The sequence below is a fragment of the Atractosteus spatula genome, chromosome 6, assembly GCF_055471065.1.
Source record: "Atractosteus spatula isolate fAtrSpa1 chromosome 6, fAtrSpa1.hap1, whole genome shotgun sequence".
In the NCBI taxonomy this organism is placed as follows: domain Eukaryota; kingdom Metazoa; phylum Chordata; class Actinopteri; order Semionotiformes; family Lepisosteidae; genus Atractosteus; species Atractosteus spatula.
Window position 1 is genome coordinate 19112644 of NC_142711.1, and position 141052 is coordinate 19253695.

General features: G+C 49.4%; 8 protein-coding genes across 14 annotated transcripts; 3 read left to right on the forward strand and 5 right to left on the reverse strand.

Moving 5' to 3' along the window:
- Positions 1–8935: 8935 nt before the first annotated feature.
- On the reverse strand, positions 8936–19323 carry tmem132a (transmembrane protein 132A). Its single transcript, XM_088919659.1, has 11 exons — positions 19209–19323; positions 16182–16390; positions 14609–14794; positions 13957–14519; positions 13205–13357; positions 12697–12895; positions 11921–12064; positions 10842–11044; positions 10418–10643; positions 10040–10231; positions 8936–9682 (listed from the first exon to the last, which is right to left on the reverse strand). Exons 1-11 carry the CDS (start codon positions 19321–19323, stop codon positions 8936–8938), a joined length of 2937 nt encoding a protein of 978 aa, XP_088775785.1.
- Positions 19324–41803: 22480 nt separating this feature from the next.
- cd5 (CD5 molecule) lies at positions 41804–69766 on the forward strand. The gene is made up of 9 exons (XM_088919651.1): positions 41804–41861; positions 63597–63650; positions 64047–64397; positions 64645–64959; positions 65635–65952; positions 67473–67601; positions 67687–67737; positions 68196–68267; positions 68717–69766. The coding sequence occupies exons 2-9, from the start codon at positions 63599–63601 to the stop codon at positions 68791–68793; spliced, it is 1365 nt and encodes a 454-aa protein (XP_088775777.1). The 5' UTR covers positions 41804–41861; positions 63597–63598; the 3' UTR covers positions 68794–69766.
- Positions 69767–71758: 1992 nt separating this feature from the next.
- On the reverse strand, positions 71759–76486 carry vps37c (VPS37C subunit of ESCRT-I). 4 transcript variants are annotated; one of them, XM_088919022.1, is made up of 6 exons: positions 76347–76440; positions 75550–75561; positions 75186–75290; positions 74430–74601; positions 73527–73609; positions 71759–72663 (listed from the first exon to the last, which is right to left on the reverse strand). In XM_088919022.1, the coding sequence occupies exons 3-6, from the start codon at positions 75276–75278 to the stop codon at positions 71947–71949; spliced, it is 1065 nt and encodes a 354-aa protein (XP_088775148.1). In that variant the 5' UTR covers positions 75279–75290; positions 75550–75561; positions 76347–76440; the 3' UTR covers positions 71759–71946. The 4 variants fall into 4 exon arrangements, with proteins under 4 accessions (XP_088775148.1, XP_088775147.1, XP_088775146.1 ...); XM_088919021.1 differs by lacking the exon at positions 76347–76440 and adding an exon at positions 76133–76198; XM_088919020.1 differs by lacking the exon at positions 75550–75561 and having other exon boundaries at positions 76347–76486.
- Positions 76487–80541: 4055 nt separating this feature from the next.
- Positions 80542–87574, reverse strand: tmem176 (transmembrane protein 176). 4 transcript variants are annotated; one of them, XM_088919421.1, is made up of 7 exons: positions 87410–87574; positions 86497–86626; positions 85729–85839; positions 84938–84994; positions 84386–84541; positions 81449–81565; positions 80542–80930 (listed from the first exon to the last, which is right to left on the reverse strand). In XM_088919421.1, the coding sequence occupies exons 2-7, from the start codon at positions 86617–86619 to the stop codon at positions 80871–80873; spliced, it is 624 nt and encodes a 207-aa protein (XP_088775547.1). In that variant the 5' UTR covers positions 86620–86626; positions 87410–87574; the 3' UTR covers positions 80542–80870. The 4 variants fall into 4 exon arrangements, with proteins under 4 accessions (XP_088775547.1, XP_088775548.1, XP_088775549.1 ...); XM_088919422.1 differs by having other exon boundaries at positions 86497–86621; positions 87410–87550; XM_088919423.1 differs by having other exon boundaries at positions 85768–85839; positions 87410–87512.
- On the forward strand, positions 87552–96503 carry LOC148832597 (uncharacterized). Its single transcript, XM_088919425.1, has 6 exons — positions 87552–87757; positions 93437–93524; positions 93888–93998; positions 94712–94768; positions 95362–95517; positions 95844–96503. Exons 2-6 carry the CDS (start codon positions 93453–93455, stop codon positions 95943–95945), a joined length of 498 nt encoding a protein of 165 aa, XP_088775551.1. The 5' UTR covers positions 87552–87757; positions 93437–93452; the 3' UTR covers positions 95946–96503.
- A 1353-nt stretch (positions 96504–97856) lies between these two features.
- On the reverse strand, positions 97857–115903 carry rnf20 (ring finger protein 20, E3 ubiquitin protein ligase). The gene is made up of 21 exons (XM_088919420.1): positions 115787–115903; positions 113846–114019; positions 113181–113348; positions 112610–112760; positions 110889–111065; positions 109353–109468; positions 109074–109220; positions 108894–108968; positions 108209–108328; positions 107670–107849; positions 107347–107482; positions 107076–107197; positions 105936–106092; positions 104840–105080; positions 104425–104542; positions 103955–104104; positions 102941–103153; positions 102369–102494; positions 99848–99988; positions 99094–99195; positions 97857–98256 (listed from the first exon to the last, which is right to left on the reverse strand). The coding sequence occupies exons 2-21, from the start codon at positions 114005–114007 to the stop codon at positions 98080–98082; spliced, it is 2979 nt and encodes a 992-aa protein (XP_088775546.1). The 5' UTR covers positions 114008–114019; positions 115787–115903; the 3' UTR covers positions 97857–98079.
- Positions 115904–123072: 7169 nt separating this feature from the next.
- On the forward strand, positions 123073–128316 carry aldob (aldolase, fructose-bisphosphate B). Its single transcript, XM_088919426.1, has 8 exons — positions 123073–123207; positions 123644–123855; positions 124324–124378; positions 124537–124697; positions 125744–125827; positions 126818–126992; positions 127257–127456; positions 127599–128316. The coding sequence occupies exons 1-8, from the start codon at positions 123096–123098 to the stop codon at positions 127692–127694; spliced, it is 1095 nt and encodes a 364-aa protein (XP_088775552.1). The 5' UTR covers positions 123073–123095; the 3' UTR covers positions 127695–128316.
- A 1083-nt stretch (positions 128317–129399) lies between these two features.
- On the reverse strand, positions 129400–132623 carry LOC148832600 (L-asparaginase-like). The gene is made up of 6 exons (XM_088918237.1): positions 132489–132623; positions 131184–131279; positions 130710–130870; positions 130537–130620; positions 130279–130441; positions 129400–129555 (listed from the first exon to the last, which is right to left on the reverse strand). The coding sequence occupies exons 1-6, from the start codon at positions 132621–132623 to the stop codon at positions 129400–129402; spliced, it is 795 nt and encodes a 264-aa protein (XP_088774363.1).
- Positions 132624–141052: the final 8429 nt, after the last annotated feature.

Genomic DNA, 141052 nt, shown 5'->3' on the forward strand with positions numbered 1-141052 from the left:
GCTGACAGTGGTGTGACACAATGTGTAGTCTCAGTGGCCTCTCCCAATTTTCCAGGCTACCAAGGTAAGTGGTGCTTCTAAACATGACTTTATATTTTCCCATCTTGGTATAGGCAAGTTAACTGGATGAGTCGTTTCTGGGAAAGTACCATCCTTCAAAGACTACGCCCCTTGCAGCATCACAATGGTGAATAGATCACAACCAATTTAGAAGTAGTAAAATTTACATTAACTTAGTAGTTATATTCATACTAACCAGTATATATGAGCATTATATGTGAGCATTATTTTCTTCATTATTATTAATAAAAAGTAGAAAGAATGTAGCAAGCACAAAACTCTTCAACAAAATCACGTTCTTAACCCTTCTGGAACAGCTGCAGCCCTTTCCCAATCACAAAGACACAATCAATTACCAATAAAGTAACAAAGGAAATAGTCCAACGTGTGACACCATGATGCCATTAACATAGTGCATCCATTATTCAAGGGTCTGTCCCCTGAGGTTCTTTATCCATGTCTTTTTAGTTCTGCTTTTGTCATTTATCTTTTCACCAGGTGCTCCATTCTGTGGTTTGTCAATATATCTGATTCTAGGTTACTGCTGTACATGTTGCATGTTCAATGCCCATTTCCATCTCCAGTAGCTGCAGAGAAAATTATTCCCTTATCATTGCTACTGTAACCCAAGACCTTGATCTGATGTTTGTGTTTCAAAACAACTTTCCAGACATAGAAATTCGTAGATCAAGATGTTCTTGTATACCAAAATGGTGATAAAAAAGAAAAAGGGTTTAACAATTACAATCATTTTTCAAGGGTACTTTTAGTAAAGATAAAATGCTTAACATAATTTCACCATCTTGATCTGGTACATACAATTGCAAGAAAAAGTTTGTGAACCTTTTAGAATTACCTGGATTTCTGCCTTAATTACTCATAAAAATGTGGTCTGATCTTCAACCAAGTCACAATAATAGACAAACACAATCGGCTTAAACTAATAACACACAAACAATTGTTCTTCTTCCTGTCAGTACTGAACACATCGTTTACAATCTTACAATAGCGTGTCCTGTGTGAAGGTGGAGCCCTAGAGCCTTAGTAGTCACAGATGTTCTGGCTGCTTGAGGATGAGCCGCAGCTGTGAAGGCTCTATAAAGGCTCACTGGACACCCCCTGAAGGGACGAGCAGGGTCACCCCCGGAAGGGGAGGATCTATTCACCAGCAGTCCAAGAGGGGGCTGTACTCGCGTAAGGTCGTTGTTATTTTTCTTCTTCTTTTTGCCTGTCCTGCTACAGGTATGTACCTCTATCGGGGCAGGCTGACCTTTTTCACACACTGAGTTTTTATTTTCTTTTGGCCCTGCGCTCCCTGCTCTTTCAGACTGGACACCATCCACTCTGGTCACTACTGTGCTGAAGCGGTTGTTTTTCCCAGGCTGGACCCCGTTAAATCGGGTAAGCCCAGGCTGAATGTCGTGATGCACAGCTGCACATTTACTTTTTGCATTTTGTTTGGTTTCTCACCCTTTTTTTGGGTTATTTTCGGTTCATGCTAACCTCACATCAGTGCCTCCGTCCCTCAGTTAGGGGCGTTGGCTGCTTACCAGTGCTCGCCGCGGCTCCGTCCACTCCCACATTGTTACATTATTTTTCAACAGGTTGCAGATGTCTGCAGTTTACAAGAAACACAACTACAATATTTACAATATTAATGACCTTTTCCCATAGTGAAGTTATTGTTCTCAGTTGCTGTAAAATAAACAGTGAAAATACCATATGATATATATATAGCAAAGCTCAGTGCGTTTGTGTGAAAGAACCTCCTTCTGTTTAACTGGACCCCAACAAGGCAGCAGGAGTTTATTTCTGTGAACAGAACTGGGAAGTGGTCACACTGCAGGCTTGAATAGAAAATGATCTGACAGAATCAGCTTTTAGACGGGCAGAAAACAAGCCCACACTCCAGCCTCTTCAGTAAAAGGTTTAAAGAGGAACTGATTCCCTGATTTCTCAGACTTGGTCATTAATTCTCAGTAACAAAATAAATATCTTGACAGTATAGAAACATTTTGCAAATTTCAAATTAAGCACAAAATCATGAACTTTGTGAAAGGACCGTAAGTCATCATGTTGTCGCAAACCCCTGGTCTCACCACAGGCAAGAGCAAGAGTTTGCGTGAACTGTGATGTATTGTGGCCCTTCCTGCTCGCTAGTCACTGTAATGACTAATGTAATGTGATGTACGAGCAAATTAAGTTCAGGTTGGGCAGCAGACATTTCACTCAGAAATGTTCCGACAAGATTTGCATGCAGAGTTAACACAAATGTAGTATTTGTCGGCAAAAATTCCTCGAAGTTCAGATTCATATTTCTATTGGATTAAAAGAGATGTGTTCACAAGCCTGGATGTTTACAATGTCATAGGGCTGCTTCACCTCACCGGACGGTTTATTGCCTCGTTCTGGATTGCAGAACATGGCACTGCACATACCATTGGAAATTCCATCTATTTTGTGATGTAAATTGGGGGTTTTCTAACCTCCAATGTAAAACTACATTTTACTTTTATTGTGGTTTGAAATGCACTCATCAAAGCCAATTCTTTCCAATCCCAAAAGATAAAAAAAAAATTATAGTTCCCCTTTAAACAGTCCCCTTACAACACCTGATCAATCAATTGCACTGCACATACTACAGTACAGTGTTGCACTAGAGAACAGACCCATAGTAAAACACTGAATTAAATAGTAAAACTGGGCTCTAGTGAAGTGGCACTGTAACATATGTAGGAATATACGGGTAAAGTGACAATACAGTTAACAACTCTGCCACAGCGCACTAGCATTCTGTTTTAACCACTTTCAGGGAAGACTGGAAGGTGTCCTGTCACCTTCAGGTCTCCTCTGGTCTTTTGCCTCATACACAGCTCCTAACTCACCACACTCACACTTAGAGCACTAACAGTTCACTGGGCACAGGAAGGTTCACACTCATAACTCACTACATCATGTCCAGTTTACTTGCTCTCTTCAATAACTTCTTACATCAGGAGGTACTGTATAGATGTACTCAGCAGAGCCCAGTTCTCTTACTCTTCACTATTTATTCACATCACTAGGCATAGACTTAATCTGCAATTGAATTTGTACATATAAAGCATCCTAGTTATTTAAAAAAAGATTGATTTCAATTAAACAAGGGCATCATGGTAAGGAATTGTAATTCCCATAATTCTATGTATGTTGTTTGGTCAAATTCTTATAATGAAAAAATGAGCTGATGAATAATAAGATATATCGTATCGTATCAATTGGCACAACTGCACTGATCACAGGCACCAGTGTCCACACAGAGAAGACTCACACACTCATCTCAAAGGACAGGCAGGTCACAGGCACCAGTGTCCACACAGAAAAGACTCACACCCTCATCTCAAAGGACAGGCAGGTCACAGGCACCAGTGTCCACACAGAGAAGACTCACAGAGCTCATCTGAAAGGACACGCAGCTCACACATGCATATTTATATACACTCCCATACATACACATCTATACTCACACACCTACATATAGGTACATGTTTTACCTGTGTTTCTCTTGTATAGATTTTGTCCCTTCACCTGTCTTCTGTGTATTGTGTACTTTCCCTCTGAGGGAGCCAAAGGCAGGGCCTGGAGGGTTTTATCTGGACTTGGACTTTTTCCTTGCTGGGAAGAGTTCAGCATTGATTTGTTTTACTATGCGTTTTTAATAAATCCTAATAAAACCTTGTGACCTTAGTGATACTCTATGGAGCTACAAAAGGAAGGTTTATCACACCAACATATTTGTCAAGAGGAACCAGATATGCAGACAAACCACAGAAAAAGAAACTGGTGAAAAGAAAAGTGATAAAAGGAGAAGTATAACAACAAGGGAAATGGATAAAGAGCTGTTGGGTCACATCCCTGTGAGTCTCACAGTCCAGTGTCTCAGGGACAAGTGTATCTGTTCTCACTGTGTCAGACTGTACAGTTGTGTGATTGAAACACTGTCAGTCTCACAGTCCAGTGTCTCAGAGACGAGTGTATCTGTTCTCACTGTGTCAGACTGTACAGTTGTGTGATTGAAACACTGTCAGTCTCACAGTCCAGTGTCTGAGGGACGAGTGGATCTGTTCTCATTGTGTCAGACTGTACAGCTGTGTGATTGAAACACTGTCAGTCTCACAGTCCAGTGTCTCAGGGATGAGTGGATCTGTTCTCACTGTGTCAGACTGTACAGTTGTGTGATTGAAACACTGTGATTCTCACAGTCCAGTGTCTCAGGAACGAGTGTATCTGTTCTCACTGTGTCAGACTGTACAGTTGTGTGATTGAAACACTGTGAGTCTCACAGTCCAGTGTCTCAGGAACGAGTGTATCTGTTCTCACTGTGTCAGACTGTACAGTCTGTGATTGAAACACTGTGAGTGTCACAGTCCAGTGTCTCAGGGACGAGTGTATCTGTTCTCACTGTGTCAGACTGTACAGTCTGTGATTGAAACACTGTGAGTGTCACAGTCCAGTGTCTGAGGGAAGAGGGTATGTGTTCTCACTGTGTCAGACGTGTGACACACGATCATTACAGCTTGCCTGTAGGTCATGAAACATGACATGGATCTAAATTTACTGCACAATCCTTTCATAGCGCAGGACCAGACTTTGCTCAGTCCAGCACGATGGAGGGAAACACAGCCGACGTGCAGTGCAGTGGGACAGCAGCAGTGCAGGCAGCAGCTGTGAGGCAGGAGCAGCCTGCAGAACTGACAGAGCTGACTGTAAGTCATACCAACATTAAGCCCACTGCTGTATTTATTACAAGCATTATTATTAATTTACATCTGAACTGATAATTTTCTATTTTTGTAAACAGAACTTGTGTATCAGAATTATCTGACAAATTATAAGAGAAAAATATAAGCCAAGTCATAAAAACTGGTGTGCTATGTGCATGGAGATTGTATGTTCTCCTGTGCTCATGTGGGATTCCTCTGGGTGCTCTGGCTTCCTCCCACAGTCCAAAGACATGCTGGTTGGTTAACTGGCTTCCTGGAAAACTGGCCCTGGTGTGAGTGTTTCTTCACCAGACTGGGGAGGAACAGTGAGGAGACAGTGCTGCTTTGGTCAAGACCGGGGCTTTTACACAGAACTGAGTGCTATTTCAACACAAGAAGAAAAGATACATTGAAGTAATTTCCCCACTAAGATTAAATTTAATGTCTCTGTATTAAACTGGTGCAAAATGACCAGGGGAAGGGCCATCGAGGACAGGTATTTCAGGAACGACCTGCCCAATATACTCGACTTAGACCTGAGCAAGATGGCCGCCAAGAAAACCCAGCTGACCCGCAGATGGAAAGGGCGTATTCCGAAAAACAACGAGACACAGGTGAGTCTCGTCAGGAAACAAAATATAAATGCCCCGGAAGCGGTGAACCGGCGCGGAAGTTTGTGAGGTGATATGTACTTTGGAGGAGATAGAGGAATCAGCTTGGTGTTACGAAAGGATTGAAGAATTACGGTTTACGGGTTGTGGCTTTGATATGGCGCGGATTTGTGTTACTTTACGGACTTTGTAACTCGGATAGAACAAGGGTTGAGAGAACGGATCACAGACTGGATTTGGAAGATAAACGGACGGGCGAAACAGAGTAAAACTCCACGGAAATTAAGAAAGAAAAAATGTGGTGTGAGTAATTTATTTCCGTTACGTAAACTCTTCCCCCGGAGACGCCACACTGGCCACAGTGACCTGACAGTGTGTGGACATCACTAATCACACACAGGACACACTGCTGTGGAGCTGGGCCAGTCTGAGACCAGACTCCTGTACAGTCCTGTCCTACACTGGACACAGTGACCTGACAGTGTCTGGACATCACTAATCACACACAGGACACACTGCTGTGGAGCTGGGCCAGTCTGAGATGAGTGTCACTGTGTCCAGGTTAATACAGAGACAGCAGGGATATTGCATGAAGCACAGCTTTGCTTTTCCGGTGGTAATGGGTTAAAGAAGAATAGCTGTTTTTCTGCATGACTCAAATTTAAATTTTCATCTTAATAGGAAAATGACTCAAATGTATCTGTATTGTGTTGAAGTAGCGGTCAGTTGTGTATAAAACCTCTGGTCTTGACCAAAGCAGCACTGTGTCCTCACTGCTCCTTCAACATGTGAAAACACCCCAGTCTGAAGCAGAAATACCGGTGAAACCCTCAGACACCTCCAGCCCACACTCACCCAGCCTCATACAGACTGTTAATTCTCACCCCACTTCCCAGTTTCACACTTCATCACCCCTGCCATCTACATTCTCTCTTTACAAGGTTTTGAAAAATGTGACATTGTTTTTATTAGTGAGTTCAGGCCCAGGCCCTGACATTGGGCTGATAGTGAAAGAGAAAAAAAGCACAATGAAAACTTTTTTCAGTATTGTTCACCAGTAACAGAATTGTTTCTATTTGAGGTGTCCAGTTCATCCTTCAGAACTCTCACTCATCAATGGCCAGCAATGCCATTTCGTGTAGAGCTCTAAGATGTCGAGAGCTTGGGTGACTATACTCACTCAGGGCAGTTAATGAGTTAAAGATGAAATGAAATAAACCCAGAAGGTGTGGAACACTGTATAGGTCAGGATTGGTCAAATCAGCCAGGTTCTCCGCATATTGAAATGAGCTCAGAAAGCTGAAGGTTCTGTCCTGCTGGGAATACGAATTCACTGGTTCAGTGGCTGCTGTGGTGTTTTGTGCTGAGTGAACTTAAAACTATAATGGATGCTTTGGGGCTCCCCTCTCTTTTACTTCGTAAACCTGGGGTCTCCATTCCTGGTTTGAGTAGGGACAGGCTTATTATTTCACTTCGAACTGAGTGTTTTTAAAGATTTCTGGACCAAACAGCCTGTTGCCAGTCACAGGAATGTAGCTCTAGAGGCCCCTCTCTGTGGTCTCAGTCACAGGATGACCTAGTGGTCTGTTGTGGTATTTTGGCAAGTGAGGGAGATGAGCTTATCTTTTGGATAAGGATCTTTCCCAGGATACTATAGATGCAGTAGTTCAGGTGGGGAGCTGCGGTCGGCATGCGTAGTCTGCAAACGAACAAGTAATAGGTTTATTCCATGCTGAAAAGAGAAGAGAGAAAACACAATGTTTCAGCTGTGAAGCCTTCTTCAGGTGACCTGAAGTGTTGGCATAAAGATTCCTGGGAAAGCTAAGGTTGCTGTTGGAAGAGGTATTAGTGGAGCCAGCAGGGGGCGCTCACCCTCTGGTCTGTGTGAGTCCTAATGCCCCAGTATGGTGACGGGGACACTGTACTGTAAAAAAGGCGATGTCCTTCAGATGAGACGTATAACTGAGGTCCTGACTCTCTGTGGTCATTAAAAATCCCAATGTCTTTCTTGAAAAGAGTAGGGGTGTCACCCTGGGGTCCTGGTCATATTTCCCCCTGGCCTTCACCCATCATGGCCTCCTAATAATCCCCATCTCTGAACTGGCTTCATCACTCTGCTCTCCTCCCCACTGAGAGCTGGTGTGTGTGAGCAGACTGGAGCATCATCCAGGTGGGGCTGCACACTGGGGGTGGTGGAGGGGATCCCCATTACCTGCGAAGTGCTTTGAGTGGAGGGTCCAGAAAAATGCTATATAAGTGTAAGGAATTATTAAATTTATTATAAGCTATTGGTAGACTTCCCTTAGCTTGCTTTGTCTTTAAGTCGAACCTGCTCAACATGCATGAACGCTCTCTGTATCACACTGCTTGTGTGCGGGGACAGACAAGATGACACTCAATTTCATCGAACTGCAAGTGGAATATGAAAAATTATTTTTAAAAATTCCCTGCAGACGTACTTAGCCACTCTAGAAGACGCATCAGCAACACGAAGTATTTTGACTGTGAGCCGAGTAACCGGCGAGTGCTGTGACACGAGGGCGTCCCATTACCCTCTTTATAAAGGTGCACCTCGAATTCTCGCGCACTTTCCACACTTGCTCTACAGCACAGAGGAGCTGACTTGGCTTGTGGCTTAAAGCGTCTTCTGGGACATAGCCTCCGAGTGGAGGCCCGTCCTTCACATTCAAACTCAGCTTTATTGGCCTCCCCACAGCACCCTGTGGCTGCAATACCAAGAAGGCCACTGGGGGGCACCCTAAGGCTGAAAGCCAATTGAGCAACAACCATCTTGCATCCCTTAAGGGAACCCAAGATAATCAACAGGATTGTAACGAGAATTTAATAATATTTTCAAGCCTACACAAGAATACATATACAAACATTAAATTATTGACTCATACGTGGTGTACTTCCAATTTCTAAACCTATTTGTCATTCAGTCAGTTCATCCTTAAACTTCTAAATTTCTAAATGTATTCCACAGAGAATAAACAAAAATGATATGCAGTTATACAGAAATAATTATGACAACAATATTGTAACAAACTATAGACTTTAAAGTATCTGAAGTGAAATTATATGAATTTATGTAGTACATGATTACTCAATAAATGTATTACTGCATTAACCCCTCTCTCTCAGTGCAGTGTTAATGTCCTGTAGTGTCCAGTCAGTGTGTCTGGACTGTATTAACCCCTCTCTCTCAGTGCAGTGTTAATGTCCTGGAGTGTCCAGTCAGTGTGTCTGGACTGTATTAACCCCTCTCTTTCAGTGCAGTGTTAATGTCCTGTAGTGTCCAGTCAGTGTGTCTACTGTATTAACCCCTCTCTCTCAGTGCAGTGTTAATGTCCTGTAGTGTCCAGTCAGTGTGTCTACTGTATTAACCCCTCTCTCTCAGTGCAGTGTTAATGTCCTGTAGTGTCCAGTCAGTGTGTCTGGACTGTATTAACCCCTCTCTCTCTCAGTGCAGTGTTAATGTACAGTGTGTTCAGTTTCTCTCTATCTCTCTCGCTCAGAGTCTTAAGGGTTGTGTGGCTGGTCCTCAGCCTCCTCGTTCTCTCTCTGACCCTCTCCCTCTGTCAGGCTCCTCTTTGTCCCTATATCCCTTCCTGACTGTCTCAGGGTGCAGGGCACACAGTTGACGAGGAAGAGGAGGGCAGAGAGGCAGAGCAGAGAGAGCAGAGCTGCCAGCCCCACCTTCAGCTCCTCTGTTTCATGCTTTCTCTCCTCCCTCGGCACCAAAGGTACATTGGAACCGTTTGGTGCAAACACTCCATTCTCCACGTGATCGGGACTCAGCACAGCGCCCTCTTCCCTCTCCTTATGTCCTGGGTGGCTGTCATTAGCTGGAATAGCAAAGGATTCCTGATCCATTTCTGAATCCGGTTCTAAGAAAAAATCAGAAATCTCCAGGAGCTCGAAATCCATGTCTTCGGCCCCAGCCGGCCGGGAGGGGTGGTCAAGGTTCACTCTGACCCAGCCAGACCCGCGGGCCAAGGGCAGAACTGCACCCACTTCCCCAGTGCTGGGCGGCTGGCTGGGACAAGCCCTGGGGAGAAGCTCCGCTCTCAGCAGAGGCCCGCCCCCATCACCCCGAGCAACCACCCGGGGCAGGACAGACGGCTGAGAGCCAGGAGGAGCGGTTACCACGGACACCACAGATTCAGCCAGTGAGGTAAGGCGCAGGGAGTAGGAGATGGCGTCGTAATAAGCCAAAGGGGCAAGTGTGTCATCACTGAACTGTAGCCATATGCTGAGAGAGGCCTCCTGCAGGAAAAGAGGGAGAGGGGTTAATACAGTCCAGACACACTGACTGGATACTACAGGACATTAACACTGCACTGAGAGAGAGGGGTTAATACAGTCCAGACACACTGACTGGACACTACAGTACATTAACACTGCACTGAGAGAGAGGGGTTAATACAGACACACTGACTGGACACTACAGGACATTAACACTGCACTGAGAGAGAGGGGTTAATACAGTCCAGACACACTGACTGGACACTACAGGACATTAACACTGCACTGAGAGAGAGGGGTTAATACAGTCCAGACACACTGACTGGACACTCCAGTACATTAACACTGTACTGTCCATACACTGCACTGCACACTCACCTGTCCATATGTGTATAGGATGTGTTGCGCTGAGACAGTTGCTGTGATGACAGAAGGGTGGGAGGGACTGGCAGTGATTGACAAGGTTAGCCCACTCACTAACTGGACTTTGAGGTCACCAAGTTTCACAGGGTCAGCTGACACTGTGACCTCTGACTCCCCTAGCACACTGTCCCACTGGCTGGACACTACCTGGAGAGAGACACAGACAGAGCCCCAGCACATTATAGATCAAACTGTTCATAGGAGAGGGCTGGCTGGACAAACACTCAGGAATAGGTGCACGAGTATACACAAGCCTGATGTTAGTATTATTATGGCTGTTATTAAGAATCATTGCCCTGTATCTCAAATTATCTGACATAACGTCACAATTACCTGCAGTGATGTCACTCCTGGCTCTAAGCCAGTCAGAATGCCACGCTCATCAAGACTGGCAACTCGGGGGTTTTCCACTCTCAGCCCGTGACGGGCAAGCGCTGTCACATCCACAAACCAGTCAGGGGAGCCCAGCAGGTACGTCACCTGACGTCGGGCATCCACCGGCATAGCAACAAACTGAGCCCAGATCTGAACTGTGGACCGCTGGTACACTGGAGAACAACTGAGAGAAATGGTGGAAAATTACTTCACTGGCTGCTACACGACGAACAGATACAACACAGCACAGACCATACAGATCGCAGTACTCTACAGTACAGGCACACTACAGCACAGCCACCACAGTACACTACAGTACAGGCACACTACAGCACAGCCATCACAGTGCTCTACAGTACAGCCACAGGGCACAGACACTAACCCTGTCTCGGTGTGGGCTGTCCAGCCGTCTATCTGACTGAGCTGGGAGTCGGACAGTGCAACGGTAAGGGGAAGCTGTGGTACCCACACCGAGAGGCAGAGGGAGGCGGAGAACGAGCCCAGGGAGAACTCCACCCCTGCACACACGCCCCCTCGCCCTGATTCGCTCCCGTCTACAAAGAGGGTGGAGCAGTCACTTGACACCTGCCAATAGCGGAACAGGAGCGGAGTCACAAAACAGAAGTGACACAGGAAGATGAGAAAGATTTCAAACAAGAAGAAGAAGGCATTTGCTCCATCTTGCCTGTATGCGAGTAGTTAATTGACCCAAAGTTCGCATTTAAAACTCGGCTTTTTCTAGACTCCCACAAACTTCTAGTCTTGAGCAATGAAAACCACGAGGGTGTCCTCAGTCAAGTAACTAGTAAAAACAAAATGGGTTTCTGGGCCTCCTCTCATTGGTAACATGTTTTACATTCTAAACCTTGGTGTAAAGATGTGCTTTCTGCCCTGACTGGAAGATCTCCAGCTGTTCCTTGAGAGAAACCAGGGTATCGCCTTCAGCAGCATGGCTGGACAGCCTGTTCCACACTCCCACACCCCAGTCCCTCGGTGTGACTGTGTTGGCTGGCAGGGTGTGGTCTGTATAACAGCTGGTGTGAGTGTGATGGACAGATCCTCACTCCTCCCAGCCTAGCAACTCGGGGTCAGGTTGGAGGATGGTGCCAATGTCTCATTCTGGGGTAATGCCACGGGACTTCGTGCTTTTCTCTGCCCCAGAAGAACGTGCTGATGACACAGAGGTCATGCAGAGTGCAGGAATTTAACAGTGTTGGCCTATTTTTGGAGACCCTACTGATTTAAGACAATGGCCAGGTGCTTCATTCAGAGCTTACACTGGCACTGGAATCAGCAAGCTGGCATGCTGGTGTACCAGGGATGATCTACTTCTGATTTAGTCCTGCTATGAACTACTACCTAACTGTTCCTGTAGGTACACATACTACCCCTCGTACCACTATTGCTACTTCTAGTACTAGTGCGTCAGCAGCCACTGAACAGCCATATAGTTAATAGGACCTTAATGATGTCCTCATCAGCAGAGTGACAGGTGACGGCACTGGTGACGTCAGACACCTTCCCATCATGCCCCACAGCAAGGACGGTCACAGGAAGTGACACGGGCTGGCCAGTGAGAATGGCCGTGTTGATCAGAGAAGCGGTCTGTGTGGGAAAGCAAACACAAACTGGCACCACCTTGGCTCACAGCACAGAGTCCTGTCTGCTATGTTGCTGAAAAGGGAACTTCTAATCCAAAAGGGAGAACCGGCAGACTTCAGGTTCACCTTACTGCACACTAAAACACAGACATAATTAAAATCACTCAAAGGTGTGTCATAGACCAGGCAAGGCAATGGAGCACCTCAGAAATTCCTGCAGCGGTACACACTTACTGGCCTCCACACATGGGTACCATGTCGGTATACATGGGCAACTGTGAAAAACAGAAACTCTTATCTCCCTTGAGAATTAATACTGATGTTTCAGCATGTTCATAGGAGAAATCTGAGATCTCAACAGGAAGTGGCTTTCAGTTTCAGGCACTGAGCATTTTGATTATGAAAAGGAACCATGGCACTGCTGAGCGCTTTCCTCCCGGGCCAGAACGGACCCAATATTCAGATCTTCATGAGGCCACAAGGGCCACTAGTGAGGGGCTGATATTTCAGTGCCTGTGGTGCTCATGTGGGCATTTCTACTGGACACTTACAGTGACTGACAGGAGACCGATACATAGCAAGGTGAGAAAACAGAGGAGGACCGACATGCACCATCGGAGAGTGTCGGTACAGTACCTCGGTGATCGGTGCAATGCCCACTATGTCTCTGTGGGAGAAGGTAAATAGGGATGCGGTGCCCCCCAGTGGTGGCATGGGGTTATTGTGTCCTGAGTACTCCACCCTCCAGAACACCCTGCGACTGACCGCACCCATGGAATCAGAGTCCCCGTCACACTGGAGAGAGATGCAGGCCACCTCCTGATAGAGAGAGGAACTGAGAGACGCACACACACAGAGTGAGGGGAGTCAAACAGGAAACTGTGCACCCTGAACGACTGCAGATACAATACAGACATGTACAGTTAAAAAAAATACATACTGTATTTACAAGTAGAGGAGTAAGTGCTGTATTTGAATATTCCCATAGCTGGTGCTGCTCTCCTCTCTGATGATCGTTAAGATTAATTGCATGTGTGGGGCCAATTAAACCTTTTATAACAGGTAATGTGCCTGTGCTGACAGCTGTGCAGGGTTCTCAGTAGCTGGGCGGACTGTTAAACTGCTCCTCTGCAGCGAGCCGTACCTGAGTGTCTGGGTGAGTCCCTTCAGGCGATGGCAGATCAGTGACGTCGTTTCCTGTTTTGCTCCCACCGATTTCTCCATGGCAACGACCCAAAGGCCAGAGGTCATGACTGGAACTGTCAAAACTGTCATCTGCCCTTTCTTAACCTTTAACCTTTGAAGGATAAAGCAAGAGAGAGGGGTTAATATTTTGTACTGTATTAGCCCCTCTCTTTTTGAAGGGTTAATACAGTAGAGACAAAGACAACAGAGGGAGAGAGGTGTTAATACAGACACACTGACTGGACGCTACAGTACACTAACACTGCACTGAGAGAGAGGGGTTAATACAGTACAGACACACTGACTGGACACTACAGGACATTAACACTGCACTGAGAGAGAGGGGTTAATACAGTACAGACACACTGACTGGACACTACAGGACATTAACACTGCACTGAGAGAGAGGGGTTAATACAGTCCAGACACACTGACTGGACACTACAGGACATTAACACTGCGCTGAGAGAGAGGGGTTAATAAAGGTCCAGACACACTGACTGGACACTCCAGTACTTTAACACTGCACTGAGAGAGAGGGGTTAATACAGTACAGACACACTGACTGGACACTACAGGACATTAACACTGCACTGAGAGAGAGGGGTTAATACAGTCCAGACACACTGACTGGACACTACAGGACATTAACACTGCACTGAGAGAGAGTAGCTACTTTACATCACTGAAAACATAAAGTACGTCCAGCACCTTATCACCACAAAATCAGCGCTGAAGTTAGACCGCAGGCGGACCGAGACGGCTACCGGCTGGCTGAACCTCGCCGGCCCCCTCTGGTATCTAATGAACACATTGGGATCCAGCCAGAGCTCCTCCTCCTCCTCCTGCTGCAGAGAGGGGGCTTCCTCCTGTTTGTCTGAACCAGCTCGGTCCTGGGCCCCAACACAGGAGCCAGGAGGCTGCAAATCATTCCTCATTGTGTTCCTGGCTCTCTCACCCCCCGTCAGCCTCACTGCTCCTGTGTAATACAGCTTGCTCTGAGAGCGCTCCAGTCTGGCCTCCAAACAGCTAGGTGGCGCCCCGTCCATTAGTGCAGGAGGGCCGTCGTCGGAGTAATAGAGCTGCACTTGGGTGTCCATGGGGCTGGAGCCGCTAGCTGTGCTGCCTCTGTGGCGCCTGGGCTTGTGTCTGTGCGCCGGTGTGTGTTTCTGAGCACGCAAGTGTCTCTGCTTCTGCGCGGGCAGGACGGGGTCCCGGGCCTTCAGCCACGAGCTGGGGAGAGAGAGGGAGGCCACACACACCCCCAGTGGAGCCTGAGGCAGAGAAGAGGTGAGTGCTGACAGAGTAGCAAAATCACAGACGCAAAATCCACATTCAGACAACGTTGCGTGTTTTTTTTTACCTTTGTGAGACAGGCAGCCCTCAGTTCTCGGGTTTCTTTGAATGCATGCAGAGTCACACAGCGCCCCCTGCTGTCAGTCCCCCGCCAGTGAAATAACACTCGGACCAGAAACCCATTCTCTTCTCCGCCAGTTAGGAGAGACGCTGAGAGAAGGGGGGACAGAGGAAGGAGAGACCGGGAGTACTCCTACAGAAAGGAAAGAGAGTTGATTCTGCAGAAAGTGAGCACACAATTGTAGAGACACGCCTCTCTCAGAAACCTTGGCACACCTCTACAGACACTGATCAATACACACCTCTCTCATGAACCAGGGGCACCTCTCTACAGACACTTGATTACCTGATTACCTTGATTACCTGTGTGACAGTGTAAGGTGAGGTGTACCTGTGAGATAGTGTGCAGTGGGCTGAGCTCACACAGGGTACCTGTGAGACAGTGTGCAGCAGGCTGAGCTCACACAGGGTACCTGTGAGACAGCGTGCAGCAGGCTGAGCTCACGCAGGGTACCTGTGAGACAGCGTGCAGCAGGCTGAGCTCACGCAGGGTACCTGTGAGACAGTGTGCAGCAGGCTGAGCTCACGCAGGGTACCTGGGAGACAGTGTGCAGCAGGCTGAGCTCACACAGGGTACCTGTGAGACAGTGTGCAGCGGGCTGAGCTCACACAGGGTACCTGTGAGACAGTGTGCAGCGGGCTGAGCTCACGCAGGGTACCTGTGAGACAGTGTGCAGCAGGCTGAGCTCACGCAGGGTACCTGTGAGACAGTGTGCAGCAGGCTGAGCTCACACAGGGTACCTGTGAGACAGTGTGCAGCAGGCTGAGCTCATGCAGGGTACCTGTGAGACAGTGTGCAGCAGGCTGAGCTCATGCAGGGTACCTGTGAGACAGTGTGCAGCAGGCTGAGCTCACGCAGGGTACCTGTGAGACAGTGTGCAGCAGGCTGAGCTCATGCAGGGTACCTGTGAGACAGTGTGCAGCAGGCTGAGCTCACACAGGGTACCTGTGAGACAGTGTGCAGCAGGCTGAGCTCATGCAGGGTACCTGTGAGACAGTGTGCAGCAGGCTGAGCTCACGCAGGGTACCTGTGAGACAGCGTGCAGCAGGCTGAGCTCACGCAGGGTACCTGTGAGACAGTGTGCAGCAGGCTGAGCTCACACAGGGTACCTGTGAGACAGCGTGCAGCAGGCTGAGCTCACGCAGGGTACCTGTGAGACAGTGTGCAGCAGGCTGAGCTCACGCAGGGTACCTGTGAGACAGTGTGCAGCGGGCTGAGCTCACACAGGGTACCTGTGAGACAGTGTGCAGCAGGCTGAGCTCACACAGGGTACCTGTGAGACAGTGTGCAGCAGGCTGAGCTCACGCAGGGTACCTGGGAGACAGTGTGCAGTGGGCTGAGCTCACACAGGGTACCTGTGAGACAGTGTGCAGCAGGCTGAGCTCACACAGGGTACCTGTGAGACAGTGTGCAGTGGGCTGAGCTCACACAGGGTACCTGTGAGACAGTGTGCAGTGGGCTGAGCTCACGCAGGGTACCTGTGAGACAGTGTGCAGTGGGCTGAGCTCACACAGGGTACCTGGGAGACAGTGTAGGGCCCGAGTGAAGCCTGGACTGTGGGTGGTCCCGGTGGCCCCGCGAGGGGCAGTAGGAGCAGAGGCTGTGAGCAGGACAGCAGGCTGGAGTTCCCGAAGAGATCCTGCTGGGCCTGGGAGAGGGGCAGGGGGCTCCAGGACCCCGACACTGAGACCCGGGCTTGGAGAGAGAGGGGAGAGGGCTGGCCGAAGACTGGGGGAGACAGGAGACAGACGACAGCATGAGATCGTGATCTGTCATTCAGCAAACACCTGCGAGTCAGGGTCCGCGCCCACAGTCTCGGTTCGTTACCAAACGTCTGGCTTTACGATTCAGGAAAAGCTAACCCTGGAACTGGTCTGTGGAAACTGTTAGCACCTCTAGGGCATTAACCCAGGTTAATCCCCCAGTCACCCCATTGAACAGTTACAGACAAACGATAGCGGTACGAATGTAGATAAATATCTGAGAATGAACACCATTCAAGTCAACAAAGGCAGTTGTTAAAGGCTTAAAATACATCTCATACATCTGTGCCAATGGCCAAATTTATCTATGCCACCTTGATGCCAATCTAATAAGCATGAAACAGCTCTCTGTGACTGCTAAGATTAACTATGTGCAGAGTCAAAGACAGCTCTGCCTCCTGTAACGTTTCAATTGGATAAAGAGCTAATTCATGTTTGACACAGACAGGTAAGAGTGCTCAAACGACGTTGTCAAAACCTATTGCGTCAAGGCCTTGCTGTGTTTGTGTATGGTGTACTACTATACATATTGTCAAGCCTACACTTTTTAATACAGTTACAATTTTAATATAGTTCTTCTGACAATACTCTCTGTAACTGCTCTTCTACTCCTGCTGCTAGTATCACCAAAACTATTACTGATACTGCTGCTAGTATCACTACTGCTACTACTACTGATACTGCTGCTAGTATCACTACTGCTGCTACTACTAATACTGCTGCTAGTATCACTATTACACTGATACTGCTGCTAGTATCACTACTGCTACTACTACTGATACTGCTGCTAGTATCACTACTGCTACTACTACTGATACTGCTGCTAGTATCACTACTGCTGCTACTACTGATACTGCTGCTAGTATCACTACTGCTGCTACTACTGATACTGCTGCTAGTATCACTACTGCTGCTACTACTAATACTGCTGCTAGTATCACTACTGCTGCTACTACTAATACTGCTGCTAGTATCACTATTACACTGATACTGCTGCTAGTATCACTACTGCTACTACTACTGATACTGCTGCTAGTATCACTACTGCTGCTACTACTAATACTGCTGCTAGTATCACTACTGCTGCTACTACTGATACTGCTGCTAGTATCACTACTGCTGCTACTACTAATACTGCTGCTAGTATCACTACTGCTGCTACTACTGATACTGCTGCTAGTATCACTACTGCTGCTACTACTAATACTGCTGCTAGTATCACTACTGCTGCTACTACTAATACTGCTGCTAGTATCACTACTGCTGCTACTACTGATACTGCTGCTAGTATCACTACTGCTGCTACTACTGATACTGCTGCTAGTATCACTACTGCTGCTACTACTAATACTGCTGCTAGTATCACTACTGCTGCTACTACTAATACTGCTGCTAGTATCACTATTACACTGATACTGCTGCTAGTATCACTACTGCTACTACTACTGATACTGCTGCTAGTATCACTACTGCTGCTACTACTAATACTGCTGCTAGTATCACTACTGCTGCTACTACTGATACTGCTGCTAGTATCACTACTGCTGCTACTACTAATACTGCTGCTAGTATCACTATTACACTGATACTGCTGCTAGTATCACTACTGCTACTACTACTGATACTGCTGCTAGTATCACTACTGCTACTACTACTAATACTGCTGCTAGTATCACTACTGCTACTACTACTGATACTGCTGCTAGTATCACTACTGCTGCTACTACTAATACTGCTGCTAGTATCACTACTGCTGCTACTACTGATACTGCTGCTAGTATCACTACTGCTGCTACTACTAATACTGCTGCTAGTATCACTACTGCTGCTACTACTAATACTGCTGCTAGTATCACTATTACACTGATACTGCTGCTAGTATCACTACTGCTACTACACTGATACTGCTGCTAGTATCACTATTACACTGATACTGCTGCTAGTATCACTATTACACTGATACTGCTGCTAGTATCACTACTGCTACTACTACTGATACTGCTGCTAGTATCACTATTACACTGATACTGCTGCTAGTATCACTACTGCTACTACTACTGATACTGCTGCTAGTATCACTACTGCTACTACTACTAATACTGCTGCTAGTATCACTACTGCTACTACTACTGATACTGCTGCTAGTATCACTACTGCTGCTACTACTAATACTGCTGCTAGTATCACTACTGCTGCTACTACTGATACTGCTGCTAGTATCACTACTGCTGCTACTACTAATACTGCTGCTAGTATCACTACTGCTGCTACTACTAATACTGCTGCTAGTATCACTATTACACTGATACTGCTGCTAGTATCACTACTGCTACTACACTGATACTGCTGCTAGTATCACTATTACACTGATACTGCTGCTAGTATCACTACTGCTACTACTACTGATACTGCTGCTAGTATCACTATTACACTGATACTGCTGCTAGTATCACTACTGCTACTACTACTGATACTGCTGCTAATATCACTACTACACTGATACTGCTGCTAGTATCACTACTGCTACTATACTAATACTGCTGCTAGTATCACTACTGCTACTACACTGATACTGCTGCTGGTACCACTACTGCTGCTTATAGTACTAATAATAATAACAACAACAATCATGATGATAATAATAATAACAGCAGGAGCTTCGTCAGTCAGTAGTAACGGACTCCTTTATCTAACAGTGCTGTTACCAAAACCCCGCCTGTTTTTATCCCAGTGAGTTCAGCAGTATTACTACTAACAGCAACATCGCCGGTCTGCACACTCACCAGACAGTGACACGCAGCAGAAGAGCACGACTGCACACGAGTGGCCGCGGCCAATCCGTGACCCGGCCGCCTCTCCCTTCTCAAAGGTCCCGCGGCGGCGCGAGCGGCTGTCCATCCCTGCCGCCTGCACCTGCGCGGGGCGCGAGATGTACACGCGAGCGCAGGTACTCGAGGGGCGGGGGATTCACTGAGCGAACACGCGCCTCCCGCCCGGTCTGCAGCCCGCAGCTCTGCCCCTGGAGAGCGTCATTCACACATCTTTCCCGCACCGCCCGAGAGGAGCACGTCCACAGCGCGACTGCCGCCGCCACTGAGCGTTAATGATATAACATGCTCACACCAACCGCCAGGGGCTGGTCCAGTGGACAGGGCCGTGTCCGCGCAGGGGCTGGTCCAGTGGACAGGTCTGTGTCCAGTCCGGGTCTGGTCCAGTTTAGAGCTCCGTGTCCGCTGAGAATCTGGTCCAGTTTAGAGGTCCGTGTCCGCTCAGGGTCAGGTCCAGTGGACAGGTCCGTGTCCAGTCCGGATCAGGTCCAGTGGACAGGTCCGTGCCCGCTCTGGGTCAGGTTCAGTGGACAGGGCCGTGCCCGGTCTGGGTCAGGTTCAGTGGACAGGGCTGTGTCCAGCCCGGGTCAGGTCCAGTGGACAGGTCCGTGCCCGCTCTGGGTCAGGTCCAGTGGACAGGGCTGTGTCCAGCCCGGGTCAGGTCCAGTGGACAGGTCCGTGCCCGCTCTGGGTCAGGTCCAGTGGACAGGGCTGTGTCCAGCCCGGGTCAGGTCCAGTGGACAGCGATGACCCGCACACTGCTCGCTGTCTGTGCGCGCTGGGAGCCGTGCCGCGCGGCGCCACGGGTGTCCATTCCGAGGCGGGGAGCGCAGTCCTGCACGCGCCGAGCTCCCTCGTGCGGCAGACCCTGTGACAGTGACCGTCAGTACTGCTGCCTGCAGCTTCACCGCCTGTTCCGACAGGAGCGTATCGGTAAAGACTAGGTAACTACACGGATAGCAGACAAGTACGACACGCCCTTCTCGCTCCAATCTAATGTAATGTAGAATGTAGAAGAAGACTTTTCTTTGAAAAGGCTTTCTCCGATCTTCCAAATAAAAAAAATGAAATACAAAAGCAAGGTATTTTGTGTTAGTTTTCATAAATACCTTCAAATAAAATTCCAGAAAACGACAATCGTTTTGTTATAGTGTTTGGTAAAATTAGACAAAGAGTCTCTCCTCTTCAACGGGAAAAAAACATCATTTTCTGCACGAACCACATATTCACTGTATTAACCCCTCTCTCTCAGTGCAGTGTTAATGTCCTGTAGTGTCCAGTCAGTGTGTCTGGACTGTATTAACCCCTCTCTCTCAGTGCAGTGTTAATGTCCTGTAGTGTCCAGTCAGTGTGTCTGGACTGTATTAACCCCTCTCTCTCAGAGCAGTGTTAATGTCCTGTAGTGTCCAGTCAGTGTGTCTGGACTGTATTAACCCCTCTCTCTCAGTGCAGTGTTAATGTCCTGTAGTGTCCAGTCAGTGTGTCTGGACTGTATTAACCCCTCTCTCTCAGTGCAGTGTTAATGTCCTGTAGTGTCCAGTCAGTGTGTCTGGACTGTATTAACCCCTCTCTCTCAGTGCAGTGTTAATGTCCTGTAGTGTCCAGTCAGTGTGTCTGGACTGTATTAACCCCTCTCTCTCAGCGCAGTGTTAATGTCCTGTAGTGTCCAGTCAGTGTGTCTGTACTGTATTAACCCCTCTCTCTCAGTGCAGTGTTAATGTCCTGTAGTGTCCAGTCACTGTGTCTGTACTGTATTAACCCCTCTCTCTCAGTGCAGTGTTAATGTCCTGTAGTGTCCAGTCAGTGTGTCTGGACTGTATTAACCCCTCTCTCTCAGTGCAGTGTTAATGTACTGTAGTGTCCAGTCAGTGTGTCTGGACTGTATTAACCCCTCTCTCTCAGTGCAGTGTTAATGTACTGTAGTGTCCAGTCAGTGTATCTGGACTGTATTAACCCCTCTCTCTCAGTGCAGTGTTAATGTACTGTAGTGTCCAGTCAGTGGGTCTGGACTGTATTAACCCCTCTCTCTCAGTGCAGTGTTAATGTCCTGTAGTGTCCAGTCAGTGTGTCTGGACTGTATTAACCCCTCTCTCTCAGTGCAGTGTTAATGTACTGTAGTGTCCAGTCAGTGTGTCTGGACTGTATTAACCCCTCTCTCTCAGTGCAGTGTTAATGTACAGTGTACACTCCTCTCATCTTTTCCTTCTCTCTCAATATTCTAATCCCCTGATCGTTGATTAAATAATCACAGATCAGGACATGGCCTCCTTAATCCTCTTTGCTTGAAAAGCAGCCAAACAACTGTCACTTTGTCACATTGCGGGGATCCTGCATGATGTACCATGTACCTACCACTGTGTCTATTCCTGGCTTCAGTCTTTACCACTGTCTAACTCCTACTCTGGTCTTACTACAGAGATTCCCTCTTTTATACTGGCAAGAGAGGTTAAAACATGTCCGCAGTCTTCTAAAATGGAGAGGTCAAAAACCACCTCACTTGCACCTAGAATTTCAGCAGAATGCCGAAAAATGTTGACAATTTCGAGATCAGCTGTCCACCAGAGGACACAAGTTGAAATTAAGTGTTTAAGACAGGAAACAGGGGGGATGTCTTTACACAGAGAGTGGTGGGTGTCTGGAATCCATGTTGCTGATGGTGACATCCTAGGAACAATGTTGTGAATAAGGTTGCATTAACTATGGCTCTTCACACACAGAGTTAATGAGACACAGAACAGGAGCCGGAAAGCTGCTGTTACAATAAACACCCTGCGAGAAGCGACAAGCATCCCCATTAATGACCTCTGCTTGAAGGCAAATGCCTATGTCTCTCCATTGTCACTAACAGAAAGGAGAGTCGCCTTTAACGCCGGGGTGTCCAGAGGTGGTCCTGGGGAGCCCCAGTACAGTTATCCTCATAGGTCACCCTAAACCTGGGGTCTCAAAACCTGGTCCTGTGGAGCCCCAATATTGTTATCCTCATAGGTCAGCCTAAATCTGGGGTATCCAACCCTGGAGTCAGGGAGTCCCAATATCGTTATTCTTATAGGTTAATGTACCCCATAATCTGGGCTCTCCAACCCTGGTCCAGGGTATCCCCAATCCAGTTATTCTTCTGGGTCACCCTTCATCTGGGGTCTTTAACACTAGTCCAGGGTATCCCCAGTATTGTTCTAATAGGTAACCCTAAATCATATTGGTCACCCTGTTATTTGAAGATCACTAACACTTCTGTACGCCACTGATCAAGCGAGCAGGTGATGTTCCAGTGAACACTGCTCGTCGAGGTTGAGTCGTGCTCCGATTTCTGTTCCAGCTGATCTCTAAGTGATTTAAACCTGCTGGACTGGGGCTCCCCAGGACCAGGGCTGGAGACCCCTGCAGGAATTCATTAGGGAGGAATGGAGCGTCAGGGTTCGAGCACACAGGCCCAGGCAGGGAATCCGACAGAAGCTCCTGCAGAGCTCTCACGCCGTGGGGTGGAGAGTTTAATCCTTGCATGCATGTGGCCCGTCCACATGCGTGTGGAGCTCAGTGCCGGTGGGAATCGTGGGGCTGGCGCCCTTGACGAAATGGAGGAATGAGGCCTGGACAGAGCTGCCCTGCTGTACCCTCTCATACTCTTCTCCTTCATCATCGAGGAAGCGTGATGCTTCTCTGTGCTGGAGGTCTTGGGATGAGCGGTGGTTCAGCAAGATGCAACCCTGCGGCGTGATTCACCATACAGTACAACCCTGTAGTGTCGTGTACATTTCCCACACAACCCTGCGGCATGATTCACCATACAGTACAACCCTGTGGTGTCGTGTACATTTCCCATACAACCCTGCGGCGTGATTCACCATACAGTACAACCCTGTGGTGTCGTGTACATTTCCCATACAACCCTGCGGCGTGATTCACCATACAGTACAACCCTGTAGTGTCGTGTACATTTCCCACACAACCCTGCGGCATGATTCACCATACAGTACAACCCTGTAGTGTCGTGTACATTTCCCATACAACCCTGCGGCATGATTCACCATACAGTACAACCCTGTAGTGTCGTGTACATTTCCCATACAACCGTGTGGTGTGGTATAGATTGACCAGGTTTGCAGCAAGCCTGTGCACATGGACTGACAGCCGGTTAATGAAAGACTTAAAATTAGGGGAGACAACTAAAACCAGGCTGAGGGAATAAGTGGTGTCTTACTGCTGCTCCTTCTGTCTAAACTACATGACCTGCATTCTTGTCACCCATCATTCAGTTCATTCAGCCCAGAAGCTAGAAGAAAAACACATGAGCTCCCTAAAGTGCCTGAACTCCCTGATGTCCTCTTCAAGACAGCAACAGCAAAGGAATAAGGGATAGGAGACACACAGACAGAGGAGACAATGGAAATCAGGGCAGGTGACAAAGACAGTTACAGTACAGGACAGGAGACACAGTGAGAGGAAATAGCAGGAATAGAGCAGGTGATACAGAAACAAGTCTTGGTATAAAATGGTGCCGTGTTTCAGTTCTATAGCACAGAGGTGCACAGCTGTCACTTACGTTACTGCTAATCCCCTGCTGTTTAATAATGCAGGATCTAAAGAATTGTGTCAGTGAGAGAGGGAGAAAACAGAGGAATTCAAATGAATATTATAGTGCCCTAATCTTGTGTTAATGGATTGTCATGTCCACTTAGTCCCTCTGCTGGTACTATATTAAGACTCATCACCCTCTCTCCCCTGTCTCATATCTGTAATCTGCAGGTAATCCATTGTCATCTGTCATTGTTATTCCCGGAGAGACATTAAATTCATATAATCCCACTGACCTTAACTGAACAGGCACACAAACACATTTAAACACAATTCTTTAAAAGTGTTCTCTACAAATACACACTCTCTCACGTGCACACAGACTCACACACTAACCATGTCACACCCAGATGGGAAACAATAAGAGAGTATTTGACACAGAATTGCAGTGCTACCGAAGTTTGCCACTAGAGGGAAACCATGTACTTTTGATTTAGGCCTCAATGACAGACGAAGTAAGATGTAATTCTTTGTTGCAAAGGGACGAGCAAAGGTTAATTCCACCTGGAGAAACAGCTTCTTCAGGTGCTCTTCAGGGCACAGGTGAACTCAGGTGTCTTCAGGTGCTCTTCAGGGCACAGGTGAAATCAGGTTTCTTTAGTCACTCTTCAGAAGATAGGAAACTTCAGGTGCTCTTCAGGGAACAGAAGAGTTCAAATGATCTTCAGGGGACAGGAGAGTTTAGGTGTTCTTCAGGTGATCTTCAGGTGCTCTTCAGGCAACAGGAGAGTTCAGGTGATCTTCAGGTGCTCTTCGGTGTACAGAAGATTTCAGGGGATCTTTGGGGTACAAGAGAGTTTAGATGTTCTTAAGGCAATCTTCAGTGAACAGGAGAGTTCAGGTGATCTTCAGGTGATCTTCAGGAAACAGGAAAGTTCAGGTGATCTTCAGGGGACAGGATAGTTTAGGTGACCTACAGGGGACAAGAGAATTTAGGTGTTCTTCAGGTGCTCTTCACGGCACAGAAGAGTTCAGGTGATCTACAGGGAACAGGAGAGTTCAGGTGATCTTCAGGGAACAGGAACATTCAGGTGATCTTCAGGGAACAGGATAGTTTAGGTGATCTACAGGGGACAGGAGAGTTTAGGTGATCTTCAGGGGACAGGAGAGTTTAGATGTTCTTCAGGTGCTCTTCATGGCACAGAAGAGTCCATGTGATCTTCAGGGGACAGGAGAGTTTGGGTGTTCTTCAGGTGCTCTTCATGGCACAGAAGAGTTCAGGTGATCTTCAGGGAATATAGGAGAACTCAGGTGACATAAGGTCCTCTTCAGGAGACAGGCGACCTCGGGTACTTTTAAGAGCTCAGGTGCTCTTCAGGGGACAGAAGACATCAGATGTCTTCAGCTATTCTTCAGGGGGGAAGATTGAGGTCAGGTGCTCTTTAAAGGTCAGGTGACTTCAGGTGCTCATCAGGGGATAGGAGAGTTCAGCTGCTCTCCAGGGGACAGATGACTTTGTGGTAAGAAGAAGCTTTGGTGTTTTGCAGATGGTGATGAAGAGTTTGGTTTGTGCATCTTCACAGCCCCACAGGTCATGTTCAAAACTACACATAGATTATCTACAGGCTTTGTAAGGGGAGTCTCCCTCTCAGGGGCATCAGCTGGTGATGATAACTCATACTGTTTGACAGTTGGCAACACTATTGGAGTACAGTAATGGTGGACAGAGGGGCTCTAAACATCCTGGAGAAAAATGTTTCTTCTTCCAATGTCCCAGAGGGAATACAAAAAGTGCAGTACACACTCTGAGGTCTGCAGCATCTGCAGTACACACTCTGAGGTCTGCAGAAGCTGCAGTAGAAACTCTGAGGTTAGTAGTAGCAGCAGTAGAGACTCTGGGGTCAGCAGCAGCTACAGTAGAGACTCCAAGGTCAGCAGTAGCAGCAGTAGAGACTCTGAGGTCAGCAGTTGCAGCAGTAGAAACTGAGGTCAGCAGCAGCTACAGTAGCAGGAGCAGAAACTATGAGGTCAGCAGTAGCAGTTGCAGCCAAACCTATGAGGTCAGCAGTAGCAGCTGCAGTAGAAGCTCTGAGGTCAGCAGTAGCAGCTGCAGTAGAAGCTCTGAGGTCAGCAGTGCAGCTGCAGTAGAAGCTCTGAGGTCAGCAGTAGCAGCTGCAGTAGAAGTTCTGAGGTCAGCAGCAGCTGCAGCAGCTAAAGCAGAAACTCTGAGGTCAGCAGCAGCTGCAGCAGCTGCAGTAGAAACTCTGAGGTCAGCAGTAGCCTCAGTAGCACTACAATTTTTTATAACAGTGGCAGCTGTAGCAGCAGTCACCCACAGCCACACACAAATGCACATAAATGTATACAACAATGGAAAATCTTGGTAAAACCCACTTCCTCTAAATCTATATACAGAGCTGTAGTGGTTAAAAAAAGAACACACAGCACACACAAATGCACACACACTATGCTAATCTACATTGTAGTAGCAATGCATGTTATTACACTTCATTTCCTTGCTTGCACCACTTCTCTCTCAAGCAACCTGGACCTCTGACTTTCCCAACCGCATAACTGCAACCAGTCCGATTCAAGACTTAAACTTTTCTGACAGGAAACTGCAGAACAGTAACACTGCACTGAGAGAGGGGGGTTAATACAGTCCAGACACACTGACTGGACACTACAGTACATTAACACTGCACTGAGAGAGAGGGGTTAATACAGTACAGACACACTGACTGGACACTCCAGTACATTAACACTGCACTGAGAGAGAGGGGTTAATACAGTCCAGACACACTGACTGGACACTACAGGACATTAACACTGCACTGAGAGAGAGGGGTTAATACAGTCCAGACACACTGACTGGACACTCCAGTACATTAACACTGCACTGAGAGAGAGGGGTTAATACAGTCCAGACACACTGACTGGACACTACAGGACATTAACACTGCACTGAGAGAGAGGGGTTAATACAGTCCAGACACACTGACTGGACACTACAGGACATTAACACTGCACTGAGAGAGAGGGGTTAATACAGTCCAGACACACTGACTGGACACTACAGTACATTAACACTGCACTGAGAGAGAGGGGTTAATACAGTCCAGAGGTCCTGTCAGAGTAGACAGTAAATATAAGCCCTGGAGATCTGGACCGGTCTGTCTGTGATGTAGAAATATCGCAGTTCATGGTGCTGATCTGCTCCTGCCTGCAGAGTCTGGAGGGGGCGTTGCCACGTTCTGCTCTCTGCACTGCTGTGGTTTCCTGCTCCACTTCAAGCACATCCTGTTTGTGATATTTCCGTCTGAGTTTCTAAATTCACATCAGTGTGTCTGTCCCTCCTGTCTCTGAGTCCCCTCGTGTCCCCTCTCACTTCACAGCTCTTCACTTCAGGTGCAAAACTGTTGGATCAGATTAAATAATACTTCAGAATTATGTAGCATTTTCCCCAGAGTATCTCAAAAGGGCACAAGCACCTGCACCTGCCCCGGCAGCCCCTCCTGGAAGACACACAGCCCTCTCCTGCACCAGCAGCTCCACCTGGGAGACACACAGCCCCCTCCTGCACCAGCAGCTCCACCTGGGAGACACACAGCCCCCTCCTGCACCAGCAGCTCCACCTGGGAGACACACAGCCCCCTCCTGCACCAGCAGCCCCACCTGGGAGACACGCAGCCCCCTCCTGCACCAGTGGCCCCACCTGGGAGACACACAGCCCCCTCCTGCACCAGCAGCTCCACCTGGGAGACACACAGCCCCCTCCTGCACCAGCAGCTCCACTGCACACAGTTCAGGGGGAGGAGAGAGAAACTGCTGTTCCAGCAGTCAGGACACTGGGGTCAGCACCCCTACTCTCACTGACAGTGTCCTGGGTCTGTAATGACCAGCAGTCAGGACACTGGGGTCAGCACCCCTACTCTCACTGACAGTGTCCTGGGTCTGTAATGACCAGCGGTCAGGACACTGGGGTCAGCACCCTACTCTCACTGACAGTGTCCTGAGTCTGTAATGACCAGCAGTCAGGACACTGGGGTCAACACCCCTACTCTCACTGACAGTGTCCTGGGTCTGTAATGACCAGCAGTCAGGACACTGGGGTCAACACCCCTACTCTCACTCACAGTGTCCTGGGTCTGTAATGACCAGCAGTCAGGACACTGGGGTCAACACCCCTACTCTCACTGACAGTGTACTGGGTCTGTAATGACCAGCAGTCAGGACACTGGGGTCAACACCCCTACTCTCACTCACAGTGTCCTGGGTCTGTAATGACCAGCAGTCAGGACACTGGGGTCAACACCCCTACTCTCACTGACAGTGTACTGGGTCTGTAATGACCAGCAGTCAGGACACTGGGGTCAACACCCCTACTCTCACTGACAGTGTCCTGGGTCTGTAATGACCAGCAGTCAGGACACTGGGGTCAGCACCCCTACTCTCACTGACAGTGTCCTGGGTCTGTAATGACCAGCAGTCAGGACACTGGGGTCAGCACCCCTACTCTCACTGACAGTGTCCTGGGTCTGTAATGACCAGCAGTCCGGACACTGGGGTCAGCACCCCTACTCTCACTGACAGTATCCTGGGTCTGTAATGACCAGCAGTCAGGACACTGGGGTCAGCACCCCTACTCTCACTGACAGTGTCCTGGGTCTGTAATGACCAGCAGTCAGGACACTGGGGTCAGCACCCCTACTCTCACTGACGGTGTCCTGGGTCTGTAATGACCAGCAGTCAGGACACTGAGGTCAACACCCCTACTCTCACTGACAGTGTCCTGGGTCTGTAATGACCAGCAGTCAGGACACTGGGGTCAGCACCCCTACTCTCACTGACAGTGTCCTGGGTCTGTAATGACCAGCAGTCTGGTTAATACAGTACAGACAAGCAGAGAGAGGGATTAGTATAGTACATCTGTAACGGAAAAAAAGACACTAGAGTGAAGCAAATTTATTTTGAACAACGCACACTCTCCTTCACCCAATATCAAAGAGAAGCTGGCAGGTGACCCCTCCATCTCCCCCCACACTCTCACACACAGTCCCACTGCAATCAGAACCGCAGGTCTCACTGCTGCCCCCCGATCGTGCTGCCCCTGTACGAGAACCTTTCACACGGAGCTGAGCCCCGGACTCGAAAGCGCTTCCTCTGGACCGCAGACAGGGAGCTTCTGAGTCAACGTGCACTGCGACCCTCCAGAACAAGGGAGGGGAACAAGAGGGGAACAAGGACGCTCTCTGCACGGCCCCCCACAGTGCCTCATGGCAGTACACACCCTCCAGCGTGCCCAGGATCGCACTGTGACAACGTGTTCCCGTTGTATATAATTCACTGTGCACACGGACATCCGACTCCCACACAATAACACCATGCTGCCCTGCCCAGCACTCTGAGTACTGCTCACTGCTGCTGCTGCTGTCAAACCGGCTCCAGCCGGGCCCTGAGAACACGTCCCCGATGAGAGCAGTGTTGTAAACTCGCAGACAGGTAGGGGGGGGGGTAGTTTTCTCTGAATGTCTGTCCATGTTAATTGTATTTGTTTTTTGCTTTGGCAACACTGCTTTTACACATTGGTCATGCCAATAAAGCACCTTGAATTGAAATTGAATACTGTAGGCAGGGAGAGAGAGACAGACAGTCAGGGAGACAGACAGAGAGAGAGACAGACAGTCAGGGAGAGAGACGGAGAGACGGGCAGACACAGGGAGAGAGAGAAACAGTCAGAGACAGACAGAGAGAGACAGACAGGCGGACAGACAGTCAGAGACAGACAGAGAGACGGGCAGTCACAGGGAGAGAGAGACAGACAGGGAGACAGACAGAGAGATGGGCAGACACAGGGAGAGAGACAGACAGTCAGGGAGAGAGACAGAAAGACATGCAGACACAGAGAGAGAGAGAGACAGTCAGGGAGAGAGACAGACAGGAGGACAGACATGCAGACACAGGGAGAGAGAGAGACAGTCAGGGAGAGAGACAGACAGGCGGACAGACGGGCAGTCACAGGGAGAGAGACAGACAGTCAGGCAGAGAGACAGGCAGTCACAGGGAGAGAGACAGTCAGACAGAGAGGCAGAAATTCGGACAGACACGTTGACGGGATAATAGATACCTTGATAGATTTTTAAGTTTTAAAATCCCCTTTAATTCAATCATTTAATAAAATCAAACAACACTCGTTGGGCACGCCACACTTCATCAATCCTACAGGCACTGAGTTAATGCTGCTGAGCTCTCGATCAGATCAGTTAGAACCACAACAACGTTAAAATAGGTTTTCATTCTTGCACTTAACCATAACGAATCCATTGCGTTTAAAAACAGCTAGAGAGAAATATCGCTATATCAGCGAGAAGTCTTAATTAAACTAGTTTCTCTATACTGAATTTGACTTTCGTGATTCTATATTTTGTCTTGTTTTGTGATTAAAAGTTGTTACTCCGTTCATATTTTTCTTCGATAGTTTCGATTCTAATTTAATTAGATAAACATTTTTCTCTTGTAAGAAACACAGTTTATTATTTAGTTTTTTAAAGTTTCGTTTGTGTTTGTAGACTGTTTATTTTATTTATTTTATTTTTAAACAAACGCGTATGTTTGTCTGTACGAATTTAAGATGATTCACTCCCGCCTATTACTGAATGAAATCTGCCTGCATCGCTTTGAAATCTCTTGTATATTGGAGAATACTGCAAAAAATCCACTGCAATAAATATATAAACTATGCCAAAAAAAACTAGTAAAAACTAATATTTTGAATATTACTAAAAGTGACAAATCACGAGAAAATGTTAAAATTGTACGTAGTTTCTGTTGTTATTTATCGCTAGAAAGATTTTTCTTTGAAAATCCCCTGCGTATATCAGAAATATCTATTTTTTTTAATTAACGAAGTGAGTTAATAGAAACGCAGCCGACCGAGTCTGAAGAGAGACAGGGGAGACACGGTCCGCGCGCGACCCCCGAGCACGGCTCTGCCTCGAGACTGAAGGCGCCGCTCGCTCGCGCTCTCTGTCTCTGTGATGTGGGAAGCGTTGGAGGCAGAGAAGAGGGCTTGCAGAAACGACAAAAACGACAAAATAAATCACGACAAAACACGACAAAATAACGACCCGAACGAGCGAGGAGGGAAGGGAGGCAGGACTGTACGCTCGTGTACTTGTGTCAGTGATTCGGTAGTAATTACATGAGCGTGGTCGCTGGTTCCTGTAAGTGTATTATTATTATTATTATTATTATTATTATTATTATTATTATTATTATTATTATTATTATTATTATTATTATTATTATTGTGCCATTCTTCCGCCCTTTCCCAAAAGAACTGACGTGACGGTCGCCGGTTCAAGCGGACTTTCTCGCCCGAGTGCTGTTTGCACCTGATCTTTGTTCACAAACCCGCTGGGTTTGTATCGACAGGTTTCTTATGTCAAATTAACGACATAATGTGAACCGAGAGAACGGCGAGTCGTTCTCTGCCTTCCCGGCTTTAGTTTAACAAAAGGTATTTTACGCATTATTCTGTGAACCGTGTATTATTCTGTAAAGCGTTATGTGACAATGTGGGAGCAATTACAGTACATACAAAAATAATAAAACTCTTTGATGTTCTTAAAATAAGAGATTCAATTATTTTTATTTTATCGATTAATATCAGAAAAGATTAATAGAACATGGCTGATTTGTACTATATTACTGAAACACAGTGTGCAGGCACTAGTAAATGCCTGGTACAGGTCTCATCAGAGACACATGTAGGGTCTTATTAGCATAAAACTGAAACAGAGCTTGCAGAGACTAGAAAATATCTAACACGGGTCTTATTAGTGACACATGCACGGTCTTATTAGTATAAAACTTAAACAGCTTGCAGAGACTATTAAATACCTGACATAGGTCTCATCAGAAACACATGTACGGTCTTATTAGCATACAACTGAAACAGAGCTTGCAGAGACTATTAAATACCTAGCACAGGTCTCATCAGAGACACATGGAGGGTCTGTATGAGTACAGCACTGAAACACAGTGTGCAGGCACTAGTAAATACCTGACACAGGTCTCGTCAGAGACACATGGAGGGTCTGTATGAGTACAGCACTGAAACACAGTGTGCAGGCACTAGTAAATACCTGACACAGGTCTCATCAGAGACACATGGAGAGTCTGTATGAGTACAGCACTGAAACACAGTGTGCAGGCACTAGTAAATACCTGACACAGGTCTCGTCAGAGACACATGGAGGGTCTGTATGAGTACAGCACTGAGACACAGTGTGCAGGCACTAGTAAATACCTGACACAGGTCTCGTCAGAGACACATGGAGGGTCTGTATGAGTACAGCACTGAAACACAGTGTGCAGGCACTAGTAAATACCTGACACAGGTCTCGTCAGAGACACATGGAGGGTCTGTATGAGTACAGCACTGAGACACAGTGTGCAGGCACTAGTAAATACCTGACACAGGTCTCATCAGAGACACATGGAGAGTCTGTATGAGTACAGCACTGAAACACAGTGTGCAGGCACTAGTAAATACCTGACACAGGTCTCATCAGAGACACATGGAGGGTCTGTATGAGTACAGCACTGAAACACAGTGTGCAGGCACTAGTAAATACCTGACACAGGTCTCATCAGAGACACATGGAGGGTCTGTATGAGTACAGCACTGAGACACAGTGTGCAGGCACTAGTAAATACCTGACACAGGTCTCGTCAGAGACACATGGAGAGTCTGTATGAGTACAGCACTGAAACACAGTGTGCAGGCACTAGTAAATACCTGACACAGGTCTCATCAGAGACACATGGAGAGTCTGTATGAGTACAGCACTGAGACACAGTGTGCAGGCACTAGTAAATACCTGACACAGGTCTCGTCAGAGACACATGAAGGGTCTGTATGAGTACAGCACTGAGACACAGTGTGCAGGCACTAGTAAATACCTGACACAGGTCTCGTCAGAGACACATGGAGAGTCTGTATGAGTACAGCACTGAGACACAGTGTGCAGGCACTAGTAAATACCTGACACAGGTCTCATCAGAGACACATGGAGGGTCTGTATGAGTACAGCACTGAAACACAGTGTGCAGGCACTAGTAAATACCTGACACAGGTCTCATCAGAGACACATGGAGGGTCTGTATGAGTACAGCACTGAAACACAGTGTGCAGGCACTAGTAAATACCTGACACAGGTCTCATCAGAGACACATGGAGAGTCTGTATGAGTACAGCACTGAGACACAGTGTGCAGGCACTAGTAAATACCTGACACAGGTCTCATCAGAGACACATGGAGAGTCTGTATGAGTACAGCACTGAGACACAGTGTGCAGGCACTAGTAAATACCTGACACAGGTCTCGTCCGAGACACATGGAGAGTCTGTATGAGTACAGCACTGAGACACAGTGTGCAGGCACTAGTAAATACCTGACACAGGTCTCATCAGAGACACATGGAGGGTCTGTATGAGTACAGCACTGAAACACAGTGTGCAGGCACTAGTAAATACCTGACACAGGTCTCATCAGAGACACATGGAGGGTCTGTATGAGTACAGCACTGAAACACAGTGTGCAGGCACTAGTAAATACCTGACACAGGTCTCATCAGAGACACATGGAGAGTCTGTATGAGTACAGCACTGAGACACAGTGTGCAGGCACTAGTAAATACCTGACACAGGTCTCATCAGAGACACATGAAGGGTCTGTATGAGTACAGCACTGAGACACAGTGTGCAGGCACTAGTAAATACCTGACACAGGTCTCATCAGAGACACATGGAGAGTCTGTATGAGTACAGCACTGAGACACAGTGTGCAGGCACTAGTAAATACCTGACACAGGTCTCGTCAGAGACACATGGAGGGTCTGTATGAGTACAGCACTGAGACACAGTGTGCAGGCACTAGTAAATACCTGACACAGGTCTCGTCAGAGACACATGGAGAGTCTGTATGAGTACAGCACTGAAACACAGTGTGCAGGCACTAGTAAATACCTGACACAGGTCTCATCAGAGACACATGGAGAGTCTGTATGAGTACAGCACTGAAACACAGTGTGCAGGCACTAGTAAATACCTGACACAGGTCTCATCAGAGACACATGGAGAGTCTGTATGAGTACAGCACTGAGACACAGTGTGCAGGCACTAGTAAATACCTGACACAGGTCTCATCAGAGACACATGGAGAGTCTGTATGAGTACAGCACTGAAACACAGTGTGCAGGCACTAGTAAATACCTGACACAGGTCTCATCAGAGACACATGGAGAGTCTGTATGAGTACAGCACTGAGACACAGTGTGCAGGCACTAGTAAATACCTGACACAGGTCTCGTCAGAGACACATGGAGAGTCTGTATGAGTACAGCACTGAAACACAGTGTGCAGGCACTAGTAAATACCTGACACAGGTCTCATCAGAGACACATGGAGGGTCTGTATGAGTACAGCACTGAAACACAGTGTGCAGGCACTAGTAAATACCTGACACAGGTCTCGTCAGAGACACATGGAGAGTCTGTATGAGTACAGCACTGAGACACAGTGTGCAGGCACTAGTAAATACCTGACACAGGTCTCATCAGAGACACATGGAGAGTCTGTATGAGTACAGCACTGAAACACAGTGTGCAGGCACTAGTAAATACCTGACACAGGTCTCATCAGAGACACATGGAGAGTCTGTATGAGTACAGCACTGAGACACAGTGTGCAGGCACTAGTAAATACCTGACACAGGTCTCATCAGAGACACATGGAGAGTCTGTATGAGTACAGCACTGAGACACAGTGTGCAGGCACTAGTAAATACCTGACACAGGTCTCATCAGAGACACATGGAGAGTCTGTATGAGTACAGCACTGAAACACAGTGTGCAGGCACTAGTAAATACCTGACACAGGTCTCATCAGAGACACATGGAGGGTCTGTATGAGTACAGCACTGAGACACAGTGTGCAGGCACTAGTAAATACCTGACACAGGTCTCATCAGAGACACATGGAGAGTCTGTATGAGTACAGCACTGAAACACAGTGTGCAGGCACTAGTAAATACCTGACACAGGTCTCATCAGAGACACATGGAGAGTCTGTATGAGTACAGCACTGAGACACAGTGTGCAGGCACTAGTAAATACCTGACACAGGTCTCGTCAGAGACACATGGAGAGTCTGTATGAGTACAGCACTGAGACACAGTGTGCAGGCACTAGTAAATACCTGACACAGGTCTCATCAGAGACACATGGAGAGTCTGTATGAGTACAGCACTGAAACACAGTGTGCAGGCACTAGTAAATACCTGACACAGGTCTCATCAGAGACACATGGAGGGTCTGTATGAGTACAGCACTGAGACACAGTGTGCAGGCACTAGTAAATACCTGACACAGGTCTCATCAGAGACACATGGAGAGTCTGTATGAGTACAGCACTGAAACACAGTGTGCAGGCACTAGTAAATACCTGACACAGGTCTCATCAGAGACACATGGAGAGTCTGTATGAGTACAGCACTGAAACACAGTGTGCAGGCACTAGTAAATACCTGACACAGGTCTCATCAGAGACACATGGAGAGTCTGTATGAGTACAGCACTGAAACACAGTGTGCAGGCACTAGTAAATACCTGACACAGGTCTCGTCAGAGACACATGGAGGGTCTGTATGAGTACAGCACTGAAACACAGTGTGCAGGCACTAGTAAATACCTGACACAGGTCTCATCAGAGACACATGGAGAGTCTGTATGAGTACAGCACTGAAACACAGTGTGCAGGCACTAGTAAATACCTGACACAGGTCTCATCAGAGACACATGGAGGGTCTGTATGAGTACAGCACTGAGACACAGTGTGCAGGCACTAGTAAATACCTGACACAGGTCTCATCAGAGACACATGGAGGGTCTGTATGAGTACAGCACTGAGACACAGTGTGCAGGCACTAGTAAATACCTGACACAGGTCTCATCAGAGACACATGGAGGGTCTGTATGAGTACAGCACTGAAACACAGTGTGCAGGCACTAGTAAATACCTGACACAGGTCTCATCAGAGACACATGGAGGGTCTGTATGAGTACAGCACTGAGACACAGTGTGCAGGCACTAGTAAATACCTGACACAGGTCTCATCAGAGACACATGGAGGGTCTGTATGAGTACAGCACTGAAACACAGTGTGCAGGCACTAGTAAATACCTGACACAGGTCTCATCAGAGACACATGGAGAGTCTGTATGAGTACAGCACTGAGACACAGTGTGCAGGCACTAGTAAATACCTGACACAGGTCTCGTCAGAGACACATGGAGAGTCTGTATGAGTACAGCACTGAAACACAGTGTGCAGGCACTAGTAAATACCTGACACAGGTCTCGTCAGAGACACATGGAGAGTCTGTATGAGTACAGCACTGAGACACAGTGTGCAGGCACTAGTAAATACCTGACACAGGTCTCATCAGAGACACATGGAGAGTCTGTATGAGTACAGCACTGAGACACAGTGTGCAGGCACTAGTAAATACCTGACACAGGTCTCATCAGAGACACATGGAGAGTCTGTATGAGTACAGCACTGAAACACAGTGTGCAGGCACTAGTAAATACCTGACACAGGTCTCATCAGAGACACATGGAGGGTCTGTATGAGTACAGCACTGAAACACAGTGTGCAGGCACTAGTAAATACCTGACACAGGTCTCGTCAGAGACACATGGAGAGTCTGTATGAGTACAGCACTGAGACACAGTGTGCAGGCACTAGTAAATACCTGACACAGGTCTCGTCAGAGACACATGGAGAGTCTGTATGAGTACAGCACTGAGACACAGTGTGCAGGCACTAGTAAATACCTGACACAGGTCTCATCAGAGACACATGGAGAGTCTGTATGAGTACAGCACTGAGACACAGTGTGCAGGCACTAGTAAATACCTGACACAGGTCTCGTCAGAGACACATGGAGGGTCTGTATGAGTACAGCACTGAGACACAGTGTGCAGGCACTAGTAAATACCTGACACAGGTCTCGTCAGAGACACATGGAGAGTCTGTATGAGTACAGCACTGAAACACAGTGTGCAGGCACTAGTAAATACCTGACACAGGTCTCGTCAGAGACACATGGAGAGTCTGTATGAGTACAGCACTGAGACACAGTGTGCAGGCACTAGTAAATACCTGACACAGGTCTCATCAGAGACACATGGAGAGTCTGTATGAGTACAGCACTGAAACACAGTGTGCAGGCACTAGTAAATACCTGACACAGGTCTCGTCAGAGACACATGGAGAGTCTGTATGAGTACAGCACTGAGACACAGTGTGCAGGCACTAGTAAATACCTGACACAGGTCTCATCAGAGACACATGGAGAGTCTGTATGAGTACAGCACTGAAACACAGTGTGCAGGCACTAGTAAATACCTGACACAGGTCTCATCAGAGACACATGGAGAGTCTGTATGAGTACAGCACTGAAACACAGTGTGCAGGCACTAGTAAATACCTGACACAGGTCTCATCAGAGACACATGGAGAGTCTGTATGAGTACAGCACTGAGACACAGTGTGCAGGCACTAGTAAATACCTGACACAGGTCTCGTCAGAGACACATGGAGGGTCTGTATGAGTACAGCACTGAAACACAGTGTGCAGGCACTAGTAAATACCTGACACAGGTCTCATCAGAGACACATGGAGAGTCTGTATGAGTACAGCACTGAAACACAGTGTGCAGGCACTAGTAAATACCTGACACAGGTCTCGTCAGAGACACATGAAGGGTCTGTATGAGTACAGCACTGAGACACAGTGTGCAGGCACTAGTAAATACCTGACACAGGTCTCATCAGAGACACATGGAGAGTCTGTATGAGTACAGCACTGAGACACAGTGTGCAGGCACTAGTAAATACCTGACACAGGTCTCGTCAGAGACACATGGAGAGTCTGTATGAGTACAGCACTGAAACACAGTGTGCAGGCACTAGTAAATACCTGACACAGGTCTCGTCAGAGACACATGGAGGGTCTGTATGAGTACAGCACTGAGACACAGTGTGCAGGCACTAGTAAATACCTGACACAGGTCTCGTCAGAGACACATGGAGGGTCTGTATGAGTACAGCACTGAGACACAGTGTGCAGGCACTAGTAAATACCTGACACAGGTCTCATCAGAGACACATGGAGAGTCTGTATGAGTACAGCACTGAAACACAGTGTGCAGGCACTAGTAAATACCTGACACAGGTCTCATCAGAGACACATGGAGAGTCTGTATGAGTACAGCACTGAAACACAGTGTGCAGGCACTAGTAAATACCTGACACAGGTCTCATCAGAGACACATGGAGAGTCTGTATGAGTACAGCACTGAAACACAGTGTGCAGGCACTAGTAAATACCTGACACAGGTCTCATCAGAGACACATGGAGAGTCTGTATGAGTACAGCACTGAAACACAGTGTGCAGGCACTAGTAAATACCTGACACAGGTCTCATCAGAGACACATGGAGAGTCTGTATGAGTACAGCACTGAGACACAGTGTGCAGGCACTAGTAAATACCTGACACAGGTCTCATCAGAGACACATGGAGGGTCTGTATGAGTACAGCACTGAAACACAGTGTGCAGGCACTAGTAAATACCTGACACAGGTCTCATCAGAGACACATGGAGAGTCTGTATGAGTACAGCACTGAGACACAGTGTGCAGGCACTAGTAAATACCTGACACAGGTCTCATCAGAGACACATGGAGAGTCTGTATGAGTACAGCACTGAGACACAGTGTGCAGGCACTAGTAAATACCTGACACAGGTCTCATCAGAGACACATGGAGAGTCTGTATGAGTACAGCACTGAGACACAGTGTGCAGGCACTAGTAAATACCTGACACAGGTCTCGTCAGAGACACATGGAGAGTCTGTATGAGTACAGCACTGAGACACAGTGTGCAGGCACTAGTAAATACCTGACACAGGTCTCATCAGAGACACATGGAGGGTCTGTATGAGTACAGCACTGAGACACAGTGTGCAGGCACTAGTAAATACCTGACACAGGTCTCGTCAGAGACACATGGAGAGTCTGTATGAGTACAGCACTGAAACACAGTGTGCAGGCACTAGTAAATACCTGACACAGGTCTCATGTATTAGCAGACCCCTGAAAACACACCTTGGTGAAGATAAAACCAAAAATACGGAGAGGGTAGAATAAACAGGTCAAATTGGCATGAAATACAGAAGCAGGAGAGACAGGAAAAGGAGCATGGAGTGATCTGAATTCATTCTTTTACAGCGCGTACTCCTCGCCTCAGAGCTCAGACAGGCACAGCTGCTAAACAGAACAGAAAGAGTAATCACAACAATAATTACTTAGCATATATTAGCAATATTAGCAATATTAAATTAATATTATAATAAATTAAATAAATTAGCAATATTAGCAGCTGTGCCTGTCTGAGCTCTGAGGCGAGGAGTACGCGCTGTAAAAGAATGAATTCAGATGAATTAAATGTAGGATTTGAAGATCACCTTTCCACTGCCGCGGATCTTGTAATCACAACAATAATTACTTTGATTTTTTCATCATTCAACCATGACGCAAGCGCCGTTCTGAAATCGCGATCATTATTAACAATAGTTATAATCGCTTTAGAGACGTATGGCTGTTATTATAACACGACTGTGGTTCTTAACCATGCCGACCGCAGGGCGCAGTGAGCCCGTCTGCTCCCCGCGCAGGGGATCCCAGGAAAACTGGGGGATGTGGGAGCAAGGACCCCCCATCCCTGTCCCACAGAGCCCCATTCCAGTTTGACGGGGAAGCGCCGACTCCTCGGTTTCTCAAGCCCTGAGCAATTCAACCAGGATCCGCGGCAGTGGAAAGGTTCATTCCCAGAACTGAGCGAGAGCGCTTAAAAAGCAGTCCATCGCAGTTACAGGTAACTGGTGCAAGGGATTACTCCTCGAAATTAACCAGAGGCGGGGGGATTTGAACAATGTCATCGGTGATCTTCAAATCCCACATTTAATTCATTTTAAACAGTAAACCCTTACACAGAAGTAACTTGTCACTGTAATGATAATTTTAGGGACTTCAAAAAAACATTGTTCAGCAATCACAATCTAGCACATTTAGTCATTTAATCGTACAATAATTGAGTAACAGCAAGCCTAAAAGAGCAGAGTCTCTTTAAACTCCAGTCCAGGCAGTACAGGAGTGCCCCCGCCAGGTCCTGGAGAGCTCCAGGCCAGCAGGTGTTGCAGGTCACCCGTTACAAGGAGAACCGTTTCTGGAGCCTTTCTGAAATTAATTTAACAAACCACCCGTGTTATTGAGCTCAATTCCAATGAGTGCAATTACACAGGTGATGTGTTGTATTAATTTAGATTAAGATTGAAACCAGTCCTCGTCGATCGTTGAGATCTAAACTCCTGGTAGTCTTCAGCTATCAAGGAGCGGAGGTGTCTTACTTGAGAAGTGTACTCGCCTGGGTCATGAGCGCTTTACGGGTATCTCCGGTCTTTAAAACAGGTGGCTAGGAAGGGCTGTGCTCCGCAGAGACATGATTGGAGACCTTGGTATTAAAGATTGTCTAAAGCAAAAGATTTAAAGAATAACAAAAACAAAACGTGGATTTAATACGTAGAATCACAAGTCCAGTTAAAACGTAAACATATTTATCTTCCATTTTATAACTTTTAGGTTTATTTTTTTAAGACAAAAGCACACGCTAAATCAAAGGATCTCGGACCGAGCTGTTTTCCACAATGATCCTTAGTCACCTGGTCATGAAAGATCTGCTGCTCCCTTACAGGACAGAACAAACATTTTAAAAAATCTTAATCCGTCTCCAGTCCGGAAATTAAAGCGTAAAACGAGGGAATCTCTCATTCGGGAAATGGAACTTCCAAGCCTCCTTTCTCTTTCATTTCTGCTCGATTCGATCTCAGTCTTTCGTTTTCGCATGCTATGCCGCTCTGGAGGTATTTCGGAGAGAGCTTGTTTGCACGGTACGATCTCCTCCTCCTCCTCCGGCCCCCAGAGGCAGGGACGGGGCGCGAGGGCCTCGCCGCGCGCGCGTGTCTTTCCGTAAGCCGGCGGTACCGGTAAACCACCGCCCGCCGGCGATCACACACACGGGCGGGACAGAGATGATTGTCACTCCTTTCCCTCGCCGACAATTGGGCAGAAACGAAACCCCGCAGTGACGGAGCGAGAGCGACGGAGGAAAGGTGTGAGCGAACGGCAGGAGTGAGTAACTGTACAGACATAACAGAAACACTGGCTCATGAGATTGAGAGTGTGTAGGAGAGAGAGACAGGTACAGAAAGACACTGCACGGAGAGAGAGGGGTTAATACAGTCCAGACACACTGACTGGACACTACAGTACATTACCACTGCACTGAGAGAGAGGGGTTAATACAGTCCAGACACACTGAATGGACACTACAGTACATTAACACTGTACTGAGAGAGAGGGGTTAATACAGTCCAGACACACTGACTGGACACTACAGGACATTAACACTGCACTGAGAGAGAGGGGTTAATACAGTCCAGACACACTGACTGGACACTCCAGCACATTAACACTGTACTGAGAGAGAGGGGTTAATACAGTCCAGACACACTGACTGGACACTACAGGACATTAACACTGCACTGAGAGACCAGCAGTTTGTAAGACAGACAGAAGGTTTGTGAGATGTTTTCTCCTCTCCAAGAAAGACTTCAACTCCCTATTGCTCCACTCCCTCTGCCTCCCCCTCCTCTCCTCTCTCGTTTTGCTGTATGTGAGCCCCTTCCTCTTTATCTGCCTGACTTTTTGAAATGTCAAGCCCTTTGTTCTGAGGAAGCTCTGCACCGCTCGGAGAGATGAGAGAGAGAGAGGGGGAAAGAGAGAGGGAGGGAGAGAGAACAGTTCTAACACACCTCTCATATTTCCTTTTGAGGGTGTGCTGTTTGTCTTCAGTCTTTTCCTTTTTCATCCTCTGTGTGCGTCTGAGCACGCGTCGACTAACGGTAAGATTGACAATTATTATCAGTTGCGTGCTGCAGGAATGGTGGTAGCGGTAGGAGTATTGGTATCCCAGTACCGGTAGTACAGTAGTACTCGTAGTAGCGGTGGGGTAGCAGTGGTAGTACGAGTACTGGTAGAAATAATGGTGGTAGCAGTGGTAACACCAGTATCGGTGGTAGTAGGAGTATTGGTAGTAATAATGTTGGTAGCGGGGGTAATAAGAGTAATGGTGGTAGCAGCGGTGGACCAGGCCTTTCTTTAATGTGGCTTCACACGGTGAGCAAGGCTGTGACTGTGGACTCTGTGTATGTGCTGTACAGAGCACTTGAAGACACAGAATGGCTCTCTGCACTGCTGGAGGAGGAGTGTTAAACTGGTGTGGAAGCATCACAGCAGACGGAGGCAGAATGGAGAACAGCAAAGGGTGCTGAGGCCATTCAGAGAGCACGAGGCCAGGAGGGAGAGGGTGTAAGGACTGATACTTTTGTTCCCGGTGCAAAGTTTTTTTTAAGAGTTTGACCACTATAACGGTGATGAACAGCGAATTCTCCATCCGTCCGGGCTGATTCAGTGTGCACTCTCCTTGTCTTGTCTCCGTGCGTGTCAAGAAATCCCAGAACAGTGTACTGTAGCTCCCCAGTGCAGACAGGAAGACTGTGGCTCAGGAATGGCACAGCATTGGGAATTTACAGTTTTTCCGCAGAGAAAAGGCTGAGGGGACGCAGATTGAAATGTCCTCGTAGACAAGTCTCCCCGACAGTCTTCAGAAACAGGCAGAGCAACAAAGAAGCACAGGGGACTGGGAATGATCCCTCAACTGGGTTATAAATCTGAGAAGGAGGCACTTCTTCATTACTCAAAGCAAAGGTTTTCAGAGTGTGGAAGAAGCTACCCAGCCATGTTGTTGAATGCCGTTGACAGCCGGATGGGATCCTTGCATCAATTAGCTATGAACTACCAAATAGCCAAGGTGGGCCGAATGGCCTCCTGTCGTCTGTGACCCCTCGTGTTCCTGTCCTCTAATCATACCGAGAAACAGTGTCGTGACTTTTAACTGTTACACATGCAGTGTGTGTGAGCTCTCTCGTGTTCCTGTCCTCTAATCGTACCGAGAAACAGTGTCGTGACTTTTGACAATGCTACACATGCAGTGTGTGTGAGCTCTCATTTCTCTGTGCCTCACTCTCCTTTGATTTACTCGGCTACTGTAAACGTGCTCATGGTGAAAGGATACTGTACATTGTACACTCTCTCTACACTCTACTCTACCAGAATACACTCTACTGTTACTCTAGCAAAGTACAGTCGGTTGTTACTTTTGAAAAGTACACTCTTCTGTTACTTTAAAAATGTATGTTAGTGTTACTCTACTGTTTGTCTAGCAAAGTACGCTAGTATTACTCTAGCAAAGTATGCTAGTGTTACTCTAGCAAAGTACGCGTCTGTTACTTTAGAAATGTATGTTAGTGTTATTCTACTAGCAAAGTACACTCTGCTGTAACTTTAGCAATGTACACTAGTGTTACTCTAGCAAGGTCCACTGTATTCTAACAAAGCACACTCTCCTGTTATTCTAGCAATGTATGCTAGCATTACTCTAGCAAAGTACACTCTACTGTTACTCTAGCAAAGTACGCTTCTGTTACTTTAGAAATGTACGCTAGTGTTGCTCTAGCAATGTATGCTCTACTTTTATTCTAGTAAAGTACACTGCTGTTACTCTAACAATGTACGGTAATGTTAAGCTATCAAAGTACACTCTTCTGTTACTCTAGCAATGTACGCTAACATTACGCTAGCGAAGTACAATCTTCTGTTAATCTAGCAGAGTACACTACTGTTAATTTAGCAAAGTATATTCTGGCGTTGCTTTAGTAAAATATACTCAAGTTTTTTGAGTAAAATATACTCCAGTCTTACTCTCACAAAGTATACTCCAGGTTTAGAATTAGTGAGATGAGCCAAAATCACAAAATAAGTTGTTTTACATTATTTTGCACTATATTTCTTGATGATTGTTGTTTTCAGACTAATGATACTAGGGACTGGAAAAAAAACTTAATGGGAACAACACTGGCAATTCAGGACCTTTGGCTCAGCTCTCCCCAGGGGGAGACATTCACGATTGCATCTCTGTTTTTTACGACCCATGGTTCAGTCTTGTCCAGTTGATGTCGTTTGGCGCTCAGTGCTGTGCGGGGCTTTGAGCTCTCCCTTCTCCCGCCTGTCCGCACCAGAGGAACACACCACGTGAGTCAGCGCAACCGATACTGTACGTGGATGTTTTGTACATTAAAGATTTAGTTCTGAAAATCTCGGAAATATTTTACACCTTGCGAGCACCTTTCGTCTGAAAATGAGAAATATCGAGACCGAACGAACGCACGGCAGTCGAAACCCGAACTGGGTTTGTACTTCCCCAGCGCACAGGGGCCACCCACACGTTTGATCGCCTACTCTATTGATTAATTAACTGGTCGATCAATGAAGTGCTGAGTTATTGAAAATTCAGACTGAAGCCCTTGTCCGAGGAGTGGGTTACATAATGACACACTAGGTATGATAAATATATGTCTCAAATGATGGACACAGAATAATTTCTCAAATTAAAGATTTTGTAAAAAAAAAATCGTTTTAACATACGGCAGCAACATAGAAGGATAAAATGGATGAGGCTGATTGCAGATAGTGTGAAGGAAGTTCATAATGTTACCAAAGAAGAATAACCGATCTTGTTTTTCCTCTTTATAACGTGTGCGGTTTTGTGCGCTGACCTTACAACTCTCTATTTCCAGGACAGTTGACCTAGACGGGTCTCTGTGATTTCTCTGGACTTTCATAATTATACGGAGCATAGAAAAGGCTCCTAACTTTCTAAATCCGTGCACAATACAAAAAGAAAAAAGTAGGCCTTAACCCGCACGTTTATTTAAGACATTTTTTACATCGATTTTGAAAAATATGATACGAGGAGCCTCGCAATCTTTCACTGTCCGAAGACAGGGAGGTTCGAGAATAAAGACCCGTTTCTGTGCTAAATCGGTCTTAGTTGATCTAGGAACGTGTTTCCATCGCGTCACGCTGCGTTGCAGATTGATCAACCAGGGTTAGAACATCTCCACGGCTCCAAAGAGGTGTCTGGTCCAGCTGTTCGTGACGGCGGACACACTATACCGTAACCCGGCCCACCTGCAGTGATATTGCCACCAGGTATGTGATGACAAACAAAACATACATTTAATCCAGGCCCTGCGTTTACAGTAACTCCTGAGTTCACCTTCATCCGGGGTTGCAATCAGATGGAATTTCTCTCTCGATCGCAGGAGCAGTTTCCAGAGAACAGATGAGCGCTCTCCGTCTTATTATCTGACTCCTCCAGTGGCTGTAAAAGCAGATTAAATTTGTGTTGACCTTACAAGTGCCCAACTTCGGCATCTGAGTTTAAAATGAGAGTGTGAAGTAAAAGTGAATCCTTTTATACTATAAGTAAATTTTAAAACAAGATAGAAATATACCTAGTTGTGGAAATATATAATCCTGTATTTAATCTGGTTGGTTTATGGTGGACGTGCAGCTATCATTAGTAAACAGCTATCATGTGTGACCCACACTGCTACTAAAACTACTGCACAGAGAGAGACACAGACTAGGGATATTGATGATGTCACACCATGTCCAGCAGACACTGCCCAGAGAGAGACAGGCTGTGGATATTGATGTCACACTGTGTGCAGTAGACACTGTCCAGAGAGAGACAGGGCGTGGATATTGATGTCACACTGTGTCCAGTAGACACTGTCCGGAGAGAGAGACAGGCCGTGGATATTGATGTCACACTGTGTGCAGTAGACACTGTCCAGAGAGAGACAGGGCGTGGATATTGATGTTACACTATCCCTGTTATATCATATTTTTACTTCAACTAGTGAATGTTGTTTGTAAAACTACACCAGTTATATTAAGAAAGCTGGCCATGATTTTTGTTTCAGTATCACTAATAAGGCATGTGTTAGCCGTTTTGAACCCAAAAAGATATCCTTCTTATTTGCAGGGTACAGTTTCTGACCTGTCTAAAAGAAGCAAAAAAACATGCATGCTGGGGAATAGCTCTCCTATATCATACAGTATACTGCAGCTATACCTAATGCACTGCAAATCAATAGAAATATGGCAAACACCAAGAGAACATGACAGAAAATACAGTACTGCGCAGATTTCTATGATTAAAATGAGTATTAAAAGTGAACATAAAGCATGTACTTTTACGGTTATTGTGTGAGATCATTGTCAGGTACATGCGATGAAATTTGAAAGATAGGATGGGTAAAGTGGAGGAAAACACGTGTGAATTCTGAATTGAGCCTTGGATTCAGTTTGATTAGCTTCTGGCCTCTGAAAATATCCTAGAAACGTCAGTAACTCTGCAGTTACTGGCCTGACACTGCAAAGAAACTAAAGACAAGGAGGAAGGTGCTGTAGGCATGGTTTGTATAAAAAGAGTCAAAACATTTGTGGGAGTGTGGAACAATCTACCCCGCTATGTTGAAGCCTAAATCATGGCTTCTTTCAAGACCCAGCCAGGACACACAATCACACAGCCAGGACAGGGGGCACTTCTTTACACAAAGGGTTGTGGAAGTGTGGAACAAGACCGGCAAGTTGAAACCGATGCCTTGGATTCTGTCAACATACAGCTGGATAATCCTCAGATCAATTAGCTACTAACCACCCAAAAGGCTGGAAGGACTCAATGCCCTCCCTTTTCTGCAACCCATTTTGTTCAGCTTTCCATCTTCAATAGCTTCAACAGACTCTCTCTGGCTGTTTTAATACTGTGCCTGATTACACCGGACTAACAGCAGCACGATCTGATGTGGTAAACGCTCTTGTGTTCTTACTTATTGCACTAGATTAATACAACGATCTGCTGTGGTAGATGCTCATGTGTTGTTATTGTACTAGATTAATAACAGCACAATCTGCTGTGGTAGACACTCTTGTGTTCTTATTAAACTAGATTAATAGCAGCACGATCTGCTGTGGTAGACGCTCTTGTGTTCTTATTGTTCTAGATTAATAGCACCACGATCTGCTGTGGTAGATGCTCTTGTGTTCTTATTGTTCTAGATGAATAGCACCACGATCTGCTGTACTAGACGCTCTGTTCTTATTGTTCTAGATGAATAGCACCACGATCTGCTGTGGTAGACACTCTTGTGTTCTTATTAAACTAGATTAATAGCAGCACGATCTGCTGTGGTAGACGCTCTTGTGTTCTTATTGTTCTAGATTAATAGTACCACGATCTGCTGTGGTAGATGCTCTTGTGTTCTTATTGTTCTAGATGAATAGCGCCACGATCTGCTGTACTAGACGCTCTGTTCTTATTGTTCTAGATGAATAGCACCACGATCTGCTGTGGTAGACACTCTTGTGTTCTTATTATACTAGATGAATAGCAGCACGATCTGCTGTGGTAGACGCTCTTGTGTTCTTATTTATTAAACTAGATTAATAGCAGCATGATCTGATGTGATAGACGCTCTGTTCTTATTGTTCTAGATTAATAGCAGCAGGATCTGCTGTGGTAGACACTCTTGTGTTCTTACTTATTGTACTAGAATAATAGTAGCATGACCTGCTGTGGTAGAAGCTCTTATGTTCTTACATTTTGCTCCAGATGAGGGGTTTTTAACCTTTTTTCGGACAGGACCCAGATTAAGTCAGGGACCGAGCTTCAAGACACCGTGGTTCAGTGTTTAATGAATTTCCTTTTAAGCCCTTTGCTGTCATCTACAAATTAAGTGCATTATTGTTATTAAAATATAACACTTGGGAAATATACGAACTTTTACAAAATAATAATATTAAAATATGATTAGCAATTAGTAATTAATCAGTAATGAAATATTAGAAAGATGTCACAGAACTCAAACAGTAAGTTATTGGTATATTAATGTGAATCTTGACTGTGCACAAGCTTTGAAAGTTGGCTGTGTTTGTGTGTTTATTCCGCACGAGTTGTTATGAACGCCCTGCAGGCTACTGGGAGATTCCGATGGCTTACGAGTCCGGGAGGAGAGAGGCAGCAGGCTAGAGCTCCGAATCCGGATCCAGAAGGCAGCGAGGCAGACGATTCCAGAGAGGGCGAGACGGAAGAGCAGTCGAAAGGTCCAAGGCTAGAAAGGTCTGCGTGTCGGCGGCCCGAGGCCCGAGGACGATGCGAGCTCAGGAGGCAGACAGGTTCCTAATACCGAGCGAGGACTAGGAGTCGACAGAGGGTGTAAATAGTGAGGGACGAGGAGATTGAATAATGAGGGTCAGCTGATGCCGGCTGTGCTCGGAACAGCATGGACAGGGGGCGCGTTGAGTCGTGCTCCGGTTGCAGTCGGCTTTAGAGCTTCATTACGTGCTGAAAATCCTGCTGCACCCAAGTACTGTATGTCGTAGAGAAAGACAGAACTTTCAGAGCTGCATTTCGGGGGATTGATTTTTCTTCCTTCGCTTTGATCCAGAACGCCCTGACTTAATGATTCTGTTTGCTCTCGAAAGTTGTAGCGCCCTGTCTGCTCGGTTCTGGACCTCGGCACGCTGCTCTTGCAGGCCAGCAGTGCTTCAGATGTCGTGAGCCCGGTCTTCGGTGTGCGATGGGCTGCACGCCCTGCTGTTTATTCCCATCCTCGGCACAGTAGTAGCCCTACATAGTAGCCCTTTTAGGAACTGGCCTGAACGTTACACTTGTTAAACCGAGGAGTGCTCGTTTACTTTGAGCTATATTTGATATCTGCAAATAGATGTGGAAGATGTTTCCTTTATACTAATTACTTTCCACAAAAGAGAGGTGATTCTTTTATTCTTCTTTAACGAAGGTGGTGCTTTCATGAAGACGGGAGTCTGCTTCCGAAATAATTATTTTTAAACAAAGTCGCAAAACGTTTTTTTGTCTACGATTTTTCAGGTTTTTCATCAATCATTCACAAAGCAATGTTGAAGCATTCCGCATTGATGTTTTATTCCTCCGTGTGGCTAAGAACAGGCTGGTGTAGAAGGAAAGAAATGTCTGTTTATTCAAGAGGATCGTGGCGATCAGAGTGGCGTGGTGACCCATTATTGGGCTGCAACACCCGTAACAGACTAATACCAGCACAGCCTTCTGGGGCAGATGCTCCTGTGCTCCTGTCCTTGTCTGTTAGGCATTTATTACCAACAGAAACTAAAAGGTACCAACAAAACCTATATACAGTATGAGGGCTTTTCAAAGAATAGCCCAAGGTAGGGCACGAGTCAGCCCAGAGGAGTCTGTGTAAACCGAGCGCTCAAACACCATATTCAGCTTCAGCAGGAGCTCCTGGGGCTCTCACGCGTCGGCAGGAACGCCAAGACAGCTGGCTTTGCCCAGGCTTGGGCACACTTAGAGGTACAACTTTCTGAGTACAGTAGCTCCTGGGCGTGGGCAGAGGCCCTGGTGTGACAGGCAGGCAGGAGTGGGGTTAGCGCCATGCCTGTGATAACCACAGGGTGGATGCTCAGGGTGGGAAGGGTTTCCCTGGCACTCCCTCCACTAATGAGACCGGTTGCCATATGGCGAAGCAAAAGAAGACTGACAAGCGAGGGGCACGCCGCATCATCAGGCAAAGCTGGGGTACAGAAAGGCCCGGCCAGATCAGCCCGCAGTGTGGTGATGCTGCTGTCCTGCCCATGAGCACTTGCAGCGCTGGGGGTAGGGGGCGCTGGACTGCCCACCTCGCAGATCAGCCCGCAGTGTTTCAGAAGGGATGCCCCTCTGGAAGTGGAGCTGTGTGGGCCGGGGACCCCACGAGCTCCTGGAATCGGAGCCCGGCAGGGTCAGGGAGAGCTTGTCTCGTCACTCCAGCACCCAGCCGTGTCCACCTCTCCCGCCCTTTAAAGATCCTGTCCTCTTGAACTGCTGTCCTGCAGGGGGCCCAGTCCTCAGCCCCAGGAGCCTGGCACGGGTTCGATGCAGCAGCCTGTCGGTGAGACTCAAGCCTGCCCAGGCGTGCCGCCTTGGTAGAAAAGTGATTACGAGTTCAACTGGGTTTGACCAACCCTAGATCATTCACAGTTATACAGTAACTGAGGCTGTGTGTGAGCAAACAGTTCTGTACTACAGCACCCTCCCTGCCATAGAGGTGATAAATGTTAGCAATAAGTGCAGAAATAAACCGATGAGTCTAGAGCATAAGAATGCCTTTGTGGCAGTTTTGCTCTGGTGTCCTTGAGGTGCTGGCTGGGTTAATTGGGCTCTCTGTTTTGGGGCCCCATCCAGAGTGTAGTCCTGCCTCCCTCCCTGTGTTTTGGAGCTGCGCTCCAGATTGTCCTGAGGCTCGCTAAGAACAGACCGCTAGATATGTGGGCTAATCAGTACGTCGCTACATCTTGCCAGTGCATGAAGGGTTAAACAGCAGTTCTCCAATAAGTGACCTTGTAAATCCGGTGATATTGTAAACAAACGTATTCTGTATATTTCCGCACCGGTATTAACAAGGAGCAATGACAGTATATCGCTGTAAACGTGCTGGGGCAACAAGTGCTGCACTTTTTATGTCTGCAAAATGCTTGCGCTGAGAACCCAGGCATGCCAAGCAAACTCCCGTTGCAAAGGCGCTTGATCCGAACCAGGTTTTATCAGCAGCTGGTTCTCGTTGGCAAACCAGCAGCAGACGCGGGACATTCCGAGCACAATCTACACGTTAGCTTTTGAGTTTCGTCCGTTCTGTTTGCTGTGAGTCTGAGCTGTATCAGCTCTTAGGCATTTGAATTCTTGTGCCACTGCAGCGCTGTTCTGCTTCTGCCTTGAGTGTGAGCAGGTCTTTGAGAAGCTGTTTACTCCAGGGTAGCTCAATGCCATGCCGAATGTTGCAGATTTTTTTAAAAGCTCAGACTGCCTACAGAGATTCTTCAGCTGGCTTCCTGTTTAAGTATCTGAAAACGTTCTTGGTGATTTCTTGGTGATGGTGAGGCTCTCGCCTCCGTTCTCAGCCAGCAGCGAAACACAAACCAGACAACACAACTGGAAACTCAGGACGGGAGGCTCTTCTTCACACAAAGGGTGGTGGGAGTGTGGAACAAGCTGCACAGCTCTGTTGGTTTCTTTCCGGAAACAGCTGGTTGAGCCTCTCATTTGTGACCTGTCTGATGTTCTCCATACATCCCCACTGAATCCTCTGCCGACCACTTGTAAACATTCGAAGGCATAAAGGCTCACAGCAGCAAGCAGCAGAAAGGAAATGCATGTTGTCGGTGTGGATTCAGATCTGGAAAAAGCAGTAGGAATGTGCTCAGTTCAGCTCTTTCAGTGAGGGTACAATAGCACTGGAACTGAAACTGATATCTGCTTTTGGAGCACCATCCAGCTGGCAGCCCCAACACATTACTGGTGATCTAAAATATGCTCATTTAATCATTACCACAGACAATACTTCTATTAAAGAGCCATTATGTTATCAAAAAATGGCAAATCACGCCTCTGTATAGAGGCTGATTCAGGGATAATGACCACCAATTGTTGTTATACCCACTTATTCTGCTGTCCATGTGACTGTAGCCGTCCATTACTCTAGATTGTTATTGTCCCAAGTCCCTGTGGAGTGTACAGACACAGCCCAGTCACAGGCTCTAGACTCTTACAGTCCTGTGAGTGTACAGACACAGCCCAGTCACAGGCTCTAGACTCTTACAGTCCTGTGAGTGTACAGACACAGCCCAGTCACAGGCTCTAGACTCTTATAGTCCTGTGAGTGTACTGACACAGCCCAGTCACAGGGCTCTAGACTCTTACAGTCCTGAGAGTGTACTGACACAGCCCAGTCACAGGGCTCTAGACTCTTATAGTCCTGTGAGTGTACTGACACAGCCCAGTCACAGGGCTCTAGACTCTTATAGCCCTGTGAGTGTACTGACACAGCCCAGTCACAGGCTCTAGACTCTTATAGTCCTGTGAGTGTACTGACACAGCCCAGTCACAGGCTCTAGACTCTTATAGTCCTGAGAGTGTACTGACACAGCCCAGTCACAGGGCTCTAGACTCTTATAGTCCTGTGAGTGTACTGACACAGCCCAGTCACCGGCTCTAGACTCTTATAGTCCTGTGAGTGTAATGACACAGCCCAGTCACCGGCTCTAGACTCTTATAGTCCTGTGAGTGTAATGACACAGTCCAGTCACAGGGCTCTAGACTCTTACAGTCCTGTCAGTGTACTGACACAGCCCAGTCACAGGGCTCTAGACTCTTATAGCCCTGTGAGTAGTAACAGAGTCTGGAAATTTAAGGTTTCAGCATAGAGTGAGGTTTGTAACAGTATGGTTTGTAGGGCTATTGCAGAAAGTGCTCTCTATCCCAGTGTTTCAATGGGAATCGGAGTGTTTGATTTTCAATACTCAATCCCCAGTGAGGTCTCCCTGTCAGGCATATCAAACCGAAGAGAACAGATTCTGTAGCTTGTCAATGAGGGAATGCACTGACTGCAGCAGTAACAGACTTCCTGCTGTACCCGGTACCAGCAGACATTTTCCAGCCACCCTCGTAACTCTCACTCATTTCACCCCGATCAGACGGGGATTTTCAAGTAAGAAAAAAATACATTAGAAAGAAAATTACACAGAGGAACTTAAAACGAGACACAGAGGAGGGGAGGCCCATCTTGCCCAATTGGTAGTAGATTGATCCCAGGATCTCATCCAGCTGTGTCTTGAAAGAGGCCAGGGTATCGGCTTCAACAACATGGCTGGGCAGCTTGTTCCACACCCCCACCACTCTCTGTGCACAGAAGTGCCTCCTGTCCTGACTGGAGGATCTCATCCAGCTGTGTCTTGAAAGAAGCCAGGGTATCGGCTTCATCAACGTGGCTGAGCTGTTTGTTCCACACTCCCACCACTCTCTGTGCACAGAAGTGCCTCCTGTCCTGACTGGAGGATCTCATCCAGCTGTGTCTTGAAAGAGGCCAGGGTATCGGCTTCATCAACGTGGCTGAGCTGTTTGTTCCACAATCCCACCACTCTCTGTGCACAGAAGTGCCTCCTGTCCTGACTGGAGGATCTCATCCAGCTGTGTCTTGAAAGAGGCCAGGGTATCGGCTTCATCAACGTGGCTGAGCTGTTTGTTCCACACTCCCACCACCCTCTGTGCACAGACGTGCCTCCTGTTCTCATTTGTAAATACACCTCCACATACTGTACACCTCCCTCTGCCCTCTAGTTTGTATTTGAGTGCTCGTTGTGAAATCCACTCGGTGAAGCTTGAAGACTCTGAATATATGGTTCAGATCCTCGTAGTCTTCTGAAGAATAAAGTGGATTAAAAAGGCACTTCGAGCTCGAAGAGATGGCGTTCCTTCAGCCCGTCGGATTCGGACATGATTTTGAACCCCAGCGTGTGCCTGGAGCCTCTTCCCTGATTGCGGAGTAGAAAAATCTTTGGAATGTGGTGACCAAAACTATACAATCTACACAAGTTTATATTGTGTGTAGCTGTACTGGAAATACTGTACTACAATAAACCTTTCGGTAACTATCCAAGACATCTGTCTCTTATCAGCAGGTATAAACATATTATTACCTATGAAAAAAGGACAAAATTAGATTGTTTTACTTTTTAGATCTAATTATTTTTGTTTAGGTTATTGTATTTGTTACAGTATGGTGAAATTAATTATACTGAATCCCACCGTAATGTAAATATGAAACTCAGTTTAAAATAATATGAAATAGCTTTTTTATTAAACTATTCTATAAGCTATTATAAGAATATGACACGTTTATGCACCACAAATAATCTAGGAAATAGCAAACCCATTATTAGAAATAGTTGTAATTATAAACAATATTCTACTGACGTATGACCTAAAACTATAGGCACTTTTTCACATACTGTAAATTACAGCTTTAAAGATGACCCCGTCGTGACAAAGAGAGTAGCGGTGTGTTCATAGCGGTTTTGTTTTCTATTTGAAAAAGAATTGGATTGTTTTCTTGTATAACTGTTTAAAAACCGGCTGTTTGGATTATTTAGCTCCTGTTTTCTGTGTTACTGTTTAAAACCTGGCAGTGCAGATTAGATCCTGTTTACCGTGTTATTGTATAGAACTTTAATCCTATGAATTTAGGCAACAAAATCCGAGAGAGAGGTGGAGGGAGTCTGCACTCCTGTACTCTTACTCTTCCAGTGATCGGCCGACGGCTGGCTCTGAGAACGGACTCGCAGATACTTGCAGGACTATTGCTGCTGAACGTTTGTGTAAACTGGTGAAAGTTTGTCGGACAGCGCGCAGGTCTAAATATGGGACCCCCCTGTCAAAAACCGTATCCTTATGTGCGGAGGAGTTCGTCATAAACGTGTCGGGTGCCAGATATAAAGGATTGTATCTGGAAATTCATTTTAACGTCGGGACTTTGAAAAATGAGGGAGGTGTTCTCTCTCTCTGTCTACAGTACGTTAAGGAGTTGTAAAGATTTGCATACGGTCCCGCAGGCCCGCCGACCTGATGCCGTTTCGGTTCCGATTGTGCAGGAGGCAGACGGCGATGACTGGTGCCGCCGGCGGCCTCCTGACAAAACAACAGCTCTGCGTGGGACCGGTTAACTCTTAGCAGGGGAGAAGTCTTACGGCCAGAGCTGTCTGATGCTTAATGGGTTTAAACCAGCAACGCGTGAGAAACAAGTTTATTACTGAAACAGAGCACGCAGGCTGAAACATCAGGAGCAAGGCAGTGTACAGTGCGGCCGAATGTACTGGAACATCCTTCAGGAACCGAAAATGAACTTCCGGATGTTCATTTGTTCAATTGCATCGTCGACTAACACCGCTTAATACCCCTTAATTAAACGATTGATTCCAATATAATGATTCAGTAAACACTTTAATAAATCAGACTATAACCGTTTCCATTTTTTTACAATATCGTAGGGGGGAAACGGGCTTTGGTTTAAAGATGATTAGTAATAAAATAAAGTTGGAATTAATACAAATCTTAAAAATCATTAAGTAACACTTAAAATGAATATTGTGCTAAAATAATATTTTTGCAACGTTTCTTTCAAAGAACATGGCTCCAAATGTACAATTCACAATCGGGACGAAAATATCGGCCTCTCGGCATAAGAGTTTCTCAAGCTGCGTTACAACTCCAGAGGTCAAATGTTCAATGAAGCAATTCAGAGATCACTGATCACTGAGGCCTAAAATCTACAAACTCTTCAGCCCTCAGGATCCAGAGTTCTCGTTGCCGAACAGACCGATCGGTCACAGTGAACATGCTCCAGGTGGGGAGAAATGGACGGGTTAAAGAACTGGGGACCCCATCACCCCTGGACTCGGGGAACGGGTCCCGCAGGGGGGGGTGGATGTCAGCCCCGGCGGCTCCCCGGACACCACGCGGGCCGAGTATTCGGGACAGGGGAGCAGGAGCGGGGTGTCGAGTGCGGGACCGTCCCGCACGGCGCAGCGAGAGCCGCGGTACGGCTATCGACACCGGAGACAACACCGACACTCGCGCCCGGCCCGGCCCCTACACACACCTGCACACGCCGTCGGGCAGGCCACGCGTGGGTAGGCGCAGACGAGCAGCGCCTCGCAGTTTCTGTACACACCCGCGTTCGCTCCCGTGCTCGGATTTCAGTTCTGCCACAGACACGAAGGGTAAGAGCTCAGCGCCTCTCAGGGCGAGGCGGTCCGGAGCCGAGCCGGGGAGCAGAGTGAAAACACACGCACCGCTCTCACCTCCCGTGACTGACGTGGCGCGCTGCCCGAGCCCGGCAGACAGGAGGGGAAGCATTTCTGTGGTCAAGGGTCCTGAAGCTGGTGTCCGGATATATCATACCCCATGTGTCTGTCTGCATGAGGCAGTACAGAATTCTAAACCCGGTCATCAGCGCTTCGAGGGCTATGTCAATGTTAATTCTGTATTTCTAGTGAAATAAAAAATGGATACAACTATTTTGTTGTGGTCTGGGGACCAACAGCTTGATTTGAAGTTTCCCAGAAAAGCACCTCAGTCTAGAAGCAGGACACGATGGAATTGTCTGAGTATTTGTAGAGCCTGTCTCTGTCGGATCGGCGCACTTGAGGCCAGACGAAGGATGCCAACCATGAGCTCAGGCTACACTAAATCTCCGGAAAATCATGAGCTCACCCCTTTCAGAACAGCAGTCTTGAACAGGGACTGGCCGCTCTGAGTGAGGTCATTCAGCCAGCTTCGTGCGGATGAGACATAGGACAGTGTAGGCCACGAGGATGATCACGGCCGGAGAAGAAGACTGCAGAAGTCAGTAAGAGAGAAACCGCTTTCTACAGACTACGAAATGCAGAACGTGTCCAGGTAATCTGAGCACTGGAAGAGCAACAGACTAGTGTCTTAAGTAAACGGACTTGCTGTCTTACGCTGCTGGAAATAACGACTTCCTATATATGTCACTGTTTAGCGACTCACTAATTTGAATAGGGAGATAGGTTCCTTTTTATTTAGCATCTGTTTTCTAGAGAGCGTCAGTCCTGGGCAGGGTCCTTGTTCGATAAGACAGAGGTTTCCTCTTTGCCTTTATATGGTGATCTGTTTCTGGGTGTCAGGTGTGCGTCTGGAGTTCTGCATCTTCAATGTTTAAAGCATGAAAGGTATTTGTTTAAATTACTGTAATAAGCCTTTGTTTGTCTATGTTATGTTTGGCACCTGCTTATTAGAGAAACTAAGAACGCATGATGTGATACTTCTGTTATTCCGTGACTGCGGGTGGTGTAATTATTTTTCCTTTTCTAATTTGCTTGCATAGCAAGCTGGTGCCAGGACCGGAATTTTTTTAACGTAATTTTTAATGTAATTTTAACCGCCTAACACATTACAATTTTAAATGAATAAAATGTCAGAGTACTGACGTAGAATTCACTTGATCATGAAAAAGATTCCTCCGGAATTCATTTTAACATTATCCTTTTAATCGCTCTTGCTTCCAACTTTGTTTAACCTCTAAACTGAGCACTGCAGAGTTCATGTCTACCACAACGGCTTCGTCCTGCGAACTGCCACTGCACAGGCACTACCGTGCGATTCTCTGCAACAGTGCGAATTTCTGCAGCCGTGTGATTGTGTGTCCCACAGCGCAATGAGCGCGCCACAGTGCGTTTGTGTCTGCAGCAGTGTGATTGTGTGTCCCACAGCGCTATGAGCGCGCCACAGTGCGTTAGTGTCTGCAGCAGTGTGATTGTGTGTCCCACAGCGCTATGAGCGCGCCACAGTGCGTTAGTGTCTGCAGCAGTGTGATTGTGTGTCCCACAGCGCTATGAGCGCGCCACAGTGCGTTTGTGTCAACAGCAGTGCGATTGTGTGTCCCACAGCGCTATGAGCGCGCCACAGTGCGTTTGTGTCTGCAGCCGTGTGATTGTGTGTCCCACAGCGCAATGAGAGTGCCACAATGCGTTTGTGTCTGCAGCAGTGTGATTGTGTGTCCCACAGCGCTATGAGCGCGCCACAGTGCGTTTGTGTCTGCAGCAGTGTGATTGTGTGTCCCACAGCGCTATGAGCGCGCCACAGTGCGTTTGTGTCTGCAGCAGTGTGATTGTGTGTCCCACAGCGCTATGAGCGCGCCACAGTGCGTTAGTGTCTGCAGCAGTGTGATTGTGTGTCCCTCAGCGCTATGAGCGCGCCACAGTGCGTTAGTGTCTGCAGCAGTGTGATTGTGTGTCCCACAGCGCTATGAGCGCGGCACAGTGCGTTTGTGTCTGCAGCCGTGTGATTGTGTGTCCCACTGCGCTATGAGCGCGCCACAGTGCGTTAGTGTCTGCAGCAGTGTGATTGTGTGTCCCACAGCGCTATGAGCGCGCCACAGTGCGTTTGTGTCTGCAGCAGTGTGATTGTGTGTCCCACAGCGCTATGAGCGCGCCACAGTGCGTTTGTGTGTGCAGCAGTGTGATTGTGTGTCCCACAGCGCTATGAGCGCGCCACAGTGCGTTTGTGTCTGCAGCAGTGTGATTGTGTGTCCCACAGCGCTATGAGCGCGCCACAGTGCGTTTGTGTCTGCAGCAGTGTGATTGTGTCCCACAGCGCTATGAGCGCGCCACAGTGCGTTTGTGTCTGCAGCAGTGTGATTGTGTGTCCCACTGCGCCATGAGCGCGCCACAATGCGTTTGTGTCTGCAGCAGTGTGATTGTGTGTCCCACAGCGCAATGAGAGCGCCACAGTGCGTTTGTGTCTGCAGCAGTGTGATTGTGTGTCCCACTGCGCTATGAGCGCGCCACAGTGCGTTTGTGTCTGCAGCAGTGTGATTGTGTGTCCCACAGCGCTATGAGCGCGCCACAGTGCGTTAGTGTCTGCAGCAGTGTGATTGTGTGTCCAACAGCGCTATGAGAGTGCCACAATGCGTTAGTGTCTGCAGCAGTGTGATTGTGTGTCCCACAGCGCAATGAGAGTGCCACAGTGCGTTAGTGTCTGCAGACACAAAGATTCGGCACTGAACGGGGGACGTTTTTTCACAGCCGTGGACTTTAGTCGAGAATCACAGTTCATGGTAAAGGTTCCAAATTCACCTCAAGTCGAGAAACACAGCCAGAGGGTTAAAGTGGAGGACCATGCACCCTGGGCTGAGGTGAGGCCCCCCTGTGAGGTGAGGCCGGGGCCAAACAGCCCTGCTGCCCCCCCTCGTAGGGCCTGACTGGACAGGGGCTCCTTGCCAGTGTGCAGCATCGCCTCTGGGCTGTCCCGGCCATGTGCTCTTGCCAGATATCTCTGCTTCTTACCGCAGCTCTCCAGGATAATCTGGGAGAATCCCGTCTTCCACACTGGGAGGCACTAGTCTGTGCTGTTTTTGATGCCTCTCGGTAGATAAGTGTGCGTCGGCTGGAGCTGTCGAGTCCTGCCCCCTTCCAATCACATCTGGCACTGGTCTGCAGTGCCACCTAGTCGCCTCGGCTGCTAGTTCTCAGGCTGGGGGAGGCAGACTCCTGTGGGTGGAGCGACTGGGGGAGGCAGGGAGTTGACTGCCTGCGCATTAGACAGGGGGAGAGGTGGGACGCCAGAATAATTACCACACAATGAGGCGACGCTGAATGCACCGTTTCTCTGAGCGCTGCCATTGTGTCGGTCCCCGTCACAGCAGGACGGCGTGGTTCATGTGCACTCAACCTCAAAGCCTGCAGCACCCTGAATTCTTGCAGCGAGAAAGTGAACCCACAGCAGGCGGAGGCCAGGTGCCAGGGCCAATTAAAACACAGCTGAACATTCACCCACCACACAGCCAGCAGATGTAAAGCCAAACAGGGTTTACGATAAGTCCCTAATTGGACTCATTAGTCACAAATTGGGTCACTAATCTCAGAGACCAAATATATCTGCATAGAGTTTAAAAACAGCAGAAGTCGGGTTGCAAGAGACCCTGTATAAATGCTTAATAATCATGTTTTTAACCATGCTGTAAACAGTGAACTACACTCGACATTTCTAAATAAGAGCAGCTGTCCGTAACCTGCAGGTGAGCACCACCACAGCTTAGCACCCAGGACAGCGACGCCCTGCTAATCCTTCATGTAACTCAGGGGTTTCCAGCTCACTAACCTGGGTTAGATCCTAATGAGGGTGGTAGAGGAATGAAATATGTCCTGAGTACTTGGCGTAACTTGCCTACCTGAAGGGATGGCAGCCTAACTGAGGCTCAACCTCCCTTTACACTGTTGTGTGGATTGAGCAAGAGAGCTAGTACAAGTGTATAGATGGTGACCAAGAGAGTTAGTACAAGCGTGTAGATGGTGACCAAGAGAGATAGAACAAGTGCTTGTTGTTCAGTGATGAGATGATTGTGTAGATGGTGACCAAGAGAGATAGAACAAGTGCTTGTTGTTCAGTGATGAGATGATTGTGTAGATGGTGACCAAGAGAGTTAGTACAAGTGTGTAGATGGTGACCGAGAGAGTTAGTACAATATTAGATGGCAGCCTAACTGAGGCTCAACCTCCACTTACACTGTTGTGTGGATTGAGCAAGAGAGATAGAGCAAGCGTGTAGATGATGACCAAAAGAGTTAGTACAAGCATGTAGATGGTTACCAAGAGAGCTAGTACAAGCGTATAGATGGTAACCAAGAGAGTTAGTACAAGCGTGTAGATGGTGACCAAGGGAGTTAGTACAAGCGTGTAGATGGTTACCAAGAGAGCTAGTACAAGCGTGTAGATGGTGACCAAGGGAGTTAGTACAAGCGTGTAAATGGTGACCAAGAGAGTTAGTACAAGCGTGTAAATGGTGACCAAGGGAGTTAGTACAAGCTTGTAAATGGTGACCAAGAGAGTTAGTACAAGCGTGTAAATGGTGACCAAGGGAGAGTACAAGCGTGTAAATGGTGACCAAGAGAGTTAGTACAAGTGTGTAGATGGCGACCAAGAGAGCTAGTACAAGTGTGTAGATGGTGACCAAGGGAGTTAGTACAAGTGTGTAGATGGTGACCAAGGGAGAGTACAAGCGTGTAGATGGCAACCAAGAGAGCTAGTACAAGTGTGTAGATGGTGACCAAGAGAGTTAGTACAAGGCAGGAGGGAAGGAACTTCTGGGTGCGAGACATCTGCTACGTAAGCAGGGTTTGAATCTAACCTGGAATCCTCTCGATTTTCTGTCATAAACTCTGTTAAAGAGATTGATGGTGTTTCCTGTCGAAAGTAAAAGACAGTGTGGCAGGAAGGGGTTTGATTGCTGACCCCTAACCCCAGTTAGGGGTCTGTCACAGTCACGTAGACCCATTGTCTTTTATTTTTAGATCTACAATCTACAGTACAGAGTCTATACAGTATGTATACATTTAGATTTATACAGCATCCTATACATATATTTCTATTTATGCAAATCAGTATCACTGCAATCAGTGATGTCAATATACAACTCTACACTACTGAATGTTTTTGGCTTTTCAATAAACCAAACATTTCCTGGACAGTTACATCTGTGCCTTTATCTCTGTAGAGTGTTTCAGTACCTGATATATGGAGTGATACTGTGTTTTGATATTCTAGTGTAAAATATTTTAGGAATACTTCAGTTTCTGTCACACGAGATAAATAAATTCACATGGGTGCCCCAGGAAAATTCTCCAATAGCTCACTTTCTCAAACCTGTGTCTACACCATTTGGAAACAATGAAAGCATCAATGACGAGCAAAATGTCTCCCAAAAACACATTTTAAAAAGTCTGTTGTGGCACTGCACTAGGAAATAGGATCTTTTGGGGTTCGGTACTGTACCCCCTTTAACTAAGGGTGGACAACTGCCTTTAAAAAGACTCAGCCAAAATCTTTAATACTTTGACAAGACCAAGCCAGCAGAATTCCCCCTCGGACTGGTTCCAACACGTTTCGACATTATCAACAGCAGCAGCTCAGCAAAACGGAAAATCCTTCTGAAATGAGTTGAGCATTCACCTCCTAATTGATTTTCAATTAATTACCAATTCAAAAGACAGCACTCTACAGCACAGGTCGCTTTCAGAAGGATACTTATAGGCTATGACCTTCACATTTCTGAAGCACCAGCGGAGAATAAGAGCTCTGAATATGTGTGTAAGCTTGCACACATTTGTAGCTCACAAACATGTCAAGAAACGAATTAGCGATTGTGAAAGTGAGATTTACAAATTGGGATTTTGGGGGCCCAACAAATAATTTCTGAAATAGTGACATCATCGTACTCTTTTTAATGAATGTACTGTATACAACAACATAAGACAGTCACAGATGAGAGGAGATCTTCGAGCTCGTTTGCTTGCTAGTGGCTAATTAATCCAAGGAAATCAATGTCTTCAATATGACCCCCGTGCACTGGTAGGAAAAAACGGAGATTCAAAACTATTTTATATAAAAAAATAGTTTGTATTCTGTCTTCTGTGTATTTTCTTATAAAGAATGAGTCATAACATTTAAAGTAGTTCAGGAGGGTAGCTGCGTCAGCATGCGTAGGCTGCAAAGGAACAAGTAATAGGTTTATTCCATGCTGAAAAGAGAAGAAAGAAAACAGCATTTCGTCCGTGGAGCCTTCTTCATGGTATAAAATCATATTTTAAGCACTAAAGTGATTTAAATGTCTAATCCAACATGGACTGTGGCCCAGCCATTTCACAGTCTGAATGATCTAGCCACTGGCGGCCAGTAACCAGGATTGACCACAAAGGTTCATTCAGGATGAGGGGCTCTACTCACGCCATTGGGCTGGCCAATACCCCAGCAAGCATCTCATATCCTATAGGGTCCGGGGGGAGGTGTTAGTGGGCTGGTGGGACACAGTATTGGGATGGTATGACTTAGACATTTTTTCACTCCACATGACCTTCATGGTCACAAGAAAACTGACTTGAATCGTACAAAACCGCAGAGCCTCATCGTGTGCTGCTCTGCCAGTGTGGGGCACTGACTCCGATGAGTGTCTAACAGGAGCGCCAGGCAGACTTTAGCTCATGTTAAAGTCTAAACACACGGATCAAAAAACATGGCAGTTGTAGATTTTCTCTTATCCTGAAATCCATGAGGACCTAAAACAAGGATGTGAAATCGGGCAACACACGATCCCGCGGAGTAGTTTGGGTTCGAGTCAGAGGAGCTGATTTCAGAACAAGCTGCCCTTTGTAACAACATGTTTGGATGCACCTGCCAGAGCGCTGGTTTTTGCAGGAGGATTTAATTCCTTTTAGTACCTTCCAGGCAGGGCCCATGTCTCTGGGCTACACTTCGCGATTTAGAGAAACGGTTCTCACAACTGCGCGTCAGTGTTGGGGAGGAGACTGACCCCCCTGGGGGTCTTTCACTGTGTGGAAAACAGTGTCACATTCCTGTGATGCTGTCTCTCTGGAAGTGTGCAGTAAGGGAGGTCTATCTTTGAGCAATGAATGAGGGTAAATTTGGACTGTAGATGGGCTGGCATCAGTGACCCCCAGACTTAGTGAAAGAATTGTTTGTGCCTGCTCATTGCATCAGGTATTTACCAACTCTGTTTTATTGCCACAGTGCATTAAGCAAAATGTCATGATCTTTATTATTTCTTCAGGTATGTAACCACGAACAACACATTCTATAGAGCCAGTCTTTGTTACTCTTGCTTTTAAAGAAGTCAGTTTTAATGAGTTTCCAATTTTTACTGGAATTTGAGCAATTTGGTAGTGAAGTGAACGTCTTGCATAATCATCTGTAAAAACCTTACAAACAATCCTATATGTGAATATGGCTGACTAAGAAAGGAGTTTTGCAATGAACTTGATCGCTGAAATTACTTTCCAGACCCATGCTAATAATGTTCTCAATTGAACAATTCAAAATAACAGCTGCTGCCCTAGAGGACACTAAAGTTAGCTAGTGCTCAGCTTAGGACACTATAGCTCCATACTCAATCTGCTCGTTTGTTGCAATTAATCCATAAATCATTTTGTCCCACATGTGACATACCCATGGTCTGATCGCGTGAGTGGGTTTCTGTACTTAAAGAGCAGAGACAACTTTGGTCATGTCAAAATGTACTGTAGTGTCCAGTCAGTGTGTCTGTACTGTATTAACCCCTCTCTCAGTGCAGTGTTAATGTCCTGTAGTGTCCAGTCAGTGTGTCTGTACTATATTAACCCCTCTCTCTCAGTGCAGTGTTAATGTCCTGTAGTGCCCAGTCAGTGTGCCTGTACTGTATTAACCCCTCTCCCTCAGTGCAGTGTTAATGTACTGGAGTGTCCAGTCAGTGTGCCTGTACTGTATTAACCCCTCTCTCTCTCTCTTCCTTTCAGTAATGCTGAACGGATTCTCTGTATTATTTCTCGGACTTCTCCACCTGGGCATAGGTAATCAGAGTTCACACGCTGATTTGAACAATGTTCTGTTGTTTTTCAATTTACATGTGTCTTGTTCCCAAATACCTCTGTGTGTGCCTCAGTCTCTATAACTGTTTGTGTGTGTCTGAGCCTACAGAGCAGTTTGTCTCACACTGGAGAGCTCTCTGTGTCTGTCCGGCAGTCTGTCTCTCAGACGCTGAGTGTCTCTGTAGAGCTGTCTGCTCTGTCTGTGTCCTTTGCCCCCTGTTTAGACAGAGACACACGCAGGAGTGAGACTGGTCCCTAATATCCCTTGTCGTCTTCCTCTCTGTCCTCTTCATGAGTGACACCACTCTTCATCCCGCATCCTGGCTGTGTGTCTGTGCTCACGCCTGCTGCTCTCTTCCTCGCTCCCCCTGTCCCCAGTCCCCTCTGTCTCTCCAGGTCCTGGCAAAGAGATCGCCGGAGGCTCTTCTCCGAACTGCACCGCCGTCACCGCGCCTCCCGAGCTGGGGGTCTTCTCCCTGGCTGAGGGGCACGGACACTGCGCCGGGGAGCTGCAGGTGAGTCTGCGTTTCCCCCAGGACGGGCGTCCCGCTAGGCCCGTCTGCAGGGAGAGTCTGGACGACGGCGCAGCTAAGGCGGTCTGCACGGCCCTGGGCTGCGGAACCCTGCTGAGTCTGCAGGGCACACAGAGGAACACGCCGGGCTACCTGATCAGGAACGGCACTGTGGAATCATTCCGGTGCACGGATGTGGCTCACGTTGTCTGTCAAGGTGAGTGTGTGTGAGTGTGCATCATCTCCTTCACCACTGTGGAAACCTGAGACCCTGTTTAGTGGGGCTGCATTTAAAACCGAGAGCGGGGGGCGCTTCTTTACACAAAGGGTGGTGGGAGTGTGGAACAAGCTATCCACCCATGTTGTTGAACCGGACACCCTGGTTGCCTTGTAGAATGGCTGTCTGTTCTTTGTGACCTGCCTTGTGTCCCCGCTGTCTAACGTCTCCCTCTTTCTCTCACAAGAGAAATCCCGTCTCCCGGTAAGACTGGACTCAGCGGTCAAGGAGTCGGCGGTCTCCTGTGCCGGACTGGTCCAAATTCGAGCACATGACGGCTGGAAATATGTCTGCGACAATGAGGACACACGGGATCTGAATTTCACCAATGAAATCTGTCAGGAGGTAGGCTGTGGGAACTCGATCCACCACAGTGCTGTCCCAGCAACCCCAGAAGGCACCACAGGGGTGTTCTGCAACAGCACGAAAGCTGACTTGCTCAGGTGTCCCATGCTTGTAGAGAAAAAAGAGACCTGTCTTCACGCAAGAGTGGTGTGTCAAGGTAAATACTGCCTGTGTGCCCACTTGTGTTACTGGTCTTACTCACCTGTCTGTCAGTGTGTCTGGACTGTATTAACCCCCCTCTCTCAGTGCAGTGTTAATGTCCTGGAGTGTCCAGTCAGTGTGTCTGGACTGTATTAACCCCTCTCTCTCAGTGCAGTGTTAATGTACTGTAGTGTCCAGTCAGTGTGTCTGGACTGTATTAACCCCTCTCTCTCAGTGCAGTGTTAATGTACTGGAGTGTCCAGTCAGTGTGTCTGGACTGTATTAACCCCTCTCTCTCAGTGCAGTGTTAATGTCCTGTAGTGTCCAGTCAGTGTGTCTGGACTGTATTAACCCCTCTCTCTCAGTGCAGTGTTAATGTACTGTAGTGTCCAGTCAGTGTGTCTGGACTGTATTAACCCCTCTCTCTCAGTGCAGTGTTAATGTACTGGAGCGTCCAGTCAGTGTGTCTGGACTGTATTAACCCCTCTCTCTCAGTGCAGTGTTAATGTACTGTAGTGTCCAGTCAGTGTGTCTGGACTGTATTAACCCCTCTCTCTCAGTGCAGTGTTAATGTACTGTAGTGTCCAGTCAGTGTGTCTGGACTGTATTAACCCCTCTCTCTCAGTGCAGTGTTAATGTACTGGAGCGTCCAGTCAGTGTGTCTGTATTAACCCCTCTCTCTCCACTCCAGGCTCTCCCTCTACTCTGCCAGTCTCACTCAGTGGGGGTGCCAGTCATTGTCAGGGATATGTGCGCATATTCTACCATAACCAGTGGCAGCCAGTTTGCCCCGCTGACAACAATGTAAAACGCTGGATCTCCCAGAATGCCCAGGCAGTATGTCAGTCACTAGGATGTGGGAACACAGGAAAGGAGGCACCACTACCTCAGGGACGAGGCAGTAAAGTGAAGGGGATGACATGTGCCAATACCTCTCTGTCACTGACAAACTGTTTCCACTATCTGGAGCAGAGCAAGGGATGTTTCAACATCAGTTTAGTCTGCCAAGGTAAGACTCTTCACCTTTGCTCTCCCCTGTTCACCACTCTTCACTACTGCTCACTCTTTTTACCACTCTTCAGCACTGTTCGCTATTGCTAACCACTGCTCCATTGCTCTCCACTCTTCACTACTGTTCACCTCTTTTCAGCACTGCTCCCCATTGTTCACCACTGTTCACCATTTTTCACCACTGCTCACTACTGCTCACACCACAATGGCTACCTGTCTGGGAGACATAAGATCAAACTATTAAACAAGGCACGCTGGGCGTTAATGATCCAAAATGAGTCTGAAGCGTATCGCGACTTTCTCATGACTCCTGTTAAATCCAGACCTGCTTCTCACCTGTCCTGAACTGGTCTGATTGGGCTCAGAACAGGGGGGCACATTGTTACCCCACTGTTCAGCCTAGTTGGGGAACAAATTCCTTACAAGGTTTGTTGAGTCTATTTTTGTTGGAGACTGTAGCAGGGAGATTTGGGATCTCAAAGCTCAGCTCTGAAGATCACACTCATGCATCCATTTGGACTGGATGTGTTTTTACACATCAGCACAGAAAAAATAGTTTTGAACCACAGAAATGCCTGGCTGCTCAGACAATGTGATGCCAGCTCAGCTCAACTTCGATATCTCCCTTGAAGCCTATGTTGCCAGAATACTGGGGAGGCTCTGATCGGTGCTCATATTAACAAATCATTTCTCTGCACCCCTCCCAGAACATCCTCATTATTTTATCAGAAGCTTCACCCTGATGGTCAGACTGCTTGTGCTCTTGAAACCAAGGGTCAAATTAAATGCAGATAGCGGGGCTTATAGGTTTTAATGTATCTCCTTTTTACACTTCTTCAGTTCAAACATCAGCTGTGCATGTTGATCAATCAACTGAATAATAAGTAACTAACAGTCAAATCTGTTGACTGTCGAGTGCATGACAGGACATAATTGTTATGTAGCATTATGCATGTGTGGTCCGGTGATCATCTCGCAGGCCTGGGCACAGTGAAACTGCATTCACCCAACTTAAACAGCAGAGTGGGCTGCCTGAGTGCACACAGCACTGCCTCACACTGTCGCAGAACCACAGCACAGGGCCGGGCCGGGCTGTGCTCCTCCTGCAACACGAACCAACATTCCTGAGCTGGTATCCCAGCCAATCATTCTGATGCTCCTGGGGGGAATTTCAAGCTCTTCTGCGTCTGAGAACAGGAATCTGTTTTCCCCCCAGTACATCAGGATAAATGCACGACAAAGTGAGGCGAAGTTCTGTCTTCACATCACATAGCCAAAGACAGAGCTTCTCGGTACCTCATTATTTTTGCCTGGCCATAAATTAATTAATTAACAGGCTAGTTTCTGTCAAATATTTTTGCAGCAAATTGTTTAACCTAAACTAACTAAACTGACTAAAGTTTGCACTAGCAAATCGAGTTTAGCTGGGTTAGTTTAAGCTGATGTACTTAGTGTTACACATTACAGAGTTAATGTACTGTACTAACTAATTAATGTACTAACTCTCCCTCCTGTCAGAACACTTGGAGCCCAGTACCAGAACGCTGGTGTTTCTCCAGGTCTTCTCGGTGTTGCTGTCCATGCTTCTGCTGTCTCTGATTCTGATCAAGTTTGGACCTCGGACCTACCATAAAATCAGCAAAAGATGTGAGTTTCCAGGCCGGGCGTGAACTGCTGGGCTCGCTCTGCGCATTCTGGCCTGTTGAGTGACGTGCTGCTGTGTGTCTTCCAGTGTCCGAGAGGAGAGAGAGGCAGTGGATCGGGCCCACGCAGAGTCACAGTGGTGAGTGGGTGTGTTCGGCTCCCTGACGGACCATCACTGAGCTGGGCTCCCTGCTGGCAAGTGAGCTCTGCTCTGCTGTTCTGACTCCTGGACCAGTGCTGGACGGAGGAACGGGCCAAGTCAGAACTTTACTGTAGTGTTCTGACTCCTGGACCAGTTCTGGAGGGAAGAACAGGTTCAATCAGAACCTTGCTGTCCTGTACTGACAAATGGACTGGTACCAGGGAGAGAGATAGCAGGTGTCAGTATGAGTGTTTCAGCCAGCCAGACCCCAGCAGCCCCTTGACCCGCTGGTGCTAGTGCTGGTGCTGCCCCGGGCCGGAACAGGCCCGGCTTGGACTTTCATGCTGCGGCTCCTGGCTCAGCGATGCGAGAGTCTCCAGAGAGCCAGTGGCTCCCTGCCCCTGTCTGTCAGCCTTGAGAATGTTCCGGGACTGACCTCTGTCTGTGTGTCTCAGTGTCTTTCTACAGAGCCCAGAGCGCAGCCCAGGCCAACAGCACAGACAACAAACAGAGACTGTCTTTCCCAGGTGAGAGCACTGTCCACGCTGCCCACAGACAGCACACACTGCCCATGCTGCCCACGATGCACACAGACAGCACATGCTGCCGACACACAGCACACACAGCACACACTGCACACAAATAGCACACGCTGCCCACATAGCCCACAGTCAGCACATACTGCCCATGCTGCCCACGATGCACACAGACAGCACACGCTGCCAACACACAGCACACACCGCACACACTGCACACTCTGCACACAGACAGCAGACACTGCACACAGACAGCACACGTTGCCCACACACTGCACACTGCCCACGGTGCACACAGACAGCACATGCTGCACACATGCTGCACACATGCTGCACACATGCTGCACACAGACCATCAGAGGCACAGACAGGAGCACACACAGTCAGACTCAACGCCTCCTATCACACACAGACACACCCGTCTCCCCCTCTCTCTCCAGGACTGGAGCGGATGACTGGGAACCACAGCAGGGAGCCGTCCTCAGCCAGGAACAGCGACTATGACTCCTACAACTGAGCGACAGCGTGTGAGCGTCATGACCCCGTGACAGCGACCCGGGAGAGCCACCGTCCTCATCGTCGACTGAGGAAGAGCGCCCGTCTCTCGCTGAACTGTCTCTACAGGTTTCTTCTCCTTCCCTCTTCCTGCCTGAGAAAAATCGTCAGAATCACAAGAATTATAAGATGTCACAAATATTTTTAATTCTTCTTAAACTTCTAACCTTGTCCAAAGTGCTCTCAACAATGTTTTCCTGCCAAGCAGTGACTCTATCTGTTGATTCACACCTCTTATCTTTCACACCTGTCTCTGACCTGGTCAGCTGTAGTTGTGAAGCAGGCACCTGCGCAGTCCCCTGTCTCTGACCTGGTCAGCTGTAGTTGTGAAGCAGACAGCTGCGCAGTCCCCTGTCTCTGACCTAGTCAGCTGTAGTTGTGAAGCAGACAGCTGCGCAGTCCCCTGTCTCTGACCTAGTCAGCTGTAGTTGTGAAGCAGACAGCTGCGCAGTCCCCTGTCTCTGACCTAGTCAGCTGTAGTTGTGAAGCAGACAGCTGCGCAGTCCCCTCTCTCTGACCTGGTCAGCTGTAGTTGTGAAGCAGACAGCTGCGCAGTCCCCTGTCTCTGACCTAGTCAGCTGTAGTTGTGAAGCAGACAGCTGCGCAGTCCCCTCTCTCTGACCTGGTCAGCTGTAGTTGTGAAGCAGACAGCTGCGCAGTCCCCTCTCTCTGACCTGGTCAGCTGTAGTTGTGAAGCAGACAGCTGCGCAGTCCCCTCTCTCTGACCTGGTCAGCTGTAGTTGTGAAGCAGGCAGCTGCACAGTCCCCTGTCTGCAGCACTGAATTGGACAGGATGTTGATGGTGATTGATGGTATCAATCTGTTAGCAAAATGAGTAACTGGTATAAAAATGAGGTCATTTTGAGAACTGTGTGCTTGTGTGTATGTTAAGATATTGAATTCTTTAAAAAAATAAAATTATTTTAAAGTTTAAGGATTAAAGGTTTTGTCAGTTATTTTAGTACTGAAATGAAGACCTTGTAAAAAGTTTGTATTAAAACCTTTTTGAAAAAAGCACTGTTTAGCTTGGATTATTCTCAAAAGGGGATTATTATTAAAGTACCAACACTGAGTGCACTGAGAGAAAGAGGATGGTTAATACAGTCCAGACACACTGACTGGACACTCCAAGACATTAACACTGCACTGCGAGAGAGGGGTTAATACAGTCCAGACACACTGACTGGACACTCCAGTACATTAACACTGCACTGAGAGAGAGGGGTTAATACAGTCCAGACACACTGACTGGACACTACAGTACATTAACACTGCACTGAGAGAGAGGGGTTAATACAGTCCAGACACTCTGACTGGACACTCCAGTACATTAACACTGCACTGAGAGAGAGGGGTTAATACAGTCCAGACACACTGACTGGACACTACATATGCCAGCTGTAGTATCTTGATTGCCCAGGTGTGAACAGTGTATGCAGCCTGTCTCTGTGATACTAGTACAGTATAATCAGCCTCTAAAACACATGCAATGTCCACAGCACCTCACATTCTGCTCGGGATTAATCCCAGTCTTCTAGAGGAGCACCTGCATCAGACCTTGCACCCCTCTGCCCACTCTGAATCCGGTCTCAGGTGTGTTCTTTCACAGCTGCTCATTTTAATGTGGCTGGGCGCTATGCCACCTCCCCCCGCCACACAAGGGCGCCGAGGTCCAGCAGCAAAAGGAGAGCAGGACTGTCTCTTGAGCTCAGCTCCCAGTGGTTATCTAGGCATGTACACAGAGGTCACATGCTCCGACCGCAGGCGCAGGTTCATCTGATGTCACCAAACAAACCGAGGGGCTGATTAATTACTCAGTCTCGTACTCTTCCTCTTCGACGGCAAAGGTGAGGAAGGGCGCCAGCTCTCCCTCCTCTTCCTCTCCGACGGCGCAGGTGGGGAAGGGCGCCAGCTCTCCCTCCTCTTCCTCTGTGATGACGCAGGCAGGGAAGGGTGCCAGCTCTCCCTCCTGTTCCTCTCGGACGGCGCAGGCTGGGAAGGGGGCCAGCTCTCCCTCCTCTTCCTCTCCGACGGCGCAGGCTGGGAAGGAGTGCTCTGAACTGAGCTGTCCAGCGGACAACAGCAGGACATCATTATTTATGATTCAAAAATGTCCCGAGAGGAGAGCTGCATCAATGTGCGCTGGCTCTGGCCATGAACTGTGGAGCCTCCATCACACACCTGAAGAAGCTCCACAGGTGAAACACTGAGATCCTTCCTCGTGCTCGTCACGAGGAATTAACCCCTTACTGGCCCTGTCGTTCGCAAACACCCACACGGACTGCAGCCAATTCAGGAAAGTTCACAAACAAAGCGCATGGCGATGATCGCTGCATTTTAAACACTGAAGCCAACTCGTCGACCCCTCGCCTCTCTCCTCTCGCGCAGGCGCGCCAGCCTGACAGCTCCCAGGACGTTTCCTCCCCAATCAGGAGGAAATTCAGGCGGCCCTGCGTACCGACGTGCCCCCCAGTGCAGGCCTTGTGAAGACACAGGCCCAGGGCGCACAGTAGGGCCGAGTCTGGCTCATGCAGGGCTTGAGAGGAGGAGTCAGAAGAACAAGACAAACGAGAGCAGGACACCTGGCCCAACAAGCTCGTTTGGTCGTTAGTTGTTAATTGATCTAATGATCACTCAGCTGTTCCCTTGAAAGAAGCCGGGGGATCGGCTTCAGCAACACAGCTGGGGAGCCTGTTCCACACTCCCACTACCCTTTGTGTAAAGAACTGCCTCCTGCTCTCAGTTTTAAATGCTCCTGTCCGGAGTCCAGAAACAGCTTCTGCCCTGAAGAATATCAAACGTACTGGGACTCGTGGCTCCAGGCCTGCAAGGCTGTGACACGCAGCAATGTCACTGAACCAGAAAACAACTACAAACAGCCCCGTCAGACCGCGGCCCTGACACAAATTACAACCGCACAGCAAGAAAGGACAGATCCCAGTTAAATAACACGAGTTTTAAATACAAAGGGCTTCGCCAACAGAATGGTTTACACAGGAATCTTCATTATGTTCTATTTTCAGTCTATTACATAAAGAGAGTGTACAGTACATGTTTTCACATGCTAGTTATGTCACAAAAGTCCCAATACAATGCTGCTGAAGTAAAATTCTGCTTAGGAGTAAGGCTGTGGCATGCCATAGCTGGGTCTATAGCAGCCAGGCCGAGCAGTAGGAGACTGGTGAGGCGCTACATTTGGATTAGGTGGGTAAGTGTACCCAGGAGAGGGGTAAGGACAGGGGTAAGTGGGGATAAACTGACCAAACTGAGGTGGGGGAACTGGGAAACCTTGCTGAACGGGGTAAGGGCAGGCCGAAGGCCCAAAACCAGGGCCTGGGCCTGGATGGGGAGGGAAGCCTGGGGCTGGGTTGAATCCGGGGCCCATAGAAGGTGGTCCTTGGCAGGCCTGGGCAGGGAATGGAACGGCAGGCAAAGGGCCTTGGGCAGTGGGGCCCTGGGCTTGAGATTTTTGTGGGGAGGAGGGGTATGGGAGCGCGGGAGATGGGAAGGGGCCAGAGCTGGGTGCTGGCGGAGGGGGACCTGGCTGAGAGCTGGGGAACGAGACTTCTGTCGCTGGGTGAACGTCTTCCTGCTTCTGTTGCAGCTGTGGGGGTTCTTGCGGTTTCCAGGAAAACGGATCACAGGCGCGTGATTGTGATGTCATCTCTGCTGGACGCGTCGTGCCACCCCCTCCTTCTCTTTTCTGGCGCAGGATGTCTTGCAGTTTCTCTATCCGCACTCTCCTGCTGTGAGCCAGGCAGCGCTTAGAGTGGAACTGGTCAAGGAAAGAGTCCAGAGCCAGCTGACCCTCAAGAAACTGATCTGCCAGAGCCTGCGAGAGAGAGGCAGAGGTTAATACAGTCCAGACACACTGACTGGACACTACAGTACATTAACACTGCACTGAGAGAGAGGTGTTAATACAGTACAGACACACTGACTGGACACTACAAGACATTAACACTGCACTGAGAGAGAGGGGTTAATACAGTCCAGACACACTGACTGGACACTACAGTACATTAACACTGCACTGAGAGAGAGGTGTTAATACAGTACAGACACACTGACTGGACACTACAAGACATTAACACTGCACTGAGAGAGAGGGGTTAAAACAGTACAGACACACTGACTGGACACTCCAGTACATTAACACTGCACTGAGAGAGAGGGGTTAATACAGTCCAGACACACTGACTGGACACTCAAGTACATTAACACTGCACTGAGAGAGAGGGGTTAATACAGTCCAGACACAGTGACTGGACACTACAGGACATTAACACAGCATTGAGAGAGAGAAGTTAATACAGTACAGACACACTGACTGGACACTACAGGACATTAACACTGCACTGAGAGAGAGGGGTTAATACAGTACAGACACACTGACTGGACACTACAGGACATTAACACTGCACTGAGAGAGAGGGGTTAATACAGTCCAGACACACTGACTGGACACTACAGTACATTAACACGGCAATGAGAGAGAGGGGTTAATACAGTCCAGACACACTGACTGGACACTACAGGACATTAACACTGCACTGAGAGAGAGGGGTTAATACAGTACAGACACACTGACTGGACACTACAGGACATTAACACTGCACTGAGAGAGGGGGGTAGAAAGAGACAGAGATATAAACTGCAAACAGGAGATACAAAAAAGAGACAACAGCAGCTCACCTCGGACTCTGTCTCAACAGTAGCGCCCTCTGCCTCCAGCTTCAAGAAGACCACCTCTGGAGAGAACTGACTGAGCTTATTGTCTGCAGAGAGAGTTTATTACAGTGCTCTTTAACCAAAGTGTGGCCAAGACCTCAATGCCTAATGAGTCCTTTCATTATTGCAGATACACACAGACAGGCATCCATTTTGGGCACTGACAAATCACTGCATCTGAATTATACAGGTTCAGACTATACACCTGAACCAGTATCAGGACACCGATTTAATCCAGACACACTGCCTGTGTTGATACAGATGCAGGTGTGAACACAGGCACTGTGTCTGGATTAAACTGGTGTCCAGACACCAATAAAAATCTGAATGGAAACAGTGACTGTATTAACACTGGATCAGTGTCTCCTCACTGCCCTCTCTCCGTCTCCCCCTCCCCTCCCCTCGAGCTGCTCAGAAACAGACTGAGTGCTGTGACAAGGTCACACCAGCTCAGCCACAGCAGTTACAGGACTGACCAGGGGAATACAGCAGCACAGCACGCAGTTTAAACAACATTTACACAGAGACCTGCTCTAAAACAGCTGTTATCTGATCTGTAGGGTTCCTGTATTACACCTTTGCCATTTTTTTTTAGATCTTAAACTGCACTTTATTTTCAGTCACTAGACATGTAAAAGGACCTTTGAGATCTACAGGATGAAGACCGATCTGACATCGGCTAATCAGGTCTAATACTGCTTTAATCCGTCTCTCTGGGTCTGCAGCAGGACTGAAAGGCTTGAAATACTTAGTGCGTCACAATTCTGCAGGCCTCCTTAGATCCTCCTGTCTCTCTGACCCTGGGGAACCGTTTGCAGAGGCAAGAGAAGTGAGACTCGTTCTCCGTCTCTCCTGTCTCGCTCTTACCTCTTTCCTGGCAGCAGCCCCTGTAGCGGTCATGCAACTCCCTCAGCTCTCTGTATCTCTCTCCCAGTCTCTCCCGGCCCTCCTCCAGCCTGGGCCGGAGCTCCAGGTTTCTCTCTGCCAGACTGCGGTTGGAGGCCAAACACATCTCCCTCTCCAGCTGTATGGACTGCACCTGAAGGAGAGAGAGGGGTTAATACAGTACAGACACACTGACTGGACACTACAGTACATTAACACTGCACTGAGAGAGAGGGGTTAATACAGTCCAGACACACTGACTGGACACTCCAGTACATTAACACTGCACTGAGAGAGAGGGGTTAATACAGTCCAGACAGACTGACTGGACACTACAGGACATTAACACTGCACTGAGAGAGAGGGGTTAATACAGTCCAGACACACTGACTGGACACTACAGGACATTAACACTGCACTGAGAGAGAGGGGTTAATACAGTCCAGACACACTGACTGGACACTACAGTACATTAACACTGCACTGAGAGAGAGGGGTTAATACAGTCCAGACACACTGACTGGACACTACAGGACATTAACACTGCACGGAGAGAGAGGGGTTAATACAGTCCAGACACACTGACTGGACACTCCAGTACATTAACACTGCACTGAGAGAGAGGGGTTAATACAGTACAGACACACTCACTGGACACCACAGTTAATACAATACAGATACTGCATGAACTCTGCATTAATGTTAATCTTCTCTGTGGTTGGTGCTGTGACCTCTTACCTCATCAGACTCCAGAACCAGTGACTCCAACTTCTCCTGGTTGTCCAGTAGAGCTTGAAGCTCCGCCTGACTGAGTTCTCGCAGCTTCTCCATTGGTCAGCCTGCCTGTCAATCACAACAGACACACCCACTTTCATTATGTTAGAACACTAAGTGACTTTCATATAATTTTTTTACAGTTCATAAACAAAAGAGTACTGTAAGATTTTTCAAAAACTTGAGAAAAATCACGATTAAAGGCAAAAACAAATGTGATGACATTTTTACTGAATGCTCCTTAGTGTTGAGTCTGAATATTGTGATAAATATTTACATAAACAGTTCCATAACAAAATACATTTTCTACAATAAAAATGTCGTTTACCTATGACGTCCGCTGTGCTCGTCACAAGTCCATCGAGAGGTATAGAAAATAAATAATATGCCCAATAACAGTAAAAAAAAACACACACAATGACTCCTTTTTAACAGGTGGCAGTTAACCCGGATCCAAAGGTCCTAATTCAAGCCACTCTGCGGTACTGAATTACCGCAATAAATCTGTTTTTTGTACGCTATTCCAAATTGAGTTTTTTATCATGATAGAATATAAAGCAGAAAATGAATAAAAACAAAATACTGTATGGCGAATTAACACAGAAAAACAAGTAATTCTCGGAAGCGATATTATGAATTCCACATAAACTAGCTGCAGATCAGCACAACAAGTAGATACGCAATCCCCGCGTCGGTCCAGAAAGAAAGGGCCTATGAATCGGTTCGTAAAAGCGACGAAACAAAAGCTTTAAACACATTCACGCCGTCCCGTCTCGAAATGCCATCGCTAACGTCACCGTGAGTCAGGCATTCCTGACAGCGACCCTGACGATCCCGGCGGCGCTACAGCCGCCCCGCTTCAGCGACGGGTCGCGATGAGCTGAAGTACAATATTGATTTCTCAATCTTACAACACACGGAACCACGCTGGGCGCTATCGGTGACTAATTCCCAGCTCAGAAACGCGCGCCGGACCTGCGGGTTCGCCTGCACCTCCGCCGAGCCGAAACCGAAACCACTTCCGCCCTCAGGCGAGACCACTGCGCTCTGGCGATGGAGGGGTGTCCATCTCACCAAGGCACAGCTGAAGCGACACTTAAACTGTAAAAATAAGTCGCTTCCTACCTTACTGTATCTTAGCACACATTTCAAATTCTATCACTTTGACTCATTTCTGTATATTTCCCAGGAAGGCCGTCGAAAACATGCTCCTTGACGACCCCATTGTGGACGGTGATTTGGGCCGTCCTGAAGATCAGCTGTTCGAAGAAATTCCCCTGATCGGGTGGAAGGTCCCGACCAGATTGTATTTACGGGAGGAAGAGGTGGTGCGGAACCGAAAATTGGGTTAATCTTTTTTTAGAAATAATACATCAAAAGGATCAAAAGGGAAAACTATAAATGAATGTCATCTTCATTTCTCAAAAAGGAGAGCATTGTTTTCGAAATCACTTTCGCGTTTTCAAGAACGACAATTCCCAGGATTCAATGCCGCAGGAAGTAGAGGACCCAGAGTCCCGAGAGCTCATGGTTAAAGTAGTTTGTTTGTACCCAATCGATAGAATTGTTTTACATTGAGGTTAGGTTACGTGGGAGAAGGAGGAGGCTAGATGCCTTATCTAGAGACCTTAAAAAACTTAGGCAATAAGAAGAAGAGCGAACTGTCCAGGCAGTTCAACACCTGGAGTAAATTATCAAAGGCATTGAGATCGGAGTTGCGGTTGTATGTTTTATGTGTGACTGCCCTCTCCTCCTCTCCTCTCCACACAGATGTCCTGCCCACAGCTCTCCTCTCCTCTTCATACTGTCCCACACAGATGTCCTGCCCACAGCTCTCCTCCTCTCCTCTCCTCATTGTGCCACACAGGCGTCCTGCCCACAGCTCTCCTCCTCTCCTCTCCTTTCCACATTGTCCCACACAGGCATCCTGCCCACAGCTCTCCTCCTCTCCTCTTCATACTGTCCCACACAGGCGTCCTGCCCACAGCTCTCCTCCTCTCCTCTTCATTCTGTCCCACACAGATGTCCTGCTCACAGCTCTCCTCCTCTCCTCTTCATACTGTCCCACACAGGCGTCCCGCCCACAGCTCTCCTCCTCTCCTCTTCATACTGTCCCACACAGGCGTCCCGCCCACAGCTCTCCTCCTCTCCTCTTCATTCTGTCCCACACAGGCGTCCCACCCACAGCTCTCCTCCTCTCCTCTTCATACTGTCCCACACAGGCGTCCCGCCCACAGCTCTCCTCCTCTCCTCTTCATACTGTCCCACACAGGCGTCCCGCCCACAGCTCTCCTCCTCTCCTCTTCATTCTGTCCCACACAGGTGTCCTGCCCACAGCTCTCCTCCTCTCCTCTTCATTCTGTCCCACACAGGTGTCCTGCCCACAGCTCTCCTCCTCTCCTTTTCACATTGTCCCACACAGGCGTCCTGCCCACAGCTCTCCTCCTCTCCTCTTCATACTGTCCCACACAGGCGTCCTGCCCACAGCTCTCCTCCTCTCCTCTCCACATTGTCCTACAGAAATATGTAGCTTCAGTCCACATCTGGTCTCAGACCCTAGTTCACAGCCCTCGCTAACCATGGTCCTGCTCCTGCCAGTGGTCCTTCTGTGGCAGAAACAGTCCCACACCGTATGGTGACGGTGCCCGCCTCCCTCCCCCAGTCTCCACCCTCAGCCCCCAGGGTCCCAGCTCCCTGTCCACAGAAGAGGTGGCTCTCGGTCCCATGGCATCGCCCAGTGGCAATCCCCTCACAGCATTGCGCTCTGAGCTCTCCACTCTCTCTGTTGGGCTTGGAAACACCATTAAGGCTTTCCTTGAACCCTCGTTTCCCTTGTCATGGAAACGTAACTATCAAGGAAGCCACAAGAGAGAGTTCTCACCTGAGTAAGGTCTTTATTTCTATATTGCAATATTGGAGCCCTGCTGCCACTTCGCAAAGTGCAACCAGAGACTCAATTTGTGACAAGCAGTACAGGGTTTTTATAAGATTTTGCGCTGTAACAGAAAGCTCAGCACTTTGTCCCTTCTAAAACTTCCCCTTTCCCTAAGACAAAACAGATTACATCATAAAACGAAAGAAGGAGCACCACTAGATTTGTTATTCAAAGCTTATCAGTTACTTTCGGCTAATCTAACGACCCAGACAGCATAAATTGTTTTGGTACATTGTCTTCTAAAGTAACCTAAACAGTGTACTTTGTCGATGCACTGTCTTCTAAAAATCTGCACGTACTGTAGCACAGCAGTTACATCCTTGAAATATATTTTCTAAAAGCACCAATATATTTTTTGCATAGCTCTCTACATTTTAAGAATCAATTTACTTATTAGATTTCCATTTCACCCTTCAACTAATTAACATTAGCGAACCACATTCTCGTATATATGTTCTGCTTTCAAACTTCAGCCAGCAGCCATATCACCCTGCAGCTCCCAGCTGGCAGCCCCCTGGAGCTCAACAGGAGGGAGCCTGGCCGGTACCTGGAGGGGAGACTCCTGGGAAAGCTAAGGCTGCTGCTGGAAGAGGTGTTAGTGGGGGCAGCAGGGGGCGCTCACTCTGCAGTCTGTGTAGGTCCTAATGCCCCAGTATTGTGACGGGGACACTATACTGTAAAAAGGTGCCATCCTTTGGTTGAGACATAAAACTGAGGTCCTGAATCTCTGTGGTCAGTAAAAAGGTGACCTAGGCTTCCCAGGGCGTTTCTTGAAAAGAGTATGGGTGTCCCCCTGGCCTTTACCGATCATGACCTCCTTATAATCCCCATCTATAAACTGGCTTCATTACTCTGCTCTCCTCCCCACTGAGAGCTGATGTGTGGTGAGTGTTCTGGTGCACAATGGCTGCCGTCGCATCATCCAGATGGGGCTGCACACTGGTGGTGGTGGAGGGGATCCCCATTACCTTTAAAGCGCTGAGTGGAGTGTCCAGAAAATGTGCTATATAACTGTAAGGAATTGTTATTATTATTCATAACCTAAGAATCCAGTTAGACCTGTGACTCTAACTCATTCAAATCACACCTCTGCTTTGCCTTAGATTAGGGTTTGTCCAAGTTAGTGCAGTGTGTTACATGCAGAGAGCAAACCCCCTGAGCTTTGAGAATTTACTGCTTAGTAAACTACTCTACTACTTTCAAAACACCGTAGAAGCAGCAAAAGAGTCTCAGTAAGTTTAAGATCAAATTCACCATGGAGCTAACCCCTGGCAGATGATGCTTAATGAAGACAAGTATCTATCCAGATAATGTGGGGAATGCAATAAAAAGGCAAACATAATGCTAGGATATACAGTTAGAAGTAGCAAGGCCTAATTAACTGAGTACAATTTTATTCATCATGTCGTTGAAAAGAATTGCTGTAATTGCAAGAATTGCATAATTTCAGGACTTGAGGGAGTGTCCCACTCTGACAGACTGAAGGAACTGAGTCTCTTTAGTCTGAAGGGAGTGTCCCACTCTGACAGACTGAAGGAACTGAGTCTCTTTAGTCTGAAGGGAGTGCCCCACTCTGACAGACTGAAGGAACTGAGTCTCTTTAGTCTGAAGGGAGTGCCCCACTCTGACAGGCTGAAGGAACCGAGTCTCTTTAGTCTGAAGGGAGTGCCCCACTCTGACAGGCTGAAGGAACCGAGTCTCTTTAGTCTGAAGGGAGTGTCCCACACTGACAGGCTGAAGGAACTGAGTCTCTTTAGTCTGAAGAGAATGTCCCACACTGACAGACTGAAGGCACTGAGTCTCTGTAGTCTAAAAGGAATGTACTGCGTTGTACACAGCTGAATCTCTTTAGTCTTTAGTCAGTGAAGATTATGAGGCCACCAGAGGATACAAACAGAAACTATGTGGAAGTGGATTTAAAATTGAGAACAGGAGGGATGCCTTTACGCACAGAGTGGTGGGAGTGTGGAACGAGATCCCAAAGCCATGTTGTTGAGGCCGATAGCCTGGCTTCTTTCCAGATACAAACTACCAGACAAGCTGGATGTGAATGGCCTCCTCTCGTTTGCAACCTTTTTTTATCTTCTTACTGTATTACTGCTATTAACCATTTGGTATGTTCTCAGGCCAGAGAGGGTGTTACCTATGAATACATATAGTTGTGCAGATTCAGAGTATACAAAGGAACAAGTAAAGGTTTATTCCATGCTGAAAAGAAAAGAAACACCTTCTGTGGGTGTGACACACTTCTCTTTTCAGCCTGGAATCAACTCTTACTTGTTCCTTTGCAGGCTGCACATGCTGACGCAGCTCCCAGCTTGAACTACATCCAGAGCCAGGTGGAGAGACACTGTCCACTCGTTCTAACTGGTTGGTGTGCGACTATTGACGATTAATCACGTTTATTGAAAAATATGAAATAGAGTATACAGAATAATGACAGATTGTATACACTGAGTACAAACAGAGTAAGACAATACTGAGACACAAACTGGACAGCTCTGAGACACAGCTGGTCCCCAGGGAGAGGGGCATGAGTAAGATGGAGACAGAATTCTGCTCAGACCTTTCAATGAGAGGATGAATGAATGGGCAGTTTGATAGGCACGTGTATGGATGGAGGGACAGACACATAGAGGGATTAGATCCGTACTGGAGCTGCTGTGTACAATTCAGAGTAACGCGTTCCGGAATAGCATCCCTCCTCTCCCTGCTCAGTCCAGAACTGGGAATCTGGTTGTTGTGGGAGTCGGTGGGACGCTCAGGTTCAGAGCCTGGAAGGACACAATGAAAGCAATGAATACCCTACTGACGCTCACAGATCTGCTCATCTGCCAAAGGAAATATTAGACTCGCACAGATCGCTTGCACAAGACGCAGAACAGATCAGGCACGAGCACCCCCGGATCTGACAAGGCGGGGCCTCCTGGGCGTGCTCGCAGGGCCTGACGCAGACGCTCTGGGATCCAGGACACGTCAACAGGTGGGGTCCCTGGGAGACTCGTGCTCTACAGCAGGGAAGCCCAGCTCCAGCCCTCAAGGAGGCGCTGTCCAGCAGGCTTTATAGGTCTAAATCTCTTGTCAAGAATGAGGAAAGACTTCACCTAGTCCAATTAAGCAATTAGTGAGTCCAATCAGGTAATGGAGGGCTCAGCAGGAAGGAGGGGGTCAGATGTGTTAACCAGCTCCTGGCGTGGGGTTTCAGTGAGGGGAGTGAGGTATCTGCTCGAACCCACAGCACTGCTGAGCACAATTCAGTGACATCTGCACTGAAGAAAGATTGGTCTTATACCGTGTAGGGGGTGAACTTCTTCTTCTCTCGGAAGAGGAAGATGCTGAGGAAGAAGCTGATGACAGTCTGAACCACCGTGAACACCAGGAGAGAAGACTTCACTCCCCGAGAGAAGGCCTGACAGAGAGAGACAACGCCTGATAAAGACAGTACATTACTGACATAGCAGTGCAGTCACGCACAGTACAGTCACACTGCAGTCACGCACAGTATAGTCACACACAGTACAGTCACACTGCAGTCACGCACAGTATAGTCACACACAGTACAGTCACACTGTAGTCACACACAGTACAGTCACACTGCAGTCACGCACAGTACAGTCACACACAGTACAGTCACATTGCAGTCACACACAGTACAGTCACACTGCAGTCACACACAGTATAGTCACACTGCAGTCACAAACGGTATAGTCACACACAGTACAGTCACACTGCAGTCACGCACAGTACAGTCACACACAGTACAGTCACACTGCAGTCACGCATACTACAGTCACACACAGTACAGTCACACTGCAGTCACGCACAGTATAGTCACACACAGTACAGTCACACTGCAGTCACGCACAGTACAGTCTCACACAGTACAGTCACACACAGTACAGTCACACTGCAGTCACGCACAGTACAGTCACACTGCAGTCACGCACAGTATAGTCACACACAGTACAGTCACACTGCAGTCACGCATACTACAGTCACACACAGTACAGTCACACTGCAGTCACGCACAGTATAGTCACACACAGTACAGTCACACTGCAGTCACAAACGGTATAGTCACACACAGTACAGTCACACTGCAGTCACGCACAGTACAGTCACACACAGTACAGTCACACTGCAGTCACGCATACTACAGTCACACACAGTACAGTCACACTGCAGTCACGCACAGTACAGTCACACACAGTACAGTCACACTGCAGTCACGCACAGTACAGTCACACACAGTACAGTCACACTGCAGTCACGCACAGTACAGTCACACTGCAGTCACGCACAGTATAGTCACACACAGTACAGTCACACTGCAGTCACGCACAGTATAGTCACACACAGTACAGTCACACTGTAGTCACACACAGTACAGTCACACTGCAGTCACGCACAGTACAGTCACACACAGTACAGTCACATTGCAGTCACACACAGTACAGTCACACTGCAGTCACACACAGTATAGTCACACTGCAGTCACAAACGGTATAGTCACACACAGTACAGTCACACTGCAGTCACGCACAGTACAGTCACACACAGTACAGTCACACTGCAGTCACGCATACTACAGTCACACACAGTACAGTCACACTGCAGTCACGCACAGTATAGTCACACACAGTACAGTCACACTGCAGTCACGCACAGTACAGTCTCACACAGTACAGTCACACACAGTACAGTCACACTGCAGTCACGCACAGTACAGTCACACTGCAGTCACGCACAGTATAGTCACACACAGTACAGTCACACTGCAGTCACGCATACTACAGTCACACACAGTACAGTCACACTGCAGTCACGCACAGTATAGTCACACACAGTACAGTCACACTGCAGTCACAAACGGTATAGTCACACACAGTACAGTCACACTGCAGTCACGCACAGTACAGTCACACACAGTACAGTCACACTGCAGTCACGCATACTACAGTCACACACAGTACAGTCACACTGCAGTCACGCACAGTATAGTCACACACAGTACAGTCACACTGCAGTCACGCACAGTACAGTCACACACAGTACAGTCACACTGCAGTCACGCACAGTACAGTCACACTGCAGTCACGCACAGTATAGTCACACACGGTATAGTCACACTGCAGTCACAAACGGTATAGTCACACACAGTACAGTCACACTGCAGTCACGCACAGTACAGTCACACACAGTACAGTCACACTGCAGTCACGCATACTACAGTCACACACAGTACAGTCACACTGCAGTCACGCACAGTATAGTCACACACAGTACAGTCACACTGCAGTCACGCACAGTACAGTCACACACAGTACAGTCACACACAGTACAGTCACACTGCAGTCACGCACAGTACAGTCACACTGCAGTCACGCACAGTACAGTCACACACAGTACAGTCACACTGCAGTCACGCACAGTATAGTCACACACAGTACAGTCTCACACAGTACAGTCACATTGCAGTCACACACAGTACAGTCACACTGCAGTCACACACGGTATAGTCACACTGCAGTCACGCACAGTACAGTCTCACACAGTACAGTCACACTGCAGTCACGCACAGTACAGTCTCACACAGTGCAGTCACAGTGCAGTCACGCACAGTACAGTCTCACACAGTACAGTCACACACACATACACAGTACAGTCACACACAGGACAGTCATGCACAGGACAGTCACGCACATGACAGTCACACTGCAGTCACACACAGGACAGTCACGCACAGGACAGTCACACTGCAGTCACACACAGGACAGTCACACTGCAGTCACACACAGGACAGTCACGCACAGATACACAGGACAGTCAGGCACAGATACACAGGACAGTCACGCACAGGACAGTCACACTGCAGTCACACACAGGACAGTCACACACAGGACAGTCACACTGCAGTCACACACAGGACAGTCACGCACAGATACACAGGACAGTCACACTGCAGTCACACACAGGACAGTCACGCACAGGACAGTCACACTGCAGTCACACACAGGACAGTCACACACAGGACAGTCACACTGCAGTCACACACAGGACAGTCACGCACAGATACACATGACAGTCACGCACAGGACAGTCACACTGCAGTCACGCACAGGACAGTCACACTGCAGTCACACACAGGACAGTCACGCACAGATACACAGGACAGTCACGCACAGATACACAGGACAGTCACGCACAGGACAGCACACGTCAGTCTGACCGTGGCGAAGTGCTGGTGATCACTGCAGTCTCCTGTCTCCTCGGAGTCGGATGTGCAGCCCGTCTCCGGGTTGCTGAACAGATCCACGAAGTAGATGATCACGGCCACCAGGGACACGACCGCGGCCAGGGCGGTGGCAGCCAGGCACACTTGCACCTGGAACACACACACTGCGTCAGTGCCCCCGCGGCCCGGACACACCCCGGACACACCCCAGACACGGCCCTCAGCAACCCCAGAACCAACACCGGCTCAGCCGCCTTCTGATACCGTTACCTCCTGTCTCGTGAGGGTGATGTGTGCAGACAAGCACAGTGCTAGGAAGAACACACGATCACACACGGGAGGTCTGCTAGCCCATCCAGCCCGTCTGATCGTTATTAACTCATTGATCTGAGCATCTCATCCAGCTGTGTCTTGAAAGAAACCAGTGTTTCGGCTTCAACAACACAGCTGGACAGCCTGTTCCACACTCCCACCACCCTTTGTGTAAAGAAGTGTCTCCTGTTCTCTGTTTTAAATGCTCTTCCACGCATAAACACACAAACTCACAGCCAAGAGAGTAGTGTGCTTCTCCGTCACTATAGCCACAGCTCCTGAAATGATGAACTGTACAAATAAAAAAAAAAATACATGTCAAAATGTCAGCAGTTACATGAGAAATCCACCCATCCATTTTCCATCTGCTTCATCCGGTCCAGGGTCGCAGGGAAGCCAGGGGCACAAGGCAGGGTACACTCTAGACAGGATGCCAGTCCAGCATAAGGCACACAGACAGACACACACTGGCTCACACCAGGGGCGGTTTTCCCCAGAAGCAATTAACCTGCCACTAGGCCTTTGGACCGTGGGAAGAACCCCACGCAAACACAAGGAAAACCTACAAACTCCATGCAAATAGCACCCCAGGTCCAGACTCGACCCCAGGGCCCCAGCTCTGCAAGGCTGCAATGCTAAACAGTGCGCCACCATGCCGCCACTACATGAGAAAAGACATTTAAAACACTGCGATGCAGTGCCTCACTGAGAGAGGTGCACAGTGGGAATTGTAGTGTATGGGCGGGGCATTATGGGACTTGTAGTGTGTGAAGAGACCTGCATCAGGGGCTCTGTGTACTCAACTGAGCAGATCCTTGCAAACAAAGGGCTTTGTGGGATCTAAAGGGCTCTGGTACCAATTTCATTCCATAAGCGGTCGACTAGGAGAAGAAGTGTTCAGGGAAAAGTCTTTAAGGATCTCACAATGCACCAGGAAATGAAGGAAGGTGGGTTTGCCCCTCAAGGATCAACCCAGATAATGTCAGCCTGCTCCTGGGGGCTGAGTACCGAGGTGTTCATCATACCATGACCCCACTCCACCAGGGCACGCCGAAGTTCAGCACCTCTGTCACATCGCTGGCCATGAGGGGGGCAGCGAAGCAGATCACGAGCACCCCCACCATCACCTCCGACACCTAGAGGGGAGATAGAGTCCTCATTGTAATTCCAACCATCGCCGCTGTGTCTCCTATTCACTGCTGCTCCTCCCAATCCCTTCTCATCTCACTGCTGCTCCTCTCACTGCTTCTCTCTCTACAGCTCCTTTCACTGCTTCACTTCTCACTACAGCTTCTCTCACTGCTGCTCCTCTCACTACAGCTCCTTTCTCCACAGCTCCTCTCAGTCCCTTCTCCTCTCACTGCTGCCCCTTTCTCCACAGCTCCTCTCAGTCCCTTCTTCTCTCACTGCTCCTCTCTCTACAGCTCCTTTCACTGCTTCACTTCTCACTACAGCTCCTCTCACTGCTGCTCCTTTCTCTACAGCTCCACTCACTGCTGCTCCTCTCTCTACAGCTCCTCTCACTGCTGCTCCTTTCTCTACAGCTCCTCTCACTGCTGCTCCTCTCTCTACAGCTCCTCTCACTGCTGCCCCTCTCAGTCCCTTCTCCTCTCACTGCTGCCCCCCTCTCTCCAGCTCCTCTCTCTGCTGTTCCAGTGTAATGTCCACTGTTCCTGCTCCTCTCACTGAGTACTGCTGCTACACGCAACACTACTACACACCAGCAGTCAGAACAAGGGTGAGGACAGCAGCACAGGTGTTACTGCTGCACTTAGTCACAGCTGGTGACTTACCCCGAGGGCCTTGGGCTCTCCTCTCTCTATACTCTCCTTCACCAGCCACTGTCTGTCTGCCAGCTTGTCATTACTGTTGTCTGTCAGCGTCACTGAGAGGTCACGAGAGATAGAGACTGCCATCACTGCACTGAGAGAGAGAGACAGGTTAATACAGTCCAGACACACTGACTGGACACTCCAGTACATTAACACTGCACTGAGAGAGAGGGGTTAATACAGTACAGACACACTGACTGGACACTCCAGGACATTAACACTGCACTGAGAGAGAGGGGTTAATACAGTCCAGACACACTGACTGGACACTACAGGACATTAACACTGCACTGAGAGAGAGGGGTTAATACAGTCCAGACACACTGACTGGACACTACAGTACATTAACACTGCACTGAGAGAGAGGGGTTAATACAGCCCAGACGCACTGACTGGACACTACAGTAGATTAACACTGCACTGAGAGAGAGGGGTTAATACAGTCCAGACGCACTGACTGGACACTACAGTGCATAAACACAGTTAATACAGTGTGTCCAGTAGAGAGGAGACTCTGGAGATGCCGTGTGTCCCTCTGCGCCGGTGGCAGGACCTCGCCCGTGGCTCTCCCAGCCTGCCGCGGGGGCGGCAGCACCTACGGGACCCCAGCGGACAGGGCCGTGCACTCCCATCACGGGCTTCCCCGCTCCCGGGCGCTCCGGCCGCTGTTAGGGCTTCTAGCCGTCCGGGTGAGAGAGATGGTTTTGCTCGGACGGACACGCAGGACCGCGGCCGCCGTGGGCTTGACGCCGGGAAAGCGGGAGAAAGCTACAGACTCCGAGCGCCGGACGGGCGCACAGAGAGCGGGGCTCGGCGCACAGTAAGAGCGCGGCGGGAGCACATCGCTGTCCGCCGGGACAGAAGGCGCACGTACCTGCGGGCGTCAGGGAGCGGAGGAAGATCCGAGGAGACACGTTCCTGCGCTCGTCTGCCTCAGCAGGAGCAACGAGCGCGCGGCGGGGCGAGAGGGGCGCAGGGGGCAGCTCGCGAGCGCACAGCTCTCCTCCCGTCTCCGCCCTTTCAGGGAAACCAAAAAAACACTGGACATTTGCACACAAACATACCCCCCCAATATCGGCCCCTCTCCGCTCCCTCCTCGTCCTGGCTCCGCGCTCAGTGTTGTTTGTAACTCTCCGTCGTCCCGCCTCTCTCCCTCTGCAGCGCCGTGTCTCCACAGCCCCGTCGCGAAGGATATAAAGTGCCGTCTACGCGTCTTGTCCAGGTTCGTCTAACTCTTCCTCCTCCTCCTCTTCCTCTCGCTCGCTCGGCGCTGCCGGCGGTAGCGGGACATAGCGGCAGTACTCGCGGCCCGAGGTGGGGGGGGGAGGGTTGCTCGGTGATAGAGGAGCGTCGCCAATGGAGCAAGTGAAACTGCCGCTGCTACTCGCGAATTGCGCCGGTCCTGAAAAAAGGTTCTTAGAAACGCAGAGTGAAAGAGGGAGGCGAATACTGCGATGGTTGGCCGGGGGGCGGCTGGTGGGGTATTATTAAAATCAATAATGAAAGATATTTTCAGCGCAGCAACAGCCAAAGTAAGGTAAAGGACGGAGTGAGATGTCTCTAGGATGATAATGCGAAGCTGGCAGTGGCTGATACATTAAATGGCTGTTTCAGTCTGTTTAGTAAGTAGTATCAACAGAAAGGACACAGACCTGTTACAGGTACTAGAAGCACTCGAGATGCACAGATCTCCAGTTTTGCCAGGCTGTGTTGCTGGAAGAGATGCTGTTCTGAAGCCATTGACACCTCTCTTCTTACAGTCCCTGGAGACAGTGATAGGATAGGAGCCGGCTCCCTGTGGGATAGGAACCTGCTTCCTGTTCCTATCCCACAGGAGCCGGGGACTGGAGAGCAGCTGTCCATGATGAAGAGGGCTCACTGATAGATCCCCAGGGTCTGGTGGGATCTCACCAGCGGTGCTCCTGGCAGTGAGAGATATTCAGAAACTATTGATGCTACTCCTCCAACAGTCCCTAAACAGAGACAGGACCCAGGGGCTGGAGAGCAGCTCCTGTACAAGTGAGGGTGAGAGGACTGAACTGAGCAAATCTAATCCAGTACATCAGACTTCTCTTACAGGTGGAGGAATGGAAATGATTGTTAGAACTAAACTAGTTAACGCGGCTGGATCAGCCATATGGGAATAATATCCCAGGAAACAATCAATATGAATTTAGAAAAGACAGGTCTTGCTTGAATAAAACATAAAAGGCTTTTGAACCAGGAGCTAAAAATAGTAATGGATTTACATAGCGCGTATGATAAAGTATATAATGATTTTACAGAAGGTGTTTGATCAAGTTTGTCGCAAAAGATTAATCCTCAAATTTAATGAGGCAGCTCAGAGAAATGTATAAATAGAACGAAGAGGGTAAAAATAACTAATGATTGGATTAATTAATGTCAGTGATGTAATTAGTGGAGTATCACAGGGTTCTGTACTGGTACCACTGGTCTTCTTAATTATATCAGGAATGTAATTAGTGGAGAACCACAGTGATCTTTACTGGGACCAGTGGTCTTCCTGATTATATCAATGATGTAATTAGTGGAGTACCACAGGGGTCTATACTGGAACCACTGCTGTTCTTATATAATTATAGTTATAGATATAGAGTATAGTTAGAAAACTAGTCAGGTTTGCAGGGGATACCAAATTAGGAGAATTAGCCAACACTAAACAGATTCAGTATAATATACAGTATAAAAATGTAATTCAAAAAGATTTAGATAAAAGTTAAGGCTGGCCAAAATCTAGCAGGTGGCGTTTAACACATAGAACTATGTTTCATGAATAAAATGGGAAACAGTGAGTTTGAATATACTGTCTGTAAAGAAGACATTTACGTTGAAATATCACTTGTATCTTCTAGGCAATGTAGGGAAGCAATTAAAAAGGGCAAACAAAATGTTAGGTTACACTGTTAAAAGTGGTGAACTTGAATCAAGGGATGCAGTGTTATGATAGTATCATTTACTAGTAAGAAGCTCTTTTAGAATATTACGTACAATTTTAGTCATGAAGTTACAGCAAAGACACTGCTGCTCTGGAACCAATCCAGAAGTGAAGAGCAACCACAGAGGTTCTGCACTGACAGGCTGGAGGAACTGAGTCTCTTTAGTCTCAAACACTAAAGATCCTTTCCTCCATTTTCAAACCACTTCTTCCAATTCATTGTCATGGGAGAGCAAGCAAGTGTTCAGTACAGCTCACACCTGTAGAAACTAATTCACTAAATCATTCCTGTCTATGTTCAGTACAGCTCACACCAAATATCAGACTCAAATATCTGCCCAGAGAGGACAGGCTCAGTGACCACAGCCTGTATACAGACAGATCGGATAGAGACTAAATCACTCCTGTCTGTGTTCAGTAGCGCTCACACCTGTAGAGACTAAATCACTCCTGTCTGTGTTCAGTTGTGCAAACATACATACACATGGATTAAAACGTGTGTACACAGTTCCAAAACACACACATGCACTAACTGTGCACGCACTTACACACACGTGTGTATACACTTACACACATAGGCACTTGCACACACGAGTGTATACGCTTACACTCATACACTTACACACACGTGTACACACTTACACTCTCACACACACGTGTACACACTTACACTGACGCACATTTACACACACGTGTGTACACTCACACTCACACACACGTGTGTATACACTTACACTCTTACACACATTTACGCACAGCATTTGGCCACCCTGTGCAGCGTCAGGAGACACTCGAGTGGGCATGTGGAGTGGAGTAAGGACGTGTTCGTTTCCCCTGCACTCTTGCACTGTTTGTCAGTCCCATTCCTGGGGAGCACATAAAGAGCAACAGGTAACAACTCTTATCTGCACACTGAAAACTGAGTAACCCGTTGCTGCCGGGAGGAAACACCGAGGCCACAAGCGTCCCCAGTCACTAGTGCAGACAGGCTCAGCTCCTCTGTCAGGGTCAGGTAGGACAGCACTAGCCACCCCAGGGAGAGAAGGCGAGGCAAACAAGCCTGATCTCTCCTTCTCTCTCGCCCACTCACACTCCCCCTCTCCCTGGACACAGCCGCCTTCCGGCAGCAGCATTCCTCGCTTTCTGGGGGGAGAATCAGGACACATGGATGTCATTACGGCTCCCTCCCCCCTTCCTTCCGCTCTCCACTACCAGCACAATTGTTCGCTTTATGGAGAGCTGAGAGCTGCGATAATGATCCTTCAGATCAGACCACATAGGAGTTCTCTTTATTAATCCCTCTCTCTGGTCCAACTGTCCTCCCCCACTCAAACATCAGGCTACTGTCCAGAGAGGACAGGCTCAGTAACCACAGCTTGCACACAGACACTGGACACAGACAGACCTGACTGTCCAGAGAGGACAGGCTCAGTGACCACAGTCTGGACACAGACACTGGACACAGAAAGACCTGACTGTCCAGAGAGGACAGGCTCAGTGACCACAGCCTGGACACAGACACTGGACACAGACAGACCTGGCTGTCCAGAGAGGACAGGCTCAGTGACCACGGCCTGCACACAGACACTGGACACAGACAGACCTGACTGTCCAGAGAGGACAGGCTCAGTGACGATAGCCTGGACACAGGCAGACCTGACTGTCCAGAGAGGACAGGCTCAGTGACCACAGCCTGGACACAGACAGACCTGACTGTCCAGAGAGGACAGGCTCAGTGACTACCGCCTGGGCATACAAACTGGGCACAGGCAGACCTGACTGCTCAGAGGGGACAGGCTCAGTTAACACAGCCTGCACACAGACATATCTGATAGTCCAGAGGGGACAGGCTCAGTTAACACAGCCTGCACACAGACAGATCTGATTGTCTAGAGGGGACAGGCTCAGTTAACACAGCCTGCACACAGATGGAGGGGACTGTCCAGAAAGGACAGGCTCAGTGACCACCTGCCAAAGATGAGAAGCAGAGACAGAGACTGGAAGACTGTACTCTCTGCTGCACTTTGAGAAATACTCTGAAATTAGACAGAAAAACAAATCAAATCCAAGAATACCCACAGCTGCCAGAATCCAAACAGCTTCCAGTCCTGCTGGGGAGGAAACTCAATAGCTGCAGCCCGGTATGTGACCCCCTGTCACAGCTGGAGGAACAGGGAGGCAGGCTTCCATATGCAACATGCAGTCGTTGTCCTGAATGTTTGTGAATGTTTACTAGTTGTTAATGCCTTGGCAACACTGTAATTCAACTATTGTGCCAAAAAAGCTCTATGAATTTGACACGCCATGTCAGATATTGCTAAACCAGATGTTCCTGCAGCTGGTGTGCAGGACCAGCACTCACAGAGGAGAGAGTGCTCTGGATTCTCTCCAGAGAGAGGAATTTCAAACTGCTTCGGCTCCAGAATCCGTACTTCCTCTCTCTCTCACTCTGCTTTGTCCTCTGTAACAGAAGGCTCCCTGCCAGCTCTTTTTTGTGAAGGAGAGTTTGTCCTCAGCTGACTAATCTGGTTAAACAAAGTGCAGCTATTCTGTGACTCTCCTGTGCTCGTTGGTCCCTGCTGTCCTGTCCGTTTCAATGTGCAGTTTAAACCTTCAGGGGAGTTTGGCCAGAGATCATTGAACTAAACAAACAGACACTCTCCACCTCACTCTGAGTGGATTTTTCTAATCGGCTTGTTTTTTACTCTTTAGATATTTCTGCTGCAAGTGTGTTCTTTGTGGTTGAATCTTCGCTTGAAATGAGCGCCCTGACTAAAGTATTTATTCTGACATCACTGAAACACTATTATTGCACACAGAGCAAGGTCGCTCAGCTCGCTGTGTGACTTGTCTTTTGTGCACCTAAGCTAATGTAGGCTTGCCACAACAAGGGGGCTGAATGCTTTTACAATCAGCATATTTCTGTTTTTGAATTTACTTTGGAGTATTTGCTGACGTTTAACATCTATCACCCATAAAGAGTTTTCAGTCTTAGCATTTAAATTGTGATTAAAAAATATTAATATTAAGAAATAAATACTTCATTTGTAATTAGACAAAATGGGTCATTCCTGGGAGAGAATAAATACTTCAGCAGGGCTGTGTATTTACCCGTTTTAGAATGTGTTTGCAAACAACAGCTCATTTGCAAGTTCCACATCTAGCTCACAGCATTTTTGCAGTAATTACAGGCATTTCACTGTGACTTGCTATTCCAGTTGTGCCGCTATTCCATCTGTTCCAGCTGTGCTACTATTCCAGCTCTGCTGCTCTTCCAGTTGATACTTTATTCCAGCTTTATTACCATTCTAGCTGTGCTGCTCTTCCAGTTGATACTTTATTCCAGCTGTATTACTATTCCAGCTGTGCTGCTCTTCCAGTTGCTGCTCTATTCCAATTGTATTACTATTCCAGCTGTGCTGCTCTTCCAGTTGCTGCTCTATTCCAATTGTATTACTATTCCAGCTGTGCTGCTCTTCCAGTTGCTGCTCTATTCCAGCTGTAATACTATTCCAGCCATGCTGCTCTTCCAGTTGCTGCTCTGTTCCAGTTGTATTACTATTCCAGCTATGCTGCTCTATTCCAATTGTATTACTATTCCAGCTGTGCTGACGAGTGCAGCAATGTAGTGTCTCCAGGGCTGCTGGGTGCTGTCATACAGCACTGGGCAGGAGGAGAAGGGGGAGGAGGGAGAGGAGGGGGGAGACTGAGCACAAATGGTTCATTCACAACCTGAGGTACACAAGTCTCATTGTGTCCAGAAAACCGTGACGACCCTCCCTTGCAGCTCCAGCTCTTCTGGCCTCCCCCCTTCTTCCTTTGCCATATACAATAAGGAAATAACAAGCGAATTGCATTTCCAGATCACTTCACACCGTATCTTCTCAATGTCCATCAGTGTCTCTCTGGTCCTGGTTAACGTCAATGTCTGCTGCTCTTGCCCAGGTCTGACCCAGGGACGATGCCAAGCACCGGGGCTGCGGGTCCGAAAGTCCATCGCCTCCATTGCATCTTGGATCCCGAGGCCCTGGGGGTGGGAGTCCTTCAGCTATTGGAATTCCGAGTCTGAAAGATGGAGAAAGACTTGGATTAGGCAGACTGAGTGACAGCGAGAGACACCGGCAGGCACACAAGCCCAAAAACACCTCTATTACCACCTTGTGATCTGATCTGGTCGCATGTGGTGTGTGGATCTGAGCATGTGTCTCGTCTCTGGGAGAGAGAGTTACTATGCATGAAAATCACTGCTTATAAATGTAATCAACAGATTGATTAATTTTCTAAGCAGCCGATATTAATCCCAGTCTGACAAGCAGATTCCGGCGCTGGACCTGTTCAGGGTTGTAAAATCCTGTCCTATCCCATTCCTTCACTGCTGTCTCCGTCTGTCCTGCAGGTGGCGACGGTGCTCCTGGGAATCTTCCAGCTGCTCCTGGCCATTCCCGTTTACTACACTGACCTCCAGCCCCCAAGAGTTCTCATCACCCCCATCCTCATCGGAGTGCTGGTACAGCCGTAGCCCTCAGTGTTTGTGTCTGCCTGTGTGTGTGCCGGCCAGCCTGTCTCCTCCACAAAAGAGGAGAAAAAATACTGCGGCGAAACAAAGCAGGGAGACTGAAGAAACCCGTTAGGGAAATCTTAACAAGTAGAAAACTTACAAGCACAGAATTTCAATTAGTGTTGAGCAGTCAGGCTTGTAGTCCCTTTCCTTATTTTCCACGGGTCAGCCGACACCAGAGCTAGACGGGACAGTGCTATAGAAGACCCTGATCCTCATCCCACTGCTAACACCAACCTGCTGATGAGGTGACACGTTGGCCTTTTATCTCTTGCCTTTCATTCATAAGCTCAAACTCTCTGCATTCGGAGAGAAAATAAAAGCTTGTCACTTAAGGATTCGGATCGGCACGAGCTCAGCTGAAACAAACACCAGCAGGTGAGCAGGCTGCCAGGACCAGCACTGTCACGCCGAGACTGACAAACCTGTATCAGGAGCAGGAGCTCACCGGGCTCCTCACATGACTACAACACAGAGTGACAACAAGTCATTTTTAATAGCCTAGTGGAAGAAGTCCCTCTTTTTCCTGTTGAAAGTGTATTTCCATTAACACCGCATTCTCATTTTTGTCATTGATTTTATACTCAAATTGGACTAAACATCTCAGGAAAAAAAAAACACCTTAAAGACTCGTTCTTATTTGTGTGCATTTTCCTTTTCAGTTTATTATAGCAGGGTCTTTTTCCATTGCTTGTGAGAAATCACCCAGCAGGCAGCTGGTAAGTTATCTTTAGATTAGCAGTCATTAACTTTACAACCATATCTGTATCGGCTTTTCATTTTAATAACTCTTCTCTTAATCCCTCACTCTGTTTCCAGTCTTGTGTGTCTGGACTGTATTAACCCCTCTCTCTCAGTGCAGTGTTAATGTACTGTAGTGTTCAGTCAGTGTGTCTGTACTGTATTAACCCCTCTCTCTCAGTGCAGTGTTAATGTACCGGAGTGTCCAGTCAGTGTGTCTGGACTGTATTAACCCCTCTCTCTCAGTGCAGTGTTAATGTCCTGTAGTGTTCAGTCAGTGTGTCTGTACTGTATTAACCCCTCTCTCTCAGTGCAGTGTTAATGTACCGGAGTGTCCAGTCAGTGTGTCTGGACTGTATTAACCCCTCTCTCTCAGTGCAGTGTTAATGTCCTGTGGTGTCCAGTCAGTGTGTCTGGACTGTATTAACCCCTCTCTCTCAGTGCAGTGTTAATGTCCTGTAGTGTCCAGTCAGTGTGTCTGGACTGTATTAATCCCTCTCTCTCAATGCAGTGTTGATGTCCTGTAGTGTCCAGTGTCTGTACTGTATTAACTCCACACTCTATTCCATAGCTATGGGGATGTCTGTATAGTAACGGAGCTGGCCTGTTGGTGGCGCTGTGTGCAGTTTTTGTGTATTCAGTGTCCCTACACCAAATCCCGAAAGCAGAGCCTTGCGAGTCATATGGACCAGATGTCAGTATTTGCCAGTTTACTGCAGTGTTCAGGGTATGTTTTTTTTGCCATTATTTTATCCTTCCACCTCTTTATCATCACTATAATTTCTTCATGATTCTTTTATCTTCTCAATACGCTCTCTCAGTGCAGTGTTAATGTACTGTAGTGTGCAGTCAGTGTGTCTGGACTGTATTAACCCCTCTCTCTCAGTGCAGTGTTAATGTACTGGAGTGTCCAGTCAGTGTGTCTGGACTGTATTAACCCCTCTCTCTCAGTGCAGTGTTAATGTCCTGTAGTGTCCAGTCAGTGTGTCTGGACTGTATTAACCCCTCTCTCTCAGTGTACTAATGCCTCTGTTTCCTGTTTGTCTTCTTCAGAGTATGATGGTTGGTGTCGCCGCCCTGCTGATGATCTATGACATCACAGCTCTTGTTCTACAGTCTGTTCTTGCCTTCTGTGCACTGAGAGAGCTGAAGTGAAACTGACAGGATCAGATGAAACAATGGACTGATACACTGACAGACATGCTGACTGACCGACCGACACGGCGCTGGTGAGACATACCAGATACAGGGAAAGCTGCAAAGACAGACGAGGTTATTGGAAATCAGTTCTGAAACCACATCAACCCAGGTTAAACGGGAGTTAGTGTGCAGATATAGAACCTCCGTGCTTACTTATATACTGACTGACTTACTGCCACTGTGACCAACATGCTGACTGACTGACACGCTGACTGACTCCGACTTACTGACACTGTGACCAACATCCTGACTGATCCACTTACTCACACTGTGACCAACATGCCGACTGACAAATTGTGTCAGAAATTAACACTTAATAAGCATTTATTTTGTATTATGTTTATAGTTTTGTACCCATGAATGTATCAGCTGTAATTTACCCACCTCCTCTCGCCTGTCCCCCATCTGTCTAAATACTCTCCGGTCCTGCACTGTACAGCTGGACTGTGAGGAAAACTAGCCATAACAGCCCTGTACTCTCACACCAAACAATAAAAGTCATGGTTAAGAGTGTGTGCCTCTATAGGGAGTGTGTGTCTGTAGGAGTATTAAGAGACATAAAAACCATCATGTTACTGTACTTAAACCCCTGGAGCTGGCACACTGCAGATCAGCAAGTAAACAGAACAAGATAATGATCTTATCTTAAAAAGGAAATTAGCATTACCCTGTGATGTTCCTGATCAGTATAGATTCAAGTTTATCTGGAAAACATCCAGCATGTTCTTCTGTCTGAATGTATCAGAGTAGTAAGACAATACATGTGGAGCATCTTCCTGAAGGTGAAGTCATTCGCCCAGCCTGGTGGATAGAGGGCTGGAGCCAGACCACACACCTGCTCCCTCGCAGAGCTGCAGAGGCCTGCTGGAGTTCATCAGCGTCAACTCGCGCATGCTGAACAGCCCTGCCAGACATGGACGTCTGGAACCTCATCCCCTGCTTTGAACCCACACTGCCGGAGAGGGTCTGCGTGTCTCTGAGCACCCAACACACGCACACTGCCGGAGAGGGTCCGCGTGTCTCTGAGCACCCAACACACACACGCACGCACACTGCCGGCGAGGGTCCGCGTGTCTCTGAGCACACAACACACACACGCACACTGCCGGCGAGGGTCCGCGTGTCTCTGAGCACACAACACACACACGCACACTGCCGGCGAGGGTCCGCGTGTCTCTGAGCACACAACACACGCACGCACGCTGCCGGAGAGGGTCCGCGTGTCTCTGAGCACACAACACACGCACGCACACTGCCGGAGAGGGTCCGCGTGTCTCTGAGCACACAACACACGCACGCACACTGCCGGAGAGGGTCTGCGTGTCTCTGAGCACACAACACACACAACACACACACGCACACTGCCGGAGAGGGTCCGCGTGTCTCTGAGCACACACACACGCACACTGCCGGAGAGGGTCTGCGTGTCTCTGAGCACACAACACACACACGCACACTGCCGGAGAGGGTCTGCGTGTCTCTGAGCACACAACACACACACGCACACTGCCGGAGAGGGTCCGCGTGTCTCTGAGCACACAACACACGCACGCTGCCGGAGAGAGTCTGCGTGTCTCTGAACATACACACACGCAGGCACGCTGCCGGAGAGGGTCCACGTGTCTCTGAACACACAATGCACACAACACATGCACGCACGCTGCCGGAGAGGGTCTGCGTGTCTCTGAACACGCAACACACACAACGCGTGCACGCACACTGCCGGAGAGGGTCCGCGTGTCTCTGAACACACACACACTGCCAGAAAGGGTCTTGACACCATGTGATTTCAGAGACATTGTGCACAATATTGAGAACAATATTGAAATGATGAATCTAAATAAAGACAAAATAATTTTGAAAATACAGCGCTCTGTCCGGGACAGTTTTTAATTTCCTAAGAAACATGTAACACAAAGTCCACACAGAGTCCAAACAAAAAATGAACATCACACTCCGACTCTCAAAAGCAAGCTCTACTCAGCGGTTTAACGCCTACACCTGCCAGACAAGAGAGCGCAGCCGGAGGAGAGGCGGACAGCGCGACAGCGTCTCTCGGCCGGCTGCGGCTCCCCACGCTGCCCCCTCGCTATCCGATGTAGATGCGGTGGAAGTCGTTGGCACCAAAGGCAGCGTTGCACTTGGGGCACTTCCTCTGACGCGTGTCGTAGCGCGTCTTCACGCACTCGAAACAGAACACGTGGAAACACTTGGTCAGCACAGCGTCCTTCACCCGGGAGTTACAGCACGGACAGGTCAGACGAGCCTGAAAGAGCAGGAGAGAGAGGGGTTAATACAGTTCAGACACACTGACTGGACACTAGAGGACATTAACACTGCACTGAGAGAGAGGGGTTAATACAGTCCAGACACACTGACTGGACACTACAGGACATTAACACTGCACTGAGAGAGAGGGGTTAATACAGTCCAGACACACTGACTGGACACTACAGTACATTAACACTGCACAGAGAGAGAGGAGTTAATACAGTCCAGACACACTGACTGGACACTCCAGTACATTAACACTGCACTGAGAGAGAGGGGTTAATACAGTCCAGACACACTGACTGGACACTACAGGACATTAACACTGCACTGAGAGAGAGGGGTTAATACAGTCCAGACACACTGACTGGACACTCCAGTACATTAACACTGCACTGAGAGAGAGGGGTTAATACAGTCCAGACACACTGACTGGACACTACAGGACATTAACACTGCACTGAGAGAGAGGGGTTAATACAGTCCAGACACACTGACTGGACACTCCAGTACATTAACACTGCACTGAGAGAGAGGGGTTAATACAGTCCAGACACACTGACTGGACACTACAGGACATTAACACTGCACTGAGAGAGAGGGGTTAATACAGTACAGACACACTGACTGGACATTACAGGACATTAACACTGCACTGAGAGAGAGGGGTTAATACAGTCCAGACACACTGACTGAACACTCCAGTACATTAACACTGCACTGAGAGAGAGGGGTTAATACAGTCCAGACACACTGCCTGCACACTCCAGTACATTAAAATGAGTTTGACAGAGCAAGAAGAAAGAAGGAAGAGAAGTAGACAAAGTCAGACCTTGTAATCGTTAATTTCCTCGTTAAGGATCTCGTCACAGTTTGGAATGTTCTCGGGCTTCTTGGCTTTCTCCAGCTTCCGCCTCAGCTTGGAAATGTCCTCCTGGAGGAAGAGGTCATGAGGGCCGTTAACAGCCATAAAACAGAACCAATCACTGTGATCAGCTAGTGTCCCTGATCCTCTCAGGCGTTAATGGTCAGATAGATCTTTACTGTCATGAACTGAATGCGCTCCTTTTAAAATCTGTGGTCTGTCACCACAACACAGAGTGGTAAAATGTGTACACAAGGAACGTTTGTGTGAGGGAAGAACAGTTGAACCCAGTTTTATCATCAATTTATATTATTATTTTTTAACTTACTTGATTTAAGGAGCTATAAATGTAATCTATTAATTTAAACCAGATTATGGCTCTCAAATTACAACAGGCAGCTCTCTATGATATGATATCTGGGTATTAACAGTGTTTGTCACCTGAAACCTGCAGGAGTATTAAAGAAGTACCGTACTAGTCAAGACACTGGCCTTATGGAGCAATGCTCACTGAGGATGAGGGCTCTACCAGTCTGCGATATCATGAGATACCATGGGAGAAAGCCACGAGTCACACAGTATCTGCTCTTTACTGTGAGCTTCACCTCCAAACCAACCCCCTCATTAACCCACAGTCCGCACACAGCCATGCTCTTTCGCTCTCTGCTGCGACATCAGCATCCCATGAGTCACTGGGTCAGCGGGTGACCCCCATCAGCACCTGCGCTCTCCTGGCGTTGAAGGACTCCTTCTCCCGGGAGATGCTGTTCTCGATGACCTCCTCCCTCACGGCACTGAGTCTGGACTGGACGCTCTCCATTTGAGACCTGAGCTCCTCGGACAGCTGCACAGACTCCACTGCCTGCGGGAGAAAGCCACAGAGTAGGAGCTGCACTGTGAGCTGTGCAGTGCACACAGACAGGCAGTAGAGAGCAGGAGCTGCACTGTAAGATGTGCAGTGCACGCAGACAGGCAGTAGAGAGCAGGAGCTGCAGTGTGAGCTGTGCAGTGCACACAGACAGGCAGTAGAGAGCAGGAGCTGCAGTGTGAGCTGTGCAGTGCACACAGACAGGCAGTAGAGAGCAGGAGCTGCACTATAAGCTGTGCAGTGCACGCAGACAGGCAGTAGAGAGCATGAGCTGCAGTGTGAGCTGTGCAGTGCACACAGACAGGCAGTAGAGAGCAGGAGCTGCAGTGTGAGCTGTGCAGTGCACACAGACAGGCAGTAGAGAGCAGGAGCTGCACTGTAAGCTGTGCAGTGCACACAGACAGGCAGTAGAGAGCAGGAGCTGCAGTGTGAGCTGTGCAGTGCACGCAGACAGGCAGTAGAGAGCAGGAGCTGCAGTGTGAGCTGTGCAGTGCACACAGACAGGCAGTAGAGAGCAGGAGCTGCAGTGTGAGCTGTGCAGTGCACGCAGACAGGCAGAAGAGAGCAGGAGCTGCAGTGTGAGCTGTGCAGTGCACACAGACAGGCAGTAGAGAGCAGGAGCTGCACTGTAAGCTGTGCAGTGCACACAGACAGGCAGTAGAGAGCAGGAGCTGCAGTGTGAGCTGTGCAGTGCACACAGACAGGCAGTAGAGAGCAGGAGCTGCAGTGTGAGCTGTGCAGTAGAGAGCAGGAGCTGCAGTGTGAGCTGTGCAGTGCACGCAGACAGGCAGTAGAGAGCAGGAGCTGCAGTGTAAGCTGTGCAGTGCACACAGACAGGCAGTAGAGAGCAGGAGCTGCAGTGTGAGCTGTGCAGTGCACACAGAGGCAGTAGAGAGCAGGAGCTGCAGTGTGAGCTGTGCAGTAGAGAGCAGGAGCTGCAGTGTGAGCTGTGCAGTAGAGAGCAGGAGCTGCAGTGTGAGCTGTGCAGTAGAGAGCAGGAGCTGCAGTGTGAGCTGTGCAGTGCACACAGACAGGCAGTAGAGAGCAGGAGCTGCAGTGTGAGCTGTGCAGTGCACACAGACAGGCAGTAGAGAGCAGGAGCTGCAGTGTGAGCTGTGCAGTAGAGAGCAGGAGCTGCAGTGTGAGCTGTGCAGTAGAGAGCAGGAGCTGCAGTGTGAGCTGTGCAGTGCACGCAGACAGGCAGAAGAGAGCAGGAGCTGCAGTGTGAGCTGTGCAGTGCACACAGACAGGCAGTAGAGAGCAGGAGCTGCAGTGTGAGCTGTGCAGTAGAGAGCAGGAGCTGCAGTGTGAGCTGTGCAGTAGAGAGCAGGAGCTGCAGTGTGAGCTGTGCAGTGCACACAGACAGGCAGTAGAGAGCAGGAGCTGCAGTGTAAGCTGTGCAGTGCACACAGACAGGCAGTAGAGAGCAGGAGCTGCAGTGTGAGCTGTGCAGTGCACACAGACAGGCAGTAGAGAGCAGGAGCTGCAGTGTGAGCTCTGCAGTAGAGAGCAGGAGCTGCAGTGTGAGCTGTGCAGTGCACGCAGACAGGCAGAAGAGAGCAGGAGCTGCAGTGTGAGCTGTGCAGTGCACGCAGACAGGCAGTAGAGAGCAGGAGCTGCAGTGTGAGCTGTGCAGTGCACGCAGACAGGCAGTAGAGAGCAGGAGCTGCACTGTAAGCTGTGCAGTGCACACAGACAGGCAGTAGAGAGCAGGAGCTGCAGTGTGAGCTGTGCAGTGCACGCAAACAGGCAGTAGAGAGCAGGAGCTGCACTGTGAGCTGTGCAGTGCACACAGACAGGCAGTAGAGAGCAGGAGCTGCAGTGTGAGCTGTGCAGTGCACACAGACAGGCAGTAGAGAGCAGGAGCTGCAGTGTGAGCTGTGCAGTGCACACAGACAGGCAGTAGAGAGCAGGAGCTGCAGTATGAGCTGTGCAGTGCACACAGACAGGCAGTAGAGAGCAGGAGCTGCACTGTAAGCTGTGCAGTGCACACAGACAGGCAGTAGAGAGCAGAAGCTGCAGTGTGAGCTGTGCAGTGCACACAGACAGGCAGTAGAGAGCAGGAGCTGCAGTGTAAGCTGTGCAGTGCACACAGACAGGCAGTAGAGAGCAGGAGCTACAGTGTGAGCTGTGCAGTGCACACAGACAGGCAGTAGAGAGCAGGAGCTGCAGTGTGAGCTGTGCAGTGCACACAGACAGGCAGTAGAGAGCAGGAGCTGCAGTGTGAGCTGTGCAGTGCACGCAGACAGGCAGTAGAGTAGTAAAAGCACTATAAGCTATACAGTGGAATGTGCACAAACAGTACTGCAGTAGAGCACAGGGGACAGTCACTACAGGAGAGCGTGGGGCAGTCAGGAGAACAGGCAGTACAGACCTTGCGCTTGTTCATCTCCAGCGCCTGCGTCCTGAGCGCCAGCTCCCTCTCCGCCGTGCTGATGGTGCCCTGCAGGAGGCGCTCCTTCTCCTCCAGCTTCCTCACCACCTGCAGCTGGGCGTCCACCTGACCGAGAGGGGAGAGCTGGAGCGTCACAGCCACAACAACACACAAGCACAGGCCCCCGGGGCGCGCAGGAACGGCAGCGGTAACTCCGCCGCCGAAACGCTGCGTTTTCTTTCTTCTCTTTTCATCATGGGATAAACCTTTTACTCGCTAACTACTCCTGCCCTCATCAGGCAGGGCTGGACTTGGACAGCACTGGAGTGGAGACCCCTGGGGAAACAACAGGTTGCTGCTATATGTGGCCCTGCTGGACCAGTAGGGGGCGCCTTTCCAGCTGGACCAGAACTTCCAAACCAGGTCGCCAATATGGTGACGAGGGAGGTCACCCCTGCCGGGGAATACTACTGGAGGACATGCTGTCCTTCGGATGAAAAACTAAACTGAGGTCATAACTGCCTGGATCGTTATAGACCCCAGTGCAGTGGCAGTGATATCACTCTCTGTACCTGAGTCTTGAGGGTCAGTAACTGGTCTGCCAGCTCCTCCTTCTCCTCCTTCAGCAGCTTGTGGATCTGGTTGGACTTGATCCTCTCGCTCATGAGCTTGAAGTTGGCATCATCCTTCTCCCTCAGCTGCTGCATCAGCCTGATGTTCTGCTCCTGCATGTCTTCAAAGGCCTGGCCTGTCACATCCATCTCACTGAGGAGAGCCTCCTCCTCCTGGGAGAGAGAGGTCAGTACTCAATACACTGTTCATAAGAGCAGGAGTGTTCCCCTCAACACACTATTACTGCTGTACTGACACAGAGAGGTTAGCATAGTGTTTGCTGCTCCTGGTCTCTCACAGAGATCAAGTTTCAGCTCTACTCTCATAACCTTAGGGGCTGCAGCAGAGCCTGGCACTGCTGGAGCAGTACTGTCAGACCACCTGGACAAGATCACAGTCGTGGTTTTTTAGAAGAGAGCTAGATCTCACTGAACACCATCACAATGGAATTCTACAGGACCCTAAAGAGACAATACACACCAAGTATCTGAAGGTAAAACACAACAAAGAAACAGACACTGGTGAAGTACAGGCTAAGTGACCTCAGTCTGGCCACATAAAGCTGGATACAGACAGACCTGACTGTCCAGAGATAACGGGCTATTCTCCCACTGCCAGCAATGGAAAGCAGGGACAGAGATGCACTTTCTTATACGCTGAGAGAAATACTCGGGGAGTAGACATACTTCTCTAATCCCAGAATTCCCACACCTGCCAGAATTAGAACAGTTCCCAATCTTACTGGGAGAGGGGGGAGGGAACTCAATTGAGCTGGATGCCCAGTATGTGATCACCAGTCAGAGCCTGAGGAACAGTGAGCCTTTCTCTCAATGGTTTGTTATGTACATGACTGTTCAATGTCTGTCCTGTAAATGCTGTGTTCATTATATCTATTTTGGCAAAAGTGCAAGTCTTCGGTCAAGCGATAAGTCTCTTTGAATGTGACAGTACAAAGTGCAGGACTGGAAAAGTACCTGCTTTGCCAGGGAGAGTTTCTTGTTCAAGGTATCAATCTGCTCCTCCACAGATCGGATCTTCCTCAGGGCCTCCTCGTCTGCCATCTTCTTCCCCTCCCTCCTCTCCCTCTCCTCCAGTTCCCGCAGGCGCTGACGTAGCTCCTCCGCCTAGGAAACAGAAAACAGTGTTCATGTACTGGAGTGTCCAGTCAGTGTGCCTGTACTGTATTAACCCCTCTCTCTCAGGGCAGTGTTAATGTACTGGAGTGTCCAGTCAGTGTGTCTGGACTGTATTAACCCCTCTCTCTCAGTGCAGTGTTAATGTCCTGTAGTGTCCAGTCAGTGTGTCTGGACTGTATTAACCCCTCTCTCTCAGTGCAGTGTTAATGTCCTGTAGTGTCCAGTCAGTGTGTCTGGACTGTATTAACCCCTCTCTCTCAGTGCAGTGTTCATGAACTGTAGTGTCCAGACAGTGTAAATGTACTGACCTCTGACTTGGCCTTGCGCTCTGCAGCCATAAGCTGCACTTTATCTCTCTGCTCTTTGGGGGCAGAGCGGTACATGTCCAGCAGCAGCTTCATCTCCCTTTGGGATTCCTGCGCCTTCCTGGAAAAATGCACACAGAGCTGAGCGCACACAGGCACGCACACGCACCGCTCCCCTCGCTGTGTGGGTCTGTCTCCATGTGTCACATCTCCGGTGTATCTGTCCTGCCTGCACTGTAGCACAGGAGCACACGGGCTCTCCCAAGATAACGCAGTGACACACTCGCATTCTCTCTCCCCTTGAGAGCAGAGCAACAGGTCAGCTACTTTCTCTCCGACACACAAACAGAGGAAGAGTACAGCATTCACACACACAGTCGATCTCGATGGACTCCTCTCATACGCTGATAACACTCACTTCAGCTCCGCCCTCACGATCTTCAGCTGCTCCACCTCCTTCCTCTTGACTCCTCCAATAACGGCGCAGCGCTCAGGCCCCGTGTCCTCCGATTGGCTGCTGGAGCCTGCCCTCTCACGCTCCTCCTTTACAGCCCCGCCCCCTGCCCGGGACGTCGCTGCCTTGTCCCTGTCCCTGTCCTTCTCCTCCTCCCTGGAGCCTGCCTCGCTGTCCGCCCCCGGCTCGGCCTTCACCACAGGACCTGGAACCAGGGAGACAGACGGGAGGGGTTATGGGTTAACGCAGGACAGACTCAGGGACTCCACAGGCCACCTGGCGCTGACCCGGACATGAGAGACAGTACAGGGCTGGCGGGTCACAATGTCTTTCCAGTGCAAAACGCCAGAGATTGCACCCGTGCACTGCACGTGCACCTTCATCGCTTCAGGAAGGATTTCAAGTAAACGTCTGTTCAAAAAGCCTTCAATTTCTATATTTGGAGTTTCTGACACCACTCCTAAAGGCTTCAAGAGTAGAGTCGTTTATTGCCACATGTACACTGGGATTCTTAATCGCGCTGATCTCTCGGGACAAACACAGTACAACAGACAGAACCACACAAAGTAGACGGTACAGTACATTACAAACATGAATAGTAACAGGAACAATAAATGTGGTAGAAAAAAACATGGTAGATCATGTAAAAAGTGCACAGTGCAGATGTGTGTTGAGTCTGAGGCACTGCATAGTTAGCTGCTGAGGATGTGCACTGCAGTAGGGTAGGAGCTGTTCTTCAGTCTAGTGGTCAGAGCTTTAATAATGCGGTACCGCTTGCCAGAGTGCAGGGGGGAGAACAGTTTGTGTCTGGGATGGCTGGGATCCTGAATGATGGATTGGGCTTTATTGCGACAGCGGATGGTGTGAATCTCGCCGATTGATGGTAAATTACATCCTATAATCCTCTGTGCCGTTGCCACAACCCTTTGTAGTGAATCTCTGTTATGCAACGCTTGTTCAACTCTGTTAGTTTGTTACTATATTATTAAATTAATAACCTAGGTCCTGAACAGTAAAAAACGGTCAGGTTACAAGACACCAAGTCACAAATTGCTTCTACCTGTGGATGTGGGTGTGGCCGGACTGGGCTCTGGCTCCGCCTTCACCGTGATGTCACTAGAGGTAGAGGGCGTGAGGGGGGAGGCGGTCTCTTCCTTCACATCTAACTCCGTGCTGGACTGTGACTGGAGGAGGGAGCTGCCCTTCACAGCACGGGCCTATCGCAGACAGAGCGGTGGAGACTTTGAAGTCAGTCGAAGTGCAGACAATACTTTGAACCCTGTACAAAACTCTCCACTACCCCTTTCTCTCTGACTCTAATTCACTCACAACCACACTCAAATCTGAAATGGAATCAAATAAAATGTGACAAGTATAAAAAGTATTAATTTTTCCCCCAAGATGAATCAAAAATAGGAACATAATACCATTTGTGTTGTATTAACTCCTCTTTCTAACTTCCTACCTTGCCATCTTCAGTTCATATTTATCTTTTCTCAGTGTTTCTCTGTCACCTCCCTCAGTTGTGTGAGGCTTCGCTCATTCTGTACTTCTCAGTGTGTCCCATGATCTGCTGCTTGTGTCACCATGGCCAATTTTAAACAGTACCTCCTCGTACGCGGCCCCTCACCTTGCTCAGCTCGACCCCTCGTACGCGGCCCCTCACCTCGCTCAGCTCGACCCCTCGTACGCGGCCCCTCACCTTGCTCAGCTCGGCCCCTCACCTTGCTCAGCTCGGCCCCTCGTACGCAGCCCCTCACCTTGCTCAGCTCGGCCCCTCGTACGCAGCCCCTCACCTTGCTCAGCTCGGCCCCTCACCTTGCTCAGCTCGGCCTCTCGTACGCGGCCCCTCACCTTGCTCAGCTCGGCCCCTCACCTTGCTCAGCTCGGCCCCTCGTACGCGGCCCCTCACCTCGCTCAGCTCGGCCCCTCACCTCGCTCAGCTCGGCCCCTCGTACGCGGCCCCTCACTTCGCTCAGCTCGGCCCCTCGTACGCGGCCCCTCACCTTGCACAGCTCGGCCCCTCGTACGCGGCCCCTCACCTTGCACAGCTCGGCCCCTCGTACGCGGCCCCTCACCTTGCACAGCTCGGCCCCTCGTACGCGGCCCCTCACCTTGCTCAGCTCGGCCCCTCGTACGCGGTCCCTCACCTTGCTCAGCTCGGCCCCTCGTACGCGGCCCCTCGTACACGGCCCCTCACCTTGCTCAGCTCGGCCTGGGCCTCCCTCAGTCTCTGCTTGTACTTCTGCACCTCCCCCTTCATCTGCTGGTTGTGGTTCTGCAGTGTGCTGATCAGGTGACGCATCTCTCGGTTGATGGGGCCTGCGACGAACACGATTGGGCGCAGTCAGCTGACAAACTAGTGCACTAGCAAACAGCGGCCCTCACTCGCACTCACAGTGAAAATAACTAGCCCAAACCTCACATGTCATTAAAGCCTTGACCACCCAATTAAAAGAAAGCAGACCAACCTGCTTGCTCATTGGCTGCGAGCGTCTGTTCAAATTCGATCCTCAGCATCTCATACTCCTTCCTGACCTGTGCCAGAGTGTCCTCTAACTGGATCACCTCTGTCCGCACCTTCCTTTGCAGACTGACCTCATCATTCTGAGGGAGAGAGAGGGGTTAATAGAGTCCAGACACACTGACTGGACACTACAGTACATTAACACTGCACTGAGAGAGAGGGGTTAATACAGTCCAGACACACTGACTGGACACTACAGGACATTAACACTGCACTGAGAGAGAGGGGTTAATACAGTCCAGACACACTGAGTGAGAGCAGCATTACCTCCATGTGGTCCAGCTGCCTTAATCTGGCTCCCCTAGTGGTGTTGAGTCGTGCTCGTGTTTCATCCAACTGAGCCTTGAGCTGCAGCGATTCATTGTAAAGCACAGAAAACTGGGACTGCAGACAGCGGTACTCCGAGGACTCCTTCACAGCGCTCTCCGCACGAGAGCACAGCTCCACCTGAGAGAGGAGGAGGGCACAGGTATGACTACAGCACACTGCGGTCAGTAGCCTGCAGTCTACAGTGTAGCGCACAACAACACCCCATACTCACAATAATGCAGTGTATAACAGCTTAAGCACAAGTCTTAGATATCAATGCATGCCAGCTTATAAGCTTTCCTGCTGGTCTTCTGCCAATTTTGTACCTTGCCACACATACAATTTCCAGTCAAGAAACAGCACTGAAATGTCGTTTGCACGGTGACTGATTCTTGAAGTGACTGTGGTATGAGGAGACCGCTCAGTACATGTAGTCAGTGTAGCGCAGCTGAACACTGTCCAGCACAGTATGACCTCGCCGCCCTGCAGAGCCTTACCCTCATGTTGCTGTTCTCCTGGCTGATCTGCTGCAGGTCCTGAGTCAGCCTCTGCAGCTCGCTGAGACGATTCTCCGCCAGCTCTCGGTTCTCCTCCAGCTCACTGTTCATCTCCTCGAACTGGGCGCAGAGGGAGGGCGGGACACCAGGAAACAGAACACGGAGCAGGTTATTCACGGTCGGGCCAGCGCACGGAGTGATCGACGGGTCCGCCCGTCTCCTCTCGCGACGACCATGACCCCTTCCTCGCGGCTCCTTCACCCAGCCATGCCGATGAAGCAGACACCCCCGCTTCTCTCAAGAAGCGCTAGATACCCGATCCGGGGTCGTCATCCAGCTCACCGCCAAGCAGGCAGGAAGGGCTTGACAACCTCCTCCCATTCGTAACCGTGATGGCTAACCCTCATCTGAGAGGACAGCTATGATCCTGCTGTCTGAACAGATCCTCTCTGTATAAACTGGTGCTCTTTCTGGTGGGCGTGTGAAGGTCGAGCCACCAACAGCCAGGAGCTGACGGCAGAGAGAAGTCTGGAAAAAATGAAGGAGCCGCGCGAGCCACAAGAGACAGTTTTCGTTAAAGCAATGAAGGAGCGGGCTGCCATTAATGACGTTTTTTACGCTCCCTTGCCCGGGCTCGTGAAACGATCATGGCTCTGCGAGACCCCGCAGGCGCTGCCTCACTCACCTTCCTCTTGTTGATGGTGATGGTCCCACACACGCTGCTGGCCTCTCCACACACCTTATAGCCCTTACTGTTCACCTGCGCAGAGAGAGAGCCAGGTCACACCGGCAGACAGGCACACAGAGGGATCTGAACACAGCACTGTTCAGGGACTGACTCTCCCCTCCTCTGACCCCTGCTCACCCTCTCCAGCACCTCCCCCAGGTGAGCGTTCAGCCTGTTCTCCCGCCGGCGGATCTTCTCCATGTCCCACTGCAGCTCCTCAATCCGGACCTGGAGCTCACTGACCCGGCTCTCCGCACACTGGACTGCACTGCTCAGACTCTGGGACTGAGAGAGAGGGGTCAATACGGTAAATTAACTGTTATAGTACAGTACTCTCTCTTGCACTGAGGGAGAGTTAATAGTGTACACCAACTGCAGCTACAGTAGTAATACCAATCAATATTGAAGTGCAGGTACCTCTGTGGTCATATGAGCATGTTTCTGTTGCAGCTGGTCAGTCAGCTGCTGCAACCTCTCATTCTCCTTGGACAGGATGGAGTTCAGCTGAGACACCACCTGCCACACGGCACTGTCTGTGAAGAAACACACACTGTGACAGCACCTGCATGTCCTACAGTACTCTCTGTAGAAAAACACACACACACCCTTCGTGTCCTACAGTACTCTCTGTGGAAACACACACACTGTGACAGAGCCTGCATGTCCTACAGCACTCTCTGTGGAAACACACACACTGTGACAGAGCCTGCATGTCCTACAGCACTCTCTGTGGAAACACACACACTGTGACAGAGCCTGCATGTCCTACAGCACTCTCTGTGGAAACACACACACTGTGACAGAGTCTGCATGTCCTACAGTACTCTCTGTGGAAACACACACACTGTGACAGAGCCTGCATGTCCTACAGCACTCTCTGTGGAAACACACACACTGTGACAGAGCCTGCATGTCCTACAGTACTCTCTGTGGAAACACACACACTGTGACAGAGCCTGCGTGTCCTACAGCACTCTCTGTGGAAACACACACACTGTGACAGAGCCTGCAGGTCCTACAGCACTCTCTGTGGAAACACACACACTGTGACAGAGCCTGCATGTCCTACAGTACTCTCTGTGGAAACACACACACTGTGACAGAGCCTGCGTGTCCTACAGTACTCTCTGTGGAAACACACACACTGTGACAGAGCCTGCGTGTCCTACAGCACTCTCTGTGGAAACACACACACTGTGACAGAGCCTGCAGGTCCTACAGCACTCTCTGTGGAAACACACACACTGTGACAGAGCCTGCATGTCCTACAGTACTCTCTGTGGAAACACACACACTGTGACAGAGCCTGCAGGTCCTACAGCACTCTCTGTGGAAATACACACACTGTGACGCACCTGCGTGTCCTATAGTACTCTCTGTAGAATAACACACACACACCCTTCGTGTCCTACAGTACTTCCTGTGAACACACAGTGACAGCGCCTGCGTGTCCTACAGTACTCTTTGTAGAAAAACACACACACACACACACACACACACCCTGCTTGTCCTACAGTACTCTCTGTGGGGACACACTGTGACAGAGCCTGCGTGTCCTCCAGTACTCTCTGTGGAAACACACACACTGTGACGCACCTGCGTGTCCTACAGCACTCTCTGTAGAGAAACACACACACACCCTGCGTGTCCTACAGTACTCTCTGTGGAAACACACAGACACACACTGTGACAGAGCCTGCGTGTCCTACAGTACTCTCTGTGGAAACACACACACACACACACACACACACACACACACACACACACAGCACCTGTGTGTCCTACAGTACTCTCTGTAGAAAAACACACACACACCCTGCGTGTCCTACAGTACTCCCTGTGGGGACACACTGTGACAGCGCCCGTGTGTCCTCCAGTACTCTCCGTGGAAACACACACACACACTGTGACAGAGCCTGCGTGACAGGACTCCGCAGCGGACGGCCAGCCCACCTTGGCTGAGCTCTCTCTCCAGCTGGCGCACGGTGGCCCACAGCACGTCGTACGCCTCCACCAGGCGGCTGGTCAGCGCCCGGCTGGACTCCACGCGCTCCTGCAGCTCCGCCTCCATCTCCTCGCTGCTGCTGCTGGCCAGCGTGGCCAGGAACGAGAGCGCCGCCTCCCCCTGGCCTGCAGGACACAGGGGACACAGCGCCGCGCTCAGCCTCCGGCATCCAGCCCCGAGGACAACAAGCCGGGGGCTCTAAAGCTCCGAGCCTTAGGTCACAACACAACTCCCTGCCGGCGGAGCCTCCCTTCACGCTGGAGTGTTTTCCGAGCCGACTGCAGCTGCCCGCTGCCCGCTGCCCGCTGCCCGCTGCCACACCGGCACGCCCCTGTGGGGAGACTGCGCCGGCCTGCATGCGCGGACCCATCCGCCCCACCCGATCCCTTCACTCGGGCACCCCCACCAGAGCAGGACAGGGGCTCCCAGACCGCGGGACAGCAGCCTGCGGCCGCCGTCTTGTCCCACGCAAGCAAGCGCTGCGTGTCCGCGGCGCCGCCCTGCCAGTGCGCTGCCGAGAGCAGGCTCCTGACATGGCTCCGCTAGAGCCCAGAGCCACCGCTGTGCTGTACAAGAGGGGCTTCCTAGTGTGGGGAACTTCGGCTTGCGGAACGTAACCCCTAGGTCAGTCAGGCAGCGACCAGTAAAATAAAGCTCTGAGCACAGGGCTGCACCTCTAGAGCAAACGCCCCTTCAGACACGGTGAAGCTGGGCTCGAACAGACCCACAGTACCGGGGCAGAACACCAGGGGAATCCTCGCTGCAAGGTGTCAGTACAACAAGCCCCTGGCAAACATTTTCCTTACACGCATTCGAGGATACAACGATAGCAGCTCTATTCATATTGAGCTCTGTCTGAGTTGATTTTATTCCATTTCTATTGCACTATTACATACTATTTTGTACCCTTCTTTTGAAAATGTAATTTTGTGATTTTTACCCCCCTCCGGTGAGCTCGTAGAGAAGACATTTCATTGCCAGCCACTACTGCTGCGCGCTGCATTGTTGTGCATTTGACACATAAACTTTGATTTGATGATCTGATTGGGATCCACCCCAGAATTTTCTACCACTTAATCTTGCACGACCCCCAGTTGGGGGGATCTGCCAGCTTGCAAAGCATCAGTGAGCTGCGAGGTGTGCTGGCTTGAGACGGGTCCCACACTGCCTTTTGATGCCTCCGACGTGTCCTGTACATGTTACTGTCCACTATGGCACTGGACTCGGGTGGTTAGCAATACTTGCTCGTGCAAAGAAGAGGGAGTGATAATTAAGTAAACAGAAGTGAAAGCCGTCAGTGAGATGAATTAATAATTTAAACTGGCTCCCGTGTGCATGAGAGAGGGAAGAGCCCAGCTGCTGAGCGATCTAGATCCCGGGTGAGAGGTAAGAACGACAAGGGTTTGATAAGTCCTGGTGAGGGACAGAGTGACAGTGCTGCTGGACGGTGGTCTACAGCTCTTATAATGAAGAAAATCCGAGCGAGCATATGACGTGCAAAAGCAACATTGCTCAAGAGTCCTGATACACATAAGCAATATCACGTAAATAAGTGCAAGATTTGTCAAAAGCTTTACAATATTTCCAAAAAAGTACTGAGCATTTTGCTTCCTGTAAAGTGACAGGACAACAGCCCTGCTAGCCCTGCCCCTCCGTCTCCCTCTCTTACTCTTGCAGTCTCGTCCTCGCTCCTGGTTACTGTCCCCATCCGGCTCAGGAGTCTCCGGCTTCAGGCTCCGCCCCTCCGAGGGCGGCAGCAGGTCCCCGAGCTCCGCCTGCAGGTCGTAGCGCCGGCCAATCAGGCGCACGTTCTCGTCGAACTGAGGGAGGGGGGGGGAGAGCGGCAGGTCAAAACAGGCGCTCTGAACGAACCAACAGCTCCAACCGCAGGCACGCTCGTTTCCAGAGGCTGGGCGCGATATACACAGCGCGGCGAGAACAGGATACACAGACGGATAGCGCGCATATCACGAGGACTGTCTAGACCATCTGCTTCAATCTGCTTCATCTGCATTGGCAAACATTAATGCAAACAGCATAAGCCACACGCAGGATATAACTCAAGTCCGGAATCGTTATTAAATATTGAGCAGAAACCACAAACGGCCTGAGCATTCCAGGCGCAACAGGGCCACACCTGAGCGTCACAGGCATCTCTTCCAGCTGCTTGAAACTGAGCCTTTCATAGCCACAGTGGTGTGTGAGCAGCGCCCACTGACGGACCAGTGTCGGGGCATTACCTGGTTCCAATAGCGGTTCAGGATGAGCAAACTGGCATCATCAGTTGCTTGCCGTCTCTCCAGCCTTTCAGCTCGATCTCGCAGCTCATCCTCAATCACCTGCCTCTGGTCAAGAGCCTCTCCCAGCTTCCTGTTCTTAACCTGGAGAGCTCGGATATCCTGCTCCTCCTGGGAGAGAGGGGGGTTAATACAGTCCAGACACACTGACAGGACATTAACACTGCACTGAGAGAGAGGGGTTAATACAGTCCAGACACACTGACTGGACACTACAGGACATTAACACTGCACTGAGAGAGAGGGGTTAATTCAGTACAGACACACTGACTGGACACTACAGGACATTAACACTGCACTGAGAGAGAGGGCTTAATACAGTCCAGACACACTGACTGGACACTACAGGACATTAACACTGCACTGAGAGAGAGGGGTTAATACAGTCCAGACACACTGACTGGACACTACAGGACATTAACACTGCACTGAGAGAGAGGGGTTAATACAGTCCAGACACACTGACTGGATACTACAGGACATTAACACTGCACTGAGAGAAATGTGTAACAAGACGTCTTCACAATATCAGTCTGATAGGAGACAATGTATGGACAGCTGACAGAGCCAGGGTGATGGCCTGATGTTGGACAGGGGGTGGGACTCACAGTGTTGGACACTCCCCCCAGCTTGATGACCGTCTCCACAGCGGTGCTGCCGCCCGCAGCTCCCCCGTCCTCCGCCTCCCTCTCCCCCTCCCTCTCTCGCTCCCGCCGCTTCTCGGGGGGCCCGGAGGTCAGGGGGTCAGCAGGGCGCTTCAGCCCCGACATCGCTGGCCCAGCCTAGGAAAGAGAGCAAGTCAGGAGGCGCCGGCACAAGCTGCGGCACATATCCCACGGTGCACCGGCCCGCTCCCAAGATGCAGCTGGAGCAGGAAGTGCTGCAGGCGTGAGAATTTCTCAGCCTCTCGCCAAGACGCGACCGCAGGCCTGTCTGCCTGAGCCAGAGGAGGAGACACACTGCTCTCCCTGGCAAGCCTGGTTTCTCCACACCTTTGATTTGATGATCTGATTGGGATCCACCCCAGACCTTTCTACCACTTAATCTTGCACGACCCCCAGTTGGGGGGATCTGCCAGCTTGCAAAGCATCAGTGAGCTGCGAGGTGTGCTGGCTTGAGACGGGTCCCACACTGCCTTTTGATGCCTCCGATGTGTCCTGTACATGTTACTGTCCACTATGGCACTGGACTCGGGTGGTTAGCAATACTTGCTCGTGCAAAGAAGAGGGAGTGATAATTTAGTAAACAGAAGTGAAAGCCGTCAGTGAGATAAATCAATAATTTAAACTGGCTCCCGTGTGCATGAGAGAGGGAAGAGCCCAGCTGCTGAGCGATCTAGATCCCGGGTGAGATGTAAGAACGACAAGGGCTTGATAAGGGCTCCCCCTCCCTCGGCCCAGCAAAGCCACTTCCTAGACTCGAAGCAACAAATAAAAGCAGAGGTGAAGTCTCAGGACTCAACCACTCTTACTGGCACAGAAGCTCAGGGAATCTCTGAAACCCGTCCGATTCAGTTTCTGTTGATTGCGACGGCGTCTCAGATCAGCCCCCTTGTGTGGGGAGTTTTAAAGACATCGGGGTGTCAAGTTGTTGAAAGTGCTCTGCTTGCTGCCAGGGGCCCCGTGGAGAATCTACCTGCGTCCCTGTAACAGCCGATAAACCCCACAGGGCAGCTCAAACGCCACGTCCTGCTCGCTCCCGTGTTCCGGAGAGCACAAGAGAGATCAGCTCGAGTGAAGACCCGGAGAGCCAGAGAAAGAAGCTCAGCTGCAGACTGCAGAGAGCCAGAGAACACAGCTCCATCAGAGTAATGCGCAGAGACAGGGCCACTACAGAGCCAGGACTGGGAAAGGGCTTTCTGGCCTCTTGATGGCCTGAAGTAGTCTCTGTTGGGAATCGGGATCAGGAATACTCCGAATGAAGGGAGACTCAGCTTCCTTGCACATTCAGACAGATAAACTCTCTCGATTGAGGGCACACACGCCCTGAGTGACTACACACCCCAGAGCTGGTGACATGCTCCATTATAAGAAAGTCTTGAGCACAGCTGGTTGAGCAAACCAATTCAAGACTCATCTCATGAAGTGGCTGCAGGTAAGACAGGCAGGCAAACTCCCACTGCCCAGCAGTCTGCTCCTCTCCAGGTTTTACCTGCTGCAAGCTCTTGTACAGATGAGAATTAATTTCGCTGTCTCTGACAGAAGCCGGGGAGCCCCAGTAATTTTACTAACGGGGAGACCGGCGAGCCCCGGGAAATTTTACTAACAGGGAGACCGGCGAGCCCCCGGGAAGTTTACTAACAGGGAGACCGATGAGCGCCCGTAGTTTCTCAGTGTTGGAGAGAGCAGTGATCTCTAGTAATTTTACTATCTAACGCAGAAAATCTTTTATATCAGCACAGAGAGATGCGGTACGCGCTACACCCAACACAAACACACAGCTTACACACACGTTCACCACTACACGACCAGGGCAACTACACAACACTAACATTATCTTCTCATTCACCTCCTGTGCTAAAGTCATTCATAGCGTCTTCGTTTTCTTACCGAAAGTTCTCCCGAAGTCTTGCCTTTAACGCCGGTCTCAGTGATTCATTTTTTAGATTTGTGTACACCTCCAGCTCCCACCCTCTCTATCCCCGTCTGCTGCTTACGGAAGCGGAAGCAGAAGCTAAACCACAACCTGCTTTATTTGTTGGCGGGGCGCTCTCAGGGTGGAATCGCGCCACCTGGTGGTGGGAGGTCATATCGGCATGGGCAGGGACTCGATTACTGTGGGATCACCTCAACTGATAATACTGCTCCTGTGACATTATTATTAGTATTATACTATAGCTGGGTAGCTGCGTCAGCATGCGTAGGCTGAGAAGGAACAAGTAATAGATTTATTCCATGCTGAAAAGAGAAGAAAGGAAACACAACGTTTCGGCCGTGGAGCCTTCTTCAGGTGTGAGCTTACACACACACCCTCACACCTGAAGGAGGCTCCATGGCCAAAATGTTGTGTTCTCTTTCTTCTCTTTTCAGCATGGAATAAATCTATTACTTGTTCCTTCTCAGCCTACGCATGCTGACGCAGCTACCCAGCTGAAGTATAATACTAATAATAATACCCCTGCTTACTGGAATAGGCTCTGGCTCCCCCACAACCCTGAACTGGAGTACTTAGAAAATGGATGCAAGAAAGATATATCTATATTTATTTGATGTGCATCCTCAGTGTGTCACTATAGCGCACTGGGCTACACACTGACAGGAGCGCTCAGTGTGTCACTGTAGCGCACTGGGCTACACACTGACAGGAGCGCTCAGTGTGTCACTGTAGCGCACTGGGATACACACTGATAGGAGCGCTCAGTGTGTCACTGTAGCGCACTGGGCTACACACTGACAGGAGCGCTCAGTGTGTCACTGTAGCGCACTGGGCTACACACTGATAGGAGCGCTCAGTGTGTCACTACAGCACACTGGGCTTCACTCAGAGAGGGTCTGATCTTCCTGTTGAGGAGTCTAAGTGAAAGGCAGGCCAGGACTGTTCCATACAGAACCATATCTTTGACGCCTCATAATAATCTTCAACTCATTGCATAACCAGACAGCTACTTAATAGACAGAGAAATTAATATCAATTCAGTCCTGCAGCAAACTGCAGCACGGTGTCTTTCTGGAAGCTAATACTTCAGCTGTGGGTCAGGGTTCACATTGTGTAACTGTCTCTTATCTTCAGTGCTTGGAAAGATAGCACTGCCTGACTGAGTCATGGAGCAATTTCTGGGTAAGAATGATTAGATCTGGGAGTTAAATCTTAACCACATTCATTGTGGTCTGTGTTTCAGTCTAGGGAGATGTGGCCATGTTTGTCTCTTTCTGTACTGAACTTGAAGTGTATTTATAATTTAATTAATCAATCTTTATTGCCTCTAAGGGAATTTGTCTTGCAGATCAAGAGCTCATAAAAATATAACATACTGTATATGACAAAATTAAAATGCAACAACAGTACAATAACATGACACAAGACAACATTTATCAACATCACTCAATGAGAACTCTTGGAATATCGCTTACATTTCCAGCATGTACATGTACACTCAGTGGCCAGAATATTGGGAACCCCGAGTCAAAATGAACAGATTCATAGCAGGCAGTGTATCTGATCTTCACAACCACTGCTCACACCTGCCCAATCAGACACTCCACTGCTCACAACTGACACCTGAGACACTCCACTGCTCACACCTGACACCTCAGACACTCCACTGCTCACAACTGACATCTGAGACACTCCACTGCTCACACCTGTCACCTGAGACTCTCCACTGCTCACACCTGACACCTCAGACACTCCACTGCTCACACCTGACACCTGAGACACTCCACTGCTCACACCTGACACCTGAGACACTCCACTGCTCACACCTGACACCTCAGACACTCCACTGCTCACACCTGTCACCTGAGACACTCCACTGCTCACACCTGTCACCTGAGACACTCCACTGCTCACACCTGACACCTGAGACACTCCACTGCTCACACCTGTCACCTGAGACACTCCACTGCTCACACCTGAGACTCTCCACTGCTCACACCTGACACCTCAGACACTCCACTGCTCACACCTGTCACCTCAGACACTCCACTGCTCACACCTGACACCTGAGACCCTCTACTGCTCACACCTGACACCTCAGACACTCCACTGCTCACACCTGACACCTCAGACACTCCACTGCTCACACCTGACACCTCAGACACTCCACTGCTCACACCTGAATCTTGCTGGAAGTCTACATATCTCTTCTTGTGTTCTTTAGATAGATGATAGATAGATACTTTATTGACCCCATGAGGGAAATTTAGTGTAGTTTCAGTCCTGAGTGCTTGTTTGTGGAGCTAACTGAGACACTGCACTGAGAGAGAAGGGTTAATACAGTCCAGACACGCTGACTGAACACTCCAGTACATTTACACTGCACTGAGAGAGAGGGGTTAATACAGTCCAGACACGCTGACTGAACACTCCAGGACATTAACACTGCACTGAGAGAGAGGGGTTAATACAGTCCAGACACACTGACTGGACACTACAGGACATTAACACTGCACTGAGAGAGAAGGGTTAATACAGTCCAGACACACTGACTGGACACTACAGAGAGTTTGAGAGATGGTACTGTAAGGAAGGATGATGCAGTACTCTGTCTGGGATGTGGGGCAGGATGTGCAGGGAGTGAGAGGAGATACTATGTGTTGGAGATATAGTGAGATAGAGAGAGCTGGAAAGATACAGAGAGAACAGAAGGAATTCAGCACAATAGCAAGGTTTGAATTCAGCCTAGTGTGTTTACTGCTGTGTTTGTTCCACAGAGTGCTGATCTTTGCTCCCCCAGCCAGTGTGAAATCATCCGAGCCCAGCGTGAACACTGCACTCTGACAGAGTGGAGCTGCAGCAGCCCATTGGGACTGTAGCCCCTATTGTAACAGGACTGCTCTACTGCACTGGGACTGTAGCTCCTATTGTAACAGGACTGTTCTACTGCACTGGGACTGTAGCCTCTATTGTAACAGGACTGTTCTACTGCACTGGGACTGTAGCTCCCATTGTAACAGGACTGTTCTACTGTACTGGGACTGTAGCCCCCATTGTAACAGGACTGTTCTACTGTACTGGGACTGTAGCTCCTATTATAACAGGACTGTTCTACTGCACTGGGACTGTAGCCCCCTATTATAACAGGACTGTTCTACTGCACTGGGACTGTAGCTCCCATTGTAACAGGACTGTTCTACTGTACTGGGACTGTAGCTCCTATTGTAACAGGACTGTTCTACTGTACTGGGACTGTAGCTCCTATTGTAACAGGACTATTCTACTGTACACTCTGATAAGAGAAGATCACTTTAGTGGCCATATACAATTTCTTGAATTAGGAATTTGTCTTTTCCGCATACCCCAGCTTGCTCTCCATGAGACACACAGACAGGGAGAGAAGCTGGGGGTCAGAGCGCAGGGTCAGCCATTAACCCCTGGAGCAGTTACAACAGAATAGGATTCCTCTGCTGGCTGCAGGATTTGAACCAGCAACCTTCCAGCCACAGGCGCAGATCCTCAGCCACAGAGCCACCGCAGTCACTACAGACACACTCGTCAGTCATAAAAAGGCTAACAGGTGAGTCATTAGGGACACCCAGATGTGACAAGCACGATCGTCAGTCTCTACAGGCGCAATGTCGTTCTGCTCCTGTGAAATGCAGCAGGTAATGAAACTCTTCCAGAATGCATGTCCCCGGAAGAACGACAACAACAGACCTGACTCATCAGCAGCGTCGAGGTGTTGATTTCACAGCAACGTATCTCTCTCTAAAATCATTGGCTCTTCACTCTCTCCCTCGCTCAACACCTGCTCATCGGCCTAGGGGGGTGGGGAGGCTCTTCTCGTTATTCACCGCAGTGATTCTAGTGCATTCCAGCGAGTGTGACAGGCTGCTGGCGGGCGGGCCGGACTCTCAGTAAATCCACGCCCGTGAGCACATGTGCGGGTCTGCCGGGAAGCCACTGTGGGCTGCAGGTGGGAGGATCAGGCTCTGGGTTGTGGGTTCGAGGTTCGACTGCCTGGCCTCTCTGCCTGAGGCAGAGGGAGAAGTATCACCCGGGGCAGCACAGTGGCACAGTGGGCAGCATTGCTGCCTCACAGCACTGGGGCTGGGGTGCTGTCTGTGTGGAGTTTGTATGTTCTCCCTGTGTTCAGGTGGGTTTCCTCCCACAGTGTAATGACCTACGCACATGTGCCAAAACACAGCGACCCTGCGCTCTCCAGCAGCGTCACTGGAGAACTACAACTTAATCAGACCAGGAATATGAGTTCTTTCTCCCAGTATGGAACCTCATGTACTGTTGTCAGGTATAAAGTCCTCTTCCTGAGTTAATTAGACCAGGAGCATGAGTTCTTCCTCCCACTGTGGAACCTCGTAGATTGATTTCAGGGATAAAGTCCTCTTCTTGTCTCTCAGGGATCAGAGATGGAAAGCACTGACCTAAGCATTACAAAGTAATACACACACGGGACGTGCACAGCGCCACCAAAACAACACTCATTACGCACTCCCCCAGCACACACCGGGACTCAACCAGGAACAAACGGCGAACACAACAAGCCCACCCCCCACCAGCCACGCCCACTTCGCCCCCTTTCGACCAATCGCATCGCGAAATCCTCAGACCGCCCGCCAACGCCCCCAGAGCCCCGCCCCGTCACCACAGAACCACGCCTTCTTGGTTGGCGTCACGATGGGCCACGTCACGAATCGATTTGATCCACAAAGCGGCACTTTAAATACTGCGACCTGAAAGCGCTCTTGCACTCCGTTCGCCTCGCAGGCACAGCGTGTGGAGGGACTCGAGACTCCGTCTTCTTCTGCAGTCACAATCTGCGATCAAGTGAGTTGCTCTGTAGTTGTTAATGGCACTGTCAGGGGGGTCAGTGGGGGTCCCCAGGAGGGACAGACCGCCTGGGGAGCGGGTCACAGGTAGAGTCCGTGCAGTTCAGAATGATTATTGAACGCCTCGTTTGCAAGGTGAGGTATCTGTGCAAGGTAGCTTCACTGCAGCTGCTGCAGGTGTAAAAGTGTGTTAATTAAACGCAACCAAGCTGGAACACCTGTGCGCGCGGCAGCTGGGGTTTGAGCGCGCAGAGCTGTTTCAGGAGCTGTGTCCCACGGGACTCCGCTGGACTGGACCCCTGGAGCCGAAGAGAGGCCGGGCGCTGAGAGGTGGGCGGGCAGGACAGGTCCAGTGGGGAGGAAGCGGGAACTGGAGATGTTGTTCGAGTGGCTGAGGGCGGAGCACACCGGGCTGGGCTGCTGAAGTCCGGGCCTTGGTCCGAATAGGGATGAGAAGCCCGGCCAGGGCTCACGACTTCTGCTGCTCTAGCGCGACGTACTGCCCACTGTATTACAGCTGAGCTGAACACGGAGAAGCGATTATGAAGCTAAACACTATTGCTGGTGTTCGCGCGGGGCTGCGGGCTCGGGGTGGCGCGCGCGTGGTACCCGCCCCGAACTGGCCTGGTTCTGGTTCTGGAGCTGCACCGACACCGAGCTCGTGAAGACGTTCACGGGGGTGCAGAAACTGTACTTCGTCATTGAGTTCAAAGAGGTTTCATCTCGATTTTACGTCGTTTTGACTTTTTTTTTCATTTGTCGTGTCGTTTTTACGTCTCGTAAAGCGTTCTGAGGCTTTTTTTAAAGGCTCTGAAACGCGTTGTGACCGGCCGTGGAGCGGGGGACCCGTGGAAACGGCAGCCCCCCTGCAGAGACACGGGCGCACCCACTGGTGTCGAGTACGCGCACCGCCGGCAGCCCCGTGAACTCTGCCCCCCCTCACGGTCACGGTCAGCCCCCAGACTGAAGTTCAGCAGAGGAAACCAGGCAAATATTGACTGAGGGGGTGGGGAGAGGGAGGAGGCTGGAGAACTGAACTGACAGCATTGTTTGTGCTGGAGCTCCTGAGGGCTGCTCTTTAGCCTGCAAGGATGACTGAGCAACAGCACTGAGACTCCCATTGCACAACTGCCTGGCTAGAGCCCCAGGATCTGCCAGCTGGAGGCCCCTGAGCCTCGCAAGGGGGCTGCTCCGGTGCCTGCCCGCCTGCCCGCCCGCCCCTGAGCCTCGCAAGGGGGCTGCTCCGGTGCCTGCCCGCCTGCCCGCCCGCCCCTGAGCCTCGCAAGGGGGCTGCTCCGGTGCCTGCCCGCCCCTGAGCCTCGCAAGGGGGCTGCTCCGGTGCCTGCCCGCCTGCCCGCCCCTGAGCCTCGCAAGGGGGCTGCTCCGGTGCCTGCCTGCCCGCCCGCCCCTGAGCCTCGCAAGGGGGCTGGAACACCTGTGCGCGCGGCAGCTGGGGTTTGAGCGCGCAGAGCTGTTTCAGGAGCTGTGTCCCACGGGACTCCGCTGGACTGGACCCCTGGAGCCGAAGAGAGGCCGGGCGCTGAGAGGTGGGCGGGCAGGACAGGTCCAGTGGGGAGGAAGCGGGAACTGGAGATGTTGTTCGAGTGGCTGAGGGCGGAGCACACCGGGCTGGGCTGCTGAAGTCCGGGCCTTGGTCTGAATAGGGATGAGAAGCCCGGCCAGGGCTCACGACTTCTGCTGCTCTAGCGCGACTCGCAAGGGGGCTGCTCCGGTGCCTGCCCGCCCCTGAGCCTCGCAAGGGGGCTGCTCCGGTGCCTGCCCGCCTGCCCGCCCCTGAGCCTCGCAAGGGGGCTGCTCCGGTGCCTGCCCGCCTGCCCGCCCCTGAGCCTCGCAAGGGGGCTGCTCCGGTGCCTGCCCGCCTGCCCGCCCCTGAGCCTCGCAAGGGGGCTGCTCCGGTGCCTGCCCGCCTGCCCGCCCCTGAGCCTCGCAAGGGGGCTGCTCCGGTGCCTGCCCGCCTGCCCGCCCCTGAGCCTTGCAAGGGGGCTGCTCCGGTGCCTGCCCGCCTGCCCCTGAGCCTCGCAAGGGGGCTGCTCCGGTGCCTGCCCGCCTGCCCGCCCCTGAGCCTCGCAAGGGGGCTGCTCCGGTGCCTGCCCGCCCGCCCCTGAGCCTCGCAAGGGGGCTGCTCCGGCTCCCGCCGCGGAGCGTGTCAACATGAGCCTGGCTGCAGTGTTACAAGCCAAGAGCTTCATTTGGTCAGGTCTCAGAATCTCCTATCAATGCTGTGGATGGACCAGTAGGTGGTTTTCCCTCTGGACTGCAGCTGTGATGCACTGTGCAAACGCAGACCAAATTTAATAACCACACTGACCACAATAAACCAGTGGTAAGGTACTGTAGTGTTCAGTCAGTTAGTATGTCTGCGATGAATTAACCCCTCTCTCTCTGTGGCAGGATGACTCACCAGTTCACCTATCTGACTCCGGAGCAGAAGAAGGAGCTCTCCTCTATTGCTCAGAGGATTGTGGCAACAGGGAAAGGGATCCTGGCTGCAGACGAGTCTGTAGGTGAGAGAGGGGACGATTGTCTGTTGCTCATGTATGAGGGTTGTCTGTTCTATTCTGCTGTCTACAGCCATTCTACTGTGGCACCTTGACACCACACTGGAGATGCTCTCCATTAGCTTCGGTTTACTCCTGTATATGGCAGTGCATTTAAAATTGAGAACAGGAGACACTTCTTTACACAAAGGGTGGGGGGAGTGTGGAACAAGCTGTCCAGCCATGTTGTTGGAGGCGATACCCTGGCTTCTTTAAAGAAACAGCTTGATAAGATCCTCCAGTCAGGACAGGACTTCTTTAAAAAAAACAGCCGGGTGAGAGCCTTGGATTGGTTAACTGCCGATGACCCATGTGGCTGGATGGGCCGAGCAGCCTCCTCTCGGTGTGACTGCTGTCCCACGCGGCGTGGTTACCGGCCCGTCCTCCCGTCTCTCTCGCCCAGGCACGATGGGGAAGCGGCTGCAGAAGATCGGCGTGGAGAACACCGAGGAGAACAGGCGGCAGTTCCGCCAGCTTCTCTTCTCCGTCGATCCCTCCATCTCGGAGTGCATCGGAGGGGTCATCTTCTTCCACGAGACGCTGTATCAGAAGGCGGACAACGGGGTGCTCTTCCCAAAGATGGTCAAGGACAAGGGCATCGTGGTGGGCATCAAGGTCAGTCTCGGCCGGCACTACTAGACTGTGATAGACATCACAACTTATGCAGGGTTGACAGAGGGCAGAAAGACCTGCAGAGGGCGCTGTGCCTACAGCAGGGTGTCCAGTCCTGGTCCTGGAGGGGGCACTGTGCCTACAGCAGGGTGTCCAGTCCTGGTCCTGGAGGGGGCGCTGTGTCTACAGCAGGGCTGTCCAGTCCCGGTCCCGGAGGGGGCGCTGTGTCTACAGCAGGGTGTCCAGTCCTGGTCCTGGAGGGGGCGCTGTGTCTACAGCAGGGCTGTCCGGTCCTGGTCCTGGAGGGGGTGCTGTGTCTACAGCAGGTTGTCCAGTCCTGGTCCTGGAGGGGGTGCTGTGCTGTCCCCCCTGCTAGTTTTAGTTCTCCACAGAACGTGGAATCTCAGCTATGACAGTCTGATAGTCGCTGGGCACATGTGAATCAATGTGACACTCTATTTCTATGGGCAGGTGGATAAAGGCACAGCAGCACTGGCTGGAACAGATGGAGAGACGACAACACAGGGTAACATCTCCCTCTCTCTCAGTGCAGTGTTAATGTCCTGTAGTGTCCAGTCAGTGTGTCTGGACTGTATTAACCCCTCTCTCTCAGTGCAGTGTTAATGTCTTGTAGTGTCTAGTCAGTGTGTCTGGACTGTACTAACCCTTTGCTCTGTAATTCAGGGTTGGATGGACTGGCAGAGCGCTGTGCCCAGTACAAGAAGGACGGTGTTGACTTTGCCAAGTGGCGGTGTGTGCTGAAGATCTCGGAGAGCTGCCCCTCCTCCCTTGCCATCGCAGAGAATGCCAATGTCCTGGCGCGATACGCCAGCATCTGCCAGCAGGTGGTGTTTCACACACAGATAGAGACATAAGCGCTGCCATGCAGTGGTGTTAAGTCCTGGGAAGCAGTCGCCTGCTCCTCTTTACATCTCCTACGGCTGAGAATCAGCAGAAGATAAACAGCCCATTCTTTGATCAAGCTGTTGATTCAGTTGAGGAGCTGAGGGCATGGTTGAGATGTCATCTGGAATTCCCCATGTCTCTGAAAGGACCAGCCAGCATGATCTTCATGCCACAGGATTATTCTATCACCTGGCTGTTTTGTCTTCTCAAGCCAGTTAGCAAGTGAGGCGTTAAAAAGAGTTACACAGCCTGCTGGACTGTTATCACATGGGGCCCTCTCTATGTGCGCAGTCATGCAGTATCCACACACGCCCCACTGCACACGGCTCAGGGGGAGGAGAGGAACTGCTGCATCACCTAAATTCACAGAGAGCTTCAGAGAAAGTATTGTTCCAAGACTAGATGGGATTGAATCACTGGGGTCAGCACCCCTACTCTCACTGACAGTGTCCTGGGTCTGTAATGGCCAAGTACCAGTTTAACAGTACCTCCTACAGCAGTGTCTCTGGTCACCATACTGGTGCATGAGTTTGGAGGTTACAATCCAAAGGCAAGAGCTCCACCTACTGCTCCATCTACACCACATTGAGCGGCAACCCCCTTTTCCCTGGTCTCTCATCCCACTACTGGCCAGGCCCAGCCTTGCTTGGTTTGTGTGATCTGACCTGATCATACCCTTGTCTTCTGTAGCATGACGTTTTTAGGGTCTTTGAAGTATTTTGACAATCTCTCATGGGTGCTTGGTTCTGTCTACCCCAGGACTTAGATGAGTCTAGCAGGCTCTTTTGATCTGAACCACAAATAAGCTTATTTGATTGACCAACCACCCAAATTTACTCCATCTTATCAGTCCAGCTGCCTTTATGCAGTTTTTGCTATGCCTGTCTCTATGCTTTTGGTCCATTTGACCTGAAATTCTAAGTCCTATCTTGAACATACAAATACGTAAAAATTCACAATTTCATCTATTTATCATATTTTTCAGAATGGTCTGGTGCCTATTGTTGAACCAGAGATTTTGCCTGATGGGGACCATGACCTCCTGCGCTGTCAATATGTCACAGAAAAGGTTTGTACTGTATTAACCCCTCTCTCTCAGTGCAGTGTTAATGTACTGTGGTGTCCAGTCAGTGTGTCTGGACTGTATTAACCCCTCTCTCTCAGTGCAGTGTTAATGTACTGGAGTGTCCAGTCAGTGTGTCTGGACTGTATTAACCCCCCTCTCTCAGTGCAGTGTTAATGTCCTGTAGTGTCCAGTCAGTGTGTCTGGACTGTATTAACCCCTCTCTCTCAGTGCAGTGTTAATGTCCTGTAGTGTCCAGTCAGTGTGTCTGTACTGTATTAACCCCTCTCTCAGTGCAGTGTTAATGTCCTGTAGTGTCCAGTCAGTGTGTCTGGACTGTATTAACCCCTCTCTCTCAGTGCAGTGTTAATGTCCTGTAGTGTCCAGTCAGTGTGTCTGGACTGTATTAACCCCTCTCTCTCAGTGCAGTGTTAATGTCCTGGAGTGTCCAGTCAGTGTGTCTGGACTGTATTAACCCCTCTCTCTCAGTGCAGTGTTAATGTACTGGAGTGTCCAGTCAGTGTGTCTGGACTGTATTAACCCCTCTCTCTCAGTGCAGTGTTAATGTACTGGAGTGTCCAGTCAGTGTGTCTGGACTGTATTAACCCCTCTCTCTCAGTGCAGTGTTAATGTCCTGGAGTGTCCAGTCAGTGTGTCTGGACTGTATTAACCCCTCTCTCTCAGTGCAGTGTTAATGTCCTGGAGTGTCCAGTCAGTGTGTCTGGACTGTATTAACCCCTCTCTCTCAGTGCAGTGTTAATGTCCTGGAGTGTCCAGTCAGTGTGTCTGGACTGTATTAACCCCTCTCTCTCTCAGTGCAGTGTTAATGTCCTGTAGTGTCCAGTCAGTGTGTCTGGACTGTATTAACCCCTCTCTCTCAGTGCAGTGTTAATGTACTGTAGTGTCCAGTCAGTGTGTCTGGACTGTATTAACCCCTCTCTCTCAGTGCAGTGTTAATGTCCTGTCTGTACTGTACTAAGCTGTTGCTCTCTTCAGGTGCTCTCAGCAGTATATAAGGCCCTCAATGATCACCATGTCTACCTGGAGGGAACCCTGCTGAAGCCCAACATGGTGACTGCTGGCCATTCCTGTTCCAAGAAGTACACGCCCCAGGAAGTCGCCATGGCAACTGTGACGGCACTGCGCCGCACAGTGCCAGCTGCTGTGCCTGGTCAGTCGCGGCCCCTGATGTACCGTGTACATGCACCCTGACACTGATGCACCAAGATGGAGCCCACAGCGACAGCATTATGAGGAGTGCAAATCATTAGGGAGAGCGTATCGATGTGGACACTCTACACACTGATACTCGCTGAGTTGGTGTTCTAGCACTGCATCTCCAGCACACACGCTGATACAGGGATAAACTGCAGAGACAAACAGACACGCTTAGCCGCAGTCTGTCCTAGTGATGCGTCTCCCTCCCTCTCTACAGGAATCTGCTTCCTCTCTGGGGGGCAGAGTGAAGAGGAGGCCTCCCTGAACCTCAACGCCATGAACCAGTGCTCCCTGCCCCGGCCCTGGAAGCTGACCTTCTCGTACGGCCGGGCTCTGCAGGCCTCGGCCCTCTCAGCCTGGGGAGGGAAGCCGGGCAACAAGCAAGCTGCCCAGACGGCCTTCTGCACCCGCGCCAAGGTGGGGGCTGAGAGTGGTGCTGGCTTTACCCTACATGCCTGTTTGTTCTTGGCGGAGCGGGGCGCTGGGGTCAGACTTCACACTGTCAGCTCCTTTTTCTCAGACACCTGTCCTGAGATCACATTGTCTTTCTTCTCTGCAGATCAACGGCCTGGCAGCCAAAGGAGAGTACAAGCCCAGTGGACAGGCTGACCAGTCTGCTACACAGTCTCTCTATACAGCCAGCTATGTCTACTAGACTACACTGAGAAATGTGCACTCTCACTGCACAGCTACACGTCACCCCAACATTATAACCAACACGTTTGCTCAGTATAATAACAAGCACAGTCACGGTAGACAGATGAGTTGAGCAGAAGCACACTGACACAGGCACACAGCTGGCCATGTCTTTAAGGTATACCGACGCTCTCGGAGACGCAGATGGACCACTGTACCAGAAGGCGGCTCATACTGCACAGCCAGCCACATATGTTAGGTATGCTGACTCACATAATCCTGTACACAGACAGACGGCTCTACCAGACATGCACTAACACAAGCACACAGCTACCCATATCCTTTAGAGAAAGTAGCACACTTTGTGCATAGACACACTTTGATGCCTTCCTATACTTCCTATACTTGGACACTAGCACTAGCACTCTTCCCCCCTGGTGCCACACGGACTTCTGTACAACCTGATCTCTGCTCAAGAACTGTGAACCCTGTTCAGAAAAGGATGCTGCTGGACTTGCTTCTGAAAGACCTGGAATGTATCCATTGTTTAAAGAGTCTGGCCCACCCTATTCTATTAGTAGCTGGCTGTAAGTCTGCCTGTGCTGTTGTAAGAAAGGAAATAAAGTCACCCTTAAACTGCATATCTGAAATGAGTTGTGTGACCTGTCTTTCCAGATGTTTACATGCACTGTTTGCTGATTGAAACTTCATCATAGTGTGAGCTGATCCAACAGGACTGTCAAACTTGAATGATTCAGTTGCTCCTTTATAGCCGCTTGGAGCGTGATCCATGCAAGTCTGGAGCAGTCGTACCTCAACACACCTCAGGATGAGAGGACCAGCTCCACACTTCAAACTGACAAGCTGGGATGTTGTGAGATTGGCCTGGTATGGGATTGCCTGAACAGGACTGTGACTGACAGTTTTTCTATAGACTGTGTAAACATGGTGAGGGGAGAAAAATTAATGGGTCCTAGGGTTTAAGATGGGGAACTGTTTCCAGCTCTCAACAGTACGAGTGTGGCTAGATGTCTGATATTATTGGCTCTTTTTCTCTGGATGTGGAAAATATTTTTTGGGGGTGGGGATTGAGATGAGGGTGGCCCGCTACCACAGGGGTTAGCACTGTTGCCTTGCAGTTTTCAGTCCTAGGTTCAATTTCAGAGCAGGGGTGCCAGCTGTGTGGTGTTTCTATGCTCTACCTGTGCTTGTGTTTCCTCCCACGGTCCACAGCCCTACTGGCAGGTAAGATGCTTTGGGGAAAATTGACCTGGGTGTGAGTGTGTGCATGTCTGTGAGCACCGTAAGGGACTGGTGTCCTGTCCAGGGTGTATCCTGCCTTGCGCCGTTTGCTTTCCAGGACTGGCCCAGCTCCCCTGCGACCCAGAACTGTATTAACATTGGATAAAGTGATCAGAGAACGGATAGATTGAAATGCTGCTTTGGAAATTGTGGTTGACTTTATTTGTAATGGAAATTTATTAGAAATATAAGGTATTTAATATTAATAAATAAATTAGCAATACAAATAAAGTACAATGAACTGGAAATCAGGTGAATGAGGTACAGGGTACTTTAGAGAATGTACAGGGCATTGGACATGAGAGGAGAAAGGCCAGGTCTCTTTGACAAGGGCCACAGCCCGCGAGCTGAAGAACAGGGGTGTGATAATTCGATCCTGCTCACGTGCTCAAGTCCAGCAAGCCGCAGCAGGTCCGGGGCTGTCAGTCGTCCGAGGGCACCTGCTCGGCAGTGAACTTCAGGTAGGCCTCCCTGGTGGGGAACTGCTCAGTGAAGCGCGGGTGGAAGAGCTTCAGAACGTTCTGGAAGCCATTCTTTCGGGCCTCGTCCACAGCCGTCCTGCCCCGGACATCCCTCTCCTGAGAGAGACAGAGCACACCACGTCTGATCTAACATTGTGGATTCGCCATTAAACAGAATGCACTAATGAGTGTTACTGAAAGGCAAAAATGACAGTGCACTAATACATACAGCAGACTAGCCACGTGAAACTCCAGGAAGTAACCAAAAGACGGCGATGGCTTCTCCCCAAGGAACAGGGTTCTCAGGTGCAGCTCTTCATATCCGTCTCTGAAGGCTGCATTATACACTGTTTCACTACACAGCTGTGGGGAACTGCACATGAGTGCTCTTCTATCACTCCTCTGGCTCTCACACTAATAACTGCAGTGCTGCCAGAGCAGCCTGAGTCACACAGAGGTGTTGTCGCCCCCTTCTGGTTCCAATGTGAAACTACGTGTGGTTAGTTTGCCACAACATGGAACTTTACTGTAATGTGCTAGTAAATCAATAAAACAGATCATATTCTACTACTCCATGAAGAAAAGGGGTAGTAAATTATATACACTATAAATGGACATAATGATGAGTTGTTAAATACCACATTACTATAGTGACTGTCATACAATGTGTCTGCACTGTAGTAACATCTCTTTCGGTGCAGTGTGCAGTGTTAATGTACTGTAGTCCTGTCTGTTCTGTATGAAGCTGTTTCTCTCTTTAGCTTCTCTCTCTTCAGGTGCTCTCAGTGGTCAGTGGTGTATAAGGCCCAGAGTGATCACCATGTCTCCGCTGTGTCTCACCAGTGGAGTAGCCCCGTAGTCCAGCAGTGTGGCGACCATGACTGGGTCTCTCAGCCTCACTGCCAGGTGCATTGCAGTGCGGTTGTCATAATCGCCCTGGTCCATGTTGGTGCCAGATAGGAACCAGCCATACAGGATCTGATAATCTTTATTGACCACTGCACTGAAAGAGAGAGGAGGATTAACTGTCATCAACAGAACAGCAACACTAAACTGAGAGAGTATAATGTAGACATTGTGCAGTACAGGTCTACTCACTGTATGAGCTCAATTCCTATCCTGACGGGTGGAATGGAAAGAGTGGCCCCCTTTGTCCTGAGGATCCTGATGATATCATAGTGCCTGGTGGAGAGCAGATGCACAGTGCAGTACAGAACCTGGTAAAGTACTATGCTGTCCTAAGGAAAGGTACAGTAGAGAGGAGTACAGACCTGTGCCGTATAGCAAGGTGAAGAGGAGTGTTTCCAAATCGATCTGTCACTGCTGGGCTTGCACCCTTGGCCAAGAGATATTTGACCATGTCTAATTGGCCTGCTTCACAGGCTTTATGGAGTGGAGTGGTGCCATCATAATCGCCACAGTCCACATCAATCTACATAAGAGAGAGGGGGTTACTACAGTACAGACACACTGACGGGACACTCCAGTACATTAACACTGCACTGAGAGAGAGGGGTTAATACAGTCCAGACACACTGACTGGACACTACAGGATATTAACACTGCACTGAGAGAGAGGGGTTAATACAGTCCAGACGCACTGACTGGACACTACAGTACATTATCACTGCACTGAGAGAGAGGGGTTAGAGAGAGAGAAAGAGAGGGGGGTTAACCTAAAGAGACTTTCTTTAGGTTAGAAATACAAATATTATATTAAGTGTGGAGTACAGCCCATCTCTCACCGTCTCCAGTATTTCCTGTAGAGCGAGGACGTCATTGTTTTCTACAGCCCCACAGGCAAAGGAGGGCAGAAGCTCATGAAGTAGTCCTTTCCTCTCCTGAGTAAGAGAGCAGAGTGCAGGGAGAGGAGAGAAGGGAGGATAAGAGAGGAGAAAGCAAGGAGAGAGAGGAGGAAGGAGGAAGAGGAGAGGGGATAGAGGAGAGAGGAGGTATTCATGCAGAGAAAATTCAAATACATATTCAAAGTCATTGTAGTTTTGCCAAAACAGAAACAATTAACAGAACATTTACAGTATAAAGATATTATTGGACATTTATGGACATCATAGAACAATTTTCTCTGCACATTCCTGCTGTCAGGACACACACAACAAGATTCACACACAGTTATATTTAAGAAGTTCGAGAAGAGAGCTTCATCAGCATGCGTAGGCTGCAAAAGGACCAAGTAAACGTTTATTCCATGTTGAAAGGAAAAGAAAAGAGACATAGCGATTAGGCTGTGGGGCCTTCTTCAGGTGTTCAATTACAATTAAAATTTATTTAATGTAAAGAGCACGTTTCGTTCCACAGAATTCAGAATCTCTCTATACACAAGGGGGAACTATTTTTCCCCCACTATAGCTCAGCCCCACCTGGAGCCACACAGCCCCCTCCTGCACCAGCAGCCCCACCTGGAGCCACACAGCCCCCTCCTGCACCGGCATCCCCACCTGGAGACACACAGCCCCCTCCTGCACCAGCAGCCCTACCTGGAGCCACACAGCCCCCTCCTGCACCGGCATCCCCACCTGGGAGACACACAGCCCCCTCCTGCACCAGCAGCTCCACCTGGGAGACACACAGCCCCCTCCTGCACCAGCAGCTCCACCTGGGAGACACACAGCCCCCTCCTGCACCCCACCTGGGAGACACACAGCCCCCTCCTGCACCAGCGGCCCCACCTGGGAGACACACAGCCCCCTCCTGCACCAATGGCCTCACCTGGGAGACACACAGCCCCCTCCTGCACCAGCGGCCCCACCTGGGAGACACACAGCCCCCTCCTGCACCAATGGCCTCACCTGGGAGACACACAGCCCCCTCCTGCACCAGCGGCCCCACCTGGGAGACACACAGCCCCCTCCTGCACTCCACCTGGGAGACACACAGCCCCATTTCTGACATGTGAGTAGATCAGATGGCAAGGTGGTAAGTTGTCACACAATAACTATTCCTCCACCTTCTCCAGAAGATAATAACTGTTTTATAAGCATTATAACTGCTGCTGTCAGGACCTACAAAGTCCCTCTCTGTTTCTTCAGTACCTCTATGTCTTTATTGCGAAGCCAGGGCAGCTCCAGCACCTCCCCGACCCAGCGCAGGAATCTCCTGCTTCTCACCACGGCGCCGGAGATCAGGAAGGGCCTGCTGTCACTGTCCTCTGCTGGAGACGCCTCCATTAGTCTGGAGTAATACAGCAATACACTGCGTTGACACAGCTCCTAACACAGTTCCTGAGCAACGCCTCTGTAATACAGCTGTTTATACAGCTAATACAGCCCCCATCAGCCCTGGAGTAATACAAGAGCACTGCTGTTGACACAGTTCCAGAGCAACACCTCCTAGATCTGGCTGCCCTGTTAACAGTGTGTAAACTGTGTTCTGTAAATGACATGTGAAATAAATGAAATCTTTTGAATCTGTACAGTGCAGTTTGATATAGTCTCACACGTTAAGAGTGTTCTTGCTTACTGGGAGCAGTACCTGTTAAGGAGTGGTTGTGTTGTGAACAATTTGGATTAATTTGCCTGTTCATGAATATTTAAATGTATCAAGAGTTTTAGTTTCTCACTACTTCTTATATCATTTCATGCTGATGACTCTTAAATTTTCCTCTCTCTTCCTCCCACCGACAATAAAGGCTCCTGTATCTCTCCTGTCATGCAGCCCTGTCCTGGAGGTCACATACTGGGCTGCAGCTCTACTGAGTTTATTCCCCTCTCTTCTTGAATGACTGTTCTCAATCAGGCAGATGTGGCAGTTCTGGGATTAGATACCTTAGTCTAGGGGAGAATGTTTATCTAATCCTAGAGTGTTACTCACAGTGCATCAGAAAGTGTCTCTGCTTCTCCCTGCTGGCAGTGGGAGCACAGCCTGTCCTGTCTGTACAGGTCTGCCTGTGTCTAGTTTGTATTTTCAGGCTGTGGTCACTGAGTTTGTCCTCCCCGGACAGCCAGGGCTGTCTGTGTGCAGTTTCAATGTCCAGGCTGTGGTCACCGACTCTGTCCTCTATGGGCATCCAGGTCTGTCTGTGTCCAGTTTGTATTTTCGGGCTGTGTTCACTGAGTCTGTCCTCCCTGGACAGTCAGGTCTGTCTGTGTCCAGTGTCTAGGTCCAGACAGTGGTCTCTCAGCCTGTCCTCTCTGGACAGTCAGAACTCTGTGTGTCCAGTTTCTCTGGAGCATGTAGGTTGCCATGGCCCTTCACTCTTCTCTAGAAGCTGCTCCTCTCTTGCCCACCTTTCAGCAGCTGTTCAGACAGCACCTGTGACCTCTCACCTACATTCTTCAACTGTGTTGGACTAATGTTTTCCATTGTCAGACTGATACTGTCATTTGCAAGTTGCTCCTCTACGATAAATATGCAGTGCAAGGGTGTTTACGTTATTGCTTTGTATCCACACTGCTTGTATATCCTCGACTGCCTCTTCTTTCTCAGTATCGGCGTGTTTGGAAGGGCTGTTTTTCACAGCGCATGTGTGCTAGATTGTACAGAAGCGCATTGCTGCCACCATCCTCGTCTTTATCGCGTAATTACGGGAACATTCTCGCGTACTTCATGTGAACACGCGATAGCACAGTTGTCATATAATACCTTTGTCGCTACGTGCGGGCTCACAGTTTTAAGCAGTGGGACTGATGGCACGTATAAATGTTCATAATGTAACCATCATTGCTTTGATCTCTGAATCACACAAAGCTGGTTCTGTTCATCTTGTCTAAGAATTGCAAGATTTCAGTATGACTAGACCCCAGTCGAAAGCAGCAGCGCTGGACACTGACACGACCATGAACCCGAAAGCGCCAGCAAGCTCAGGGCAACGTTCACAGCTCGCACAGACACTGCAGTCGCCAGTGCTATTGTAACATTCTGGGCCCGGTTTAGGGTTTTAGGCATTCGTGTGAAAGAAAACAGAGCTTTCACTGGCCGATTAGCAGGCTTTATTGATAAAATACTAGCAGACCAAAAAAAGAGAAGAGGAAAAAGAATAACGGACACAGCCCCTCTATTCCCCGGTCAGAGGAAGATCACAGATCAAACAGCAATATCTCACACACTGGGACACACACACACAAACACAACATAAACTGGAATGTTACAGAACCTTAAACAGACAATACACACTAGCTGAATATTTGACCAAAATAAAAAATAACAAACAGAAACAGACCCTGACGAAGTACAGGCTCAGTGACCACAGCCTGGCCATAGAAACTGGGCGACACAGGCAGACCTGGCTGCCCAGAGAGGACAGGCTATGCTCCCACTGCCAGCGGGGAGAAACAGAGACTGAGGTGCACTTCCTACTGCACTGTGACAGATACTCTGGGATTAGAGAAACATTCTTCCCGAAATTCAGAAATCTAATCCCAGAGTTCCCACACCTGCCAGAATCACAACGGGTCCCAATCCTACTGGGAGAGGGAGGAGGGAACTCAGTTGAACTGGCAGCCCAGTATGTGATCTCCTGTCACAGCCTGAGGAACATTGAGTCTGTCTCCCAATAATGCTCCAGCCGCCTACAGAATATGTCAATATTTTATAATATGTCTTTGTTGTAAATGTCTGTAATATGTCTGTAGATTTTATTTTACTTCTATTTTTGTTTTGTTTCATGTAAATATCATTACTTTCATTTGCTTTGGCAACACTGATTGTACCCATCGGTCATGCTAATAAAGCACCTTGAATTGAATTGAATTGACTAAACACGACTTCACTCACGATAGACGCATTGCCACACACAAAACACTGAACATGTCAACCCGAATACAGTATCTCACACTATCTCGTCATTGCCAGATAGTTATCTCCTAATACGAGATAAGGGGGCGATTTTTCCCTTTGGTGGCAGCAATGCGCTTCCGTAAGATTGTGCGAGCTATCACTTTTAGTCAGTTTTGTTTTCGTAATGTATCTGGATGTTATCGTGCTTACTATTTCCTTCAGACACTTCAAACGACACATTTGTAGAAGTTGGAGTTCGTCCCGGGTATGGGCAGATGCAAATAAAAACAAATATCGCTGCGTTTATATTGTGAGCAGTCTGAGACACCTGTTAGGCAGTATGTACATATCTATTCGTGTTAAGAGAAGATAAAGAGACATTAACTGTTATAAAGACCTTTTGTATTGCAAGCGGTCTCACATAAATGACCTGTTAAAGAACACCTCAATGTATATTGAGATGTTTGAGATAATTCTACTGGAAAAGAGTGTTAATATTGTGTGCAGCAGTTTGATATTAATGTAACCGTAAGGGGTGTTCATATTGTGAGCAGTCTCAGGTGGAGTATCTGTTAAGGAATAAATCTGTGTACTGTGAGCAATGTGACATGTAGTAACGCTTAAAGGAGTGTTTATATTGTGAGTAGCGGGACATAAATTACCTGCCTCGGAGAGAAATACAGTTGGTCGTTTCGGCGGTTGGTCGCGCGAGACCAGCAGGTAGGACCCTCGAGGCACTCGGGGAGGAGGGGCGGGGGCGTCAGGTCGTTGTCAAGGAAACGAGCACGAGCCTGGGGCTCGAGAGCCGCGGGTCTCTTTCCTGTGTTCATGTTTGTGGAGCCGTTACTGGAGTAGAGGTGCGGCCCTCTCCGTCTCCACACACATCACAACCCGTTACGTGTAAAAGCCGTTTTGAGTCTTGAAGACAAGAAAGGCATGCCGGTACCCTCTTCTCCCTAAAGCACCTTAACCTAAGAGTCGTTGGTAAAATATGTTGGAAACGGGCCTGTTTATTAGTTTCATGTGAGCTACAAGAACGTGAAGAAGCCCTATCTCTGGCTACGTAATGTAAAAATAGAAATTTGCCTCTGTAACGGAGTAAAGTTGTGATTTTCCACTGAAGTACTGGACGGTTTGTAAATACAGTCGTTCGTTGTGAAGAATTGCGTCCCTTGCAGGGCGGGAACGGTACCACTGTAGGTTTCTCGGTGGGGGTGGGAAGGAAATATAGTTGATATTAATTAGTGTACAGTAAGTTAACTTTGGGGTTGGGTGTTCATTTTAATTTCTCCAGTTAGTGTTCCTGTGGGAGAAGTTGGGTGTATTTTTTTCCTCCAATTTAGCCAGAGCAGAAATCGAACATGTCGCCAAATTAGTGGTACGTGCGGGACAGTTGTGAAGAGCCCGTTTCCGCAGCTCTCTCAAATCTCTCTCTGTCCGGCTGGGAGCGCTCTCCCGCTGAGGTCGCTGGCTCCGTTGTGTATATCTGGATCGTTTAGTGTTTTCGTTTAAAATAAGGTTGTAAAGTGTAAAGTAATCATATGAGACGGGAGTGATAATTTGTTTAAAATACGTTTTCTTATATGTGATGTTTTCGTTCTATGCATTTCGTCTTTTGTGTGGTTCTTTAGGTCGACCCCAGTAGAGCCTGTCTGATATGGGCTTTACTTTTTATATATTGTCCGCTGTTGCTGCTATTCAATACCACAACACAGCGGAGAGGAAGGGCGGTAATTGTGGCGAATCTGCGCACACTACACCTCACTTCGCCGTGAATTTAATATTTAATATGATAAATGGGGGGAGGGGTGTTGTTACCGGTTATTGGGGAAGAGCTCGGAAACGTCAAAATAATTAGGCGGGAAACAGCCTCAACAACCTTTATTTTCTCAGCTCAGGGTATTGAAGTACAGGATTAAACAGGGCACTCGTATGACAGAGTTCAGTATGAACAGATTACAATCGGCGATGTTTTGAATGCAATACTAAAACTGATTAAAAACAATGGTGCTGTCAGAATGAGAGCAAGGCTGGTGATGATCAATACCGAGATGAGCCTGTGTGTCTGTACAGGTGCAGGAGGGGGCTGTGTGACTCCCAGGTGGAGCTGCTGGTGCAGGAGGGGGCTGTGACTCCCAGATGGGGACGCCGGTGCAGGAGGGGGCTGTGTGTCTCCCAGGTGGGGCTGCTGGTGCAGGAGGGGGCTGTGTGACTCCCAGATGGGGACGCCGGTGCAGGAGGGGGCTGTGTGTCTCCCAGGTGGGGCTGCTGGTGCAGGAGGGGGCTGTGTGTCTCCCAGGTGGGGCTGCTGGTGCAGGAGGGGGCTGTGTGTCTCCCAGGTGGGGCTGCTGGTGCAGGAGGGGGCTGTGTGTCTCCCAGGTGGGGCCGCTGGTGCAGGAGGGGGCTGTGTCTGCAGGTGGGGCTGAACTACAGTGGGGGGGGGGGGGGAATAGTCATTTGCAAGTGAATCAGAGTTGTAATTAAACACCTGAATAATGCTCCACTGCCTAATCTCTATGTCTCTTTTCTTTTCAACATGGAATAAACGTTTACTTGTTCCTTTTGCAGCCTACGCATGCTGATGAAGTTCTCTTCCCAAACTTAAATATAACTTGTGAGTGTCCTGACAGCAGGAATGTGTGGGGAACATTCACAGAGAACCACACAGCAGCAGACCAGGCCTTGCAGTTGAGCATGGTGATCAGGCGATGTGTGTGAGAGGGCTCACGTGAGCAGCTCGTGTGCAGGTGTGCAGGACAATGGATGCGGGGAGAGAGCTGCCCTCGTTCCGCAGGAGCGGCTGACCAGGCCGCTGGTCCGGACGCTGGGGCCAGAGGGAGGCCTGAGGGCCGCAGCCGCTGCACTTCAGAGTGGACGGCGCGGCCCGGAGCTTCCCTGCAGGACCTGCCTGGTGCTGGAGAGGCGTGCTACCTCGTCCTGATGAAGACTGGCGCCCCGCTCCCATGGGCAGCATCCAGGCCGTCCGGAGATGGGAGTGCAGCGCCCTCCGACCACGCCAGGCTGGATCCCCGGAAGAGTCCCAGAACCCACACGGAACTCCTCTGAACCGGTGTCCTGTGAGCACAGACTGTCTGTTTCTCCTGGGGGATGAGATCTGGGGTGTCCTGTGAGCGCAGCCTGTCTCTTTCTCCTGGGGGGTCAGATCTGGGGTGTCCTGTGAGCGCAGCCTGTCTCTTTCTCCTGGGGGGTCAGATCTGGGGTGTCCTGTGAGCGCAGCCTGTCTCTTTCTCCTGGGGGGTCAGATCTGGGGTGTCCTGTGAGCGCAGCCTGTCTCTTTCTTCTGGGGGGTGAGGTCTGGGGTGTCCTGTGAGCGCAGCCTGAACCCAGAACCCAGGATTTGAGAGAGACGTAAAAATCCAGATTTAAGAAAAATAACGGTTGTCTGTTTTGTCTTTCAGGTCGTGTGGAAGCCCTGCTTGGGTGTGTCCGGCGGGGCTTTAGGGTTTTAGCAGCGTACCTAGGCCGGGCATGCTGCTTCAGACATCTGTTTTGTCTCTCAGGTGGGGAATCCCTGTTCAGGAGATAACTGCGCATTCTAAATGATTTGGCAGCGTCTGTAAGATGGGCATGCTGTTATAGTCCTTTCCAACACAGGATGTTTTTCCTGGGGGGTCAGATCTTTGGTGTCCTGTGAGCACAGTCTGTCTGTGTCTCCTGGGGGTTTAGATCTGGGGTGTCCTGTGAGCACAGCCTGTCTCTTTCTCCTGGGGGGTCAGAAAGACAATAATAATTTGGCAGCATGTCTAGGTCGGGCATGCTGTTTTAGTCTCTTCCAACACAGGATCTGTTTTTCCCGGGGGGTGAGAGCACAGTCTTTTTCTACTGGGGGTCAGATCTGGGGTGTCCTGCGAGCACAGCCTGTCTCTTTCTCCTGGGGGGTGAGGTCTGGGGTGTCCTGTGAGCGCAGCCTGAACCCAGAACCCAGGATTTGAGAGAGACGTAAAAATCCAGATTTAAAAACAACGGTCGTCTGTTTTGTCTTTGAGGTCAAAGTGTCCTGAGCGGCAACGAGGAGAGTCCGAGTCCCTCTCCCAGCAACCTGCTGCAGGAGCACGGCCGCAGCCCTCGTTTAGACAGGGAGACTCCGGAAGCAGACCCGGGGCCGGCTCCCTGCGACACAGACATGCCCTTGAGCCGCGGGAGCTGCCGGAAGGGGCCAAAGAGATGCCCGCAAGGCCAGACAACACCCCGGCCATGGTAGGTACTCTGGCGGCGGTGCGGATGTGCGTTAGCAGGTTCGGGGCAGAGGGTTTCTGAGCAGGAGGTCCTCTGTGCCCTCCAGGGACTGTAAACCTCCAGCGGTCCGGCTGACCTGACCCAGTTTACGACAGCATCAGCCAAACCAACCTCTTTGGAGCAGGGGTAGTTGTGCAGACCCTGATTGGTAATGATCTAAGATGGGAGCTTGTGGCAGTCCAGAGTTACTGTTAATCAGGCTGAGAGAAGCCTCTGGCTAGAGATGGGGATCCATCTCCACAGATGAGACTGTAAGGTCAGACTGGATGGAGCTTCTCTCTGTGTGATGGCGGAAAGTCAGGTCCTTGGTCAGAATGCACCACTGGGCCAGGGATGTCCAATCCTGATCCTGGAGCACCTGGTACAGTACATCAGGTTCTACAGGTTCTCCTTCGGCTCTTTACTCCCTAAATCGGCCCATTTTTGAAATCGTGGCTCCAGATTACCAGCTTCTCCCAGCTCTTTGGGTGCTGCTGCAGTCTCTGAGGGACCTGGAAAACCAGCAGGTCCTGCAGCACCTGGACAGGACACTCCTGTTCTAGAGCAAGTGCGAGACGTGAAACTGACCACAGCCTGATGTCTAGATGCTAGGCGGGGCTCTGCCTCATGCTTTCTAAGTCGAGATGCCACTGAAGTGATTAAATAGAGTGTTCTGGTGAGGTTTGCACAGCGACTCTAACCCAGCCTGCTCTGTGTGTTCCAGTCACCTCAGACAGCGGCGGGACAGGCCCAGGAGGAGCGTCCCGGGGACATCCCTGTGGGTAAGTCCTGTCCAGAGCCGCAGCCCAGCCTGACTGCGTCCCTGACTCCACACTCGGGCAGGAGGGGGCTTCCTACCTCCAGATAGATCACAGTGAGTGTGTATTATATTCTAGCTGGACTGTAGGTCGCCTGTGTCACACCTCCAGATAGACTGTCCATCTCACCTCGTTCCGCAGGAGCGCCGGACGCCGGGGCCAGAGGGAGGCCGGAAGGCCGCAGACGCTGCACAGCGGAGCGGATGGTGCGGCCCGGAGCTTCCCTCCAGGACTTGCCCGGCGCCGGAGAGGTGCGCGCCCTCGTCCTGCCAGAGGCCGGCGCCCCGTTCCCGCGGGCAGCGTCCAGGCCATCCGGAAACGGGAGTGCGGCGCCCTCCGGTCGCGGCCAGAAGCTCTCCCGGCTCTAGCAGGCCGCCGGTACGGCCGTCATCCGCGCAAGCTCCGTAGCCGATCTGCTGATCCCGTCGTTGGGTCCCGGGATCACCAATGGCCAGAACGGACCTGCTGATCGCCCAACCTCATCCTCCTCCTCCTCCACCTCCTTCTCCTCCTCCTCCTCCTCGGGCCTGTCAAACATCGTGGAGGACATCATCACTGGGCTGCTCCGGACAGTGGCCCCGGCATGCACTCCGCCCGACGGCGCTGGCCCTGCTGGAGAGCTGGACAGGCCCGCCTCGGCCCTGAGCCACGTGGCCGCCGGCCTGGTAGCCTCGGTGCTGCAGGAGATCTCCGCCAGGACCAGGGCCCACCGCCAGTGCCAGAGAAGCCGCCAGCACCCCCGCCCAGAGGGACCTGGTGCAGCAGAGCGGCTCCCCGGACGCATTGCGGGAGGCGCTGAGCTCCGGCCGGCCCGAGACCGTCTCCGC

What these genes read in the sequence shown, in the direction of transcription:
- tmem132a (XM_088919659.1), bottom strand. Translation starts at nt 19,323, where the DNA reads ATGGACAGCCGCTCGCGCCGCCGCGGGACCTTTGAGAAGGGAGAGGCG. An exon ending in GGCCCTACACTGTCTCCCAG is followed by an intron (nt 14,795 to 16,181) that starts GTACCCTGTGTG and finishes TCCTTTCTGTAG; the next exon opens with GAGTACTCCCGGTCTCTCCT. An exon ending in GCATTGCACCGATCACCGAG is followed by an intron (nt 12,065 to 12,696) that starts GTACTGTACCGA and finishes TTTCCCACACAG; the next exon opens with ACCGCTTCTCTGATCAACAC.
- cd5 (XM_088919651.1), top strand. Translation starts at nt 63,599, where the DNA reads ATGCTGAACGGATTCTCTGTATTATTTCTCGGACTTCTCCACCTGGGC. An exon ending in ACTTCTCCACCTGGGCATAG is followed by an intron (nt 63,651 to 64,046) that starts GTAATCAGAGTT and finishes CCCTGTCCCCAG; the next exon opens with TCCCCTCTGTCTCTCCAGGT. An exon ending in CATCAGTTTAGTCTGCCAAG is followed by an intron (nt 65,953 to 67,472) that starts GTAAGACTCTTC and finishes CCCTCCTGTCAG; the next exon opens with AACACTTGGAGCCCAGTACC.
- vps37c (XM_088919020.1), bottom strand. Translation starts at nt 75,278, where the DNA reads ATGGAGAAGCTGCGAGAACTCAGTCAGGCGGAGCTTCAAGCTCTACTG. An exon ending in TGGTTCTGGAGTCTGATGAG is followed by an intron (nt 74,602 to 75,185) that starts GTAAGAGGTCAC and finishes TCTCTCCTTCAG; the next exon opens with GTGCAGTCCATACAGCTGGA. An exon ending in GGGCTGCTGCCAGGAAAGAG is followed by an intron (nt 73,610 to 74,429) that starts GTAAGAGCGAGA and finishes CTCTCTCTGCAG; the next exon opens with ACAATAAGCTCAGTCAGTTC.
- tmem176 (XM_088919421.1), bottom strand. Translation starts at nt 86,619, where the DNA reads ATGGCAGTCTCTATCTCTCGTGACCTCTCAGTGACGCTGACAGACAAC. An exon ending in CCTGGTGGAGTGGGGTCATG is followed by an intron (nt 84,995 to 85,728) that starts GTATGATGAACA and finishes TTATTTGTACAG; the next exon opens with TTCATCATTTCAGGAGCTGT. An exon ending in AGAAGTTCACCCCCTACACG is followed by an intron (nt 80,931 to 81,448) that starts GTATAAGACCAA and finishes GTGTCCTTCCAG; the next exon opens with GCTCTGAACCTGAGCGTCCC.
- LOC148832597 (XM_088919425.1), top strand. Translation starts at nt 93,453, where the DNA reads ATGCCAAGCACCGGGGCTGCGGGTCCGAAAGTCCATCGCCTCCATTGC. An exon ending in TGGATCCCGAGGCCCTGGGG is followed by an intron (nt 93,525 to 93,887) that starts GTGGGAGTCCTT and finishes TCTGTCCTGCAG; the next exon opens with GTGGCGACGGTGCTCCTGGG. An exon ending in AATCACCCAGCAGGCAGCTG is followed by an intron (nt 94,769 to 95,361) that starts GTAAGTTATCTT and finishes TCTATTCCATAG; the next exon opens with CTATGGGGATGTCTGTATAG.
- rnf20 (XM_088919420.1), bottom strand. Translation starts at nt 114,007, where the DNA reads ATGTCGGGGCTGAAGCGCCCTGCTGACCCCCTGACCTCCGGGCCCCCC. An exon ending in TACTGACCCTCAAGACTCAG is followed by an intron (nt 102,495 to 102,940) that starts GTACAGAGAGTG and finishes CCTCTCGGTCAG; the next exon opens with GTGGACGCCCAGCTGCAGGT. An exon ending in TCAACGCCAGGAGAGCGCAG is followed by an intron (nt 99,196 to 99,847) that starts GTGCTGATGGGG and finishes CTCTTCCTCCAG; the next exon opens with GAGGACATTTCCAAGCTGAG.
- aldob (XM_088919426.1), top strand. Translation starts at nt 123,096, where the DNA reads ATGACTCACCAGTTCACCTATCTGACTCCGGAGCAGAAGAAGGAGCTC. An exon ending in ACGCCAGCATCTGCCAGCAG is followed by an intron (nt 124,698 to 125,743) that starts GTGGTGTTTCAC and finishes CATATTTTTCAG; the next exon opens with AATGGTCTGGTGCCTATTGT. An exon ending in CCTTCTGCACCCGCGCCAAG is followed by an intron (nt 127,457 to 127,598) that starts GTGGGGGCTGAG and finishes TCTTCTCTGCAG; the next exon opens with ATCAACGGCCTGGCAGCCAA.
- LOC148832600 (XM_088918237.1), bottom strand. Translation starts at nt 132,623, where the DNA reads ATGGAGGCGTCTCCAGCAGAGGACAGTGACAGCAGGCCCTTCCTGATC. An exon ending in TACAGGAAATACTGGAGACG is followed by an intron (nt 130,871 to 131,183) that starts GTGAGAGATGGG and finishes TCTCTTATGTAG; the next exon opens with ATTGATGTGGACTGTGGCGA. An exon ending in CACCTTGCTATACGGCACAG is followed by an intron (nt 130,621 to 130,709) that starts GTCTGTACTCCT and finishes GCTCTCCACCAG; the next exon opens with GCACTATGATATCATCAGGA.